Source organism: Neoarius graeffei, chromosome 8 (genome assembly GCF_027579695.1).
Source record: "Neoarius graeffei isolate fNeoGra1 chromosome 8, fNeoGra1.pri, whole genome shotgun sequence".
Taxonomy (NCBI): Eukaryota; Metazoa; Chordata; class Actinopteri; order Siluriformes; family Ariidae; genus Neoarius; species Neoarius graeffei.
Window position 1 is genome coordinate 34,743,755 of NC_083576.1, and position 144,179 is coordinate 34,887,933.

At 43.4% G+C, this 144,179-nt stretch overlaps 1 protein-coding gene and 2 long non-coding RNA genes across 3 annotated transcripts; 2 read left to right on the forward strand and 1 right to left on the reverse strand.

The window, feature by feature from the left end:
* The first annotated feature begins 16,474 nt into the window (after positions 1-16,474).
* Positions 16,475-20,356, forward strand: LOC132889889 (uncharacterized). Its single transcript, XM_060926709.1, has 9 exons — positions 16,475-16,661; positions 17,121-17,229; positions 17,889-17,998; positions 18,257-18,394; positions 18,958-19,070; positions 19,195-19,273; positions 19,370-19,575; positions 19,850-20,009; positions 20,217-20,356. Exons 1-9 carry the CDS (start codon positions 16,475-16,477, stop codon positions 20,354-20,356), a joined length of 1,242 nt encoding a protein of 413 aa, XP_060782692.1.
* A 15,129-nt stretch (positions 20,357-35,485) lies between these two features.
* On the forward strand, positions 35,486-36,215 carry LOC132890096 (uncharacterized). Its single transcript, XR_009655152.1, has 4 exons — positions 35,486-35,546; positions 35,668-35,729; positions 35,897-36,011; positions 36,115-36,215. It is a non-coding gene; the product is annotated as an uncharacterized LOC132890096 (long non-coding RNA).
* Positions 36,216-64,767: 28,552 nt separating this feature from the next.
* LOC132890097 (uncharacterized) lies at positions 64,768-66,084 on the reverse strand. The gene is made up of 3 exons (XR_009655153.1): positions 65,936-66,084; positions 65,159-65,423; positions 64,768-64,819 (listed from the first exon to the last, which is right to left on the reverse strand). It is a non-coding gene; the product is annotated as an uncharacterized LOC132890097 (long non-coding RNA).
* Positions 66,085-144,179: the final 78,095 nt, after the last annotated feature.

Below are 144,179 nucleotides of genomic sequence, written 5' to 3' on the forward strand. Positions count from 1 at the left end.
CCTAACGTTGCCTCAAGTTAGCTACCTTTGGCAAACATAAACAAAACACTTGTCTTGTGCTCTAGCCTTAATTAACTGTCGATACAGTCAATTTCACTTTTATACAAGAAGGTTAATAAATTGTTTTGTTGTCTTGGATTTTTAGAGGTCAGCAGCTAAAGGTTAAAAATGAGGAAAGCAAAGAGGAGGAAGCTTACAGATTTCTTCAAAAGGTGGGCAGCATCATATTTTTTATTATTAAAAACAAAATATCAAATAATACTGAAGAGGGGAAAAATAATACTGATCTAAATATGTTGTTTTTATTTTTAGACAGTATGTGTTTAGCAAAACACATACTGTCTAAAAATAAAAACACAACATATTTAGATCAGTATTATTTTTTCCCCTCTTCAGTATTATTTGATATTTTGTTTTTAATAATAAAAAATATGATAATGATTATGTTCACTGTATTGTTAATATTATTAGTGTTTTATTATTTATTGTTAATATTTAATTTAATGTTAATTTATTATTATTTATTGTTAATATTATTAGTGTATTATTAGTGTAATTATTATTGTTATTATGTATTCAATTATTTATTTGGCATGTGGTGCTTTTTGTATTGTCTAGAACATACATAAGATGAGCATATTATAGCAGCAAAATAGAAGCACAATCATTTGAATGCAGCAAAACTTTTGCTGCATTCAAATGATTGTGCTTCTATTTTGCTGCTATAATATGCTCATCTTATGTATGTTCTAGACAATACAAAAAGCACCACATGCCAAATAAATAATTGAATACATAATAATAACAATAATAATAAATGCTTCCAATGTTATAGTGTTGTTTGTATTTGGTTGCATTCACTGCATGAATATATTTGATTGACAATTTGACTGACAGTGTTTTGGCATATTTAACATTTATCCTCCAAAATAAATCAACTGTTTTGGTTTAAGATTGTGCAAGCCTTCAAATTTTCTCACTGAACATTTCTCCTTCACATTTTTCACCTGTAGGCATGTGACAAGATTTAACATGATATTGCTCAACCTACCTCTGTAAAGTCAGCTAACAACTTATTAAAATGCACCAGAATTCAGCAAATAACATGTATGATAATAAAAAACTTCTGGGGGAGGACCCCCAGACCCCCCACTAATCATTTCCTTCAAACCAATGTACAACAACCTGTACAATCTGTTACATTGGCCAACCAATCTACATTCAAACTGCCATAATGTGTAGGGGGGCACTACAAGACACACATAGGCCTACAACACACAGATAAGGTGTATATCTCTGTGCAATATGATATGGTTATCAAATTAGAGGGTAATTTTCCAAAAAGTATATTGGGGCAGGGCGGCGGGGGCAGGTACGAGGCAGAGCCCCCCCACATAACCAATCCCAATTTAACCCCTGGTTATAGCAGTACATGCTAATTTCTGCCTGTAGTCACTTTGTTTATACTCTTGAATAGCTCTTCTTCATGACGACAACCGGAAGTGTACCAACACGATGGGGCGTGTAGCGCCACCTGTGGCTTGGGTGCACAATGCACCTCATAACAATAGCTCGATTTAAACACTGTGCATGTAGGATTGGATTTCTCTGGCACCCTTGCTGGGACCCTTTGCTCGATTACTGACAGTAGCTCGATTTGGATGTGCATGTAAACGTAGTGATTGTCACAACCAAGGCAACCAAGAAGGATCAGTTCTAACCCCAACCTGAGCTCACCCCTAACCCAACCCCTAGCCTTAGCCCCTAGCCCAAAACCTAGCCTCAAATAATAATGGAATAATAACCCAAATATAACATGGGGGTACTGACCAGGCACTTGTGGAGCATTGAGGATGGGGCTTGGGAAGGACAGTGCACAACACGGCCTTGGCCAAGGCCAGGATGTGGATCTTTCCGGAAACCCTAACCCAAGTATGTGATTGAGCAGGACAGTTCAGACACAGAGGCCACATCAGATGAGGAGGAAGACACAATGCACATCACCCCCCCTTGTAATAAAAAAACAAAAAGTTGCAGATGTGGGCATAACACCTGGATCCACAGAGAAGGCGAAAGATGGCACTGTGTGGTTCCACCACAAAGTTGGAGACTTTTCTGCTCATGAAACTCCACAGACAGCATTCAATGGATCTGGAGGGCCAACAGAGTTTGCAACATGCAAAATCACAAGTCGCCTTCAAAGCTTCCTGTATTTGTTGGATATCAGCATGTTGTTGGCCATCAGAGACTGCACAGTCCAGGAGGGCCGTAGAACAAATCCCAGCTGGCAGATGCATGTCTTCGAGCTGATGGCGTTCCTCGCAATCCTTTTTTGAAGGGCTGCCAAGGGCTACATTGGTGCCATGCGACTCATGTGGGCCAATAGATTCGGCAACCCAGATATCAAAGCCATAATGCCCCATAACTGCTTTCTTGAAATAAAGCGGTACCTTTGCTTCGACAATAAGGACACCTGCAAGGAGCGCATACAAACGGACAAATTTGCAGCAATTTCAGACATCTGGCAGGAGTTTGTTCAGAATTGTGTGTCGTCCTACAGCCCAGGGCAACATGTTACCATGCATGAGCAGTTATTTCCTTCAAAGGTTCGTTGTCCCTTTCTGCAGTACATCGCATCCAACCCTGACAAGTTTGGAATCAAGTTTTGGATTGCAGCAGATCTGGACACAAAATGCATGTGTAATGCCATCCCTTACTTGGGAAAAGATCCCACTTGTCCAACGGGAGAGAGGCTATCAGAGAATGTTGTTTTGAAATTGATGGAACCATTTACCGTATGGACCAGGGAAGGACTGTAACTATGGATAATTTCTTCACCTCTCTGTCGTTGGCTAACAGGCTTCTTCAACGAAAAACAACTCTGCTTGGCACCATCAACAAAAATCATCAGGAGCTACCAGCAACTGCAAAGGAAACCTCGGGGTGCCAATTGTACTCCACACAGGTGTTCACATCTGGAAGTGCCTTGCTGATGGTGTTTGCAACAAAAAAAAGAAATCTGTTTGTTTTCTGAGCACCATGCATCAGAAAGTGGAAATTATGGACACCCCAAAACAAAAACCAAACACTTTTGCTGATTACAACCATTTCAAATGCAGCGTTGATATCATGGACCAGAAATTACGCAACTACTCGGTGCGTGCAGGAACACGGAGATGGCCCATGGCTGTGTTTTACAACCTGCTTGACATGGCTGTCACAAATGCACATGTCTTGTACACAGCATGTACAGGATCCAAAGAAAGTCGCCAATTGTTCATGCTGGAGCTTGCAGAGGAACTTCAAAATAGGCTTTTGCAGGAAAAGGCACAAAGGGAAGAACACAAACAGCAGTGTGAGATGAAAGTTTCTCAGAAGAAAAAGACACAGTGCCAGGTGCGCATACCCTGCAATAATAACAGAAGCACTGAACTTTGTGTACGCTGCCACAAATACACCTGTGGCGAATGTACCATAGGAAAGACTCACCATGGGAATGTGGAAACTACTAGATGGGACAACTGTATGCTACATTTCTGTGCTTTGTATAGCCTCCATGTGTAGTGAGCCTGCTTTTCTTAGTGTGAAATAAATGTTTATTTTCTTCCTGAAGTTATACCGTCTGTAGTTTTTCCAAGCTGAAATTGTGTTTTTTGGGGCACTAATTCCAGTCCTCTGTCATTGTGAGCTTGGCAGAGTAAATTGTCATTGAAATTGGGGTGTAACCTAAAACCAAATTACCATTCATGAATAGCAACCTCAGTGGGGGGTGGAGTGGCTGTTCACAATACAATGGAGACAGTTAGCACCTTGAGAGGAATACACAATTTTTGCAGAGAGAAGGGGGCATGCAGCAGAAGTGAAAATCTCTGGGCCTTTTAGGCTACGTTTACATTACGTCGAATCAGCGGATCATCAGATTAATGTTCTTAAAACGATTCGCGTTTACACTAAAACTGTTAGCCGTGCACACAGCAACACCAATACGCGGATACGCTTGGCTCCGCAGGCATCCTGCGCTCCAAATCACTCCGCCCTGAACAGCGAGTGCCCTCTGGAGGGTGCGCACTCCGGCCCTGCGCAGCTCACAGAGCGCGCGAGTGAAGTGAACAAGCCACGATTCGGGACTGAGCCGCTGTGTGTGTGATCCCAGCGCACATCACTTACCACTTGCAAGTGGCAGGATGGCAAGCCTAAAGACAATCATAACTACACAATGGGCAGTATTTGCATCAGTATTTGCAGTATTTTCATACTTTTATACTCTTTAATGAAAGGTGATACAAGGCGGAAGTCCGCGCCGTTTTTCAGCAGTCGCGTCACATGACCAACACCAGCGAATCAGGAAGGTGGATGTCACAGTGACGTTGTCCAATGAGACGCCAGCTAGAGCTCAGCACAGCGTATTCGCGTATTCTGAATGTTTACACAGCACCGGAGCTGACACGATCTGGATTGAATACGTGGACGCTGGCGGATTCCCATTTCCTGGCTTTTCCAGGGGGTTTAATGTAAACGGACAGTGCGTCCGCGAAGAAAACGAGACAGATACGGTCTAATGTAAACGTAGCCTAAATGAACCGTGTTTATCACATATGGTAACACATTATCAACAAAGAAAGAAAAATAAAACAATGCCAAGGATCAGGAAAAGAACCACACCGCTGTGGTTAGTTGGGCTATCAATGAGCCCCGGCATGTAACTAAGCATTATAAAGTTAAAAAAATATTATTTTTATTGAAAAAACAAGAATGTAATGATTTCTAAAATTTCTAAAATGATTTTACCTAACGAAATTTTCTGCTTTAATCCACATTTGCTGGTGTTGAGCATTTTTTTTTTTTGCTTCTCAAAATCATCTCATCACAGATCACTCACTGCTGGAGTGTGCGAGCTTCCCTGCCCCCTATTTGTTGAAAATCTTCTGTAGATGTCGGGGTTTTATATTGATTTATTATTATTATAATTGTTAATAATTAAACGTGATAAATCTGGTTATTAGGAACAAAGGAGGGCATAGTGGGAAATGATATGGAAACTGTCTCTTGTCGGTTCAAATACGATACTGTTTTGTGATTACACCGGTACATTTTAATAAAAATAGACAAATGGCATGAACCTCTCTACCGGACCGGCCTGGCCGAGTCATTGCGTATTACTGAAAAAAAAAAGAAAGAACGAATGATACATGGATTGTGTATCATTTGTTCTTTCCATTTTTAATTGGCAATCAAAAAATGAAAAAAAAGACTTGTTTTTCATTTCAATTTTAGGCTCATAAAAAAAATGAAAAAACAGTCATTTTTTAAATTTTTTTTGTGTTAAAATAAAAACAAATAACAAAATAACCAGTCACATTTTCATTTTTTGATTTTTGATTGCCATTTGAAAATAGAAAGAACGAATGATACACTGATTCAAACAATTAAGCTATACGGTACTTTCATCACAAGCATGTTGTTTAGCGTGCCCTATATCTAAGGCCTACTTCATGAAACAGTAATCAGTGGCTACATTCAACTTGTAATAGATTTCAGTAGTTAGTAAAGTCTTATAAGCAAAAAAAAAGTCTGTTTTCAGTCATCCCAACATTGCCACTATTTATCAAATCAAATCAAGTTTATTTGTACAGCGCTTTTAACAATAAACATTGTCGCAAAGCAGCTTTACAGAATTTGAACGACTTAAAACATGAGCTAATTTTATCCCTAATCTATCCCCAATGAGCAAGCCTGTGGCGACGGTGGCAAGGAAAAACTCCCTCAGACGACATGAGGAAGAAACCTCGAGAGGAACCAGACTCAAAAGGGAACCCATCCTCATTTGGGCAACAACAGACAGCATTTAATATTGTCTAGCCTATTTGAAAGCAGGACCTACATGTAACACTAAAAAGTGCACAGTGCTTCATTGCAAGAGTCACTTTTTTAAAATATTTATTTTTGAGCGAGTTTGCCTTTGTTTAACAGTAGCTGGTATAGAGGTTGGCAGAAAACAGGGAGAGAGGAGTGAGAAACCCAAGGCAAGAATCGAACCATGTTTCAGGAGTTACCGGTACAAGACGTGCAGTAACCACCAGACTACCAAGACCCGCAGTTTTGCCTGCTCCTGCACTGAAAAAAGTAACCTACCGTATAGAATTTACCCAATAAATCTGAGGTAACAATTTGCATTGACTTGTTTGGGGTAGATTTAATTCCATATATTGAGTATAAAATAACTGAAATAAAAAGCTATGAAATACTTAAATTGGGTAAGATTTACCTCACATTTATGTATCTATTCAACAGCTACTTTCTCATTGAAATTGGGTAAAATTATCTCTTGTTTGCTAGTGGGTAATACCTGATAATTACTAATCAAAGGTAATTAATATCACTTACGGTAGTAACCATTACTTATTCAGAGAAGGTAAGATGTACCTCCCCAAAAAAAGACTTTCAGATGGTTCATCATCTCAATGTTTTTAATCCATAAAATCATTAAAAAAAACCAGAATAAAGTGCAGTACAACAGCTTCACACAACATTTCAAGGAATGAACCTGTTTTATACGGTAACTCACTAACTAACAGCTTCAAATGTTGTTTCTGGACTGACCAAATCTGCAGTCCAGGTGCATTTATACAACAAATAACTGAACCGCCTTGTTTATATGCAGCAATGATGCACCAAATGATCAAAAAACACAAAATAAAGTGCAGTACAACAGCTTCACACAACATTTCAAGTAATGAACCTGTTTTACGGTATACTGTAGCTCACTAAACTACCGTAACAGCCTGAGAGAGGAAGATGGCAGTCCGCGAGTTCCCTGGCTGACTGCAATAATTCCTAAATATTCCTTGGCTGACTGCAATAATCGAGTAAATTTTATCTGGTTTGATTAGATTATATTTACCACTCTCCAAAATCACTTCTTACAGTGCACACTGAAAAAAGTAACCTACAGTATATAATTTACCCAATAAATCTGAGGTAACAATTTGCATTGACTTGTTTGGGGTAGATTTCATTCCATATATTGAGTATAAAATAACTGAAATAAAAAGCTATGAAATAGTTAAATAAATTGGGTAAAATTTACCTCACATTTATGTATCTATTCAACAGCTATTTTCTCACTGAAATTGGTTAAAATTATCTCTTGTTTGCTAGTAGGTAATACCTGATAATTACTAATCAAAGGTAATTAATATCACTTTGTAACCATTACTTATTCGCAGAAGGTAAGATGTACCCCCCAAAAAAAGACTTTCAGATGGTTCATCATCTCAATGTTTTTAATCCATAAGATCATAAAAAAAACAGAATGAAGTACAGTACAACAGCTTCACACAACATTTCAAGTAATGTTTTTTTTTTTATGAGAGAAGCGCCATCTAATGGCGACACCATGGAATCGAATGAATGGGCATGTTTAGAATTAAAATAGGAGAGGGAGGGGGTCTGAGCCCTGCATGGCAGCCCCCTGGCTTTCAGCTGGGAACTGCATGGCAGTCGCATGGCAGTCGCATGGCGTGCGGCTGGAACGGGAAAAATTCAATGGCTGCTATGGTACCTGATTGATGGCATCCCGGACAAGCCCCCAAACTGTTAGGTTTCTTAACCTCTTGCCCTCAGCCTCAGCCGGAGTGATTACACCATCTCGAGATCAGTCCCCCCGTGTCACCCAGAGCTGCTCTGGGGTGAGTCGCGAAAAAAAGACAGGAAGCCCTATAAGTTCACAATCTTTATTCACAAGTCCCCAAAGACAAAAGGGTAACAGAGGGCTTTTATATGTCTGTATGTGTGTATATGGGGGTGTGTGAGTGAGTGACATCATTTTGATATCTGTGTCTATGTGTGTGTGTGTGAGTGAGTGTGACATCATTGCATGCTTCAGAGACTGTAGTGAAACCTTGGTCTGAGCAGGTCACATCTTAATTACATCACTGTTCTGATGGAATGTTCAGATGTATGTGTGTGTGTGAGTGAAACCTTGGATCAATCATAAGCATACACATTTCATATCAGCCAGACAGATATCAAAGGCTATTTCTTATGCACAACCTTAAGTCAGAGATAGCACAGGGCAATATGTTCTGATAGAATGTTCAAAAAGATATCAACATTACGTCTCGAGCAATATGTCATTATGACAGTACTGTGTCTAGCTGAGACAGAAGGTCACAGAAGGCTGAAATAGTAAAATAGAATAGAGTAGAATAAATCCTTAACAATATTAAGAATAAATCCTTACAATTATTTATCCTTAAAAAGGAATAAATCCTTACACAGCCACTGGGGTGCATAAGCATAGTCTTGTGGCTGGTCCCAAGCCCAGATAAATTGGAGAGGGTCGTGTCAGTGTGGCCTTGGGGAGACAAGCGAAGCATTGACTATATTGGACCTTAAACAGAGCCAAAGAGCAATTACTGACTACGCGACCAGGGGACTTTCACCCCAGGAATATTAACCAGAAAACACTTCACTATGTTGACACGCAAGGTTCATTTGACTAAAGACACCAGAGACCAAAGTTATGAAAATACAAAAAGGCTATTTTATTTTGTTACAATGTTTACAAAATAATTCTTTCCTTTACTTCACAATCACTTTCATTTACACTCCAAAGGACTAACTGACATGCATGTGGGGCAAGGGTAAGGGAAAAATCAATATTAACAGGGCCGAGGCCTACCAGCAGGGGGCAAGATACCAGGAGACGGAGAAAGGATCCAAGGAGGCACACCATGCAAGCCCACGTGTCACACTCACTACAAACCAAATCAAAATAAATCAAATAAAATCAAAAACATAAAAAGAGAATTCCACACAGGCACACGTGAACACACACACGGACAATAGGAAAACACCACCACCTAAAGGGTCAGCTGCCACCCTGCCTTGGGCACACAGTACCTGAAAAGCAAATAAACAGAAAAAAAGGTAAAAGAAAAAAAATCAAACAAAGAAATAACACAGCCAAATCACAAACCAACCAATTAAAATGCACAACCACACACGATGTAAACTAAGGGAGGGGAACTACGTGGACCACTGATGATCCACAGCTTGCAACCCAGACAGCAAGCAGGATCGGCCCGCTTCCGTAAAACATGCGGCGCCCTCGGCAGAGTGACGGCATCGGCTGAGACGCGGCAACCGGGAGCGGCCCGCTTCCGTAAAACCTGTGGGGTTGTCAGTTGTCGCTGCATCGGCTGGGTCATGGCAACCGGGAGAGGGCCGCTTCCATAAAACCTGCGGCTCTGTCGGCTGTCTCTGCATTGGCTCAGTCGTGGCAACCACAAGTGGGCCAGGTCATTTTTAAACTAACAGAAAATCCAGTGGCCTATACAGACCAAGATATATTTTTTTAACATGCAGGCTTAGGCTATTTGTTTTGGGGTGGGTAGAGATATTGATCTCGGAACCATCCTAGCAAATAGGCATGCCTACAATTTAAATTCTCAACAATATAGGGCGCTCAGCCCATCAGTATGAACAAAACTGTCACTGCGGTCAGCAAGCGCATACTGGTCTTACCCATTTTGTACAGGGAACGTAAATGCGAGGAGATGGCGTCAACATCAAAAGCACCCAGTTAAACATGGATAGAACTCGGCTGTCCCTTGAACGGTTGGCGGGCGGCAAAGCGCTATATGCAAATCGTCCTGTAGGTGGCTCATCTTTGCTGCCTACTGGCGGCGACCGAGTCACCCGGATTCAACCCATGCCACGCTCACTTGTTGGAAAAAACTCACTTGTAAAAATAAATAAATGAATTTATTTATTTATTTATTTAAATTAGTAGTAAAAAATATGTTTAAAAAAAAAAAAAAAATATATATATATATATATATATATATATATATATATATATATTAGAAGTCATTACATATCAAACACACATTATTCTATAAAACTATAAATGTATGGCCGTTCAAGTCACTGCAGTGACGTCACGTGTGCGGAAGTTTAAATTAGAAGACTCCCCCCCTCCATGTGTTTTTGGATTGCTGGTTCCGCGCGGTGAAGTCAAGCCGGAGCAACTGACTGTTAATAACCTGAGGTAAGTCTTCTATAAAACAAAAAACCCTTAAGACGCGTAAACGATTAGGGTTCCCTTGACCTTGTTCAGTAATATTAAATGCTTTGAGGTATGCTGATTAAAATTGATTGTTGTCGGTCTGTCAGATGAAACTTTCGTCAGAGATTAAATGAGATCAGAGAATTCTCAATTCAATTCGCTAGATTAATAAGATGGACGACGATCATTTTTTAAAAATAATGTCTGTGTAAAGTGCCGACAGTGCAAATGGGCATTTTGGGGGAAATGTATGAAAATGCTGTGGACTTTTAAGCGAGAACGAAGCTATAGACCCCTTTCACTGACCGGAAGTAAACAAACCCTGCGCCATATTGGAAGACCAACAAACGTGATTGGGGGAAAATAACGGCAACGCGCGGTATTTGAACCCACGAGGCACTTGGATTATCAAAAACCTACAATGGTAAACTTTTGTGCTGTGTTAGGGTGTTCTAATGTTGCGTTCATGTGCTATGGGAATTATGGTAAATACCAAACGCCGACATGGAAAGCACACATGAACGCCCCCTCTTGTGGTATTTTCCACTGGGCAACTCGTAGAAAATTTTGATACACGAGTTGCCGAGATGAGATGAACTTTAACCTTTTCAACATGGCAGCGAGCGGTACAAGACACTTGAATGGTAAGCATTGTACGCTACTAAAGTTTTTTTTTTTTACTAGTACTAGTGGGTAGTTTTTGGTGTCTATGCAATGTTGCATCATTAACAAGTGTAATATAATACGTTAGAAATCCGTTTCCTTTAAAAATGTGTTATGGTTTGTTTTTACCTATCCAGAGCACACGCTATTGCTAACGATAGCATCTGGTCCACCATCTTTAAAATTTGTCAGCAACAACAAAAGCATGTGAACACAACACACTGGTAAATACCACTTCCCAACTGGAAAATATCATCTTCCCATAGCACATGAACGCAGCATATGTTCAGACCATTTTGTTACTGGTAAGTCACTAGGCTAGAGTTTTGTAGAACATTTTTTTAAATGTTTACTGAATAAAAACATCCTTAATTTTATCACATTTGTTATGTATTTCCTTTCTTTCTTTTGTTTTAATTTTCCTCCCTCCATCCCTCTTTGGATTTTAAATATAGTTTTTCCCCATGTCCAAATAATTTATTTATATATATATATATATATATATATATATATATATAAAACACAGCGGCATGGTGGTGTAGTGGTTAGCGCTGTCGCCTCACAGCAAGAAGGTCCTGGGTTCGAGCCCCGTGGCCGACGAGGGCCTTTCTGTGTGGAGTTTGCATGTTCTCCCCGTGTCCGCGTGGGTTTCCTCCGGGTGCTCCGGTTTCCCCCACAGTCCAAAGACATGCAGGTTAGGTTAACTGGTGACTCTACATTGACCGTAGGTGTGAATGTGAGTGTGATTGGTTGTCTGTGTCTATGTGTCAGCCCTGTGATGACCTGGCAACTTGTCCAGGGTGTACCCCGCCTTTCGCCCGTAGTCAGCTGGGATAGGCTCCAGCTTGCCTGCGACCCTGTAGAAGGATAAAGCGGCTAGAGATAATGAGATGAGATATAAAACACATTATGAAATAAAAAATCCATAACAGCATAATACAGATTGCAATAGTGGTCAAGTGCTATAATTTTTTTTTAACATGATAGTGGAGAATTTCATTTAATCTGCACTGATTATTATATGAAATATAAATGAACAAATTCTGAACAGGTCTTTCATAGAATGGAACGACTGTTAATGTAGTAAAGAAAACACTGTTAACATGTTAATAAAAGAAAATTTGCTGCTACATTTCAGGTGTAGTTTGTTTTATGTATGTACTTGCATAGATGTGTACTTCTTCCAATATGGTGCCCTAACAAAATCTCACGGTGTGGTGACGTCACGCGAAAGCCCTCTATACAACTAGCTTCGTTCGACTTTCAGCTATACCTAATGATTAGCTGGGGCTTAGTTCATCTCTTTGCCATTGAGATGCAATTCACACTTGTGTTATTTACAACCACAGTATATATTTGACCAATGGAAGAAAATGAAGCAGATCACAATGTTAGTTCGGTTATTTGTGGTTGGAAGCGAGTAAGTTATTGCTTCAAGGTACCTAGCATGAGTGGGGTTACCACACAGATTCTTTGCACCTTACCCATCGTGTAGGCGCGAACGAAGCTAACCATTTAGCTCAAGGTAGCTACAACTAAATGGATTTTCACTGGCATGCCTATACAGTCCCTCGAGTTTTTTTGCAATCGCTCTCGCATAATTAGCAATAAGCCGCATATTTCCTACAATGTCGCGTAATTATCGCAAAATAACCAAATATGCAGCCCCTTCCATGCAACATGTGTTTCGAAAAGGAATGTTTGTGCGTTTTGGCATGCGAACGTAAGTTAACAATGACCTGAATTTGCACTTGCCTGCAGTATAGTGCATGAATGCCGCTGTAATATACGTTAGATTTTCATGGGGCTGTATATACATCATATGAACTAGCTGGCTAGCGTCTTGACTTCCAGGAGTGTAGAGAGCGACCTCTAATTCCATGCCATGACTAAAAAGTATCTGAAGTCACATCTGCGCGACCAGCCGTCAGAAAAATAAAATTTATTGGTAAGGGAACACATTAGCCCTATACACGATAAACGTGGGCCGTCACACAACACTTAAAATGACTGCCGTTCTCTTCCTTCGTCTGCCCCCCCCCACTCAAGCTCTCACATACAGTACAGCTGATCAATGAATGAATGAATCTGCCTGTTCTGGATTGAGAGCTATTTTTGTACTGCAGTTACCAAAGATCTGATTTGGTGTAAAATAACTGGAATGAATATCAGACAATTGAAACAGTCCTACAGTGCTAAGATGTTGCCTCACTGTATTTTCAAGTAGTTGAATGGGCCTGCATCAGTTTCTAAAAAAAATGCATCTTTACACTTCAGTAATAATATTCTTTGTTAGTATTCTTACAGAAAATAAAAAGGAAATGGTGTGTTTGTGTTATTAAGCTTGTTTAGACTTTTTGATGCGGTTTAAAAAGAATTCTTCGCAACAACAAAAAAGAGAATGCCGCTGCAAAATCAGTCATTTTGATCACAAAAATCACCCAAAAAAAATGAAATCATGTAGTAACTGCCTATAATGTACTTCCTTTTATTGGTCTGTTTTAGCCATCCCCTCTTTCTTTTACAATATATTTAGTCCAGTCTAGTGTTTGCCATGAAACAAATTGCAATAGTAATCATTCAATAGTACACATTCCAAGTGGAACATACTTTTTTCAAGGTCATGGGTATCAGATTTTCCATACATTTTGTCATTGGGAGTACTAGAAGGGAATGGGTTAAAATTGATGTCAAATTGAAACTAGTTTGTGTAATTAGATGTTGGTCTTGCTCCTGTCTCAACTGTTCTTTTTATTCCTTAGGTAATTTCTTCAATATTTCAACTGATCTAAGGTAAGCATGGCTCATGAAATGCATTCTCTCAAATCCAATCTTAGACGCAAGGCAGTCAAATCAGTGTCCAGTTTGCTACAAGGTATTGAGGAGGGTAACTTTAGAGATCTGACTGATGACCACACTGTACATGATGTAGATCATGTTGTAAACTGTGAAAGTGATGACGTTATGTATGACTGTGACAGTGATGGAGACGACACTTTTGATCATACACCTGACCTTGGTGATAGTTTGGTGAATTGGGCTTTGGAGTTTAATGTAACCATGGTAGCACTCACTGCCTTATTATCCATCCTACATTTTCACCACCCTAATTTGCCCAGAGATGGAAGGACTCTCCTCAAAACTGTCACCAACTACAAAATCCTACCTGTAGCAGGAGGTGCCTTCTTTTACTTTGGTGTTTTAAATGCTATAACAAGCCTTCTTGAAAATGTATGGATGAAACTCCCTAGTAAACATTGCCTGCAGTTACAGTTGAACTTTGATGGACTCCCATTGTTTAAGAGCAATAACCAGCAACTCTGGCCCATTCTAGGCATATTGAAGGATGTAGGTAAATGTCCCTTAGTGATAGGCATTTTTGGAGGGGATTGCAAACCCAAATCACTCACAGAGTATTTGAATGACCTGGTGAGTGAGTTGATTAGTCTTCAGTCTGGGTTTTGGTTCAAAGGAAAGATGTTTTTTCTGCGGGTCTGTTCTGTCGTGTGTGATGCTCCAGCCCGGGCGTTTGTTAAAGGTATTAAGGGTCATACAGGCTATTCTGCATGTGATAAATGTGTACAAACTGGTGTGTATATAGGCAGTCGCATGACTTATCCACAGACTGACTCCACCGCAAGAACAGATGTTGGTTTCAGGCAAATGTTGGATGAGGAACATCATGTTGCACAGTCTCCTCTGACTAAACTTGATATTGACATGGTACTTGATTTTCCACATGACTACATGCACTTGGTTTGTCTTGGGGTGGTTCGCCGATTATTTGACCTGTGGTGCAGTGGGCCATTGCCAACTAGGCTGTCCAGTCAGATGGTTAAATTATTGTCTAGGAACCTAGTGCAGTTGAAGAATAGCATTCCATGTGAGTTCTCAAGGAAGCCAAGAGCTTTTGAGGAAAGGGGGAGGTGGAAGGCTACGGAGTTACGACAGTTCCTATTGTATACAGGCCCTGTTGTTCTCCATGATGTTCTGGCGGCTCCTGTATATCAAAACTTCATGCTGTTGTCGGTTGCTATTTTCATACTGGCCAATCCTGAGGTGGATGTAGGGATGTGTGACTGTGCGAAGAACCTCCTTGTGTCATTTGTTGAACATTTTGGCAGACTTTATGGCGAGGGCTTTCTGGTGTATAATTTGCATGGCCTAGTTCATTTAAGCGATGATGTTAAACGGCATGGATGTGTTGAGGTGATATCTGGGTTCCCTTTTGAAAATTTTCTTGGTGAGATTAAGCACATGGTGAGGGGTCCAAATTTCCCAGTTGCCCAGGTTGTCCGTCGCTTGTCTGAGCGCACCAATAACAGAGTCCATAAAGGTCATGTGAAAGCTGGAGCTGTGTTAAAGAAAGAGTATGTCGGTGGACCCGTACCACAGGGTGTTGGAGCAGGAATACAGGAGTTTAAAGAATTGCACATGGACCAGTTTTGTGTTAAAATTACAGAGGGTGATAATTGTATTAAAATAGGCAATGACATTGGTTTGCTTCAAAATATCCTATTGCTTGAAGGTAATATGCATTTGGTGTACTATCAGTTCCATGCTGTTGAGACATTCTACACATACCCCTTCAGTTCATCTACCCTGGGTGTGTTTCTGCTTTCACAGTTGTCCAGGACTTTGAAGTGTGTTAAAGTAAATGATGGCCTTTGTAAATATGTCCTCCTTCCCTTCAAAAACAAACATGTGGGGATGCCTTTGTTGCATTTGCAGTAGGCTTTAAAGGGATCCCTGGCTAGTAAGACTTGTTGGCCTAAAATTTACCTTTGGGTCATTGCATGTGAAATCAGACACTTCGGGGCCCGACCGGCACAGATTTTAGTGAAACTTTTATGCATTTTTGTGACCAGCTAGAACCCCAGAACAGTATTTGCACAAATCGGGCACCAACATTAATATTGGTGCCAGATTTCTGCAAATACAGTTCAGGGGTTCTACCTTGTCACTAAAAAAGGCATACCAAGTTGCATTAAAATCCATGCTGGTTGGCCCCCAAAGTGTCCAATTTCACACGGAATGACACCTTTGTTAGATGCGTCAATGTGATTTTAAAGGTCCAGTATGTAACTTTCTTGGTAGTCTTTCTAGAATTGAATCTGCCCATTTACTAATGCCATCTTTTTCATGAATACTTACTACCACTACCATTGGTAAGTATTCATTATGACTTGGAAATGTACACTTTACATACATGAATAGGTGGATCCTCTCTATGTAATACAGCATTTTGACACTGAATAAAAACTTGAAGGACAATACCGGCCAATTTCAACATGCAGTTGTATTGCTCGTGCTACCCCTGACTTGTCAGTAGCCGAAGATGCAACTTTTTTTTTTTTTTTTGCTCAGCCCTTAAATGTCAGCAAGCCATGCCCCGTTTGAAATCCCCAGGATCTCGGAAAGGGCTGTACAAAAAATGGTGCATCATCAGGTACTGATAAGCCAAGGGTAACGTGCGTGAGCAATGCAACTGCATGTTGAAATTGGCTGGAACTCTCCTTTAACAGAAATGGATTCCTTTACCATGAAAACATGAATATACACCATTCATGGAACACCATTTTAAATAAATCAGTTCTATAACATGCAACAATGATTTCATGTCTTAACACATGTCTGTCTTCTGCTTATTTCTGGTCTGTCTTCTGCTTATTTCTGGCCTGTTTGTCTATGTCGTTGTTGAGAATCTGGGTTATTTGACTTGACTAATTTTCTTTTAGAATGTATCACGTGGTGGAGTTCATGGACACTTGTGAGGTTGAGGTGGTGCCAGCCAACTGGCTCAGCGGGAACAAGTGTTTCTGGCCTCCAAGTAAATCCATAGTTGCATCTCACAAAGCTGCGAGAAATCGAGATCAACCCACTTCTCTTTGGAGCCTCTACAATATTCGTGTGCTTTATTCTCATGGTAAAGTATAGCTTTAAAGGTGGAGTAGATGTTTTTCTGGAACATTTTATCATACGTCACACACCATATCATACGCCACACACCATAAGTCACAAGCAGTGACTGCTGGAAATCCTCTTCACCCATATTGCAACCAGTAAATTGGAAAGGTGTCTCAAAAACTAATCATATTGAGCTAGTCAGTCAAAATGCTTGGATCCTGACACGTCCATCAGACTTGTATCTTGCTTCTCCCTTCCCCTCTGCACTCCTGTAGGCTATTTTGGAGGTGTGGTCTGAAGAAAGGGCAGGGTTGTATATTTTCAAAATTTAGCTCGCTGGAACAGTTCCTCCCCCCCCTCAAAGATGTCCTACCCTACCTTAACATTGATTATTAATGTTTTCTTGCCCAAATTGCCAACCTAATCTGTCTACCTGAAACTGTATAGATCTGTATTGTCTTGTATTTATGTTAAACAGAATCATATGAACATGCCATGACCAAGCTTCCAGATGCCACTGAAATGTCAGATCTTCAGACTGAAGAGGAGGATGCAAATATTCCAGAATATTTGAGAAGAAAAAATAGGTAATGGGTCATCCAGAAATTCAGAACCGAGTGGTTAAGAATGTCAATGGGGTCATCCCTATAGTCCCCAGGTTTTCTATGTTCTCTGGTCAATTTTGAAAATCAGGTTAGGGATCGGTTTTGGTCTAGGCATAGTTAAATATTCTCCGGCGCTCACATAGAAATTAACTCTCATGGTGTGAAACTTTCAAGCTGCGGGATTGTGAACTAAAGGCGGGCCAGGGTGACATTGGTATGATAACTTGTGTAGCATTTTGTATGTTCGTGTAAAACTGTTTGGCTCTTTATTGTGATTGGCTGATTCGGCGTTCCAAGCTGTTGTAAATCGAATACAGTGTGTGGGATGTCATAGAATTCTAAATCATTACCCATTGAAGAAGCATCTGGTGTAGCCTGGTAACCACTTCCCAGTTCTAGATAACAGTTGAACAGTTTTAGGTAAACAATGAGCCACTTGAATCTGTGTTTGAGCTGTATTTAGAACAGCTAAGGGGAGTTTTACCAGCACTTCCTGCTGTGCTACAACCCCCTTAGCCAGTCTATATCCAGCACAAACCCACAGCCTCTCATGGCTTATTGCTAATTGAATGTGGGTAGACTGCTATTATGCAAACACCAGATAAAACCGGTTTCTAATTCTGCATGATCTTTCACATAAGAGGCTGCAAAAGAATCGACACTGATGAAGAAGCTCCTGCATGTAGTCCAGCAGCCCGCAAGAAGTCCTACACACAGCTTGTGAATGCTCCACAGATCACAGCCCCTGAAGGTAAAGCTTGTAACGTATAACTAAATCATTCATAATTCTTGACATGACGGCTGTGAATTTTGCACAATTAGTCAAGTATCTTTATAGATACTTGAAATGAGGAAATGCGTGCTCAGTATCCTACTTTTCTGCTGCCATGTTTTACTGTTCATTTTAGTCTCTTAGCATGACACTGTACAGCACTTTAACCAGTTTTCACTGTTTGTAAATGCACTTTGCAAGTTAAACTTAATAATGAATCTAATGCAAATGTCATAGCCATATTTGGAGAAAATTTGGCATCTTCCTCAGCAGTCACCACGCATTGGTCCCTTGAAGCTCCTACATGTTCTCCACCAGCCCGCAAGAAGCCCCGCACACAGCTTGTGAATGCTCCCCACATCAAAGCCCCTGAAGGTATGGCCTGTGACACATTACCGGTACCAAGTTATTCATAATTCTTGACATTATGGCTGTGATCAGTGCTCAGTATCCCATTTTTCTGCTGCCATGTTTTATTGCTCATTTTAGTGTCTTAGTATGACACTGTACTAGCCTGGCTAAAGCCATCCCCTTTCTGCTTCTTTCCATTCGCAGTATAGGGTCTGGATACACAGTGCTGGGAGGGGTTTGCTCATGTAGCCAGACTACCGGGCCAATAAGCGTACGGGGCAGGTTTGGGGGAGGGCGCTAATGGCGATGATGCCAAATGATGTCGGGCACATACGTCATGGGCAACTGTCAGCGATTGAGTGAGAGCAAGTCCAATCGTTTCAAGCCAGAGTGGAGTTCATTCCTCCCACCTAACAATTGCTTCAGGGCACTGTGTATCCAGACCCTATACTGCGAATGGAAAGAAGCAGAAAGGGGATGGCTTTAGCCAGGCTAACACTGTACAGCACTTTGGCTAGTTTCCACTGTTTGTGAATGTGCTTTTTAAATTCAACTTACTAATGAATCTAATGCAAATGTCAATATAGCCCTATTACGAGAAAATTTCCCATCTTCCTCTATCACCACGCCTTGGTCCCCTGTGGTCCCCACACCACCTTGGAATCCGCCTCGGAGGCCCTCAGATTCCACTGCAGACCTTGTAAGATCTTTTCAAAGATGGTTAAAAGAAAATATGTTGGCTTTGAATCTGTGTGGAACACTAAATACAGATTTAATGAGGGTGTATACAATTCTGATGCCCATTTTCTTTTGTTTTTCCCAAGATCCCTCCACAAGAACAGCATTTGGATCACTCCATGACACCAGAACATGGCCGGGTTTCTGTAGAGGCTGTGCCTACATGTATGTATTTTACAAAGGTGGACAGTAAACAGCAATGGACTTATATTGTGTATAAATGTGTTCTACCAACGCTTTTATTTCTGTCTTATTTTGCAGCCCTTCTGAGGGAGATTCTTATCCAGTTGACTACTATCCGAGAGCAGCAAATGCTCATTTTGGTTCAACTCCAGTCACACTCCACCGGTCGTCCAGTTTCTGAAGCTCTGCCTGATGCGTCACACTGTCGACTGCCACTTTCTTCCCAGGAAGACCTTCAGAATCTGGAGGTCCTCTTGAAGAACCCCGAAGAGAAAAGAAATTTGGTGAGCAAACGATAAAAAACAAACAAACATGAAATGCAGTTGGCAGGAAATGTTTTGGCAGCCGTGGCCTAATTGGTTAAGGAGTTGGTCTTTGGATCAGATGGTTGCAGGTTAGGATCCCACCCTGACCAATGGAAGGTGTATACCGACACCTTCATCCATGGTTGAAGTGCCCTTGAGCAAGGCACCTAACGTTGCTTCAGGGACTGTAACCAATATCCTGTAAAAGTGTAATATGATGTAGTAATTGGTGATATGCATACACTTCTTTCAGACAGTACATCTGGGAATTGTGGGGGGATTGACTGTGAAGGAGACCGTTTGGCGCATAATGAAGAGGACAGTAACCACATCTCTGGCGAAAGGACTGAACTGGAGTGGCGCGAATGGCAAGCCAGCATTCAAAAACTTGGCTTTGAAGCTTGTTGTTCTGGGTAAGTTTTAGCTTTGTCACTTAAACAAATTGGTTTGGATGTATGGGCTATAAAAATGTGAAGTTCTTTGCACTAAATCACTGTCACATAAGGGTGATCTGACCAGTTTTAATATATCCTCTGCATTAAGTGATGTACAGTTGCTGACACTGGAGTGAAAGTTGCACTTCTGCATGAATGGTCATGTATTTCTGTCCCCCCCCCCAGATGCTGTCAGAAGAAATGTGTTGACAAAAGATGCTTCAGACAAACAAATTGAACAGTTGATCACCCGCTGGCTCCAGCTAGCAGCAGACAGAGATGGAGGAAGGAGTCAAAGGGCTCAAAGGGGTCGTCAGGCTTCCTAAAGGCATCGTGTTTGTTACACATTTTTAGTGCGCGTGCGTGTGGTGGTTTGTGTGCGTGTGGTGGTTTGTGTGCGCGTGATTTTTAGTTTATTCACATGAATGGAAATGTTTTTTGAAGTTTCCATTTGATATCTTTTAGTTTGAAATTTTACCCTATTAACCTGTAGTATCTCCCAATGGCAAAATGCATGCGAAATCTGTTATGACCTCCCCTTTGGTTTTTCTTTTTTTTTTTTTTTAAAAACACCGAGTAACATGGTGGCAATCTGACCGCCAATCTGTGTGCCGGACTGGCCATCGGGAGTAGTGGGAGTTTTCCCGGTGGGCCGGTGGTTCAGTGTGGGCCAGCGGAGAAAAAAAAAAAAAACAGTTGCGCGCTGGCCTTTAATATGATAAGCAATGTTAACAGTTTCTTTAAGAAACTGTTAACATTGCTCATCATATTAAAGGCCAGCGCGCAACTGTAATAAGCAATGTTAACTTAATAAGCAATGTTAACAGTTTCTTAAAGAAACTGTTAACATTGCTTATATTAAAGGCCAGCGCGCAACTGGTTTTTTTTTTTTCTCTCCGCCGGCCCACCGGGAAAACTCCCGCTACTCCCGATGGCCAGCCCGGCACTGGACACTGAAAGGGCATACATTTGAGTTTTGTATTTGGAATTGTATGTATAATTGCATTAAGGAAATAAACTGACTGCTGTTGACCGTTTGTAATTTTTTTTTTTTAAGGTATTGAACACGCTTAACTAAGAAAATGACTTAAGCTTGAACGTCTCTTACCATTTTCATATGCAGCACAAAGAATAATACTTAGGAGGCTATTTTTGTGATTACCTAGACACATGACTTGATATCTGAGGACTGACTCGTAAGCGCCGTGCACTGTTCTAAATTTGTATAAAATAGCTTTTGTTCATTATATACAAACTCTTATTAAGTCTAAGATCTGCTGGACACCCTATGTTGGTGTTTTAAACAACATATGAGTGTGAATTAAGCCGCTTATATGAGCGGTAATGATTAGATTTGATTTTTGCAGCATAGCTGCTAGATGGCCACTCGGCGTTCCGGAATTGGCCCGAGTGTAATTTCGCATACCTACAGTTACCAGCGCCAGAAGCGGGCCGATTTCTAAACATGCGGCTTTCCGCACTCGGTCCGCATTCGAGCCGAGTGCTCGGCACGGAATCGGACCTAGATTCACTCCCGAGTGTTGGCCGACTGTTTTTTTTTTTTGACGTAATCGAGCCGCTTCCGGGCCGCGGGCATTTTGCTGTTTGGGCAGTTACCAGCGCCAGAAGCGGGCCGATTTCTAAACATGCGGCTTTCCGCACTCGGTCCGCATTCGAGCCGAGTGCTCGGCACGGAATCGGACCTAGATTCACTCCCGAGTGTTGGCCGACTGTTTTTGCCGTAATCGAGCCGCTTCCGGGCCGCGGGCATTTTGCTGTTTGGGAATAGCCTCCCACCAATACTGGCATACAACTGGCAACCAAAGGCTGCTTGCTACGGCAGAAAAGGCTGGCAGACGTGGTTGCTAACCACACACAAATTCACATAAAATAAGCTCTCGTGAGCATTAAACAAAATAAACAAAATAAAAAAATAAAAGCATTAACATAAATCAGGCCCAATAAGATAGCCCACTGGCTATCCGCAGCTATAGAAAACGAGCCTCCTGCCAGCAGGTGAAGCCTGAGCAGGACTAAAACAAATAAACAAAAATACCCAATTTAACAAAAAATATCCCTCATACCACACTCCAAACACACACATCAATTATAAATGAATAATGATCAAACACAAACAGTCTCACACACACACACACACACACACACACACCCTACAGAAGTTAAAACTAATGTTAAAGTGCTGTGGTGGTTTCGCAGCCCTCCTCATGCAGGCAGCTGCACCAATCCGAGAAAACAGCACTTAGTAGAAACGCGCTGGCAAGAACAGCAGCAAACCCGGACCAAAACCGGCAACACCTAAAAAAAACCACGCAAAATACTCAATTAATGCCACGCTTAATAAACTCAGAGTAGTAGGAATTCAAAGGGGAAGGGACACATACCACATGATCCAAAACTCCTAGCCTAATCCCAGCGAGGCTCACAGAATTCCATGGGTCATCTGCACTTAATACAGACGCTAAGAGAACATTCGGAAGTCGCTGCACACAAAATGCACAGCTGGACAAGACTGGGAGAAAGCCAAACAGTGGATACACTGAAAGCAACCAAAACCGGTCACAAATAAACCAAACGAAAGTTAGCCAGAGTAACAGAGTTCCAAACAAGCGTGTTTACCGGCCACAGGTAAACGGGAAGGGGTGTGACAAGAAACAGCAAGGGAGGGGGTCGTCACACCTCCAGAGTTCAAAATCACTCTACCATAAATAGGCTCGTGACGCACGCCATTGATTAATTGGACTGGCCCCTCCCAATGCAGCCAGATCCCAAGGAAACTGCGAAGCAAGAGGTAATTCCACCTGCTACATCAGGAAGGGCATCCAGCGTAAAACTGTGCCACATCTAACATGCGGATTGAAAAGAGAAATACCATACCGGATCGGTCAAGGCCTGTGTTAACAACGACTGCCTCCAGTACTGTTGGTCAACAGGGTGCCAGTGGAAAGTATGCTACTGTTGCGTCAAAACGGAGAAGGAGAAAAGGGGGGGAGGCGTGTTAAGAGAGAGCATGAAAAATGGAAGGGAAGGAGCTTAGAATTGAGGATAGGGACACTGAATGTAGGAACATTGACTGGCAGAGCAAGAGAGCTAGCAGGTATGATGGAAAGAAGGAAGTTGGACATTGTGTGTGCAGGAGATGAGGTGGAAAAGAAGCAAGGCCAAGAACATTGGAGGTGGATGCAAGTTGTTTTATTATGGAGTCGATGGAAAGAGAAATGGTGTTGGTATTGAGGGGAGAGTTGGTCAACAGTGTGATTGATGTGAAGAGCATGTCAGAGTGATGGGCATGAATTTGGAGAGTCAATGAGTGGTAATCATTGTTGTGTATGTGTATGCCCCACAGGTTGGATGTGAGAATGAAGAGTGAGTCTTTCTGGGAAAAGATGGATGAAGTGGTAGAAAGTATACTGAGGGAGGAGCATGTGCTGATAGGAGCAGATTTCAATGGACATGTTGATGAGGGAAACAGAGGAGATGAGGGCGTGAAGGGCAGATATGGTGTAAGAGAGAGAAATATGGAAGAGCAAATGGTGGTTGATTTTTCAAAGAGGATGAATTTGGCAATAGTCAATACCGTACATACTTCGTGAAGAAAGAGCAGTACAGGGTGATGTTTAAGAGTGGAGGAAGATCTATACAGGTGATGATATAGTCTGCAGAAGGGGTAACCTGAAGGAGATTGGAGACTGTAAAGTAATGGTAGGGGAGAGTATAGCTAGACAACATTGAGTGGTCATGTGCAGGATGAGCTTAAAAGTGAAAAAGAGGAAATGTGAAATAGTGGAGCTGAAGATTAAGTGGTGGAAACTAAGAGGTTGGACACCAGAAGGAGTTTAAGGAAGAAATGAGATGAGCATTGAGTGATAATGGAAGTCTGCCAGAAGATTGGGATACTACTGCTATACTAGTAAGAGAGGCAGCAAGGAAGGTGCTATGGTGGTCCTCAGGAAGGAGGAAGACAAGGAGACATGGTGGTGGAACAAAGAAGTGCAGGAAATTATAAAAGAGAAGAGGCTAGCAAAGAAGAATTGGGATGATCAGAGAGATGAGGAAAGCAGGCGGTTATACAGAGATGAGACGGAAGGCAAAAAGAGCGGTAGCAAAGGCGAAAGCAGATGCATACCAGGAGTTGTACGAAAGACTGGAGACCAAAGGAGAGAAAGACCTGTACAGACTAGCTAGGCAGAGAAACAGGGAAGCGAGGGATGTACAGCAGGTAAAAGTGATGAAAGATGTAAATGGAAATGTGCTGACAAAGAAAGTGTATTAAGAAGGTGGAAAGAGTACTTTGAGGATTTATTAAATGAGGAGAATCCAAGAGAGAAAAAGTCAGATTCGTTGGAGACAGCAAGTCAGGAAGTAGAGTTGGTTAGTAAGGATGAGGTGAGGGCAGCCATGAAAAGAATGAAGACTGGGAAAGCAGTCGGACCAGACGGTATCCCGATTGAGGCTTGGAGATGTTTAGGTGAGATGGCTATGGAGTTCCTAACGAGATTGTTTAAGATCTTAGAGAATGAGAAAATGCCAAATGAATGGAGAAAGAGTGTGCTAGTCCCAATATACAAGAATAAAGGAGATGTACCGAGCTGCAGTAATTAGAGGGATAAAATTGAGGAGCCACACCATGAAGTTATGGGAATGGGTATTGGAGGCGAGATTGAGAAGAGAGGTAGCAATCTGTGAACAGCAGTATGGGTTTATGCCAAGGAAGAGCACGTCAGATGCAATTTTTGCTTTAAGAATGTTAATGGAGAAGTACAGGGAAGGCCAGAGAAAGCTACATTGTGTGTGTGTAGACCTGGAGAAGGCATACGATAGAGTGCTGAGAGATGAATTATGGTATTGTATGAGAAAGTGTGATGTGCATGAGAAGTATATCAGAGTGGTGCAAAACATGTATGAGAACAGTGAAACAGCAGTGAGGTGTGCAGTTGGAATGACTGAATGGTTCAAGGTGAACGTGGGACTTCATCAAGGGTCTGCTTTGAGTCCCTTCTTGTTTGCCATAGTGATGGATAGCTTGATGGATGAAGTGAGGCAAGAGTCACCATGGAACATGATGTTTGCGGATGATCTGTGGTAAAAGTAGAAAGGATGTTGAGCTGGGTTTGGAGAGATGGAAGTATGCATTGGAACGAAGAGGAATGAAACAGAATACATGTGCATCAATGAGAATGGGGATGAGTGTAGTGAAGATGCAAGGAGTAGATGTAAAGAAAGTTGGTGAATTACCTGGGGTCAACTGTGCAGGAAAATGGGGGCTGCGATAGTGAGGTGAGAGAGTGTGCAGGCAGGGTGGAACAGTTGGAGAAGGATTTCGGGAGTCATTTGTGATAGGGAGTCATTTGGTGGCGCGGTGGTGTAGTGGTTAGCACTGTTGCCTCACAGCAAGAAGGTTCCGGGTTCGAACCTCACGGCCGACAGGGGCCTTTCTGTGTGGAGTTTGCATGTTATCCCGTGTCCGCGTGGGTTTCCTCCGGGTGCTCCAGTTTCCCCCACAGTTTAAAGACATGCAGATTTGGTACAATGGGGCCACTGTAATTGGCGCAAGCTGTTGTAGTTTCCCATGCCATGATGTATGTACATATATATATATATATAGATCTTCCTATGGCAAAAGCTAAATAAATTAAATTAGAAAGTCCCAGCAAAAGTGAAAGATAAGATGTATAAGATGGTAGTGAGACCAGCTATGATGTATGGATTGGAGACAGTACCCTTAACAAAGAGACAGGAAGCAAAATTGGAGGTGGCGGAGTTGAGGATGTTAAGGTTTGCAATGGGAGTGACAAGGTTGGACAGGATAAGGAACAAGCACATCAGAGAGACAGCACATGTGGAGAGCTTAGGAATTAAGTTAAGAGAGATGAGACTGAGATGGTATGGGCACATCCTGAGAAGAGATGCAGAGCATGTTGGAAGGAGAATGTTGAGGATGGAGCTGTTAGGCACACGAAACTGAGGAAGGCCAAAGAGGAGATACATGGATGTGGTGAGAGAGGACATGAAAGTGGCAGGTGTGGTAGAGAAGGATGCAGAAGACAGGGAGCAATGGAGACAAAAGATCCGCTGTGGCAACCCCTAATTGGGAGCAGCCAGAAGAAGATGATTTGCAAATTATTGCATTCTGTTTTTATTGACAGTTTACACAGCATCCCAACTTTTTTTTGGAATTGGGGTTGTGGAATACTTGAAATCAATAACATTATCAGGTAACTTAAACTTGCATGACCGACTCATGAGGTAGATTAGTATCTGTGGCAGCAGGGTGTGGCCAAGCAGCAGTCTGTGAATAAAGGGCTGGGTCGGGCAAGATAAGTGGCTAAGTCATTCCACCTGCTGTCAATTAATGTCTGTGTGTGTGTTTGTTACAGGGATGGAGCAAAAAAGGAGGGGGAGAGCAGAGAAAAGAGGCTCCTGATCAGAGTGTGTGTGCGTGGTGGTGGGTGAATCAGCTGAAAAGCTTGACCTACACTTCAAAAATAAAAGTTTGTAAGAACTTCAGTTCCTGCCTGCCGTGCTTCTGTACTCCACCCACATCAGGGATTTGCTACAGTGGTGCCGAAACCCCTGGCTCGAGTAACGAAGGGATCCACCCCATGGAGTCCTCGCCAATTATGGAGCTAGTCCATGCTCTTGCTGCTGCCCAGCAGAACCAGCATCAAGCATTGACCACCCTCCGGAAGGACCAGGAACAACGCTTTGAAGCCTTGATGCTGGCCCAGTGGGAAGATCGCCAGGTGTTCTGGCATCTGCTGGCATCGGCAGGGGCATCCAACATTACCACCTTGGACTCCCCTCACATCACCCTCACAAAGATGGGCCCGCATGAGGAGCCTGAAGCCTTCATCACTCTCTTCGAGCAAGCGGCCCAAGCATGGGGGTGGCCAATCGAGCCGTGCACAGCTCGCCTCCTCCCGCTCTTGACAGGCGAGGCACAGCTCATGGCACAGCAGCTCCATGCTAACAACCGGCTCAATTACATCAACCTCAAGAGGGCCATTTTACAGCGGGTCGGCCACTCCACGGAGCAACATCATTCCGGTTCTGGAAGCTGACACTGGAGGAGGTTGGCCGACCATTCACATTTGGCCAACAACTCTGGGACACCTGCTGGTGGTGGCTGAGGGCGGAAGACTGTGATGCCGACAGGATCATTGACCTGGTGGCACTGGAACAGTTCATCTCTTGGTTTCCGGAAGGAACGGCAGAATGGGTCCAGTGTCACCGCCTGGCGTTGCTCCAGCGAGCCATCGAGTTGACGGAGGACCATCTGGCGGTGGTTCTGACGACAGGCAGACGAGGCAAAGGTGCCTCTCCTTGTTTTTCTCTCCCCCTCTTTCTCTATCCCTCTTGCCCCATTCCCCCACAGTGGAGGCGGGGGCTGACTCCCCCCCCAGCTGACCCGTCGCACCCATGGTGTCCTCCCATCTCCCTCTTCCGTGTCTGTCTTTCCCCCCCTCAGGTGAGTGACGCCCTTAGCACTGGTGCAGAGGGAAAGCCTGGGCCAGTAAGCTGGCGCAGCAGGGAGCCGGGGCATCTCCAGAATCAGGGCTCCACAAGGGAAGTGGAAGCCATGATCTGGATCCCCGACACATCAGCAACCGCCCCCAATTGGGTCGGAATGTATCGCATACCGGTAAGTGTTCAAGGGGATACATATCACACATTGGTGGATTCTGGTTGTAATCAGACCTCAATTCACCAACGCCTGGTGCAAGGTGCGGCATTGGGGAGAGCACAAGCGGTGAAAGCGTTGTGTGCATGGGGATGTTCACAATTATCCCTTAGTGTCTGTCTGTATTCTATTCTGGGGCCAAAGGCATAGAGTAAAGGCGGCTGTTAGTGGTCATCTCACCCACTTGTTGATTTTGGGTACTGATTGGCCAGGGTTTAAGAAGCTGATGGAATATTTAACACGTAGTGGGTCCTGCACTACAGTAGTAGCTCACGGGAAGATCCCGGTGTGGTGTTGACTGAAGAAGCTGTCACAGAGCCGTCTACATCAGCACCACATCAGAGTGAGGAGCAGCCCGCTCCTCCTCCCTCTCTTGGGGATTCCCTTGGGGATTTCCCATTAGAGTAGTCATGAGATGACACTCTGCGACATGCGTTTGACCAAGTGAGAGTAATCAATGGTCAAACTCTTCAGCCAAGCGTGGCACCGACCTTCCCTTATTTTGCTATTATTAAAGATATTGTACTGAGTGATGCAGGATACTCAAATTTAGTGAACGAATAACCCAGTTGTTAATCCCAATGAGCTGTAGGGAACTTGGATTCCATGCGGCTCACTTTAATCCCATGGCTGGACACTTGGGGCAAGATAAAACACTAGCCCGAATAATGGCCCAGTTCTATTGGCCAGGGATTCGCGGGGATGTCTGTCGGTGGTGTGCGGCGTGCCGTGAATGCCAATTAGTAAATCCCACGGCCACTCCGAAAGTGCTTTTGCACCCTTTCCCTCTATCACTTTATTTTAGTTCTGGTGGACTATGCAATATCCAGAAGCAGTGCCTCTCCACAATATCTCAGCACGCAGTATTGCGGAAGCGCTCTTCCACTTTATCTCACGAGTTGGGATTCCGAAAGAAATCCTGACAGACCAAGGCACTTCGTTTATGTCACGCACACTGCGTGAGCTGTATGGGTTATTGGGGATTAAGTCTATCTGCACCAGTGTCTATCACCCACAAATGGATGGCTTAGTAGAGCGATTTAACCAAACACTCAAGAACATCTCCTCTCATCTCATTATCTCTAGCTGCTTTATCCTTCTACAGGGTCGCAGGCAAGCTGGACCCTATCCCAGCTGACTACGGGCGAAAGGTGGGGTACACCCTGGACAAGTCGCCAGGTCATCACAGGGCTGACACATAGACACAGACAACCATTCACACTCACATTCACACCTACGGTCAATTTAGAGCCACCAGTTAACCTAACCTGCATGTCTTTGGACTGTGGGGGAAACCGGAGCACCCGGAGGAAACCCACACGGACACGAGGAGAACATGCAAACTCCACACAGAAAGGCCCTCGCCGGCCACAGGGCTCGAACCCGGACCCTCTTGCTGTGAGGCGACAGCGCTAACCACTACACCACCGTGCCGCCCACTCAAGAACATAATCCGGAAATTCGTAAGTGAAGATGCACATAATTGGGATAAGTGGCTCAAGCCCCTGTTGTTCACAGTACGAGAGGTCCCGCAAGCCTCCACGGGGGTTTCTCCATTTGAATTATTATATGGGCATAAGCTGCATGGCATAAGCATGCGACTATGAGGTGAGGTGAACGGATAGGGGCGGGGCATTGCAAATCTATCACCTCAACCTTTTAAAACGCTGGAATGAGGGGGTTCCTGTGGCGTTGGTGTCGGTAGTCCCAGAGAAGGCAGAGCTGGGGCCGGAGGTGAAAAAGAACATCTCGGACCACACCCTTGTGGAAACCACCTCTCACTGGCCCAACTCATGGAGGTGGCCAAGTTGCAAAAGGAATTTTCCGATTTGTTCTCGCCCCTTCCTGGTCGTACCCACCTCATAGAACACCACATCGAAACGCCCCCCGGGGTGGTAGTGCGTAGCCACCCTTACCACTTACCCGAACACAAGAAAAAGGTGATTTGGGACGAACTCAAGGCCATGCTCGAAATGGGCATAATTGATGGAGTCACACAGTGACTGGAACAGCCCAGTGGTCCTGGTTCCCAAGACCGATGGGTCGGTCCAGTTCTGTGTGGCCTATAGAAAGGTCAACGTGGTGTTTAAATTTGACGCATACCCAATGCCTCACATTGAGTTGCTTGATCGGTTAGGCGCTGCTTGCTTTTATTCAACACTGGATCTAACAAATGGATATTGGCAGACGGTTACTGGGGCTGGCTGGCTATTATCGTAGGTTTATACTTAATTATTTGGACGCCACCAGCCCGCTAACCGATCTCACTAAAAAGGGGGCTCCAGATCCGGTCTATTGGATGGAGCAGTGCCAACAGGCCTTCTCTGAGGTAAAAGCTGCACTGTGTGGGGGCCACTTTTACACTCCCCTGACTTCTCTCTCTCCCTTATTTTGCAGACTGATGCATTGGACAGAGGGCTGGGGGCCGTTTTGTCCCAGAAGGTGGAGGGCAAGGACCGCCTCGTGCTGTACATCAGCCAGAAATTCTTGATGCATGAAAGCAAGTACAGCACCATCGAGAGAGTGTCTTGCCATCAAGTGGGCAGTCCTTGCCCTCCGATACTACCTACTGGGGCGCCCTTTCACTCTCTGTTCAGATCACGCACCCCTCCAGTGGCTCCACCACATGAAAGATGCCAATGCGCAGATCACCCTTTGGTATCTCGCCCTCCAGCCATTTAAGTTCAAGGTGATCCACAGGCCAGGGTCACAGATGGTGGTGGCGGACTTCTTGTCCCGTCAGTGGGGGGAGTCAGCTTCAGGCTGGATGGCTCCCTGGCCTGAGTCGGGTGGTGGGGGTATGTGGCAGCGGGGGCATGGCCAAGCAGCAGTCTGTGAATGGAGGGCAGGGTGGGGGAAGGTAAGTGGCTAAGTCATTCCACCTGCTGTCAATTGGAGTGTGTGTGTGTGTGTGTGTGTGTGTGTGTGTGTGTGTGTGTGTGTGTGTGTGTTAGTTACAGGGACAGAGCATAAAAGGAGGGGGAGAGCAGAGAAAAGAAGCTCCTGACTAGAATGCATGTGTGGGAGTGAATCAGCTAAAAAGCTCGACCTACACTTCAGAAAAAGTTTGTCAGAATTTCAGTTCCCATCTGCCATGCTTCTGTACTCTACCCACATCAGGGATTTGCTACAGTATCCTTCTAGAAAGGCTTTATCATTCCAAAACATCCAATACAAGTCTAATATCCAAGACTGAAAAGCATTCAAGTGTTAAAGCAAATACATATGAGTTCAAAGGTGCACAGACTAAAAGGAACAGGGATTTGAAGCATTCAAACCAGCAAGGATAAGAAGGCTCAGAATAATGTTCTTGGGTTTGAATGACTGGTAAGGCTTTGCAAAGATTTGCTAAACTTGTGAGCTGATATAATGTGAAATTAAATTCAGAGGTCATAGTACAAGACAGGACCCTAGTAACACAGAACGTTAATGTACCGTTAGCCTATGGTTCTCTAAAGGTTTGTTAGAACGTAACCAACAACTAACATTTAGAGAACGTTTCCTCATGGTTATGCATAAACCTAACGAAGCCAAACGTCCCCGAAACGTTGAGGTAACTAACCAACTGAAACGTTATCATTTGGTTACACTATAACCTCCACACAACGTTATGTTTGGTTGTTTTTTTGTTGTTCTGAGAACTATACTATCTGCTTTTCCTGATGCTGGCTAAATTATCTTTTAATCTTTTATTTCAACCTCTTTTGTACTTGTAGCCTATTTTTTTTGCCATAGTAAACTGTCACATATAACTTTCCTTTTGTCATGCATTGTTATGTCGTGCCATTTTGGTTTGGAATCCAACCCTCACACATTGAAAACACCATATGGTCAACAGAAATGTGTGCATACTAGGCCAGATAAATAGGCTAGTCTATGTTGAGTTGTGAGATATATTGCAAGGAAATTTTCACAAAAATAGGCGACAAACCCATGTACATTCCTGAGTAATGTGTTTTGACTGTCTAAAGCAGTGGTTGCCAACCTTTTTTGGCCTGGGACCCCATTTTTACATCACCAATTTCTCATGACCCCATACACATTTTTTAGATTTTATAGAGATTGCACAGTGTCACATATTCTATATTTTGATCAGCAGCCTAGACTTCAGTTATGTGGATGTTTTCTTTTCAAAGCTGATATATAGCATTTTATTTGTAATATATAACATAATTAGTTGAACATTTTTATTTTCAGTATTTTCCTTCTATTGGTTATTTCAGGCGACTCCAATTCAATTCCAGGAGACCCCATTAAGAACGAAGGAAAGGAAGCATTTTGAGTGTTAAATGTAAAAGATATTTTACTGGGCAAGAAGGGAATGGTGAAAGCAAAATGGACAGGTTAAATGTTTTTCTAGTTAGTGCAATGTGGGTAGAGTGTGGCTGATTTGCAGAAATAAACTTATAGGCTAAATTTGTTTGGATTGTAAGTGGTGATGTTTTTTGTGGAATTCAAGTGATCTGTAATGAGCAGGCTGCAGCATATATCATATGAAGAGGGTGAACATGGTTTGGCAATGGGTCGTGACTTGGTGCACAGTCTTGTGTGGTACAAATTGGCTCCTGATAATATGGCAGAGCAGCAACAAAAGTTTGACCTTTAAGTTGTGGTCACACATTTCGCCCTCAAAACATGCTGCATTACAATAATGCCTACATTTTCTCATGCACATACTTCTGGTACATTATCCCTATTGTTGCCCCAACTACATTTTCTCATGCACATACTTCTGGTACATTATCCCTATTGTTGCCCCAACTCACTCACACCCAGCTCCATTGATCAACTTATTTGTACTTTGTCCCAACAACAACCAAATCCACCCTGTACCACTAACAAAATCTGCTGCAATACAAAAATCCACTTCTCTTCTCCTCTTATTTTCTAAAAATAAAAGTCCAGCTAGGCAGCTTCAATGCATCATCTTCCTGCACATTACCCAGAATTCTCTGTGCTTTCAAACAGCTCTAAGGCAAATAACAAAATGGCGGACTTAATGGATGCTACGATAGCCCTTTTATTTAGCTATTTGAAAATTTCACCGAGTCTCCTTGTTGGATTTAGAACTACCAGCGCCAGTGTACGTTATCTGAATTTACAGTATGTGCGATCAGGTAATGTGTTATTTTATTCTGTATAAATGTGAATAGTATTCACCTAGCAGTTAGCTGCTATGCGTGCAACCATCTCCGGTCACATTATACAAAGTGAATCGTTGTTGGTATCTCTAAAACACGTCTTTTCCAGTCTCCCATCTGACAAAGAACTTGTACATAATTCTTTCACCTTTGTTGTGATTTAGCACGCTGATATAATGCTATGTAGCATACCTTAGCATGGCTAACGCCATAGCGCCGAGGTTACGCATGATTACCCCATATCGATATACATGTCGTGTAGGTGATGGTGTTCTCGGTTAAAATGTCTGTGTATTTGTGCCTCAGAACGGCGGCATAACAGCAGTACGGATTTCCCCATGTATTATTTGACGAAATATAGTATGTTGGTGGATAAAACCTCAAGTGAGGGCCTACTTTTGTAGGCTGCAAAGATCAGCAACACGTTTACTGGAGTACTCTGTTAGCCTAGCTCACTCAAACCACATTGCTTAGAGTTTAGAATATAGCACGTAGTGTTGCCACCTGTCCCGGTTTTTCCTAATTGTCCCGGATTTTCATGGTCTGTCCCGGAAAAAAAAAAAAAAAAATCCGGGACACTGAATGTCCCGTTTTTTTGTACATAATGGGCAAAATGTATATTTCAACTTGCGAGCCAGCTGAGAACCAGTTTGCTTTTCCAAGCTCGCCGTGCTAAGCGGAGCCACGTCATTACGTCGCTGAATACGTAATTACGTCACTGTATACGTCAGTTACAGCGCTACGTTTGCATAAACCTTGGCGCGAATATCAAAGCAAAAACAACACAGAAGAAGCAGCAGCAGCAGCAACAACAACAACAATAATAATAATAATGGATGACTTCACGTTTGTACAGCTGCTGCTTCTCATCGCCTAAAAATGGCGATCTTTCGCGGTCTTTTTATTGTTGTTGGTCTTAACAACTCCGCCCCCCCACTGACGTAAGCGGTTCTTTCCTCTGGCCCAGCAGAGAGTTGGTGCTAGCCTGGAACCGGTTTTTCTGGCCCCAGAGCCAGTTCTTTGTCAGTGGAAACAGAAAACCCGGTTCCAAACTAAACACTGGCCCCGAACCAGCCCTGGAACTGCTTTGGTGGAAAAGGGGCAATGGAGGATGCTTGGACTGATAAAAGAAACAGACTCTCTGTTGCAATGGTGAAGGCTGAGCTTCAAGTCAGGCTAAACTTTCAGTTGTCCTGTACTGAGTTCAAGACATTCATTGAAAATCAGCCAGGACTCATAGCAGCAGCAAAGAAAAACACCAAATATAAATGGAAGATTAGGTAAGGTTTTGGTGAATTAAATGAAATAGTGTAGTGTAGTACATACTCCTGTATGTGCCCAGTTATATCAGTTACATGTCCTCCTATGTATTTGTTTAGCCAAGAGCAGGAGAGGCACAGGCAAGCACAAGCAAAGCACACACCACACTCTAAGCAATCAGGTAAGCTGTTTGACACTACACCTTACATTGTTACATTCAGGTATTCTTAGATACAATGAAAAAATTATTATTTATTTTTATTCCACATAAGCAAACAAACAGGGGTGGCACGGTGGTGTAGTGGTTAGCGCTGTCGCCTCACAGCAAGAAGGTCCTGGGTTCGAGCCCCGGGGCTGGCGAGGGCCTTTCTGTGTGGAGTTTGCATGTTCTCCCCGTGTCCGCGTGGGTTTCCTCCAGGTGCTCCGGTTTCCCCCACAGTCCAAAGACATGCAGGTTAGGTTAACTGGTGACTCTAAATTGACCTTAGGTGTGAATGTGAGTGTGAATGGTTGTCTGTGTCTATGTGTCAGCCCTGTGATGACCTGGCGACTTGTCCAGGGTGTACCCCGCCTTTCGCCCGTAGTCAGCTGGGATAGGCTCCAGCTTGCCTGCGACCCTGTAGAAGGATAAAGCGGCTAGAGATAATGAATGAATGAGCAAACAAACAGAACTTAATTACAGTATGTATTCCCCTTTTACCTGTGCCCACTACTGCCCCAGGTGTCCACAACCAAAAACTGTTGGAAATAAACCAAAATAATGAAGACCTGCTATATTATGTAAAGCAATTAACTAAACAAATAACTAGCAAAAGCGTCATTTTTACTAATTAGAGCAATACAATTTCAGCATAGAAGGGCGATTTTTGTCCTGGGTTAGATGTGCGAAGGGCGCCGTTGCTTACAAGCAAAAAGGTCGGTTGGATGGTCGAAATGTCCAGGATTTTTGTCAGACACAGGTGGCAACCCTAATAGCACGAGACAAGCATTGTAGTTCAGAGGTTACACAGAAAACGTAACGTAACTTTTACTGTCTGTTGAAAAACAACACTTTGTTGGTGTGAAGGGTTGTCATAAAAGTTAATAATCATCATGTATTAAATCCAATGGATAAGGGAATCTGAACTATAAAATAAGTAACTTATTTTATAGTTCAGATTCCCTTATCCATTGGATTTGTTCCCATGGGGTCTACAGGAAGAAATGAGACCTAGCCACTGTAAGTTGTTGATTGGTCAGGTTGCCTGACGCAATGGCATGTGACGCAAAACGAACACTCCTCATTGGCTGGACAGATGGATAAGAGGACGTAGGTGCGTGTAGTAAAGTCACTATCTGGAACTTGGATTTGGAAGCAAATGTCTCTGTTGGAAGTACTGAAGCCTGCTTCTGTTCAAGTACTCTACTTTCGAAAAGGTAATTTGTGATTTCTTTCTGGTTGTGGTTATACCTTAAAGGAGAATTCTGTCTGTTTTGCAAATATGTCTCAAACGTTTGTGGTCAAGGAAAGTTGCTAATGATGCCTTTGTTTTCACAGATGAGTTCACAGACAATGCTATTGAGGTTGTGCCATCTTCATGGCTTGGACACACTTCTGAGGTACGAGTCTTTTTTTTTTTTGTCGATACATAGCAAATATGTATGCTTACATATATGCCTATATACTTTTGATAGCAAATATATATATATATATATATATATATATATATATATATATGCTTGTTTTATATATATATATATATTTTTTTTATTATATATATTTTTAGCATGGCATGGTCTGCTACTGGACGACACACAATGTGCAATTGCATGTTGTGAAGTGCCGAGCACCAAATACAACTTGGGCCAAACATCCCGTTAAGAAAACCTGGTACGAAACAGGTGAGCTATCGCTGCTATGCACTACATAGAATATACTGAATTGTTCTCTCTATGGCAGTACTTTTTTTTTTTTGTGCTACTGACTAAAAGTCATTTTCCATAGATTCATACGCCAAAGCTGAACAGAAGTGTTTGCAATTGATGGAGTCCTCAAGTGTTGAGACAGAGGATGATGTGAACACTTTTGCAATAAGGCAACGCAAGCGCCCAAGGAGGTTTGTCTCCGAATCCTCTGATGATGGTAAGCTCTCTTCACTAATGACAACATTAGTTACGCAATTCAGTGTTCATTTTCAAGTCATTTACAAAGTATTTTTTCTACTTGGAGCAGGCTTCACTCTTAAATAATTCCTAATGTAAGGGTGCTGACCCAAATGTGCAACTCAATTTCCAAAGAAAAAGGCCGCACCTTGCATATAATGTCCTTTTATTGTACAAACGCGTTTCGGCGTGTGCCTTCCTCAGTGTGCAACAATGTAACCACAAAAACACTTTTAAATACCCACACCCATTACCACACCCCATTACAACAAACCAATGACAATGAAGTATTTAGACCATGTGTCAAAATAATCCTTCGATTGGAAAAATACATTCACAAAACATTACAGACATTATGTGCATATTTACAATTATGCAATGTAGTATAGCCATCAGTACATTATTACCTTCATAAAAAACAAGTCAGGGATAGCTCTTCATTCATCCCATTCGGTATACACGTATTCAAATTAAAAATATACCACGGCTCTCGCTGTAAGAGATGGTTCTCTCTATTTCCCCCTCGTGGAGACCTGTAAACCATCTCTAGTCCCATAAATTTCAACATACTAGCGTCATGGCCAGCAGACTGGAAATGCCTTGCCACAGATGATTTTTCATCATTTTTTCTTATTGAGCATTTATGTTCAAAAATTCTCGTTTTTAACTGTCTCTTCGTTTTACCCACATAAAGTATTCCACAAGGACAAGTCAAAAGATAAACGACAAAGGTAGACAAACAAGTAATTCTTCCCTTGACTTTGTACGTTTTTCCTGTTTTGGAGTGCGTGAATTCTTTTTCTGTAAGCATAAAGTTACATGCTGCACAGTTAAAACATTTGAAATTACCTTGTGAAACACGTGGAGGAAAAGATAAAAACGGTTGAGTGAATGCAGGGAAGTGCGACCGCACTAGTTTATCACACAGACTTGGCGCTCTTTTGTAACAACTGCGTGGTAGATCCTGAAAAGAATTACCAATATTTGGGTCACTCTGCAGAATATGCCAATGCCATTGTACAATAGTTTTCAAATCATTTGAGATGTGACCATACGTGGATACTAGAGTGACAGGAGGAATAATGTTAGAACGGTTATGTCTAGCGCTATTAGTAAGTAGATCTGAGCGCTGAATATTGCGCATACGCTCTAAGCAATTGTCCAACAAGTGGCCCGCATATCCCCTGTCGCGGAATCTTTCGCACAGTTCCCCTGCTTGTTGCTCAAATACTGCCTCGTTGTTACAAATCCTGCGCACTCTCAACAGTTGACTATAAGGTAAACTACATTTAAGAGAAGGTGGATGGTAACTCTGATAATGTAAAAAGGTGTTGCGATCAGTATCTTTATGATATATTTCAGTATGCAAGACATTGTCAACCTTTTTCACCAAAACATCCAAAAATGGCATGACATTTTGATCATAACTCAACGTAAACTTGATCGAGGAAAGTCGAGTATTCACATAGTCATTAAACGCCAAAAGTTCCTCTTTTGAACCTGTCCACAAAAAGAACAAATCATCTATAAATCTATAAAACACCTTCAGATGTTGTTTGAATGGATTATCATTATAGATGAAATCATGCTCAAATTTTCCCATAAATAAATTTGCATAATTGGGTGCCATGGGAGAGCCCATTGCAGTGCCCTGAATTTGCAGAAAAAACTATTTTGGAACATAAAATAATTCTTTTTAAGGACCTCGTTGGCTAAGGACAATAAAAAGTCTGCATAAGGCACCCGATTGATCTGTAAATAATACTCCAGAGCAGTCAACCCTGCATCATGTGGAATATTTGTGTATAAGCTCGTCACATCCATAGAACATAACAAATCAGTTGCATTCACTTCTCCTATACATGACAATTTCACAAGAAAGTCAGTTGTATATTTAAGGAAGGATGGTAAGTTATGTACTAGGTCTTTTATGTGGTGGTCCACAAATTTAGATAAAGGCTCAGTAAGAGATCGATTTCCAGAAACTATAGGACGGCCAGGTGGATCATTTAACCTTTTATGGATTTTTGGTAAAGTGTAAAAAAACTGGCCTAACGGGGTTAGCCTGTAACAAATACTTATATGTTTTCTCATCAATAATTGAATCAGACAATGCCCTCTTAAGAACCTTTTTTATATCTTCATTGAACCTTACTGTAGGGTCACTGTGTAAACGCATATAAAAGTTAACATCCCCAAGCTGTCTCTCAATTTCTTTAACATAAGTACTTTTATCCTGTATAACAATGGAGCCCCCCTTGTCTGCGGGCTTAATCACTATGTCCTCATCAGTCATTAATGTGTGTAATGCATCTTTCTCTGAGTTCGTAAGATTGGGTCTTAGGGAATATTCCCCAGTCCTTAAACAAGAGAAGACACCTTGCTCTACCAGCCGGCAGAACGTTTCAACTGAAGAGTTATTTATGGGAGGGAGAAAAGTGCTTTTAGGTTTGAAGGTAGTCTTTTCGATTACGGCTGTATGTTGATCAGATGTAACAGGCATTTGTTGGTTATACTGCATTGCAGTTCCTTTCACATAAAACGCCCTAAGGCGGATAGATCTAAAAAACTTGAACAGCTCAACTTTAGTCACAAAGGGATCATTTTTCTTCACAGGAACAAAAGACAGGCCTTTAGATAAAACTAAAAGTTGGTCTTGACTTAGCTTTTTACTTGAAACGTTGATGATGCTATCTTTTATTTCCGCGCTCCTCTGCCTCTTTTTCTTTCCCCTCCACGTCTTACGTTGTCTTCCGAAGCCGCCAGAGAGGACCCTGGAACGAGCATGTTGGAGCGTAAAAAACGCCTGTCTGTAGACCTTTCGGTTTCAGTGCTCCAGTCTCCAGACGAGGCACTGCTTACGGTATTCCGTTGTCTTTGTCTGGATTGTCTCGACCTCCCTCCAAAGCCACGGTTTTCCCGTAGCCATGGATAGACATTGTTGTTGCGATAGTCCATTGTGTCTCATCGATATTTCTCCATCTTCTTTTGTTGCATTTCCGTCTTGTATATATTGATCTGCTCATCACATTTCTGTAAAAGTTCCTTAAATTGTGCTGAAGAGTATTTCGCCTTAAGCTCAGACTCCAAGTCGGTAATCTCTTGTTTGACACTGACAAGTTTCTTATTTTGGCTATCGATCACCAACAACATCAAATCAAGGGAACACCTATTAAGAATCTCACACCATTTTTTACAGAATTCAGAATCATCTCGGCCCAAAGTGGGTTCTTTCATGATGCGTAGTCCTCTAGGTATACGCTTGTTTCTCCAATATTGGGAAAGTACACTTCCGTGAAGCAATGCTCTCGTCTCTTTTTTTCGTAGACTTTCTAATTGATTATACTGTGTTTCCCAGCTATCAACGTGCATTTCCATCGTCAGTGCAGGGAATAAAATTTGTTCAGAGTCCTCTGCGGTGTAGGCAAAGGTACTCGCCCTTGCATCTGTCAGGCGTTCAACTTCTTCATAGGACATCTTTGGAGGATCTCTGCTCAGTTAATTATCAAAGTATTTTTTCTACTTGGAGCAGGCTTCACTCTTAAATAATTCCTAATGTAAGGGTGCTGACCCAAATGTGCAACTCAATTTCCAAAGAAAAAGGACGCACCTTGCATATAATGTCCTTTTATTGCACAAACACGTTTCGGCGTGTGCCTTCCTCAGTGTGCAACAATGTAACCAAAAAAACACTTTTAAATACCCACACCCATTACCACACCCCATTACAACAAACCAATGACAATGAAGTATTTAGACCATGTGTCAAAATAATCCTTCGATTGGAAAAATACATTCACAAAACATTACAGACATTATGTGCATATTTACAAGGCCTGTCTTTTGTTCCTGTGAAGAAAAATGATCCCTTTGTGACTAAAGTTGAGCTGTTCAAGTTTTTTAGATCTATCCGCCTTAGGGCGTTTTATGTGAAAGGAACTGCAATGCAGTATAACCAACAAATGCCTGTTACATCTGATCAACATACAGCCGTAATCGAAAAGACTACCTTCAAACCTAAAAGCACTTTTCTCCCTCCCATAAATAACTCTTCAGTTGAAACGTTCTGCCGGCTGGTAGAGCAAGGTGTCTTCTCTTGTTTAAGGACTGGGGAATATTCCCTAAGACCCAATCTTACGAACTCAGAGAAAGATGCATTACACACATTAATGACTGATGAGGACATAGTGATTAAGCCCGCAGACAAGGGGGGCTCCATTGTTATACAGGATAAAAGTACTTATGTTAAAGAAATTGAGAGACAGCTTGGGGATGTTAACTTTTATATGCGTTTACACAGTGACCCTACAGTAAGGTTCAATGAAGATATAAAAAAGGTTCTTAAGAGGGCATTGTCTGATTCAATTATTGATGAGAAAACATATAAGTATTTGTTACAGGCTAACCCCGTTAGGCCAGTTTTTTACACTTTACCAAAAATCCATAAAAGGTTAAATGATCCACCTGGCCGTCCTATAGTTTCTGGAAATCAATCTCTTACTGAGCCTTTATCTAAATTTGTGGACCACCACATAAAAGACCTAGTACATAACTTACCATCCTTCCTTAAAGATACAACTGACTTTCTTGTGAAATTGTCATGTATAGGAGAAGTGAATGCAACTGATTTGTTATGTTCTATGGATGTGACGAGCTTATACACAAATATTCCACATGATGCAGGGTTGACTGCTCTGGAGTATTATTTACAGATCAATCGGGTGCCTTATGCAGACTTTTTATTGTCCTTAGCCAACGAGGTCCTTAAAAAGAATTATTTTATGTTCCAAAATAGTTTTTTTCTGCAAATTCAGGGCACTGCAATGGGCTCTCCCATGGCACCCAATTATGCAAATTTATTTATGGGAAAATTTGAGCATGATTTCATCTATAATGATAATCCATTCAAACAACATCTGAAGGTGTTTTATAGATTTATAGATGATTTGTTCTTTTTGTGGACAGGTTCAAAAGAGGAACTTTTGGCGTTTAATGACTATGTGAATACTCGACTTTCTTCGATCAAGTTTACGTTGAGTTATGATCAAAATGTCATGCCATTTTTGGATGTTTTGGTGAAGAAGGTTGACAATGTCTTGCATACTGAAATATATCATAAAGATACTGATCGCAACACCTTTTTACATTATCAGAGTTACCTTCTCTTAAATGTAGTTTACCTTATAGTCAACTGTTGAGAGTGCGCAGGATTTGTAACAACGAGGCAGTATTTGAGCAACAAGCAGGGGAACTGTGCGAAAGATTCCGCGACGGGATATGCGGGCCACTTGTTGGACAATTGCTTAGAGCGTGTGCGCAATATTCAGCGCTCAGATCTACTTACTAATAGCGCTAGACATAACCGTTCTAACATTATTCCTCCTGTCACTCTAGTATCCACGTATGGTCACATCTCAAATGATTTGAAAACTATTGTACAACGGCATTGGCATATTCTGCAGAGTGACCCAAATATTGGTAATTCTTTTCAGGATCTACCACGCAGTTGTTACAAAAGAGCGCCAAGTCTGCGTGATAAACTAGTGCGGTCGCACTTCCCTGCATTCACTCAACCGTTTTTATCTTTTCCTCCACGTGTTTCACAAGGTAATTTCAAATGTTTTAACTGTGCAGCATGTAACTTTATGCTTACAGAAAAAGAATTCACGCACTCCAAAACAGGAAAAACGTACAAAGTCAAGGGAAGAATTACTTGTTTGTCTACCTTTGTCGTTTATCTTTTGACTTGTCCTTGTGGAATACTTTATGTGGGTAAAACGAAGAGACAGTTAAAAACGAGAATTTTTGAACATAAATGCTCAATAAGAAAAAACGATGAAAAATCATCTGTGGCAAGGCATTTCCAGTCTGCTGGCCATGACGCTAGTATGTTGAAATTTATGGGACTAGAGATGGTTTACAGGTCTCCACGAGGGGGAAATAGAGAGAACCATCTCTTACAGCGAGAGCCGTGGTATATTTTTAATTTGAATACGTGTATACCGAATGGGATGAATGAAGAGCAATCCCTGACTTGTTTTTTATGAAGGTAATAATGTACTGATGGCTATACTGCATTGCATAATTGTAAATATGCACATAATGTCTGTAATGTTTTGTGAATGTATTTTTCCAATCAAAGGATTATTTTGACACATGGTCTAAATACTTCATTGTCATTGGTTTGTTGTAATGGGGTGTGGTAATGGGTGTGGGTATTTAAAAGTGTTTTTGTGGTTACATTGTTGCACACTGAGGAAGGCACACGCCGAAACGCGTTTGTGCAATAAAAGGACATTATATGCAAGGTGCGGCCTTTTTCTTTGGAAATCAAGTCATTTACAAGAAATTTACATTGCACATTGTATGGTCTTTCCTTCCAGATGATTCTGCTCCAGTGGTAACAGCAACCAAGAAGCAACCCAAGACTCTGACTGTGCCTGGAAGCCCTGTGTGTAAGTTAACGGTTCCCAAATCATCATTCATAGCTTCGAGCTAACATTCATGATGAATAACCGGTGCATATTACGTGACTGATCTGATGTTTGTGTGCTCTTTTCAGGTCAGCAGGACCCAATGCCCCTACCACCACAATGTAAGTGTTTTTCAATTTATTTGTAAATGTCTAATGTATTATCATAGGTTCTTCTTTTGCAAATACCATGTATAAGAACCCCCCCCAATAAATGACTTAACATCCATATGCACCATCTTTTCAGGGTCAACACCAGCCGGGACTGGAGCCAGTCCTCATCACCCTAGCCCAAGTCCTGTTGACCCTGTTCAAGGTACAGTTGCTTTCAGGTTCCCATTTACAGATGTTGGAATACAAAGTCATGAACAGGAAAACTAACATTTTCTTTTTGAAAACTTCAGCCAGCAGCCGGGCACTACACCCAATTCAGTCAGCCAGGCACCTCCAAGAATCACTGGAAACCTCTTTTGACTCTGTTCAAGGTACAGTTGCTTTCAAGTTCCCATTTACAGATGTTGGAATACAAAATCATGAACAGGAAAACTAATATTTTCTTTTTGAAAACTTCAGCCAGCAGCCGGGCGCTTCATGACGGACAGGGTGTCTCGGCTATCGCAGCCATGTTTGAGAGAAGTAAGTACTTTTATACACACTTAACTAGTTCACTCACTCAGGAAAGTACATTATAAATTACAACTTCCATCACATTTGTCCCCATAGTCACAGAGGCCCACATGAGTCGCTTGATGTGGAGGATCGAGGCTAGGTTTGACAGGACCGAGGCTAGTTTTGACAAGATCAAGTCATTGGTGGAGACCAACGCCCCAACACACACGCCTCAACTCCAGCAAGAAGATGTGGTGTTGGCTAAACCATGCAGCATGGTGATGGAGCTGCTGGAGTTGGATAGGAGTCTGGAACAACCAGACAAGAGGAACAAGATGGTAATTTGCTCTATCGATCTATTGATCGATCGATCGTATAAGCTCGCTACAGTAATTTTCATTGTATAATTATTTTTATTTTTTTACAGCAACATTTTCTTGAAACTGTCGGAGGGGCAGGTTTAGGGGCAGCCATTCACCGTATGCTACACCGAGCGGCAAATAATGAGGTACTCGCCCAGTACAGCTCGCGGGGCAGACGGGCCAAAATGTCCTTTGATGACCTCATTCTGTGCAAGATTATAAAGGGTAAGTGTTTATATATTGATCACATCACTTTTATGCCATGCTTGACTGACTAGGTTTTGATGTGTAACTTTCCTTTATTTTGCCTTCTAGCTGCAAGTGTCAAAAAATTTCCTGGCCATACGGAAGCTGAAGTGGAGGAATGCCTTGGGCAGACGATAAAATTTGCACCACCAGACGGTATACTTCTGCTCTCTAATTTGGTGCAATCACAGAAATTTCGTGGTTGGTAGTAGGGTGGTTTATCATGCTTTTGTGGACATGTGCTCATTGTTCTTGTTTTTAAACATTTGTTCCTTTTTCTTTTCAGATCAGCAGCAACGGATGGACAACTGAATTGTGAACAGTGAATTTTTATTCTTTTTTTTGTGAACAGTGATTTTTATTCTATTTTTTTGTGAAGTGATTTTTTTATTCTATTTTGTTTGTTATTGAATGCACAGTTACACTTTAAAAAACTGTTATTTCTATTTTATTGTTTTGAATGTGTTTTATTGAATGCACCGTTTCAGAAACTTTTCTATTTTATTCTGTTTTGTACTAGTGCATCTCAAAAAATTAGAATACCATGAAAAAGTTCCCTTTTTTTCATAAATTAATTCAAAAAGGTAAACTTTCATATATTCTATATTCATTACATGTAAAGTGAAATATTTAAAGCCTTTTTTGTTTTAATTTTGATGATTATGGCTTATAGCTCATGAAAATCAGAAATCCAATATCTCAAATTATTAGAATATTCCCTAAGATCAATCAAAAAAAGGATTTACAATACAGAAATGTCCAACTTCTGAAAAGTATATTCATTTATACACTCAATACTTGGTTGGGGCTCCTTTACCATGAATTACTGTATCAATGCGGTGTGGCATGGAGGTGATCAGTCTGTGGCACTGCTGAGGTGTTATTGAAGCCCAGGTTGCTTTGATAGTGGCCTTCAGCGTATCTGTATTTTTGGGTCGGGTGTTTCTCATCTTCCTCTTGACAATACCCCATAGATTCTCTATGGGGTTCAGGTCAGGCAAGTTGGCTGGCCAATCAAACACAGTAATATCATGGTCAGCAAACCATTTGGTAGTAGTTTTGGCACTGTGGGTAGGTGCTAAGTCCTGCTGGAAAAGGAAATTAGCATCTCCAAAAAGCTCATCAGCAGATGGAAGCATGAAGTGCTCTAAAATCTCCTGGTAGATGGCTGTGTTGACTTTAGACTTGATAAAATACAGTGGACCAACACCAGCAGATGACATGGCACCCCAAATCATCACAGACCAGGCATGCAAACTGGTCAGGGGTGAAAAAGGTGAGAAGGATGCACGGGGACACGGCACGCGCGCAAAAGTACATTTCGTAGTCTACGTTACAAAAAAAATTGCAACCAGTGACATCTTGAATTTAATACAGTACAAAATAACTTTCCATAAACATGTCTTAATAAGTTACTGTTGAGTGGCCGGTAAATTGTACCATTTATTTGTCAGTGGCCGGTAAAGTTTGATATTTTGTGAAGTTAATTTTCACCCCTGTGTACAACACAGTGGGCTATTTACAAAAAGGTATATATTACTGCCTGTGCTATCTAACAGACCTACCCCAGAGGACACACCTGGCCAATCCCTGTCTGTCAATTTTCTTAAAGACATCACCTATGTGAAATCAGGGGCGGATCTAGAAAAATATTTATGGGGTGGCAAGAGGGGGGCAGGAATTTTTGAGGGGTGGCAACGTATTACAGACATGTATATATACTGAATTTAATCACAGTTTGACGACAAATAGTATGTACACACTACAAAAGGGCACAGACTGCCATTTACAAACTCATACAGATAAACTTAATCTCATGCCTTTATTGTTCACGAAGAACACACATTCTCAGATGAGGTCTATACCGTTTCTGGACAGTTTTATACTGTATATGCAAAAGAACAGACACTAAAAAACAACAATAACAACACTGCTTCAAGTTCAGCATTTAAACCATTTACACCAGTGTCACATTTTATAGTTTTTTTTCCTCACGCTTTGTAAAGGCTCACCAGTGAGCATAACATGAACTTGTCATGCCTACAACAGCTGAATGCAGCGATTTCCATGTTGCTCAGCAAAACGCTTCACAAATTTATCAAGATCTAATGCTTTTGTGCGCTTTGATTCAATGCTGAGTACAGCCAAACTTGATAGTCTCTTTTCTGTCATAGTCAACCGCAAATAAGTCTTTATGAGCCTGAGAGATGAAAAACTTCGTTCACAGGATGCACTGCTCACAGGCAAGACAACCGCTATTTTACACAACCTGAACAACTCAAAAAAAAAAACAACATCATCATCTTGGTATGGGTCCAAAAACAGTGAACTCCATGAGAGTGGTAGGACTCTCCTGTTCCCCCTTTTTTCTGTCTAGTACTCTCCTCGTCTGATGTAACTCATCTTTAAGATCCTCAATATTTGAATCATAAGCTTCAGCCAATAGCAATGTTTTCCTTGACAGACGGTGAATCAATATTAACTTTTGTGGCCGACTTTACACAAAACTAATGTCAGACCTAGCTAACATTAGGCCAAAAAAAAAAAAAAGTGTGTTTCAGGTAACATGAAATACTAAAATAAGGTCGGTAGGTAGGAAATTTTTTTTCTTAATTTGTTTTATTTTGTTCGAAAAAATTAACACAAGTAAACATCTTACAAAATAGTATTTTGGCACAGAATCCTTTATACCACACATCATAATAAAATAAGTGTTTTAAATCTTTAAACGAATAAAAAAAATATCGCAAGAGTTCGAGTTATGATCTGCGGAAGCGTATTGCTGCCACACTCAAAAAAAAAAAGGCTTAGACTCAAGTAATTACATGAAAAGATATTGTTAACAGAGTTATCACGTTTTTACAATATATTTATCATGTAATAACATATCACGTAATTTCATGATATTTTCATGTGATAATGTGAAAACACTTTATCAAGAAATAACGTGAAAATATGGTTTAACGTCCTAGGCTAGGCTACTTCCATTAAAAGCAGACGGCCTCGCCTAACCTACTGTAGAACTTGGGTCGAGCAAAAACACGGAGCAAAAACATGGCTGAATCCTGAATGACTCCTATTTGTATAAATAGGGGACTACATAGGCGGCAAAATGTAGTGTTTTTCCCTGCCATGGAAGTGCACTTGTATACTGAAGAGGAAGCAATTTGCATTACAGCCAGGAGGGCTGATAGAAGTGGCAAAACATTTTACTTTTTATCGTTTCTTTCACAACTTGAATGCGTTGAAACAAAAAATTATGACAAACTAACGCCGCTTACACTAAAATATCGAGGGAAATTTGTAATAAAAACTTTACGGTCGGCAATTTCGACGCGGAAATTCTCGATCGGTCGGGTTACCGGAAACACACTTTTTTTTTGCCTTACATGTATAGTTAGCTAAATAACCTTCTCCAACCTGATTTTTATCCTCTCAAAATCAGCATCGCAACTATACTAGCACTGTTCATTCATTATAATTTCATTTTTTGATAGATAGTTAATCAGCTTTTACCCCTTTCCTCCCGTGTCTCCTTTCCTCGCGACTCCTGGCTCCCTCGCTTCGCGCCTCTCAATTTTCCAAAACAACCAATCTCTGGCGTTATCTCGTGCTGCATTCGCCACAGTCGGACATTGGAAATTCGTGCACGTAAATGTCAAATTGGCCGTAATTTTTCTTTGAATTCGTCGCTGCCAACTGGGGTAGCAGCAGGGGTGGCAAGGCTTTCTTTTAGAGTGGCATATGCCACCCCGGTAGATCCGCCCATGGTTATTCACCCCCGAGCGCGCTGGAAACTGTTCCATTGGTATTCAGATTCAGTCGCGAGATGAGGTTGCCAGATCTCTCTATAAAAAGGTGACTTTGCGGTCTGAATCTGTGGAATATTCGTAAGCGAGGACTGGCAACCAGCAGTGGGTTGTGCACCAGCTGATCAGAACTCCAATGGAAAAGAAGCGTGTTAGTAACTGTTTATCTTGATTGGCTGTAACCTTGTAAGTGAAATGTTTGGCAACAATAGCGTTGCAGCCTGCCTACCCCCCCCAAAAAAAACCCTCTTCGGATCTACACGATTCACACAAGTGACCTATTTTGGGACCAAAACGGCGAATTTCGCTGAAAGGTGAGGAGTTTGCATGTGTGCAGACTGTAAAAACTTCACACTGGGCTTCAAACACCTTGGATTCTGTGCCTCTCCACTCTTCCTCCAGACTCTAGAACCGGGATTTACAAATTAAATGCAAAATGTACTTTTATCTGAAAAGAGGACTTTGGACCACTGAGCAACAGTCCATTTTTTTCTCTCCTTAGCCCAGATAAGACACTTCTGACATTGTCTCTGGCTCAGGAGTAGCTTGATATTAGGAATGCGAAAGTTGTATCCCCTTTCTTGAAGATGTCTGTTCGTGATGGGTCTTGATACACTGACACCAGCCTCAGTCCACTCCTTGTGAAGCTCTCCCAAGTTCTTGAATCAACTTTTCTTGACAATCCTCTCAAGTCTGCGGCCATCCCTGTTGCTTGTGCACCTTTTCCAGCCACCCTTTTCAGCAATGACCTTTTGTGGCTTACCCTCCTTGTGGAGGGCATCAGTGATCATCTTCTGGACAACAGTCAAGTCAGCAGTCTTCCCCATGATTGTGGTTGTGTGTACTGAACTAGACCGAGAGATACACTGTGTTCGTAGTGTTTTACTCAAACTCGAAATGAAATATTCTAGTATTTTGAGATGTTTTTTTTATGTTTTTGTACTGTATGCCATACTGATTAAAATTAAAATAGAAAAATGCTTGAAACATTTTAGTTTATGTGTAATGAGTCTATAATATATAACATTTTCACTTTCTTAAATAACTGATGGAAAATATTGAACTTTTTCACAATATTCTAATTTTTTGAGATGCACTAGTATATATGATTGTTTTATTGAATGCACTGTTACACTTTCAGAAACTTTTCTATTTTATTTTTTATTTTCAAACATTTTTTTTATTCAAATTTGTTATTGATATTTTATCTCATTAAACTTTCAAGACCTGCCAAATTTGCCTGTTCATTCATCACTGAGTTTTCTCAAGTAGATATGCTAGCAGTTATGTGTTGATGTTGCTAATTAGTTGAAAGCAAAATCTAACCAAAACATAACATTCTACAACGTCAGGGGGACGTTAGGCTAACATTCAGGGAACCAAACATGCAACCAGCAAGGTTAGGGGAAGGGCAGGGGAAGGTTGTTGTTGTTGTAACCAACAGGAAACATTTGGGCAACGTCAGAAAAACTTTCCATGGACCACGTGGCAACCAAACCTAACATATATGCACCGTATAGGCAACCAAAGGCGTACGTGCCCAGAACGTTCTGGGAACATAAAATTGTTACTAGGCAGGGTTCTCGCCAGCGCTTTATATGGTTGCGGCCCGCTACGCTAAAATTTCAGACCGCAACGGTAATTTCCCCCCGCTACGCTAAATTTTTAATATAGCGTAACGGTTGTTTTCAGTTGTTCATCACCATCGCCAAAAGTTTTTTTTTTCCTGCGCACTTGAGCAGTTTTCAAGGTGTCAAAATCAGCCTACGTTTGTTAGGAAACCCATGCCTGGAAATCAGTTCCGAGAGAGAGAGAGAGAGAGAGAGAGAGAGAGAGATCCTGGCGATAACTTTCTCTTGAGCTGGACTTCGGTGAATGACAATGGATGACGGACCCCCTCGCAAAAAAAGAGACATTCGCTCTTTCTTCACAGTTAGAAATGTAAGTGCACCACTTCTACAGGTTTTCCATCACGCTTGAAAACTTAACCCAAAGCCCTTTGATGAATGAAAACGTCTACTTTGTAAGCAGGTTTAGCAATATGACAGGGCGCACGTATCGGATGATTAGCGCTAATTTACTGGATCCCACTGTGGCTAACATTAACACACTGGTAATCTGCCTGCATGCCATCCATCGTTATATTTCTATAAGGAGACAGGCACAAGAGAGGTTGGAGGAGATGAAGGAAAGGACATAGGAGGCAGAGGAAAGGAGGTAGCAGATAAACGGGCAGAGGATGGAGGTAGGCCTAGTGGGGGAGAGCCCGCTGTTGGAGATAGAGGAGGAGATGGAGGAAGACGAGCAGAGGCTGGAAATTCACAGGTGAGAATGAGGTTAATGATATGATTTTAGTCATGGGATCCAAAGATGTAACAATTTTCCATCAAGGATATACAACATAAAAAATGCAATTTATCCCCTCCAGGAACGTCAAATATGGCCAATTTTGGGCATGATTTTTCAAAATCTCCGCACCATCCCCCCGCTCGGTCGCTACGCTCCCTCGCCATAACCCATTACGCTAAAAAAAAATCCTGGTGAGAACCCTGCTAGGGGAGAACTCAACCTCTGCTGGTGTGAAATGGTAATGTCCTAAGCTGTTACAACTACTTCATATCCAGAAATTCTCATTGCCTATCAACATCTCTCTTTGGCCATTCAAGGTAGCTGTCTGTCAGTATGCTTTAATGAGTGTGTAATTTTTATTTATTTTTTTTTATGTTGGGGCAATGAGGAATTTGGAGACAGTTCATGGTTCGTTTTATTTTGTACCCTTTTTCACTTTTCAGTGACTTCCTATAGGTATCGACACACAACACACACATTGGAGAACACATATATATCTCTCTCTCATTACTGGCTATATGTTTTTTGACTACAACAAGAAATGTTTGGTCATCAAGTGGGCAGGCCTCAATCTCCACTACTACCTGTTAGGGCACCCTTTCACCTTTTGTTCTGACCATGCCCCACTCCAGTGACTCCACTGCATGAAGGATGCCAACGTGCGGCTCACTTGTTGGTATCTGGACTAGAACCCTGCACTCCCGCGGGAGTCCTGCGGGACTCGCGGGACCCGCCGCAAATCAGTGCGGTGCGGGACAAATTTTGAAAGCTCATTGCGGGTGCGGGCGGGACCAGAAGTGCACATATGCAGGCGCGGGTGGGAGAGGGAGTGCACATATGCAGGCGCGGGTGGGAGCGGTGATAAGCTGCAGTCCCGCTAACTAAAAACATGTTTTAAACAGGTTACACAGTGACGGTAGGCTTGACTCAATGCTATCCCAGAAATCCTTCCTGTAATATACAAATTTGGCTGTCCAATCAGAGGCGGCCAAATTTGCATATTACAGGAAGGATTTCTGGGATAGCATTGAGTCAAGCCTACCGTCACTGTGTAACCTGTCTCTCTGATTAGAGTTGTAGACTAACTCAAGCAGTAAATCACTTCACTCATGGTACAAAGCAAGCCCATTCACTTTTTTATGCTGATCAGAGAATTACAATGGTTTCTTATGTGACAAAAATGTGTGATTCACGATTAAATATTTTAATCGCTTGACAGCACTAATTATTATTATTAGAGACACTACATGCTGAATTCAGAAACAAGGTAAATAATAACAAATGTGAACGTGAGGTGTAGATATTTATGCTCAAATCCACTCAAAGTAGGGGGCGGGGCACCATCACGCTGTGTCAAGACAAGAACTTTCCTGAGAAATAACGCGAACGTCTGCATCATGCGGGATTTGCGGGCGGGAGCGGGACAAAATATGGCAGGCGCGGGCGGGCACGGGCGGGAGCGGGACTGAAAATCATAATTCTTTGTGGGCGCGGGCAGGAGCGGGACTGAAAAATCATAATTCTTTGCGGGCATGGGCGGGAGTGGGACTGCACAATGCGGGCGCGGGCGGGAGTGGGACTGCACAATGCGGGCGGGAGCGGGACTGAAAAATCCGACCCGCGCAGACCTCTAATCTGGACCACCTTAAAATTAAAGGGCTGAAGGGCCAGATATCAACAAATGATTCACATATTAGCATCCTTCATGTGGTGGAGCCATTGGAGTGGGGCACGGTCGGAACGGAGAGTGAAAGGGTGCCATGGCAGGTAGTACTGGAGAGTGCAGTGTTTCCCGCAGAAAATTGCTTAGTCAAGGTGGTGAGTCTTCGGTGGGCATCACGCGCGGCACGGATAGTGGTCCGGGGGGGGGTGCTTTGATGCTTGGGGCTGGGACTCCAGTGGTGACTGAGCACAGTCCGATTGAGTGGGTGAAGTCGAGCGACTCCTCGGCTGAAAGAAGCCCGATATTTTTTGTTGTTTCCCTGCCATTTACTGCACGCAAGAAAGGAAGCAACAAGTTAGCGTCAATCATGCAATCATTGGGACAGATCGGTTTTTTTTTAAACTATTATAATTTATTTACGGCCCATCAGAGGAATGTTGGTGTGCAACGGCGAAAAATGTATGGCTTTGCCATCTAGCCTATGATTACCCTCCCCTTTTGTTGAGGAGGAAAATGCATGACCCTCTCTCATAACATCCAGACTAAATAGCTGCCCCTTCCTTCCACAAAAAAAGTTGCGTGACCATTCCCTGTTTTCCTCCGGTGGACCCAACGAGAGTAATCTCGCTGGGTGGACCAACAAAAATAACGGAAGGGTCCCACGAATGTAGCCTACAGCCATAATTTATATTGCCTACCTTAATACATTTATATTAGGCCTACTTATATTAGCACATGAACATTATATAGCATTAGGCTATATAATTATATTATTATATTATCTTATATTAGTACATGAAAATTAAATTTCACTGTAACAGTGCAAATGCACCGTTTAGATGAGCAGTTACAAATACAACTTGCTTTCTTATTCCACCGACGATAATGGCAACGTCTCGACTTTCCAGCTGAACCGTTGAATTTAAAATTAAAATGTTTGTAAATATGGCCTCGAGGACATATGGCGTAGTAATATATCCAACCACTAGGTGCCGCAGTTTAGTCTAGCTGTCAGTCCCTGCGCTGAAATGCATTACCACTTCGGTTTTTTGTTTTTTTTTTTGGACGCATTTTTTTTTTTCTTGGAACCTTGCTAGGGCGGGCGGTCGAGTTACCCAGGGCGGCCGCCTTGCCTGGAAAGTGCTGGGGGAAACACTGGAGTGAGGACTGCCCACTTGATGGCCAAACATTCCTTTTCAATGGTGTTGTACTTAGACACTCATATCAAGAGCTTGCAACTGATGTACAGCACCAGGCACTCCTCTCCCTCCACCGCCTGGGACAAAACTGCCCCAGCCATCTGTCTGATGCTTCAGTTTTCAAAACAAAAGGGAGAGAAAAATCAGGAGAATGCAACAGTGGGTCCCCACCACAAAAAAAAAAAAAAATTGCTTTAACCTGTGCAAAAAAGCCTACAGTATTTGCACGACTCCATTCACTGGGCGGCATCTGGTGCCACCTTTTTAGTGGGGTCAGTCAGCAGTCTGCTGATATCTGAAAAGTTAGGTACAAACTGCCTATAATAGCCAGCCAGCCCCAGGAACTGCCTCACCCCCTTTTTGGTCTTAGGCCTTGGGCAAGCTGCAACTGCTGCAGTCTTATCAATTTGGGAATGCACCTGCCCATGCCCCAAGTGAAAGCCCAGATACTGTACTTCCACCTGTCCAATTGCACACTTTTTCGGGTTTGCCGTGAACCCCACATGCCTCAGCGACCTCAGGACAGCCCTTAGATGTTGTAAATGCTTCTGCCAACCATTACTATAAATAATGATGTCATCTAAATAGGCAGTGGCATACACATTGTGGGGACGGAGGATTCAGCCCATGAGATGCTGAAGCATTGCTGGGCCCCCAAACAACCCAAATGGAAGGGTGACAAATTGGTGTAAACCAGAGTGGAAAAGGCCATTTTTTTCCCCAGGATAATGGAGTCAGGGAGATTTGCAAATATTCCTTTTTTTAAATCCAGTGTTGAATAAAAGTGAGCTGCGCCTAACTGATTGAGCAGTTCGTCAGTGCAAAGCATTGGATATGTGTCAGACACCATGTTGACGTTCCTATAGTCCACACAGAACCAGACTGTCCTGTCAGTCTTGGGAACTAAGACCACCAGGCTGCTCCAGTCACTGCAATTACACCAATGTCAAGCTTCACCTTCAGTTCATCCTGAACCATGTTTTTATTGTGCTTGGGGAGTTGATGCGGGCAGCTGCACTGCACCACCATGCCTGCAGGAGTCTCCATGTGGTGCTTTATGAGGTCAGTGTGACCAGTGGGAGGGGTGACAACACATCGCAAAATTCTTCCTGCAACTTGCTAACCTGTGTTCTCTGGGACAGTGAGAGGTGGTCTCTACAGGGGACTGGAATGAATAGGGAGGGAAAGTGAAACACAGCAATCCTAGTGGTAGCGTTCCTAAGCCGAGAGCCATACTATTGAAAATCCCATAGACCTGATTTTTAAAAAAAAATCCTCGAAGTTATGACGTGGAACTTGTACACCCCCAAAAAATATGTTGTATATGTTGGGATTATCTACTAACTGTGAAAGTATCAGGTGAAATTTTGCTGTCTTTTAAAAGCTTGAAATTGCACCTAACCTGTCAGAAATGGACTACAACCAAACTGTCTAGTCAGAGTCACTCATATTACGTCAGCAGTAGACTTGATAAGTTTTGTTCTTCATACTAGCCCTTACGAGTGCTAACAGCTCTCCCTGTGAATAGTGGCAGTTGACTACATGCCCTGATCTGTAATGGTTATCCCCATGAGGGATGCATTTCTTATTGGTACAGAAATACTCTGCCAACCACGCTGCACAAATCGGCATGTTGATGTAGGCTACTCACCGGCCGCTACCTGCTACAGATTTGGAAAGGCGCTAGACTTGCGGTCACGTCACATACGCGACGTCGGGTCCGTGTAGTCTTTGATCAGCTTATTAAAAAACATTCAAAACAATTCAAATCGGTGGAAAAAATAAAGTATGATCACCAGGATCGATAGAGCTGCCCGACATGCACAACATATGGAAGCCATTGTCTTAACTTTGAAGTGTAACCCGAAATGTAATTTTTTGAAAAGATATTCCCATTCATTTTGCCATAGAGGTTGGAACGCATCCAATGGGGGCAATGAGATTACTTTCCCTCCCTGTTATGCTGCACCTTTTGGACTTGCCTCTGGTTCCAGGTCTACCCTCTGAGGAGCTATCATTGCCAGAGCCACAGGAATCTCCTCTCTCCACAGTTTCAGGAGATTTGAGGTGGCAAATTTGACATGCATTGCCCCCATCTGTGCACCTGACCTCCCAGTCAACTTCCCCTATTCGCTGTGTGACCTCAAAGGGCCCTTGCCACTTGACAAGTAATTCTGAGCTCAACATGGACAGTAAAATGAGCACTTTATATCCCAGTGCAAATTCTCCTATAATAATAATAATAATAATAATAATAATAAGTTAAATTTATATAGCACCTTTCAAGAAACCCAAGGACACTTTACAATAGTAGACAAAGAAAGAAAAAAATAATAAGAAGAAAAAAATAAATAAAAAGTAAAAAGTCCACCAAGTAGGGGTCAGGATGTAATTCCCGTGGTGTAGCAGCCACAGTCCCACCAAAAGGTGCACGAAAACAAGTCCCACATCTCCAGCACCGCCGCCGCGACGCTGTCAGCAACATCACTCAGAACATCACGCCATGGATCCACAAAGCGACCAGAGAAGCTCTGCCACGCAAAGCGCTGGTGTGTCCCAAACTGCCGCGACACCGCCGCGACACCACCAAGCAACATTGCTCGGAACATCACGCCAAGCATTAAAGCACAGAGCACTGGACAACCATGATGTAAAATGAGCAACGAGCTCACTGCAGTCCACAGCTGGGAGCACAGGCATCGCCCACGGTGAACCAAGTCCTGGAGGGAACCGACGCCCAAAACTAGGTCCGGAGCTACACCACCACCAGTGGAGAAAACACTCAAACATCAAACTACACAAACACACAGAAAAAAAATAGAAAAAGAAATAAAATAAAACAAAAAAGCTCCGGTGAGATCCTAGCCGTTTCCCCTCTGTTGTACAGGTGGTATTGACGTTCTTGCGCTTGTAGTAAATTCTCCTGGGTTATGTGACTCAGTGCATGGAGTTTTGCTCTCAGGTCAAGAACATACTGAATTTCATTTTTGCTTTGTTGAGGTCTCTCCTCCCAGTTTTCTTTAATGACATTTAAGACACCATGGGGCTTGCACCCATACAGCAATTCAAATGGGGAAAACCCGTTGGAGGTTTGTGGGACCTCCTGCACTGCAAACAAGAGGTTCTAGCCACTTATTCCAGTTTCTAGCATCCCTGTGAAATGAACTCATGAATCATGTTTTTAAACATTTGTTTAAATCACTTGACCAGCCCATCTGTTTGTGGATGGTAAACACTGGCACAAAACGACTTAATCCCCAATAATTCATATAGTTAGCATAGTGTACATGACATAAACGTGTCTTGATCAGTCAGGATTTCTTTCAGAATCCTGACTTGGGAGATAACTTGGAAGAGTTCTCTCTCAATATGTGCAGAGATACTGAGAAGAGGCAATGCTTCTGGGTGCCTCATGCCCTTCAAGCCGTTCATAGCAATGTTGTTTGAATTTTTACCTCACCTGGGACAGAGTCCACCAGTGGGCAAGGTATTGTTTTTGGTCGCGTTTCTTTGTTTGATTCTTTGTGGGGGGTTTTTTTGTTTATTTTTTAAATGTTACAGGGAAACGGCTGGACCAATCTTCATGAAACTTTCAGGATAGATGGGCATTGGTCTCAAGTAGAACCTCCACAATTTTGAGGGTCATCTGGTCAAGGTTTTTGTGGCTACTGCCTCATATAGAGGTGGTAGCCACTATGTCCTCATGACGTAAGAGTGTAACAATCGTGCAGTATGGTGTGTTCTGATTGGCTGAGAGCAGCAGAGAATCAGAATCAGAACCATGTTTATTGGCCAAGTATGTTCACACACAAGGCCAAAATCAAGGTCAAGAAGGTCAAAATTTGTTTTTTTTCATGATCTCTTCCTTCATATTCATCATAAATGTTACCAGGTGAGGTTTGTTTTGCCTGGCAACACTTTTTTCCTGATTTTATTTAAAAGGCACATTAACTCTATATATTGATAATTTCAATTATGCTTAATTTAAATCTTAATTTCACTGTTATTTTTACATTGTACATTATTACATTGTGCAGTTATGGGTCATAGTTAAAGGTATTTAACTTGCATTGTTCACGATGTGCAGTCAGACTCCCCCCCCCCCTCCCCCCAAAGATGGCGGTGTGTACGGATACAACGGCCCCTCCCTCTCTGCATTTAGTGTCTAAAAGTGCGTGTTCTAGTGTATGTCTGTGTGCTTTATGTCTAAGTACATATGTGAGTAGTGCACTGACAATGTCGGTCACAAGATATTGTCGCCACTGCCTTCTAGCTAGAGGAAATATGACCAAACATCTTGTCTTGGACCAGAAAGTCATTGAGGAACTTCGAGGCCTGGGTCTTCTCCGCCGGACTACATTACCGGACTCACCTGCTGTGTCTCACCCAGAGAGGAGGCGCCGGAAGCGGTGTGAGAGGAAACAGAAGCGTGGCAAGCGTGGAGGTATCCGGGCTAGGCTAGCCACTAGCCTGCACAGACCCACGATACCATCCCTCGTTTTGGCCAATGTATGCTCACTAGACAACAAAATGGATCATATAGAACTCATGAGATCTGTGCTATGTGATGTGAGCGATTGCTGTGTTTTCATCTTTACGGAATCCTAGCTGAATAACATCCTGGACTCTGCTATCCAGCTAGCTGGGGTAACATGCTACAGCACTGACCGAGCCTTTATGGAAGGAGGCAAGACTCGTGGTGGGGGAATGTGTTTACATCAGCAATGCTTGTTTGGTGCTGAAATGCTACTGTTGTGCACAAACACTGTTCTCCACTGGCAGAGTTTATCATCAAATGCCGACCCTTCTACCTACCGAGGGAGTTTACATCGATTCTGCTCGTCGCTGTTTACATCCCTCCCACCGCTAACACCATTAGGAGTGAGGCACTCCGTGAACTCTACCAGGCCATCAGTGAACAACAGATAGCACACCCAGACGGATTCCTCATCACAGCAGGTGACTTCAATCATGCAGATTTAAAGGTTTTACTGCCCAAATTACATCAGCATGTGGACTTTCCAACAAGAGGTGACAACTTACTGGACTTGGTGTACACAACTTCCAAAGGAGCTTATAAGGACCCCCCTTATAAGCTTATAAGGAGGAGTGATGACGCACTGAGACTATCGCGAGACTCCGGGTGAGATCCAACATGGCAGCGCACTGAATACTGTTTGTAAACACAGGACTACAGAAATACTTTCAATCCAATTCCTTCCGCATAAACTGGATATAACATCTCAACAAGAACCAAACTGTCTACCTACCTTCTCCGACGGCCACTTCTTCATTCCGGGCAACATGACATCTGAACCGACCAAGAAACGTCCAACACGCGACTGGTCTACCGAGACAGACTCAGACACGGAGCAACACGCTACCACCAACAGCAATACTACAGCTATCTACACATCCATCGAGGCCAGTCTACTGGAATCCATCAACAACAAACTTAAAATTCTTGAACTCCACGCAGATATTAAAGACCTAAAAGCAAGTCTAGAATACTCTCAGTCACAGATCGACACACTTGTACTAGAAAACAGCAAACTCAAAAGAAACGTCACCAATCTATCCACCCAAATAACCCATCTAACCAACGAAAACAAAATCATGAAAGAACAAATATTAGACCTACAGTGCCGTAGCATGCGTGACAACCTTATTTTTTCAGGAATACCACTACCAACAGCCACTCCCGACAACCCAGAGAAAGCAATCCAAGACTTTTTGCAATCATCCCTAAAAATTCCACCGGAGACAGTTAACAGGATCACTTTCCACCGTGTCCACCGTCTGAACTCCAAAGACAGTAAGAAACCACCTCCAATAATAGCCAAATTTGAACATTATAAACACAAAGAACTGGTTAAAAGCAGAGGAAAGGAATTGAAAGGCACATCATTCGGACTAAACGATCAATTCCCCAAAGAAATCCAGGAACGAAGAAGAGCCCTCTTGCCCATAATGAAACAACTCAGGCAAGAGGGCAAACGCGCCACACTGTCTGTCGATAAACTGTATGTTAATGGAACAATCTACCGCGACCGTAATATCACTACCTGGCTATAGCAGCTCACTCGCCATTATCCATTTTGATTCAATTCACTCACCCCTCCTGCTTACATACTGCTGCTTACCGATGCTAACGTTAATAATATTATTGCCTATAATTGCCTTCTGCCTCTTTCTCTCTCTTCCTCAAGCTCACTCCATCTCTTTTCTCTCCATCTCTTTTTTGATCACTTTGCTTAATGTTATTTGTTTATATGTGTTAGCTACATGTATGTCTTGTCTATTTATGTCTATTATGCATTTAGGCTTAACCAATACTGTGATTCTTATGTCTATAATGCTAAACAGAAAATGACTTCTATTTCATTCATATTTTCTACCTTTCTCCCTCCTCCTCCCCCTTACAACCCATATACTTTCGGTAATACACACCTACCCCTCTCCCTCCACCTCTCCTCCTTAGCTCGTATCAAGGCCTGCACATACACCCTCACACACTCACAGCTCCACCTCTCATCTCACATTTTTATCTTCAAGACCATAACATGGCACCACTTACAATCTTGACTTGGAATATTCGTGGGATTGGGTCTCAGGCAAAGAGGGTCAAAGTCCTAAACCATTTGGAAAAACTACAAGCTGACATATGCCTCCTACAAGAAACTCACCTCTCAGATTTAGATTACACCCGCATCAAATCGGCACAATTCAGTCACCTATATTCAGCACATTACAACTCAAAACAGAGGGGAGTTTGTATTTTGATTAATAAAAAAATCTCATTTACTCATAATACCACTATCACAGACACAGAAGGACGTTTTATCATTATAAACATCTCAATTAACAGTGCCCCTATTACAATAGCCAATGTTTACGGACCCAACACAGATGATTCTGCTTTCTTTCAGAAGTTTTTTCTTCACTCTCCAATCTCTCCGACTGTCCTATCATACTTGCAGGTGACTTCAATACAGTTTTAGACCCCACAATAGACAAATCTGATCACTCCCAAAACAAACGTATCTGGCAATCCACAAAAACAATAAAACAGTTCATGAGCGATTTTGGTCTTGTCAATAGTTGGCGGCTTCAGCATCCAGACTCCACTGACTACTCTTTTTTCTCACCAGTCCACCATTCTTACTCCCGCATTGATTTCTTCCTAACTAGCAACTCCATTATGTCAAATATCGTTGAATCCACAATACACCCCATAGTCATCAGTGATCATGCCCCTGTAACAATAAAATGGAATAGAACCTCTCTACAGTCATCTAGTAACAGATGGCGCCTGAACACATCCCTTTTACAAGACCCTAAATTTAACAGTTTTATTAGGAGAGAGCGGGCATGCTTTCTAGAAATGAACGATTCCCCTGGATCATCTCCTTCCCTTTTGTGGGAGACAGGAAAGGCAGTGCTTAGAGGCAGAATAATCTCATTTTCAGTACACAACAAAAGGACAGAAAAAGAACAGGAAGCTGAACTAAACCATAAAATTAAGCAACTGGAAGAAATTAACGCGACCCACCCATCTCAAGAAACACAAAATGAATTAAGAAAGTGCAAATCCAAACTAGATGAAATACTTAGTAAACACATCCAATTTATGATCCATCAATTAAGGCAAGAATCTTTTCATCACAGCAATAAATCAGGTAAATATTTAGCAAATCAAATCAGACGCAACAAAGAAAAAGCAACAATTTCAGCCATAAAGAACTCAGCGGGGAAGCTAACCAGCTCACCTGAAGAAATTAACCAAGTTTTCTACAATTTCTACAACAAACTATATTCTTCTGAAATAAACCCCAACCAGGAATCCATTGACTCATTCCTCAATAATATCAATTTACCACAACTAACCGAAACCCAAATAAATAAACTGGAATCACCTATTATTCAAGAGGAACTGTTTTCAGCTCTGAAACGCATGCCTAACAATAAAGCACCAGGACCGGATGGATTCCCCGCTGAGTTCTACAAACAATTCTGGTCCATTTTGGCTCCACTATTCGTCAGGATGATCAATGAATCAAAAGAAAATTCAAAACTACCAGCTAGCACTACCTCAGCAACAATTTCACTCCTCCTCAAGCCCAATAAGGACCCAACAATTCCATCTAGCTATCGACCAATTTCTCTTCTCAACGTTGACAATAAAATAATCACCAAAGCTTTAGCACGTAGGTTAGGTCACCCCATCCATTATCCATCCGGACCAAACTGGTTTTATCAAGGGTAGAATCTCAACCTCCAATGCTCGCAGATTATTTAATATTATACACTACTCCTCAACCATACAAGAAAATACCATCATAGCAACTCTAGACGCAGAAAAAGCATTTGACAGGGTCAACTGGAATTTCCTGTTCTCCACATTAGGGAGGTTTGGTTTTGGGGAATCCTTCATTAATTGGATCAAAATTCTATACACATCACCTTCAGCCACAGTAATCACCAATGGACTAACATCACGTAGTTTCACTTTGCACCGGGGGACTAGACAAGGATGCCCACTCTCTCCTTCACTATTTACCATCTTCATTGAACCTTTAGCCGCCGCCATCCGACAGAACTCCCTCATCAAGGGAGTTCAAACTCCAAATTTACATCACAAAATCAGTCTCTATGCTGATGATATCTTACTTTTCTTACAAAATCCCCCAACATCTGTACATGAAACTATTGAACTGATCAACACATTCTCCAACATTTCTGAATATTCTATCAACTGGAACAAATCTGCAATCCTCCCATTACATTCCAACAGCTGGGATGTGTCGGCCCACTCATCACCTATTCCCCTATGCACCAATCATATCACATACCTGGGGATAAGGGTTTCCCCCAAGCTGTCAGACTTGTTTGGTCTAAATTTCACCCCCCTACTCAATTCAATAACTGATGACCTCCAGCGCTGGATGAACCTTCCACTATCCATCATGGGCAGGATATCAGTTATCAAAATGACAGTTTTACCCAAAGTTAACTATTTACTTTCAATGATTCCTATTCAGCCTACCCAATCCTGGTTTAAATCACTAGACTCTACAATCATCAAATTCTATTGGAAAAACAAGACACCAAGAATCAAACTGACCACACTTCAAAAACCTAAAATACTAGGTGGTCTAGAAGCGCCACACTTCTACCATTATGCACTGGCCAACCAGCTTCAATACATTTACAAATGGATACATCCCACTTCACTTGAATTCACCTGGTTAGACCTAGAACAAACCATTTGCAAGGATATTCAGATCTCAGACTTACCTTTCTGCAGCCAGTCAGTCAAAAAGCATCCATCTTTCAAAGCTCCAACCATAGCATCAAGCCTGACAGCTTGGTGGAAGTTTTACGACCTTACTAATTCGCCTCTGACACTATCAAATCACACCCCTATCTGGAATAATCCTGATTTCACCATCAATAAAAAAACACTCAACTTTCTCACATGGATAGGCAAGGGTATCACTCATCTTCATCATATCATCCAAGACAATAGACTGGTCTCTTTTCCCTATTTGGTCCAGAAGCATGGCATTGAGGGTAAACACTTCTTACAGTATCTTCAAATTAAATCAACTATTCAAGCAAAATGGAATATTCAGATACCTAATTTAGACATCCCCCCACAAATCTTGGAACTGATTAACATACCTTCCCCTCAAAAAATCCTTTCCAAAATATACAAAATTATATCACAATCCAAAAAAACTTTAAGCCTTCCATACCACAATTGGGAATCAGACCTGTCCATTACTCCTGATGCCGGCTTCTGGACCCAAATCTGCAAAAATATCTATCTAATGACTAAAAATGCCAATCTTCAACTAATACAGTACAAAGTACTCCATAGATTTCACTACACTGCACAGAAACTGGCAAGAATGGGGTTTGGCTCCGACACGTGTTCCCACTGCATGCTAAACACCCCGGATACATACATCCACACTGTCTGGCATTGCACCCCAATCCATAGGTTCTGGATAAAAGTCACAGACTCACTCACCTCTATCCTTGGCCATCACATCCCAGCAACTCCTTCCCTCTGCATACTAGGAGATACATCTTCAACCAACCTTAACACCACAGACAATAAATTTCTTCTAGTAGCACTAACTATTGCCAAGAAAACAATCCTCATGAACTGGAACTCAAAGAACTCAATCCACATTACCCATTGGAAAAACCTGCTAGCAGATTATATATCATTGGACAATCATACCTCTCCCAACTTACTCCATACTCAGAATACACACTCCCCTTGGTCATCTTACCTCACCTTTTTACAGACTTGACCTGGCCCTCTGTGCCTGAGATTCAGTCCCAACGCCACACTCAAATCCCAGATAGCAAAAGGGCGTTGATTCGACGGGGAATCATCGGCATGTTCTTCGACCATACGCCGTCAAATCATCGTGGATCACCGGCGTTGATTCAACACCGCTTTGCTCATACGAGTTTGCGTTGAAACAACGTTGAAAAGTGGATGGTGGCCGACAGAGAATAGACCCCCTTTCACCCTTTATTCAACTACGGATTTCAGTCAATTTATAGTTTAATTTTCGGCGATGATTCATCCAACTTTACTTCCTGTTTTATGTACAACAGGAAGGCTACAAATTAAGCAAAACAGGCTAAATTAAACTAGCTAACAATAAAGCATCGGGGCTCTTGCCTAGGATGAACACACACATGCATACTTCAACCATGAAAGTGAAAATTTATATCAATGTGCATAGGCTACGTCCTGTTTTATGTACAACAGGATATAAAAATGCATGCAACAATGCACCTCTCCTAATGTTTGTCAAGCTATCTAATGAGGCATAACTTTTAACATTTATAAGGAACAGAATACACTTGAACAAGTTCTTAGAAACATTTTATGATTTATTTATAATTTATAATTGTGGCCTATTCCTCCTGCGGCGTAGACACCTGTACAGGGAAACAGAAAAACATAACCAAAATTAATTTGATGCAGCATTGATAAAGAAAGTCAGCAGTAGGCTATGGGTTTCTAAATGCCACCCTACCTCACGTCTCCTCATCCCTCCCTCTCTCTCTGGTGCATACTTAAGCCACTTCTTGATTGCGTCACTAAAAGTAGCGTGTGTGCTCCCTGGCAGCTGCTTTTGTAGAGCATCTGAAAGAAAAAGAACAAAACAACATTGAGACTTTGCATGGTGATAATTGTTAAAGTTTGAGTTGTTAAGACTATGCACGTCACACTCTAGTGGTAGGTGGCAAGTAATGGTACTAGTACAGAAAATATATGTAAAAATCAGAAACCATAGATGTGAATCTTGTGACAATTTAAACGGGATAAAAAAAATAAAAAAAAAACATTTTAATTTCCCCATTGACACAAAGCGGAAATAGAAATGCCACTACCGGACCGTTCGTCACTCAGTCAGCCTCCCTGGACTTGCCTGCACACCTGCTTTTTCTGAGTAAGGCGCCTGGTGAGTTTCTTAATCCTTTTTAATCTTTTGCATCTTTCACAATATGTTTGTCGTTGTCGTTATAATCGTAATGTTACAGTTAGTGAAGGAGTTATCAAAGAACGTTTAGAAGTAGTGTGCAAGTACTTGCGACAGCTTACTATTTTACCCTCTTTTACAGCTTTGTGCACATGCATAATCTACCAAACAGGACATCATGGATCTTGGTGTCCTTAAACGCAGTTTTTTCCCCCTTTCCAGCCCAGTTAAATTGGCTGGCCAAGCTGTTGACCAGGAGGCTACGCAGCATCCACCTCACTGTGACCCCTACGTCGGTTCCTCCACAAAGGGCTAAGGTAGACACCTGATAGAATAAAATGTAGCATGAAGACAATAATGAGACAATAATGAGGCTACACAAAAGAACAGGTCAGCTCAAAACGACATGCGACCTAGGCCTACATGCTCGATTTAAACGCTAAGTTTTCACACCAACGCTAAGTTTTTCACTCCAACAACACAACTACTTCGACTCGTTTTTCGATTGAATAATGCATCTGCATTGTTGTTGTTTCAAATGGATACTAGTTGAGGGAAATTTCTCCAATGCGTGATATGACTGAAGTTCATCATAACTTCTTAAACTGCTTGAAACTGTATTCGAAATTCCCTTTATTAATAGTGACTGAATAATGGTACGTACCAGATGTCCAGGGATGAATGAAAATGTAGCGTGGTCCAGTGTTTTTCTCAATGTTGTTTCAATGGTCCAAGCGTAACAGCAGGCCGATCCACAAGAGAGTCGCGATCCAACCGAGTGGTGTGGGAGTTTCACGTGCACCCAGGTATATAACGAAAATGACGTCATCCAGTAAACAGCAGTGGTAATCGCACTGCATTATGGGACAGCGTGGGACATCCAACGACATATCGCTACGTATACGTACTGGCCCTTTTTTATATCATGCCTTGAAATGAAAGTCAATACAGCAGAGATGAGAGACACCAGGTATGAAAGTAACACCAGGATAAGTTGTAACACCACCATTCCCACCAGTTAGGTATAAGATGCAGGTTTTGTAACACTTTCAATCTTCTTAGAATTAATTTATGATCATCTTGGAAATGTTAAGTTATTTGCAAAAAAACTTTCAAAGATAGAAGGTCAAATCCATTGCTGAGTTAAGAAAGTAAACTGGTTTTTGTTCTTTTTTTATCATTTACTTATCATTATCACTTATACTTATATCATTTACTCGTATCTATGTGTAAGCAGGATAAAACAAACAGTGGCAATTTCAGGCCCGTAGCCAGCATTGGGGGGGGGGGGGGGGGGGGGGGGGGGGGGATCTTTTTTCCCCAAAGGTGGACTTCATCTGGCCCCCTACTCCCGTACCCCCCAAATACACGAGCACACTTCAAATCTTCTAATTTAGACATTTAAAAAAATGTTCTACAACACTCTAGCCTAGTGACTTACCAGTAACAAAATAGACTTGAAGTATTCAGATCCGCTCTGCATAAAGCAGCTAAATCCTCTCTCTGTCTCCTGGCAGAAAGCTCCTTGGTTTGCTTGTGTCTCAATCACAGCTGGTATTCTGTAGAAAGACTTCTTTTCACCTTTCCCATCAGCTTTGTTAAAACACCCTAACACAGCACAAAAGTTTACCATTGTAGGTTTTTGACGAACCAAGTGCCTCGTGGGTTCACATACCGCACGCTGCCGTTATTTCCCCCTAATCACGAGTTTGTTGGTCTTCCAATATGGCACAGGGTTTGTTTACTTCCGGTTTCAGGTGACGTCAGTGAAAGGGGTCTAATGGGGGCATTACCGCCACCCACTGGATTGGGGTGTAAAGCAGTCTGAACAAAACGTGTAAACATAAACATAGGAGAAATGAACCCGTTTTTCTAACTCGTCCTCACTTAGTCTACTTTTCTTTTTTGATTAGTCTGGATTTGATATTGTAAATTTAAATGTGAATCAATGTATATTCATCGGACATGAACAAATGAATAAATCTTGAGTAATCTTGAGGGGCGTGTGTGTCGGGGGGATCGAACGAACCCTCCGATCCCCCCTGGCTACGGGCCAGAATTTATATTCTGAACAATTAGTTGCTCATCCTACCAATGTTGAAAACTGGCCGGCAAAAGTGACGATGGTTCAACATCGTATATTCGACCTTCTCTGACGGTCGACAGATCAACCTTTACCCACAGTGATTCAACAGTGATAAATCGACTTTCTCCGACGGCGGAGAAATCGACGTTTCACGGCGCCGTTTCAGCGTTGATTTTCTGACTTACGACGGAAACCGACCATTCTGACCAAGAATCGGCGCCGTTTCAACGTCCCTCTGCTATCTGGGATATCCTTCCATAATCGTTAATACTTAGCCATACATATTAGGGAAGGGAGGATGGAAGCTGGAATCTCTTATCTCTATTTGTTTATGTACTTCATTTATTAATTTTTCCCACCACTCCCTCCCTCCCTCTGCTACCGTCTTCCGTCCCCCACTTCATCTACTCTTGTTATACCTGGGCTTCTGGGATGGCGTGGTCGGCCCCATCCTGTCTGGCTGTCAGGTGGGACTGGCGTTGATTGGTGCCATTGGGAGGGTTGATGGGTCAGGGTTCCCCTCCGGGTCAGGGTCCCGAGGTTTTCTCGGTGCCCCGCCCACCCCACACATGCACTCTGATATCTGCCTACTCTTGGTATTGCACAGCATGCCTTATCCTCTTTTAAATGCTCTACACATTAGGAAGCACACACCATTTGTCCACCTTCAATAAGAACAACATGATAGACTAGGGCAGGGGAGGAGTGCATGTGGGAAACCTCTGCAGGTGCTTCGCTGCACTCCTTGCCTCTTTTAATGCAAATACATCTTAGAGGAGGCTTATATCTTTGATTACATAGGGTATGGGGGGCGTGTAGGTGGAGATCTGGGCAGGTTTTCACCCTGCATGCCCTCTTCTTTTAATGCAGTACATTTTAGAGAAGGCACACATTCTTGTCATATACAGTCATATATAGGATAGGTAGGGCGTGTTGTGCGGAGGTTATGGGGGGCTGGTGTCGGTGTATGGGGCGTCAGGGCCCAGGGCCCTGCCTCATGCAGTACCTCCCCCTCCCCTCTGTCGTCCCATCATGATTTAGCTTGGGCGGGGGGGGCTGGCACCATAGCCATGAACAGGTGCTCAGGTAGTCATCATAATTAACTATTAAATAACTATTATTTTTAGAATTACTATCTATAAAAAATTTACTAAGACAAATGATTAGCAAATAAAATAATACTCCCCCTCCCCCCCCTCTCCTTCATTATGATCCAGTTTCCTTCTCCCTGGCCCGACACAGACCAGCACTGCTTATATACACTCACACACACACAGACACACACACACACACACACACACGTGCTTACTTTCACATACCCCGCTCCCCCCCAACATATACACACTGTCCCTCCACCCATAATTCAAGGCCCAAAACCCCTCCAAATCCCCCCCACCTACCCTCCTCTATCTCACATGCACATTCATTACCCCTAATCAACCCCACCCATCCTCCTCTATACAGCAATATAGCTCTTGTTTATCTTTGTCAAATTTGTCTCCATGTGTTCTGTTACATCTCTTTGTTAACATATTAGTAGTATTGTCCAGCCTTTGAAATTGTTGTTAGTTACGTCAGTGCTTCTGATGTATGTCATGTGTATGTATTGATTTGTTTCATTCTGTCCTTTTTACTTTGTATTTGTTTGTATTTCTTAGCAAATAAAAAAAAAAGAAAGCAGTCCAAAGACAACATCTCATCTCATCTCATTATCTCTAGCTGCTTTATCCTTCTACAGGGTCGCAGGCAAGCTGGAGCCTATCCCAGCTGACTACGGGCGAAAGGCGGGGTACACCCTGGACAAGTCGCCAGGTCATCACAGGGCTGACACATAGACACAGACAACCATTCACACTCACATTCACACCTACGGTCAATTTAGAGTCACCAGTTAACCTAACCTGCATGTCTTTGGACTGTGGGGGAAACCAGAGCACCCGGAGGAAACCCACGCGGGCACGGGGAGAACATGCAAACTCCGCACAGAAAGGCCCTCGCCGGCCCCGGGGCTTGAACCCAGGACCTTCTTGCTGTGAGGCGACAGCGCTAACCACTACACCACCGTGCCACCCCCAAAGACAACATATCAAAAAAAAAAAAAACATTTGTTTAAATCACTTGACCAGCCCGTCTGTTTGTGGATGGTAAACACTGGCACAAACTGACTTAATCCTCAATAATTCATATAGTTAGCATAGTGTACATGACATAAACGTGTCTTGATCAGTCAGGATTTCTTTCAGAATCCTGACTTGGGAGATAACTTGGAAGAGTTCTCTCTCAATATGTGCAGAGATACTGAGAAGAGGCAATGCTTCTGGGTGCCTCATGCCCTTCAAGCCATTCATAGCAATGTTGTTTGAATTTTTACCTCATCTGGGACAGAGTCCACCAGTGGGCGAGGTATTGTTTTTGGTCGCGTTTCTTTGTTTGATTCTTTGTGGGGGGTTTTTTTGTTTATTTTTTAAATGTTACAGGGAAACGGCTGGACCAATCTTCATGAAACTTTCAGGATAGATGGGCATTGGTCTCAAGTAGAACCTCCACAATTTTGAGGGTCATCTGGTCAAGGTTTTTGTGGCTACTGCCTCATATACAGGCGGTAGCCACTATGTCCTCATGGCGTAAGAGTGTAACAATCGTGCAGTATGGTGTGTTCTGATTGGCTGAGAGCAGCAGAGAATCAGAATCAGAACCATGTTTATTGGCCAAGTATGTTCACACACAAGGCCAAAATCAAGGTCAAGAAGGTCAAAATTTGTTTTTTTTCATGATCTCGTCCTTCATATTCATCATAAATGTTACCAGGTGAGGTTTGTTTTGCCTGGCAACACTTTTGTCCTGATTTTATTTAAAAGGCACATTAACTCTATATATTGATAATTTCAATTATGCTTAATTTAAATCTTAATTTCACTGTTATTTTTACATTGTACATTATTACATTGTGCAGTTATGGGTCATAGTTAAAGGTATTTAACTTGCATTGTTCATGATGTGCAGTCAGACTCCCCCCCCTCCCCCCAAAGATGGCGGTGCGTACGGATACAACGGCCCCTCCCTCTCTGCATTTAGTGTCTAAAAGTGCGTGTTCTAGTGTATGTCTGTGTGCTTTATGTCTAAGTACATATGTGAGTAGTGCACTGACAATGTCGGGCACAAGATATTGTCGCCACTGCCTTCTAACTAGAGGAAATATGACCAAACATCTTGTCTTGGACCAGAAAGTCATTGAGGAACTTCGAGGCCTGGGTCTTCTCTGCCGGACTACATTACCGGACTCACCTGCTGTGTCTCACCCAGAGAGGAGGCGCTGGAAGCGGTGTGAGAGGAAACAGAAGCGTGGCAAGCGTGGAGGTATCCGGGCTAGGCTAGCCACTAGCCTGCACAGACCCATGATACCATCCCTCGTTTTGGCCAATGTATGCTCACTAGACAACAAAATGGATCATATAGAACTCATGAGATCTGTGCTATGTGATGTGAGCGATTGCTGTGTTTTCATCTTTACGGAATCCTAGCTGAATAAAATCCTGGACTCTGCTATCCAGCTAGCTGGGGTAACATGCTACAGCACTGACCGAGCCTTTATGGAAGGAGGCAAGACTCGTGGTGGGGGAATGTGTTTACATCAGTGATGCTTGTTTGGTGCTGAAATGCTACTGTTGTGCACAAACACTGTTCTCCACTGGCAGAGTTTATCATCAAATGCCGACCCTTCTACCTACCGAGGGAGTTTACATCGATTCTGCTCGTCGCTGTTTACATCCCTCCCACCGCTAACACCATTAGGAGTGAGGCACTCCGTGAACTCTACCAGGCCATCAGTGAACAACAGATAGCACACCCAGATGGATTCCTCATCACAGCAGGTGACTTCAATCATGCAGATTTAAAGGTTTTACTGCTCAAATTACATCAGCATGTGGACTTTCCAACAAGAGGTGACAACTTACTGGACTTGGTGTACACAACTTCCAAAGGAGCTTATAAGGACCCCCCTCCCCCACCTGGGTCTCTCTGATCACATTACCATCATGCTGAGACCTGCATATAGACCCAGAGTGAGAGCCATCAGACCAACACAAAAGGAGGTACGTGTGTGGCCAGAGGGAGCCTCCTATGCTCTGAAAGACTGTTTGTTTGTTTGTTTGTTTGTTTGTTTTAGCACTACACACTGGGACATTTTCAAAGAAGCAGCCACTTACAACAACCACATAGACTTGGATGAATACACTGAGGCCGTCACATGATACATCGCTAAATGCACTGATGTCACTCATTGCAAAACCATCACTGTTTGTGCTAACCAGAAGCCTTGGCTGACAGGAGAGGTTCACAGGCTCCTGTGGGCTTGAGACACAGCCTTTAGGGCCAGTGACACTGCAGGTCTAACAGCCAGAGCCAACCTGTCCCACTGCATCAGGGAGGCAAAATGTCAGTACAGCAATAAAATATTTGGACACCTCAGCAACACCAGAGATGCACAGTCTCTCTGGCATGGCATTCAAACCCTCACAAACTACAAACCCCTACCACAGATCTGTGAGAGTGACATCACATTGCTAAACTGCCTAAATGACCTTCTTTGGACACTTTGAAACACAAAACACACCAGCACAGAAGACCACTCCTCCCCCAGATGAATAGGCCATATGTCTGGATCCAGCTAGCATGGAGCGGACCCTCTCCAGGATCAACCCATGTAAGGCAGCTGGACCAGACAACATACCTGGTCGTGTTCTGAAGGTCTGTGCCATGGAGCTCAGGGAAGTCCTCACTGGCATCTTTAACATATCCCTGAACCAAGCTGTTGTCCCCACGTGTTCCAAAGCTACAACCATAATACCAGTGCCAAAGAAGCCCCTCCCATCTAGCTATAATGACTGTCGGCCCTTAGCACTGACTTTCACCATCATGAAGTGCTTTGAGTGACTGGTCATGCAGAACATCAAGTCCATTCTCCTTCCCTCTCATGACCCATTCCAGTTTGCATATAGGTCAAACAGGTCCATAGAGGACGCTATCTCTGCTGCTCTCCACCTAGCCCTCACTCACCTGGACTCAAAGAATGCCTATGTGTGGATGCTGTTCTTGGATTACAGATCGGCACTCAACAATCATTCCCCAGCAGCTATTACAAAAACTCAGACATTTGGGACTCAACACCTCTGTAACTGGGTGCTGGACTTTCTTACAGGGAGGCCACAGAATGTCCGGGTTGGCAGTAACACCTCCAGGACCATCATGCTGAGCACAGGGGCCCCACAAGGGTGTGCTCAGCCTGCTGCTCTTCACCCTGCTGACCCATGACTGTGTACCAATCTACAGCACCAACCATGTCAAGTTTGCAGATGACACGACTGTGGTGGGCCTCATCACTAACAATGATCAAGCCAACTACAGGAATGAGGTGAGCCAACTGGTCGAGTGGAGTAAAGAGAACAATCTCTTCCTGAACATGGAGAAGACCAAAGAGATTGTAGTCGACTTCAGGAGAGGTCACTCACAGCATCCCCCTCTGACCATCAATGGTGCTGCAGTGGAGAGGGTGAGCAGCACCAAATTCCTAGGGGTGCACATCACTGAGGGCCTCTCCTGGTCCAACAACACTGCAACACTGGCCAAGAAGGCTCAAACTCGCCTCTACTTCCTCCACAAACTGAGGAGTGCACAAGTCGCACCCCCCCATCATGTGCTCATTCTACAGAGGCACCATTGAGTGTCCTCACTGGCTGCATCACTGTGTGGTACGAAGGGCTGCAGTGCCTCCTGCCGGAAGACTCTGCAACGCATAGTGAACATGGCCAGCAAGATCATCGGTACCCCTCAGCCCTCCCTTACGGACATCTATCACTCCCGTCTCACCCGCAGAGCCATCAGCATTGCTGGTGACACCTCCCACCCTTCACACTCACTCTTCAGCCTGCTGCCCTCGGGGAAAAGGTACTGGAGCCTCCGGGCCCACTCCACAAGACTGTTAAACAGCTTCATCCACCAGGCTGTCAGGATGCTGAACTCTGTCCACTACCTACCCCCTACCCCTGGTGTGTAACACATTCATTCACACAAGAAAACTACCTTATCCATTTGTACATCACACCACAAACATTAGCATTTCTCATCTGTTTGCACATCACGCCACAAACATTAGCATTACTGCTGTATCTGCTGCTATTGCTCATTTGCACTACTGTTCATATACACCTCATAAGCTGCTCTTCTAGCACCTTCTCCATTAGATATTATACTGTATTGCACTACTGCTATTTTGTACATTGATTTTAGTGTATTTTTTATCTATCTATCTATCTATCTATCTATCTATCTATCTATCTATCTATCTATCTATCTATCTATCTATATATATTGTTTTTCTTACTTTTTGTGTGTGTAATCTTTACCTGTTTTTTACAAGTAAGGTGAGAAACAGCATTTCGATTCTCCTTTATGTCCTGGATATATAGTGAATTGACAATAAAGGATCTTTGAATCTTGATCTTTGAATTTACGTACACTTGTGATTGACATGAATGTCATGGAAATATTGGACATTAGGGCAACACTGAACACCAGTGTCACTATCTAGCAAGTTTTACATCATGGATTGAGAGGCAGCCATCCAAGAAGGAAGCCTCTGCTACAAAATCGACACATTCAAGCTTGACTGAAGTTTACAACTGACCACATGGACAAAGAAAATACCTTCTGGAGGAAAGTTTTATGGCCAAATTAGACAAAGATTGAGTTGCTTTGCCACAATGATCAGAGGTATGTTTGCAAGAGTAAAGGTGAGGTATTCAGCCCCAAGAACACTGTACCAGTTGCTAAGCAAATGTTAAGCATGGTTAAACAAAGTCGATGGAATAATGAAAAAAGAGGACTAACTCTGAATTCTTCAGCATAACCTCAAACCATCAGCTAGACAGTGGAATCTTGGATACAATTAGGTGTTCCCACAGGGAAATGACCCCAAACACATCAGAGCTAATTTTGGAATGGATAAAGCAGGTAAACATTAAGTTATTGGAATGTCTCAAAGTCCTGGCCTCAATCCTAACGAAAACATGTGGATTGTGCTGAAAAGTCAGGTCCATGTCAGGAAACCAACAAAATTAATTGAACTCTAATAATTGACCCAGTTTTGGGCATCGGTTTCCCCAGGCCTTGGTCCACCATGGATGAAGCAAGTTCTGCTCATTCTCGACTGTGGTGTGCTTGTTGTTCTCTTCAGCATCAGAGTTGCTTGGTGCTTTGTGCTGTGGTGTTTCTGTGCTCACTTTGTGGATCCGTAGTGCGGTGTTCTGGATGCAGTTGCCTGGTGGGGTCATGGTGACTGTGAAGACAGTGTGGGACATGCCTTTTGGTGGGACTGTGTGGCAGCTATGCCACTGGAGTTACATCTTGACCTGTTTTGTGGACTTTGTTTTTTGTTTTGTAAATGTATTGCGACCTTGGTTGTGCAAAAATACAATATAAATTAAATGTACTTATTTATAATAATAATAATAATAATAATAATAATAATTATTATTATTATTATTATTATTATTATTATTATTATTATTATTATTATTATAGATGTATGTTGTACATTCTTCCCCAGAAAAAGAACAGTTCAAAGAAATCATGGGACTGCTTCCGGGAAGCCAAGATGTAGGACATGTTTTCTTGCTGCTCTTGGGTTAGTGACCAATTTATATATTTAACCTCACAAAGTTTTATATTATAAATAATTTTTGTCTGGGTAGATGCATAAAGTGATTCAATAAACTATTTAGAGCATCTCTGAGATACTTCTAATATTTAATCTGCAAGTCACAATGACATCCATCTGATCCAAAACAGAGTCTACAAGAGGAGGCCATGGCAGGCCTGTAACCTCTTCTGGTGTGGCTAACACTAGCTCTACTGAACTGCTGCTCTCCATGATGGACTCCTTCAAGAATGATATCTTCGTTAAAATTGATCATCTTTCCACCAACCTTTGGTCAGCCTTTAACTATCATCAGTTAAAGACGAGCTCAAAAAGTCCATCAAGACTATGCAAAGCAAGTTTGATATGCATGGAGCAGCCTTGTCTGAGCTGGAGCATAATGCAGTAGTAGTAGGCCACAGTACTCGCATAAGTGAGCTAGAGGCTCATGTCAATTCACTGCTAACCAAAGTCACATACAATGGTGCTTGAAAGTTTGTGAACCCTTTAGAATTTTCTATATTTCTGCATAAATATGACCTAAAACATCATCAGATTTTCACACAAGTCCTAAAAGTAGATAAAAAGAACCCAGTTAAACAAATGAGACAAAAATATTATACTTGGTCATTTATTTATTGAGGAAAATGATCCAACATTACAAATCTGTGAGTGGCAAAAGTATGTGAACCTTTGCTTTCAGTATCTGGTGTGACCTCCTTGTGCAGCAATAACTGCAACTGAACGTTTCCAGTAACTGTTGATCAGTCCTGCACACTGGCTTGGAGGAATTTTAGCCCATTCCTCCATACAGAACAGCTTCAACTCTGGGATATTGGTGGGTTTCCTCACATGAACTGCTCACTTCAGGTCCTTCCACAACATTTCGATTGGATTAAGGTCAGGACTTTGACTTGGCCATTCCAAAACATTAACTTTATTCTTCTTTAACCATTTTTTGGTAGAACGACTTGTGTGCTTAGGGTCATTGTTTTGCTGCATGACCCACCTTCTCTTGAGATTCAGTTCCTGGACAGATGTCCTGACATTTTCCTTTAGAATTCGCTGGTATAATTCAGAATTCATTGTTCCATCAATGATGGCAAGCCGTCCTGGCCCAGATGCAGCAAAACAGGCCCAAACCATGATACTACTACCATCATGTTTCACAGATGGGATAAGGTTCTTATGCTGGAATGCAGTGTTTTCCTTTCTCCAAACATAACACTTCTTGTTTAAACCAAAAAGTTCTATTTTGGTCTTATCCATCCACAAAATATTTTTCCAAAAGCCTTCTGGCTTGTCCACGTGAGCTTTAGCAAACTGCAGGCGAGCAGCAATGTTCTTTTTGGAGAGCAGTGGCTTTCTCCTTGCAATCCTGCCATGCACATCATTGTTGTTCAGTGTTCTCCTGATGGTGGACTCATGAACATTAACATTAGCCAATGTGAGAGAGGCATTCAGGTGCTTAGAAGTTACCCTGGGGTCCTTTGTGACCTTGCTGACTATTACACGCCTTGCTCTTGGAGTGATCTTTGTTGGTCGACCACTCCTGGGGAGGGTAACAATGGTCTTGAATTTCCTCCATTTGTACACAGTCTGTCTAACTGTGGATTGGTGGAGTCCAAACTCTTTAGAGATGGTTTTGTAACCTTTTCCAGCTTGATGAGCATCAACAACGCTTTTTCTGAGGTCCTCAGAAATCTCCTTTGTTTGTGCCATGATACACTTCCACAAACATGTGTTGTGAAGATCAGACTTTGATAGATCCCTGTTCTTTAAATAAAACAGGGTGCCCACTCACACCTGATTGTCATCCCATTGATTGAAAACACCTGACTCTAATTTCACCTTCAAATTAACCGCTAATCCTAGAGGTTCACATACTTTTGCCACTCACAGATATGTAATATTGGATAATTTTCCTCAATAAATAAATGACCAAGTATAATATTTTTGTCTCATTTGTTTAACTGGGTTCTCTTTATCTACTTTTAGGACTTGTCTGAAAATCTGATGATGTTTTAGGTCGTATTTATGCAGAAATATAGAAAATTCTAAAGGGTTCACAAACTTTCAAGCACCACTGTATCTGGACAACAGATGCGAGGATCTGGAAAGCAGAATGCGGAGGAATAATATCCATCTCCTTGGAATACAAGAGGGGGCAGAGGGTCCATGTCTGGAGTTTGTTGCCCAGCTCTTTCAGGAGCTGCTCGACCAGGAGGACAAGCCACTGCTGGACTGGGCCCACTGCACACTCTGTAGCCAACCTCAGAAGGGAAAACCTTCACGAGCATTTGTCATCAGGGTGCACTTTTTCCATGTCCACAATGATGTCCACTTTTTCCATGTCCACAGTGAGGCGAACAGCTGGCTGTGCTAACAGCTGGCTGTGCTAACAGCTGACAGTGAAAGCTGGTTGTCCCAGCAACTTGCTACCAGGCTATATGGGCCCAAAGAAGATCCCCACTGCTGAGGAAGTCGATGACATAAAAAAGTCACTCGACTTCATAACTGAAGAAGTTTCTGTTGTCAGGCTGCAGCAGAAGAGCATATTGGACTTGGTGGAAGAGGTGAAAATGCTGCAGATCCAGAATGCAGAGAAGGATAAGCGGATTGCCGACCTAGAAAGCTGAGTGGCCAACCTGGAGCAATACTCCAGAATGAACGACGTTGTCGTCACCGGGCTCCAGGTAAAACCTCGGTCATACGCTTGGGCGGTGACCGCTATCAGCAGGGAGGAGCCCAGGGAGCTGGATGCTGAAACAAGGAAGGAAACTGAAAGGGACAAACGTCTATATCAATGAGCACCTGACAAAACACAATGCTGACATCGCCAGAAAAGCACGACATCTGAAGAAGGAAAATAAAATTCAGTCCAAATGGATCACCAACTGCAAAGTTTTCATCAAGCTGAACGGGACACCGGAGGAGGCGAGAGTTCTGGTCATACGGAACATCGAGGACTTGGACAAATACCAGTGATGCTATTGGGACTGTACGGTAATCAATACCAACGTGACACTACACCAAACCCAGCCATGACACACACCGAAATAACTCCTTCATCCATTACCCGGAACACTACTCGGCTAACACAATTGCTTGTTGATTATGAAAACTTGGAACTGAAACCACATGAATTCACAGATCATAAACTGTTGGATACAGAAAATGACATAGACCCAGACAATAACTTTTTTTCAACCATTAAGGACAATTGCCACTATTACACAGAGGAGCAGTACAATCAGTCCACTGAACCTGAGGGAAAATTATCAATAATACACTTCAACAGGGGCGGCCCAGTGGTGTAGTGGTTAGCGCTGTCGCCTCACAGCAAGAACGTCCGGGTTCGAGCCCCGTGGCCGGCGAGGGCCTTTCTGTGTGGAGTTTGCATGTTCTCCCCGTGTCCGTGTGGGTTTCCTCCGGGTGCTCCGGTTTCCCCCACAGTCCAAAGACATGCAGGTTAGGTTAACTGGTGACTCTAAATTGACCGTAGGTGTGAATGTGAGTGGGAGTGGTTGTCTGTGTCTATGTGTCAGCCCTGTGATGACCTGGCGACTTGTCCAGGGTGTACCCCGCCTTTCGCCCGTAGTCAGCTGGGATAGGCTCCAGCTTGCCTGCGACCCTGTAGAACAGGATAAAGCGGTTAGAGATAATGAGATGAGATGAGAGATATTAGTGATCATCTACCAGTTTTTACAATTTATGACTGTAATCATAAGAGAAATGTGACAGACCATAAACTTAAGTATAGAAGAGTTAGGACTGAGGAAGCCATGTTTGCATTAAATAATGATTTATTAATACAAGACTGGGAATCAGTTTATATAGAGAATAGCATTGATAGAGCATATGATAACTTTTTAAGTATATTCAAATTATTATATGATCAAAATTGCCCATTGAAGCAATATAGTACAAAACATAACCATAATGACCAACCTTGGATGACTAAAGGATTACAAAATGCCTGTAAGAAGAAAAACACTCTATATAGAGAATTTATTAAATTAAGAACCAAAGAGGCAGAAAATAAATATAAAAAATATAAAAACAAGTTAACAAGTATCATAAGGAGATGTAGGAAAGATTATCATGGTAAATTAATATATAATAACAAAAATAATATTAAATGAATATAGTATTATTAAAGATGGTTCTGGACAAATAGATTAACCTAAATACTTTAATGACAAAGATATTGAAAATTATAACATGGATGTAGTTGCTAATAGTTTTAATATTTTTTTTGTTAATGTTGGACCAAGATTAGCTCAAAATATCTCTGATCCAGTAACAAATGATGATTGTATAGATAATATTATAAAGAGGAATTCTTGTTCTATGTTTCTTATACCAGTAGATGAGAAGGAAATTATTGATATAGTTAATAAATATAGTAATAAAATATGCACAGATTGTAATGATATTGATATGAAACTAGTAAAAACTATTATTGGGGGGGATTTCTAAACCATTAACATACATCTGTAACTTGTCATTTCAAACCGGTACATTTCCAAGCAATATGAAAATAGCAAAAGTAATTCCATTGTATACAGTGGTGCTTGAAAGTTTGTGAACCCTTTAGAATTTTCGATATATCTGAATAAATATGACCTAAAACATCATCAGATTTTCACACAAGTCCTAAAAGTAGATAAAGAGAACCCAGTTAAACAAATGAGACAAAAATATTATACTTGGTCATTTATTTATTGAATGAAAATGATCCAATATTACCTATCTGTGAGTGGCAAAAGTATGTGAACCTTTGCTTTCAGTATCTGGTGTGACCCCCTTGTGCAGCAATAACTGCAACTGAACATTTGTGGTAACTGTTGATCAGTCCTGCACACCGTCTTGGAGGAATTTTAGCCCATTCCTCCGTACAGAACAGCTTCAACTCTTGGATGTTGGCAGGTTTCCTCACATGAACTGCTCGCTTCAGGTCCTTCCACAACATTTCGATTGGATTAAGGTCAGGACTTTGACTTGGCCATTACAAAACATTAACTTTATTCTTCTTTAACCATTCTTTGGTAGAACGACTTGTGTGCTTAGGGTCATTGTCTTGCTGTATGACCCACCTTCTCTTGAGATTCAGTTCCTGGACAGATGTCCTGACATTTTCCTTTAGAATTCGCTGGTATAATTCAGAATTCATTGTTCCATCAATGATGGCAAGCCGTCCTGGCCCAGATGCAGCAAAACAGGCCCAAACCATGATACTACCACCACCATGTTTCACAGATGGGATAAGGTTCTTATTCTGGAATGCAGTGTTTTCCTTTCTCCAAACATAACGCTTCTCATTTAAACCAAAAAGTTCTATTTTGGTTTCATCCGTCCACAAAACATTTTTCCAATAGCCTTCTGGCTTGTCCATGTGATCTTTAGCAAACTGCAGATGAGCAGCAATGTTCTTTTTGGAGAGCAGTGGCTTTCTCCTTGCAACCCTGCCATGCACACCATTGTTGTTCAGTGTTCTCCTGATGGTGGACTCATGAACATGAACATTAGCCAATGTGAGAGAGGCCTTCAGTTGCTTAGAAGTTACCCTGGGGTCCTTTGTGACCTCGCCGACTATTACATGCCTTGCTCTTTGTTGGTCGACCACTCCTGGGGAGGGTAACAATGGTCTTGAATTTCCTTTATTTATACACAATCTGAGTGTGGATTGGTGGAGTCCAAACTCTTTCGAGATGGTTTTGTAACCTTTTCCATTCTGATGAGTATCAACAGCACTTTTTCTGAGGTCCTCAGAAATCTCCTTTGTTCGTTCCATGATATACTTCCACAAAGATGTGTTGTGAAGATCAGACTTTGATAGATCTCTATTCTTTAAATAAAACAGGGTGCCCACTCACACCTGATTGTCATCCCATTGATTGAAAACACCTGACTCTAATTTCACCTTCAAATTAACTGCTAATCCTAGAGGTTCACATACTTTTGCCACTCACAGATATGTAATATTGGATCATTTTCCTCAATAAATAAATGACCAAGTATAATATTTTTGTCTCATTTGTTTAATTGGGTTCTCTTTATCTACTTTTAGGACTTGTGTGAAAATCTGATGATGTTTTAGGTCATATTTATGCAGAAATATAGAAAATTCTAAAGGGTTCACAAACCTTCAATCACCACTGCATATATATATATAAACCTAATTTGTATATATAGTTTATTTTGGTGGAAAGTGACATTTGATTAACGGTGGTATAGAGGGTTAGGATTTGATAAGTTATTTACTTCTTCCTAATCCTTTCCGAACATTATTATGTTATTGCCTTGTGGCTACGCTATTCTGTTTATGACGATGTTTTGATGATTACATTTTTTTTGTTTGTTTGTTTTATATCTTCTTTACTGTTCGGAATCAATCAATCAATCAATCAATCAATCAATCAATCAATCAATGTACTGAAGAGATCTGGAGAAAAGTCTCCTCTCCTTTATAACAGAAGGAGAGTTTTGATAGTTGTGGACTATACCACGGCTGTAGCTAAGAAGTGGGTGAACTTTGGTGATGTGAAACACCAGCTGCATGCATGCCCAGGCATGAAGTTTGCCCTGATCTATCCTGCGGTTTTGAGACTGACTTTACCAGAAGACTCCACACACAGATTCGAGGACCTGGCTCTCGCGACAGACTTTGTGAAGAAGAACCTGAAAACAGCTGTTGTACAGCAGGATATGGGATGAGCAATTCACTATCAGGCCTGCTAGTGGGCTGGCTGGTGGACCAGTTGGTTGGCTAAGCTAACCTAGCTCGGGTATCATACTCAACAGACATTTCACTGCAGGCCCACCAGGGGCGTGTTTAGCCTATTTTTGAGGGTGCTCAAGCACCCCCAAAAATGAGCTCAGCGCCCCCTAGCTCAGCACCCTCAAAAACACTGCTTTTGGACGTAATTTTCAGAAATAAGTGCCCTTGCACACTAAGCAATGAATGTGTGCGTGGGCGTGTGTGTTCTTGAATTCACCTGTTAGGTGATAGTTGTATGAGCAGTAAAAGCCCTCTCCTCCTTGCGTCCCCTCTGATTGGGTTGCCTGTCCGCACGAGTGCTTGCTACGACATGGTGTTCTTTTTAACTGGATTCCACGCCGATGAGGAACTCGAAGTAGCACCTGAGTATTACTGGCATAGCGAGATGTGAAGGTACGGACTGGAGTTACAATTGTTAAACACAACACAATAATATGCATAATGCAGTATTGATGTTCCCTGGTCTATGAACAGAATGATAAAAACGACATTTATCATCCATATCAAGATACTTAATTAGCAAATTAATCAAAACAGACACTGAAATGTACATGCACGAAGCAAACAGTTAAACAAATGACTATCAAAAGAACACTACCAAAATATAACAAAAAACATAAACTAATGTAAAATCATAATACACACTAATTAACAATTACCACTGTTCAAAATGAATAGCTCCAACATTACAAATGCAGTAGTAGGTCTTGTTTAGTTAAAAATATAACGTAAATATTTGTGTCAGTGGTTGTAATTGTGTAGATATCATAGTTTATTGGGTCAGCTTCTGTTAAAACATTGCATAAGTCTAGTCTTGTCTAGTCTAGTCTTCTTGTCTAAGTCTAGTCTAAATGCGGAATAAACTGTCGTTCAAGCCAGGTGCCTCTGTCAGCTCTGGGGGCTAAGCACCCCCAAAGATCAGATGCTAGAATCGCCCCTGAGGCCCACTCTGTTTCTCATTATCTCTCTCTATATATTTTGCCCCGTTTCAGTGAATGTATGGGTGATACCCGCTATATGGTGAAGTAATATGGATGTGCATATGTGTATGCATGTAAATATAGTAAGCCCTGATGTGGGTGGAGTACTGAAGCACGGCAGGCGAGAGATGTTCACACACTTTATTTTTAAGACTTTCGCATTTTATCTTCATTCACTCATTCACTCGCTACTCAGACGCATACACGTGTTTTGGTCAGGAGGACTCCCTTCTCTTTGCTCTGTCCTTCCTTTTCTACCCTCCGCCATCATTGCAACAAACACACATTAATTGACAACAGGTGCATTGACTTTGCCATTCATCTTCCCTGACCCCGCCCTCCATTCACAAACTGATGCTTGGCCATGCCCCTGCTGCCACCCCCCCCACCGCCTGACTCAGGACCGGGAGCCGTCTGACTTGCAGCAGACACCCCCACCGCCCGACTCAGGACCAGGAGCCATCTGACTTGCAGCAGACACCCCCCCGGATGGGACAGGAAGTCCTCCACCACCATCTGTGCCCCTGGCCTGTGGACCACCTTGAATTTAAATGGCTGCAGGGTGAGATACCAACAGATGATCTGCGCATTGGCATCCTTCATGCAGTGGAGCCATGGGAGGGGCGTGTGGTCCAAACAGAAGGTGAAGGGGCACCACAGGAGATAGTATTGGAGGGTGAGGAGCGACCACTTGATGGTCAGGCACTCATTCTTGACGGTGCTGTACTTGCTTTCATGCATCAAGAGCTTGTGGCTGATCTACAGCACCAGACGTTCCTCACTCTCCACCTTCTGGGACAGAACAGCCCCCAGCCCTCTGTCTCATGTGTCCATCTGCAAAATAAAAGGGAGAGAAAAGTCAGGGGACTGTAGAAGTGGCCCCCTATATAGTGCAGTTTTTACCTTGGTGAAGGCCTGTTGGTACTGCTACATCCACTGGACCAGATGTGGTGCTCCCTTTTTAGGGAGATCCATCAGTGGGCTGGTGACATCTGAATAATTCAGTCTGAACTGGCAATAGTAGTCAGCTAGCCCCAGGAACTGTCTCACCCCCTTTTTGGTCTTGGGCCTTGGGCAGGCCGCAATCTCTGCAGTCATGTCAATTTGGAGATGCACCTGCCCATGACCCAAGTGGAAACGCAGATACTGTACTTCCACCCACCCAACTGCACACTTTTTTTTTGGGTTAACTGTGAGACCCGCATGCCTCAGCAATTCAAGGACGGCCCTAAGGCATTCCAGGTGCCACGGCCAATCATTGCTATAAAAAATGTCATCAAGGTAGGCTGCTACATAAGTGGCATGGGGGCAAAGAATCTTGTTCATGAGCCACTTGAATGTAGTGGGAGCCACAAATGACCCAAAAGGAAGCGTGACAAATTGGTGTAATCCAAACGGTGTGGAAAAGGTCATTTTCTCTTGGGATAGCGGAGTCAAGGGGATCTGCCAATATCCCTTTGTCAAATCCAGTGTCGAATAAAAGCAAGCAGCACCTAACTGATTGAGCAACCCATCAATGCGAGGCCTTGGGTATATGTCAAATTTGGACACCATGTTGACTTTTTTTCTGTAGTCTACACAGAACCGGACTGACCCATTGGTCTTGGGGAACCAAGACCAATGGGCTGGTCCAGTCACTGTGTGACTCCTTGATTATGCCCAGGTCGAGCATGGCCTTGAGTTCATCCTGAACCACCTTTTTTTTGTGTTCGGATAAGCGGTAAGGGCGGCTATGCACCATCACTCCTGGGTGTGTCTCAACGTGGTGTTCTATGAGGTGGGTGTGGCTGGGAAGGGGTGACAATGCGTCAGAAAATTCCTCTTGCAACCTGGCCACCTCTGTGAGTTGGGTTGGTGAGGTGGTGTCCATAAGGGACTGGAGTGGTTTGAGTCATGAGTTTCATTTTTACCTCTGGCCCTAGCTCTGCCTTCTCTGGAAATACTAGCACCAACACCACAGGGACCCCTTCATTCCAATGTTTTAGCAGGTTGAGGTGGTATATTTGCAGGGCCCTGCCCCATCCATTCGCCTCACCTGCAAAGGGCCCTTGCCACTTGGTGACTAATATGGAGCTCGATGTGGGCAATAATGAGTACTTTGTCTCCCAGAGTGAACTCTCTAAGGCACACACCCCTGTCATACAGCCTGGCTTGATGTTCTTGTGCCTGCTGTAAATTCTCCTGGGTTAAGTGCATGAGGGTGTGGAGCTTTGCGTACAGGTCAAGAACATTTTATTGAATTTTTTTCTGACTAGGCAAAGGTCCCTCCCCCCAATTTTCCCACAGAATGTCTAAAATGCTATGAAGCTTTTGACCATATAACAATTTTAATGGGGAGAACCTGGTGGAGGCTTGCGGGACCTCTTGCACTGCGAATAACACGGGCTCAAGCCATTTATCCCAATTACGTGCATCTTTGCTTACAAACTTCTAAATTAAGTTTTTAAGGGTTTGATTAAATCATTACACTAAGCCATCGGTTTGTGGGTGATAGATGCTGGTGCAGATAGATTTAATCCCCAATAGCCCATACAGTTCGCACCTTGTTCGTGACAATGAACATAGTGCCTTGGTCAATCAGGGTTTCTTTTGGAATCCCAACCCAGAAGATAACACGGAAGAGCAATACTGCATGCTGAAATATTGTGGAGAGGCACCACTTCCAGATATCACGTTGCATAGTCCACCAGAACTAAAATAAAGCGATCTCACTGCATGCAAAATAACCCAGACACATACATTCATGCTGTCTGGCATTGCACTCCAATCAACAGGTTTTGGTTAAGCATCACAGAATCACTCTCTACCATTCTTGGCTGTCACATCCCAGCAACCCCTTCCCTATGTAAACTTGGTGATACAACCGCTATCAATATAAGCACCTTGTAGCAAACCCCTTTTTGATTTTATGATGGCTGTCTCTCATTTTGTCTACTAGAAGGCAGCTTGTATTGTTCATAAGGTTAAATCTTAAAAACGAAGTTATTTTTAAATGCATTTTGATATGATTTTGTATATAAATATATTTTATGATTTGAGTTTATTATAAGAAAATGTAATTCATCTGTTTTTATATGTATATTGCCCGTTTTGGAGCTTAAAGTTATAATAAGCTTTTATTTTGAAGCCCGCTAATTGACTTCCTATTTCCTTGTTGGAATGAGTTTTTGTGGTATAAAAAATGGGACTTGACCATGAACTAGCTAATGGTAAAAACAGTAAAGGTTCAAGATAAACAAAGGAAAATGAGGCAATAAAGCAGTAATGGTAATTTAATAACAAAGCGATGGAGGATGAATGTTTTAACCCACCGAGGAGGCACAAGTTTAGTGTGTGTTTGTTTATGGTCATATTTGTTTTGACGATTTGTGTCAGAAAGCTATGCTAACTCTTTTGCTCACCTGTGTAGTGAAGCTTCGGTGTATTGCTTAATATATAGTGCGAAGTGGAAATAAAATGTAACTGTTGTATTTTCTGTGTTTTACAAGTTCTCACGTTGGTTTTATGGAATTGGTTTATGGAAATAAATATTGAAAACCATCAGTTGAGTCCACTATCTTTCGGAGGGTATGCTACACACCTCATGCAATAAAATACTGCTAGTAGCGCTGACTATCGCCAAGAAAATAATCCTCATGAACTGGAATTCAAGGAATACTGTACACACAACTTATTGGAAAAATTTGTTAACAGATTATATATCATTGGACAATATATCCACTCCAAACTTAAACACCACTCAGGATACACCCTCCCCTTGGACACCCTTCATCACCTTCTTACAGTTATGACCTGACCCTCTGTGCCTGAGATCCAACTCACAACTTTACATCCACATGTAAATAGCTATATATAATAGGGCAGTGGATGGTAGCTGGAATAATTAATTATTTTTACTATTATTTTATATATATATATATATATATATATATATATATATATATATATATATATATAATATCTCCCCTCCCTTTTTTCCTCTCCTTTCCTACCTTCTCTTTTTCTTTGCCTCTCTCTACTTCACTCATCCCTGTTCTGCCTGGGTCCCATGGGTGGCTCGGGCTGCCCGGTCCTGTCGGGATGCCATGTGGGACTGGTGTTGGTTGGTGCTGTGGGTTCTGGGCCCCCGCTGCGCACTCGCCCTTTGCGCACGCGCGCACACACTTCTTCCTGGCAATACGCAACATGCCTTCTTCTCTTTTAAATGCACTACACATTAGATTGCATATACATCATACATCTACCAATAACCAAGAATAATAAATAGACTAGGGCAAGCGAGGTGTGCATGCAGATGCCTCTGCAGGTGTTTCACTGCACGCCTTGCTTCTTTTAATGCTAACACAATTTAGAGGAGGCTTATATCTGAGTACGCAAGGTTGTTGTGGCGTGCAGGGGGAAATCTGGGCAGAGATTCACCCTGCGTGCACACTTCTTTTAATGCAATACATTAGAGAGAGCCCACAATATAGCCATTTACATTCTTACATAGGACAAATATGGCGTGTTGTGTGATGGTCTGGAGTCAAGGTGTGGTGGGTCGTGGGGGGAGGGGGGTGCTGGGGGCCATGGGCTGGTTAGCTCGCAGGGCCTTCCCTCTGCCATCTCATTGTGGTACATCTTGTGCGGGGGTGGGACGACACTGTGGTCATACTTGGGCGCCCAGGCAATCTGTATAATCAGTCAGTTAATCAAATTATTCCTATTCTTATCCCTATTCTTATTTCTCTTATTATCCTACATAATGATAATAATATTAATTTCCTTTGAAACCGTCCTTCTCTGTGATCTAGCCTCCATCTCCCCAGTCCAACAGTAAGTCAGTACTACTTTATACACACACACACACACACACACACACACACACACACACACACACACACAGACATCTCGATATACAAATTATTCCTCACTGTTAATTTTGATTTTTCACTCAATTTTAAATTTGGTGTTGTTTGAATTCTGTTTTTTTGTGTAGTTGTATTGTGATTGTTTTGTATAATTGTATTGTATACGAAATAAAAAATTTAAAAAATTAAGCGATATCCTCATGCTGACCAATCTAATGGCCCAATGAGTTCTGTACCGATTACCTCAAAAGGGGTCGTGATTAGAGAGAGAGGGCGCAAATGTGCTTTTGGAGTGGCCACGGGATTTACTAATTGGCTTTCGTGGCATGTGGCACACCACCGACAAACATCCTCTGAATCTCTGGCCAATAGAACCGGGCCATTATTCAGGCTAGTGTTTTTATCCTATCCTGTGTATCCAGCCAGTGGATTAAAGTGAGCCGAGGGAAATATGAGTTCCCTACGTCTCTTTGGGATTAACAACCGGTTTGAGTGTCCTGTGTCACTTAATACAGCCTATCCTTAATAATGGCAAAATACAGGAAAGAGGGTGTCTCATTTGGCTGGAGAGTTTGACCATCGATTACTCTCACTTGGTCAAATGCATGATGCAGAGTCTCCTCTCGTGACTGCTCTAATGGGAAATCCTCAAGGAAATCCCCAAGAGAAGGAGGAGGGGCGAGCTACTCCTCACTCCTCGTATCGCTCTGACATGGTGCTGAGGTAGGAGGCTCTGTGACTGCTTCCCCAGTCCATGCCACATTGGGATCTCCCCGTGATGCATTATTGCAGGACCCACCCTCTACTAGATGCTCCATTCATCCTCTGAACCCAGGTCAGTCAGTCCCCAAAATCAGAGGGTGGGTAAGACGTGGATTAACCGTCGTCTTTGCACTGCGCCATCTCTCCCCAAAATAGAATGTGAACAGACACTAATGGATAATTGTGAACATCCCCATGTACACAAAAACCTTCACCACTTGCGCTCCCCCCAATGCCTCACCTTGCACCAGGCTTTGGTGGATTGAGGTCTGATTGCAGCCGGAATCCACCAACGCATGATACCTATCCCCTTGAATACTCACTGGTATACGATACGCTCTGGTCCGATCGGGGGTGGTCTCCGGCACATTAGGGATCCGGACCACAGCTCCCACCTCCATTGCGGAACTCTGACCCTGGAGATGCCCGGGCTCTCTGCAGTGCCAGAAGACCGGCCCAAGCTTCACCTCTGCACCAGCGTTATGGGTGTCACTCACCTGGGGGGGAGATGACACAGAAGGAGAACATGGGAGGTCACCATGGATGTGGTGGGCCAGTTGGGGGGAAGCCAACCCCCATCTCTGTGGTGGGAAAATGGGGTGGGAGAGGAAAGAGGACGGGAAGGAGAGAAAAAGAGAAGAGGCAACACATTCACCTGCTGCTGGAACCGCTGCTGGAACCACTGCCAGATGGTCCTCCACCAACTCAATGGCATGATCCAGTGATGCCAGGTGATGACACTGGACCCACTCTGCCATTCCTTCCTTCCACGCGATGAACTGCTCCAGTGTCACCAGATCCATGATCCCCTTGGCATAGCGGTTGTCCTCCCTCAGCCATTGCCGGCAGGCACCCTGGAGCTGTTGACAAAGTGCAAATGGCCAGCTGACCTCCTCCAATGTCAGTGTCCAGAAGTACTGACGATGTTCCAGGGAGCAGCCGACATGCTGCAGGATGGCTCGCTTCAGGTCCACATATACGAACCGGCTGTCAGAGGGGAGCTGCTGTGCTGCGTGCTGCATCTAGCCAGTCAGTAGTGGAAGTAGGCCCGCTGCATGCTGCTTGACTGGCCACCCCTACACTTCAGCCACTTGCTCAAAAAGAGTAATGAAGACTTCCAGATCATCATGCGGCCACATGTTCGTGAGGGTCACGTGGGGAGGGTCTGCTGCGGTGGTGGTCGGGGTCCCCACTGATGCGAGCAGGTGCCAGAATGCCTGGCGATCTTCCTGCTGGGCCAGCATCAAGGCTTTAAAGCATTGTTCCTGCTCCTTTCAGAGGGCAATCAGTGCTTGATGCTGGTTTTGTTGGGTGGTAGTGAAGGCATGCATGAGGTCCTTGAATGGGAAGGACTCCATGGGTGGTTCCTTTCAGTATCCTAGGTTTCCACACCACTAGTAAGCCTTGATGTGGGTGGAGTACTGAAGCATGGCAGGCAGGAGATGTTCACACAAACTTTTTATTTTGAAGACTTTTTCATTTTTCAGCTTCATTCACTCACTTGCTCGCTACTCAGACACACGTGTTCTGGTGGGGAGAGCTCCCTTCTCTTCGTGCTCTCCCTCCTTTTCTACCCTCCCCTGTCATTGCAACAAAAGCACATTAATTGACAACAGATGCATTGACTTTGCCACTCACCTTCCCTGACCCCGCCCTTCACAAACTGACACTTGGCCATGCCCCCACTGCCACAGTAAAGTTATTTTCTCTTAACTTCACCCACAATATTGTCTTTCATTTATTGTACTAGTGAATCACCCTAATTTAAGCCACTGAAGAGGATAGTGCCTGACTGTTTGCACAGCTTTGTTCAAACTTTATTACTTGAATCATTTTGCAGACTTTAAACTTCTGTTTATTAATATTGGTTCCACCTAGACTCCACCGGGAGCTGACAGTTAAGCGTTTGATTACTGTTTTTTAATGTTTATAAATACAGGCACTAGAGGGGTCAAATGTTTTACATATCTGGCTTATGCTTGTTCAATCGTCATGAGTCTCAGGTAGTACAGAGTATTAGTGTTTAGTTTTTTTCACTAAGCAGTTCTTGTATCCAGGGTTTTGCTCACATCTCAGATGAGGAGGTGCTTTGGCAGGGGACACACTGTGAGAACATTCCTTTTCCCACAGTATTTGAGTATTGTTTTATGTTTTTTTTTGTCTTTTGCCTTTTGTATTTGCAGCACCAGTGTCAACCATGATCTTTGATTTACACAGTATCCTTTCCTTTACATACCCTCTCTTCATGAAGAATGACTCAGCGTGGAGTAGCATGTCCAGCTGGTGGGAGTGACTTTAATCTTCTTACTTGGAATTGCAGGGGCATCAATAACCCAGTTAAACACAGCAAGGTGCTCCATCTTCATCAACTGAAAGCCTACATCATCTTCCTCCAATAAACTCATCTCAAGGTATCACAACACTTAAGTCTCAGGTGCAGATGGGTGGGTCAGGTGTTCCATTCCTCCTTTCAGAGTAAGTTGAGAGGGGTGGCTATTTTTACTTCACAGATCAGTACCCTTTACATGCTCTGTGATCGCTGATCCCAATGGTAGATATGTTATTGTTAGTAGTAAATTGTTCAATACTAAGGTACTCTTTGTGAAATATCTATGTTCCTAACTGGGACAATGGTAACATTTTTAAATTCATTTTTTTTTACACTCCCCGATATGTCTTCCCATATGCTCATCTTAGGGGTGACTTTAACTGCTGGTTAGACCCAAATTTGGATCGATCCTCCATCAAATCTACTACCCCTTCAGCTTCCGTCAGGGTTATATGATCCTTTATGTCCGAATTTGCAATTTCAGACCCTTGGAAAATTTTCAATCTATCTAAAAATTATACCCCTTTTTTTTCACCAGTTCATCACACTTTCACTTGCATATACTACTTTCTTGTAGATGACAGACTGCTTCATGCTGTATCTTCATACGCCTATAACCCACTTGTTGTATCTGACCACACTCCTGTTACTATGAATATAGTATTTCATAATATTGAAAATAAGCAACCGCCTTGGCAGCTAAACTCTCAATTGCTCAGTGACTATTTTGTAAACTTTGTTTCAAATAGAATTGAATTCTTTATAAAGATGAACAAGATTCCAGATATCTCTGCAGCTATCCACTGGGAAACTCTGAAAGCTTATATTAGAGGTGAAATTGTCTCCTACACAGTACATGCAAACAAACTTAAGAAAAATAAGCTGTCTGTGCTGGCATGCTGCATTTCCCAATTAGATGATATCTATGCAGTTTCACCCTCTCCAGATATCTATCAGGAGCTTTTAGTCTTGCAAGCAGAATTTGACACTTTGCTAACAGAGCAGGTTACTGAACTGCTTTTAAAGTCCAGGAGCACTTACTATGAACAGGGAGATAAAGCTGGTAAATTATTAGCACACAAGCTACGTCAGTCATCGTCACCACACCAGATTGCGAATATCCTCACATCCTCTGGGATAGCGTTAGACCCCAAGGAGATTAATGATGAATTCAAGAGGTTTTATCAGTCTCTATACATCTGGGAATGAGGCAGATATATCAGACCTGATTTTTAGACCTGATATATATAGTTTTTTTTTTTTTATTATTTTGCAATACCTGTGGTCAGCCATGAGTTGATTGAGAAATTAAAGCAGCCAATTACTGTTGAATTGTCTAGCACTGTCAAATCTCTCCAATCCGGGAGAAGCCCAGGGCCCGATGACTACACCATAGAGTTTTACAAATTGCTTTTCCCCAAGATTGCCCCAATTTTAATTGAGTTATACAATGAGGCATTTGTAATTGACATTCTCCCACAGACTCTCACTCAGGCTATTATCTGTCTTATTCTCAAAAAATTTAAAGACCCACTTGATTGGTCGGTATGACACACAATCAGTCTATTAAATGTCAATTCCAAAATTCTTGCCAAGCTTCTAGAAACAGGTCTTGAAACAGTTCTCCCATCAATCATTTCTCCTGATCAAACAGGATTTATGTATTAAGAACAGACACTCATTCTTTAATCATTGATTATATATATAAAATCCATCTGCCACCAATACTTCTGAGGCTGTCATATATCCCTTGATGTGGAAAAAGCATTCAGCCAAGTAGAGTGGAGATATCTCTTTTACACTCTGAAGAAATTTGGCTTTGGCTCTAAATGCATCACTTGGCTAAGACTTTTATACTCATTCCCTCAAGCTTTTGTCAGGACTAATAATACTCAACTAGAATATTTTCCCTTACAGCGGTCAACACGTCAGGGCTGCCCTCCAAGTCCTCCATTGTTGGGCCTTGCCATTGAGCCCCTTGCAATAGCACTTCATTCCAACCCCCTTATCAAAGGTACAGTCAGATACTGCATGGTTCTGGACATAAACTTTCCTTGTATGCTGATGACTTACTGTTGTATATATCTGATCTCTCTATCTCCATCCCTGCTGCCATTTTCACATCCTTTGGCCAATTGTCAGGGTACAAATTGAATCCAAGTAAAAGTGAATTGATGCCATTTAATGCAGCTGCAAAAAGTTTTCCCTTACATAACTTACTGTTTAAAGTTGCTCATAGTAGTTTTATTTATCTTGGGGTGCACAACTTGCTAACTTGCTTTACTTCTTTAGTTGCAAGAATTAATTCAATTAAAATGAACATTCTCCCTAAACTTTATTTATTCCAGTGTTTTTTTTTTCTTCCAAATTCATTTTAAAAAAAAAAAGATCAGTGGTCTGATTATGCCTTTTATATGGGATAGGAAAACTCCAAGGATGGGGAAACAGCTTCTGCAGAGGCCTAGATTGGATGGGGGCCTGACATTACCAGACTTTAGGTTCGATCACTGGGCTGTCAATCTTGGGCTCGGTCAGTATTGGTTGCAGAGTGGTGTGGTGTCTTCATCCCTGATGTAGATGGAGGCAGCCTCATCCAGACTGCTGTCCCTGCCTTGCTTTGTTTACGCCTGCATTCCAGGACCCTCTTCCTTCACCCAAAATGTTTGTGTTAAAACAACTTTAAAGATCTGGAATCAATTTAGACAGCATTTTGGATTTCTGACAACCCCTCTCTCTGCTTGAATAGTGTCAAACCCAGCCTTCCCTCCATCAGTGGCTGATGGCGTCTTTTCAGTATGGTCTAATCTTGGTATTAACTTCAGAGATCTTTATTTCAACAATACATTTGCCACACTGATCAACTATCAGCAAAATTTGATGTCCCCAGTCATAATTTTTCAGATATTTACAGATCCAGAGTTATATTCATAGCATAGATCACAGATTTCCCACCCTTCCTGCTGAAACAAAATTTGACACTCTTCTCACCCCACTTCCTACTCTGGAAAGCATCCAGACAATTTATAGAAAAATTTGTTCTCTACAAACCACTTCATTGAATAATATTTAAATTGGCATGGGAGGAGGAATTGGGCAAGGAAATACAGGATGACCTATGGAAAAAGGCCCTCAGGAGGGTACATACATCTTCGATCTGTGCTCGGCGTGATCTTATGCTTACTTGGACTGAGTTCTTCCTGCTCTCAGTGGGGCACTGGGCAACAACAGAAGTCCTCCATTTATCTCGGTCACTTGCCAGGATCTTTGCCTCTGCCCAGCTAATTCCTATCCCCTCCAGGACCCCTCAGGTCCCCTCCTCCCAGACAGTAATATAAATACAGTGACTCCTCCCCTTAAAAACCTCCACTACAGGAATAGCATGGTTTTATGCAATGCAAATTTATCCACAGGGCCCCCTGGATCAAAGCAAGGCTATCCTGGATCTACAATGATATGAACTCTAACTGTGTAACATGTAATCAGTCACCTGCAAATCATGTGCACATGTTTTGGGGTTGTCCATTTCTGGCTGGCTTCTGAGAAGATATTTTTAATACACTTTCAGAAATAAGTGGCACACAGATTGAACTGGAGCCCATACCAGCATTATTCGGGGTTCTTCCAACTGCACTACATCTGATCAAAATTAAAAAGGATGTGATGACCTTTGTTATATGGGTGGCAAGACAACAAATTTTGCTTCGATGGAAATCTCCTGCACCTCCATCTCATGTTATTTGGATTAAAGACATTTTAAATTGGAAAAAATCAAACACACATTGAAGGGGTCTGTGAACAAATTCTGGGCAATGTGGACCCCTTTTTTTCTCTTATGTTAAGTGACTGGATTTCCCTGCAATTCCAAATTAATTATGGTTTTGTTTTTAATTGTCATTACCTTTTGTCTATCCTTGGTGTATGGGGCCAAGGGCACACTGTACTTTGACAATGTAAAAAAAAAAAACTTAGATTGTGGATGACACTGTTCATTTGATCTGGTTGACTTGTGAAATAACTTGGTCACACTATGTTCGTATTTTTTTTCTATGTTCCATCATATGTTTTAGACTCTGTTTTATTGTTCTTAATGTTATTTCATACACCTAATGTATAATTTACAAGTGCAGTTATTTTGTAATGCAGATTATACTGAAATTCAATAAAAAGTTAAAAAAAAAACTAAATCACTGAAAGCCTAATATTGCCATGACATTCATACCCATGATGAGTGTAATGTAAACCTCTGACAACTGTGTTTATTATTTGAAATTCCAATTCTCAGGCACACAAAAATGAATGAGTAAAAGTAATGAAAAAAAAATCCAATCCAAGCATATCCAAATTCTGCTACATTTAATTACCTAGCAAATGATTACCAAACTATGAATTGAATATTTTCACATATTTGTTTTATGGCATATAATTAATGTTTGTGTATTTTGTAGCTAGGTTTAATGCATAAAAATGAATAAAGAAGCAAAGAAAAAAAATACCTAATATAGCTGAGGATGCAATACTAACAGTGCTCAGTAATCTTTTAAAAGAGCCCAGGTGTGTAATGCTTTAAGGACTTTACAAATCACTGTGGCACAGGCATGTTAGCCCAGCATGGCTGTGAAGAGGATTTTTTTTTTTTTGGTGAGAGCTTGAATACCCATGCCAGGTGTTGCCTTGGATAATCCAGAGTAGTGAACATCAGCTAGTGGAGATGTTTCTGATGTTCCTATTTAGAGCAGAACCACCATTCCCCCCCCCCCCCCCCCCAAGGGGACTGCAGTTTTGGGAATAAATATTTTTGTGAAAAACTCAGTCAACAGACAAACTATTTGCAAAAAGACAGTGTTTTGCAGACAAATCCTCAAAAGCCCGAAACATTTTGACAAATAAGTTGATTATAGTTAATTAAGTCACATTGTTTCATAACAAATATGAAGGGTCTGGATTTTAATAGTTGTCCAATTGTTTGCTATAAAAAGTCTGAGTACATAAAGCAAGTTAGACATTTTCCAATGAGAGACAAAATAAAACGGACCTTTTTTATGAGGCTAAACTTGACTGCACTTGGTAAAATTCAGTTTAAAAAGAACTGATGTGGAAAGGTACGTCAAATTTTGAGAGGTTGTGTTAAAAGCCTTTTTCATGAGTAAGGAAAGCATGGTAAGATAAGCCTTAGGCAAGATACAGCAACAATTTTTCTCTCAGAAGCCTTGATCAAATTACAGAGGAAATATGATCATCTGCTCACCTGTCATCCTGCTGAATATAACATTTCGATCAAATGCTCAACCAGAATCACGTGGTATTTGGTCATATGGGAACCACAGTAAATTTAATGGGAATATGTTCACTATACCTACTGTATGTTTCACTAACACTGCTCAGTGGTTAAGGCTTTGTATAACAGACAATTTGAGGTCAAAACGCAGCACCACCAAGCTGTCACTATTGAGTAAGACCCTTAACCATCAATGTCTTTGTTGTATCTTGGAGCAATTATAAGTCACTTTGGATACAGGCATCACCTAAGTGAAATAAATATAATTTGTATATTATTGGGGTGGCACAGTAGTGTAGTCAAATCAAATCAAATCAAGTTTATTTGTATAGTGCTTTTAACAATAAACATTGTCGCAAAGCAGCTTTACAGAATTTGAACGACTTAAAACATGAGCTAATTTTATCCCTAATCTATCCCCAATGAGCAAGCCTGTGGCGACGGTGGCAAGGAAAAACTCCCTCAGACGACATAAGGAAGAAACCTCGAGAGGAACCAGACTCAAAAGGGAACCCATCCTCATTTGGGCAACAACAGACAGCCTGACTATAATATTAACAGTTTTAACAGGTATAACCCTCAACTGTCCTCATGGGGCCGTCCTTCACAGGAGCGGTGCGATAAAACTCCGACCAGACACAGAGCACCAGGATGGATCAAGCAGGTCCGAGGGGCAGAAGAGGCCAGCATCTCAATCCCAGGATCAACATGTAACTCAGAGGGACAGATTGGGGGGGGGGGGGGGGGATGAGAGAGAGAAAGAAAACACAGGTTGTTAGGTATGCCCTAAAAATGACAAGTATTAAATCTGTGTGGTAGGCTCGCAGAGACGAGAGTCTTTACATCAGGCATAACACACAACAATGGCATGTTAATATGGTAAAAAATATCATGACCTGCTCTGGCTGGATGCTTGATTGGGTGATGGGAGCACACTCCTCAGCAATGATGAGATGCAGATGGGACCCTTAGGGCTGGCCAAGACAATTCAGTTACATTTCACCGGGTCTGGGACATGCGACAGAATGTCTGACGGCCGATTTCCTGCAGGCTACGATAGCCAGTCGAAGTCTCCACCCTCTCCACCAAAAGATTTCCTGTTGACTCCATGTAACTCAGAGGGACAGATTTGGGGTGGGGGGGAGGGAAAGAAAACACAGGTTGTTAGGTATGCCCAATGTCACCTGAATAAGTAGGAGCAGTATACATATTGCACCGAGTACAAGCAGGGACTCCGGCAACTAACTATGACAGCATAACTAAAAGGAGAGAGCCAGAAGGTAACACAGGCATGAGGGAGCCCCGGGACATAAAGCAGCCAGCCACTACACCGTCAACAAACTCGAGTGAGCAAGCGAGTGGAGACTGACAGCATCCATACATCCCAGTTTACCAAAACACTCTATGTCTGAGGACCCTCCAGATCTACTCCTTTACCTCATAAACACTATTAACAAAAGGCTTGACTAAACAGATATGTTTTCAGCCTAGACTTAAATGCTGAGACTGTGTCTGATTCCCGAACACTACTTGGAAGGCTGTTCCATGACTGTGGGGCTTTGTAAGAAAAGGCTCTGCCCCTGATGTAGCCTTCACTATACGAGGTACCAGCAGATAGCCTGCACCTTTTGATCTAAGTAGGCGTGGCGGGTCATAGAGGAGCAGAAGTTCACTCAGGTAGTGTGGTGCGAGACCATTTAGTGCTTTAAAGGTCAATAGTAGTATTTTATAATCAATACAAAATTTGATTGGGAGCCAATGCAGTGTGGATAAGACAGGCGTGATGTGGTCATATTTTCTATTTCTAGTAAGGACTCTTGCTGCTGCATTTTGAACCAACTGGAGCTTGTTTATGCACTTATTGGAACATCCAGACAGTAAGGCATTACAATCATCCAACCTGGAGGTAACGAAAGCATGGACTAGTTTTTCTGCATCATGCAATGACATTAAATTTCTTATCTTAGCAATATTTCTGAGATGAAAGAAAGCTATCCGGGTGATGTTATCAATGTGAGTTTCGAATGAAAGACTGGGGCCAATAATCACTCCGAGGTCTTTTACTGCTGTACGTGAAGAAACAGAAAGGCCATCCAGAGTCACTGTGTAATCAGAAAACTTACTTCTAGCTGTATGTGGTCCTAGCACAAGTACTTCAGTTTTGTCAGAGTTAAGCAGAAGGAAATTAATAAGCATCCAGTGTCTAATGTCCTTAACACATTCCTCAATTCTATTAAGCTGGTGTCTCTCATCAGGTTTTGCAGAAACATACAACTGTGTGTCATCAGCATAACAGTGGAAACTAATACAATGTTTACAAATAATATCGCCCAGAGGTAACATATATAGAGAAAAAAGCAGTGGACCCAAAACAGAACCTTGTGGAACACCAAACTTTACCTCGGTATGTCTAGAAATATCACTGTAGCGTGAATAACGTGTGGGTGGAGCACAGAGGACGGCAGGACAGAGATCAAGGTTAACAGAAGGCTTTATTGCCGTACTTTTCAGTCGGACAAAGTAACCCAACAGTCAGAGACACGCACGCACACACACTGTAGTCTCCTCTGGGGAAGCTCCCCTCCGCTCTCCCTCTCCCTCCTTAAGTAGGGCGCGGTTTACTGGGGAAAACACACACAAAACACAGGTTAATTACCCTCAGGTGTAGCGATTCTGCCACTTACCTTCCCCGACTCCACCCTCCTGTCACAGACCGGCACTTGACCACGCCCCCTCTGCCACATACCCCCACCGCCCGACTCAGGCCGGGCGCCCGTCCGGCCCGCAGCCGACTCCCCCCCCTTGACGGGAGAGGAAGTCCGCCACGACCATCTGCGCCCCCGGCCTGTGGACCACCTTGAAGTTGAAGGGTTGGAGTGCCAGATACCAACGGGTGATCCGCGCATTGGCATCCTTCATGCGGTGGAGCCACTGGAGGGGCGCGTGGTCTGAACAGAGGGTGAAAGAGAGCCCTAGCAGGTAGTAACGGAGGGCGAGGACCGCCCACTTGATCGCCAGGCACTCTTTCTCGATTGTGCTGTAGCGCCCCTCACACACTGACAGCTTTCGGCTGATGTATAGGACGGGGCGATCCTCTCCCTCCACCCGCTGGGACAAAACGGCTCCCAGCCCTCTGTCGGACGCATCCGTCTGCAACAAAAAAGGGAGAGAGAAGTCAGGGGAGTGCAAAAGTGGCCCCCCACACAGTGCAGCCTTTACCTCAGAGAAAGCCCGCTGGCACTGCTCCGTCCACTGGACCGGATCTGGCGCCCCCTTTTTAGTGAGGTCAGTCAGTGGGCTGGTGACATCCGAATAATTAGGTATAAACCTACGATAATAGCCAGCCAGCCCCAAGAACTGTCTCACCCCCTTTTTGGTCTTGGGCCTCGGGCAGGCCGCAATCGCTGCTGTATTATTAATTTGGGGACGCACCTGCCCGTTACCCAAGTGGAAGCCCAGATACCGTACTTCCACCCGCCCAATCGCACACTTCTTCGGGTTGGCAGTGAGCCCCGCCCGCCTCAGCGACCTAAGGACGGCCCTCAGGTGTTGCAGGTGCCGCTGCCAGTCATTACTATAAATAATGATGTCGTCTAGGTGAGCAGCCGCATAGGTGGCATGGGGCCGGAGGACCCGGTCCATCAGCCACTGAAACGTAGCGGGCGCCCCAAACAGCCCAAACGGAAGTATGACGAACTGGTGTAAGCCGAACGGTGTGGAAAAGGCCGTTTTTTCCCGGGATAATGGAGTCAAGGGGATCTGCCAATATCCCTTCGTCAAATCCAGTGTCGAGTAAAAGCGAGCTGTGCCTAGTCGATCGAGCAGCTCATCAATACGAGGCATTGGGTACGTGTCGAATTTAGACACCGCGTTGACTTTTCTATAGTCCACGCAGAACCGGACCGAGCCGTCGGCCTTAGGAACCAAGACCACCGGGCTGCTCCAGTCACTGTGGGACTCCTCGACGATGCCCATTTCGAGCATGGCCTGAAGTTCTTCCCGAACCACCTTTTTTTTTGTGTTTGGGTAATCTATAAGGACGGCTATGCACTACCACCCCCAGGGGCGTCTCTATGTGGTGTTCTATGAGGTTCGTGTGACCGGGCAGGGGCGAGAACACATCCGAAAACTCGGCCTGCAACTGGGCGACCTCCGTGAGTTGGGTCGGGGAGAGGTGGTCTCCACAGGGGACCGGAGAGGTACGAGATGCCAATGTCCCTTTTTGGACCTCCGGCCCCAGCTCTGCCTTCTCCGGAACTACCGACACCAACGCCATGGGGACCTCCTCGTTCCAGAGTTTTAGCAGATTGAGGTGGTAGATCTGTAGCGCCCCCTCCCTGTCCATTCGCCTAACCTCATAGTCGACGTCCCCGACTCGCCGTGTGACCTCAAAGGGTCCTTGCCACTTGGCGATTAATTTGGAGCTCAATGTGGGCAACAGGACGAGTACCTTATCTCCCGGAGTGAACTCTCTAAGGCGTGTGCCCTTGTTGTACAGGCGGGTTAGCCGTTCCTGGGCCTTCCCTCTGCAGCTGTGTTCTGAGGCTCACTCACCTGAGGGGGGGGAGAGACAGACACAGAAGGGAGAAACAGGAGGGCACCACGGGTGCGGCGGGACGGCTGGGGTGGAGCCGGCCCCTGCCTCCGTGGTGGGGGAATGGGGCGAGGACGGGACACGGGAGGAGGGGGGGAGAAAGAGAGAGAGAAGATGATGTCATTGGTTGTCCTGCCGCCGGAACAGCCACCAGATTATCCTCCGCCAGTCCTACGGCCTGATCCAGTGACGCCAGGCGGTGGCACTGGACCCACTCCGCGGTTCCGGCTGGTAATCGGGCGATGAACTGTTCCAGCGCCACCTGGTCGATGATTCCCTCGGCGTCGCGATCTTCGGCCCTCAGCCACCGCCAGCAGGCGTCCCGGAGCTGCTGGCCGAACGCGAACGGGCTGCCGACCTCCTCCATCTGCAGCGCGCGGAAGCGTTGGCACTGCTGCTCCGGCGTGCACCCCACACGCTGGAGGACAGCCCGGCGAAGGTCGGTGTAGGCCAGCCGGCGGTCGGTGGGGAGCTGTAGTGCGGCCAGCTGCACCTCTCCCGTCAGGAGGGGGAGGAGGCGCGCCGCGCGCTGCTCCATCGGCCACCCCGAGGCTTCAGCGACCTGCTCGAACAATGTGATGAAAGCCTCGGGGTCGTCCTGCGGGCCCATCTTGGTTAAGGTGAGGGGAGACGGGCCCGCGGCCGGGGCGCTGGTAGACCTCGCCGATGCGAGGAGACGCCGGAACGCCTCTCGATCTTCCTGCTGAGCCAGCACCAGGGCTTTGAAGCGGTGCTCCTGCTCCTTCCGGAGCGTGACGAGTGCCTGGTGCTGGCTTTACTGAGCCGTGGTGAGGGCGTGGACCAAGTCCGCGAACGGGGAGGATTCCATGGGGCTGCAGGACTGATGCTCCACCTTCCGGGTTTCAGCACCACTGTAGCATGAATAATGTGTGGGTGGAGCACAGAGGACGGCAGGACAGAGATCAAGGTTAACAGAAGGCTTTATTGCCGTACTTTTCAGTCGGACAAAGTAACCCAACAGTCAGAGACACGCACGCACACACACTGTAGTCTCCTCTGGGGAAGCTCCCCTCCGCTCTCCCTCTCCTTCCAGCTTGCCTGCAACCCTGTAGAATAGGATAAGCGGCTACAGATAATGGATGGATGTATATTATTGAATAGCACCAAGGTATGCCTTATGAAAAAAAAGTGTTCCTAAATTTTCTAATAAGTCTAGCGAACTTCCTTTGATAGTATAAGGCATGCCTACTTGTCTGTATGCGTCATTGCATCTGCCCTGACGGTCCGTGATGCTAAACGAATTGCATTGTGTCATCTACTCATTCTACATTTGTCTCACCAGGTAGTAACTATTCTTAACAACAGTCAGACACAACACCTGAAAGCACAGCATCATTCTGGGGCTGAAGCAATCCTTTGTGTGACACAAAATCTTTCAATTAAGCCTGTGAATATTCCAAATTCACCTGCTATACTGTTACATCATATTGGAAAAAGAATGCTTGAGATGGAGTTGCCAGGTAGAAAGAAAGGAGTAAGACCAAAGATGAGATTTATTGATGTGATGAAGGACATAAGGACAGTTGGTGTGATAGAAGAAGATATGGAGGGGCATTATCTGCTGTGGCGACTCCTAATGGGAACAGCCAGAAGAAGACAACTGTTACATTGTCTATTGATTGCTTCATCCTCCTCTGCACCTCCTGACTCTTTACATGTAGTTAGTGATATCTCCAGCATTAGACAGGATTTATCCTCTGTGCCTTTTGAGCATGTACTTGTTAATGATTCATTCTCAAAGTCTCATAATTTAATTTTTACTGTGGTTGTTTGCTATGTTCATTACTGAACACTATTTTTGAGGCTCAATCTTTCATATAAGTCTACATAGGCTGCTGAGTTAGTCGCCTTAACCAGAGCCTGAACTCTGTTCTCTGGTCAGACCATGACCATATACACAGACTCCAGATATGGTTTTGGAATAGTTAATGACTTTTTTTTTTTTTGGAAACTCTGGCATTCCAGTGTTTTTTTTGCTCAACTGATGGCAATGCCACCCTTATCTCTTACCTCATTGCTGCTTGTACTTAACCATCACAGTTAGTCACAGTTAAGGTTAAGGGTCATGACTACAGGGAGAATGAACAGGCTAAGGATAATACTCTTGCTGATGATTTGGGAAAATGGGGATGGTATGATGTTCTGCCACTCCCTGGGGCTCCAAAGTCACACAAAAGCTCTGTCAATATTGTAGCATTGATTGGAAATTTCACATTCCTTATCCTTCACAATCTTTAGGGGTTGTTGAAAGATTGAACTGAATGCTCAAAAATAGATTGTCAAAGGCTATGATGGAAACGGGTAAAAATTGGATTGGTGTTTTTGCCCACGGTCTTGTGTGAAATATATGTCGCCTAACTCAATTATCAAATTGTTACCATTTGAAACTCTAATGGGAAGACCCTTCCCCACCCCATAGATAAAATCCCCACCCCCTGATGTTTCTTTTACAAGAGACCTAGACACAATTGTTGCTAATTACACCCAATCACTGACTGAGAAATTGAATATTGTTAATGGTAATGTCTCTCATTCTCTCCCGCTTCCCTCAAAGCAACTGATTCATCATTTCCTTGCAGGTGACAGGGTCCTCGTGAAATCTCTGAACCCTCACAAAGTGGGTGAAGTAGCTTATGGACCTCCATGTGATGTCATAGCTGTCACCAGAACTACAGTCCTGACATCTGCACAACCAAAGAGGATCCATGCAAGCTGGTTCAAGAAAGCACCATCACCAGATTAAATATACATATGTTGTAAAGTTTGATATTATTGTTTATTTTATTTGGTTAGTTATTATTAACTTAATAATTATAAGTAATTATTAATATCCAGTGCTTCAGGTAATCATTGATTGATCTTTGTTACTATTGTATTACTCTCATCTTTTTCAGCCTTTGTGAAGCATCCTCAAGGACTTTAGCTTAATGCCTAGATTTGTCTTCTACTTCTCCTTAGATCATTACACTCCATTGTCTATTTTCTATATTGTTACTACTGTGTTTTTTATGGTAAATCCTACTCATTTGATGCTTACACCTGACCATGAGGATGTTGAAGAAGATGACCACCTGTAATTATTTCTGATAAATGTGGACAATGTTAGAATAATTTCATCTTGCTCTAGTTTTCCGTGATTATAATATCTGTGACATGATGTTCCCTTGTAATCTACCATCGCTGACAAAAAGGTTGTCAGCATTAACACATCAGTTTGTGCTACAGTAGTTCTTCTGCGGGGTTGGACCATATGAGGTAGCCTTCATGCCCCATGAGAATCAATGAGCCTTAGACACCCATGGCCCAATCTCCAGTTCACCAGCTGTCCTTCCTTGGACCACTTTTGGGAGGTACTAACCACTGCATACTGGGAACACCACACAAGAAGTGCCATTTTGGAAATACTCAGACCCAAACATCTAGCCATCACAATTTGGCCCTTGTCTAAGTCACTCAGATCCTTACATTGCACATTTTTCTTGCTTCCAACACATTAACTTCAAGGAATGACTCTTCTCTTGCTGACTAATACAACCCTGATTCCAAAAAAGTTGGGACAAAATACATATTGTAAATAAAGACAGAATGCAATGATGTGGAAGTTTCAAAATTCCATATTTTATTCAGAATAGAACATAGATGACATATCAAATGTTTAAACTGAGAAAATGTGTCATTTAAAGAGAAAAATTAGGTGATTTTAAATTTCATGACAACAACACATCTCAAAGTTGGGACAAGGCCATGTTTACCACTGTGAGACATCCACTTTTCTCTTTACAACAGTCTGTAAACATCTGGGGACTGAGGAGACAAGTTGCTCAAGTTTAGGGATAGGAATGTTAACCCATTCTTGTCTAATGTAGGATTTTAGTTGCTCAACTGTCTTAGGTCTTTTTTGTCGTATCTTCCGTTTTATGATGCGCCAAATGTTTTCTATGGGTGAAAGATCTGGACTGCAGGCTGGCCAGTTCAGTACCCGGACCCTTCTTCTATGCAGCCATGATGCTGTAATTGATGTAGTATGTGGTTTGGCATTGTCATGTTGGAAAATGCAAGGTCTTCCCTGAAAGAGACATCATCTGGATGGGAGCATATGTTGCTCTAGAACCTGGATATACCTTTCAGCATTGATGGTGTCTTTCCAGATGTGTAAGCTGCCCATGCCACATGCACTAATGCAACTCCATACCATCAGAGATGCAGGCTTCTGAACTGAGCGCTGATAACAACTTGGGTTGTCCTTCTCCTCTTTAGTCCGAATGACACAGCGTCCCTGATTTCCATAAAGAACTTCAAATTTTGATTCGTCTGACGACAGAACAGTTTTCCACTTTGCCACAGTCCATTTTAAATGAGCCTTGGCCCAGAAAAGATGTCTGTGCTTCTGGATCATGTTTAGATACGGCTTCTTCTTTGAACTATAGAGTTTTAGCTGGCAACGGCGGATGGCACGGTGAATTGTGTTCACAGATAATGTTCTCTGGAAATATTTGTGAGCCCATTTTGTGATTTCCAATACAGAAGCATGCCTGTATGTGATGCAGTGCCGTCTAAGGGCCCGAAGATCACAGTCACCCAGTATGGTTTTCCAGCCTTGACCCTTATGCACAGAGATTCTTCCAGAGTCTCTGAATCTTTTGATGATATTATGCACTGTAGATGATATGTTCAAACTATTTGCAATTTTACACTGTCAAACTCCTTTCTGATATTGCTCCACTATTTTTTCAGCGCAGAATTAGGGGGATTGGTGATCCTCTTCCCATCTTTACTTCCGAGACCTGCTGCCACTCCAAGATGCTCTTTTTTATACCCAGTCATGTTAATGACCTATTGCCAATTGACCTAATGAGTTGCAATTTGGTCCTCCAGCTGTTCCTTTTTTGTACCTTTAACTTTTCCAGCCTCTTATTGCCCCTGTCCCAACTTTTTTGAGATGTGTTGCTGTCATGAAATTTCAAATGAGCCAATATTTGGCATGACATTTCAAAATGTCTCACTTTTGACATTTGATATGTTGTCTATGTTCTATGGTGAATACAATGTCAGTTTTTGAGATTTGTAAATTATTGCATTCCATTTTTATTTACAATTTGTACTTTGTCCCAACTTTTTGGACTCTGGGTTGTATATCCCACCCTTTGACAGGTGCTATTATAATGACATAATCAATATTATTCACTTCATCTGTAAGTGGTCATAATGTTATGGCTGATCTGTGTGTGTGTGTGTGTGTATATATATATATATATATATATATATATATATATATATATATATATATATAGAATGAGCGAGAGAAGATATTATACGGTTGCACGAAGATATGAACTTTATCTTTGAGTGGTGAACACATTCATGAGTGAGCAAAGTGAATGCATGAAAATATTTTCAACACAAAAAGATAAACTTCGTATCTTCACACCACCGTATAATGTTCTTTCTATTATATGGACACGTCTCGTCTCGGCTCGTCTTCTTCCACTTTATCCGGGACTGGGTCACGGAGGCAGCAGTCTAAGCATGGAAGCCCAAACTTCCCTTTCCCCAGACACCTCGGCCAGCTCCTCGGGAAGAACACCGAGGCGTTCCCAGGCCAGCCGAGAGACATAGTCCCTCCAGCGTGTCCTGGGTCTTCCCTGGGGCCTCCTCCCGGGGGACATGCCTGGAACACCTCCCCAGGGAGGCGTCCAGGAGGCATCCGAAAAAGATGCCCGAGCCACCTCAGCTGATTCCTCTCGATGTGGAGGAGCAGCAGCTCTACTCCGAGCTCCTCCCAAGTGACTGTGCTTCTCACCCTATCTCTAAGGGAGCGCCCAGCCACCCTGCAAAGGAAACTCATTTTGGCCGCTTGTATCCACGATCTTGTTCTTTCGGTCATTACCCAAAGCTCATGACCATAGGTGAGAGTCGGAACATAGATCGACCGGTAAATTGAGAGCTTCGCCTTTTGGCTCAGCTCCTTCTTCACCACGACGGACCAGTAAAGCGACCGCATCACTACAGAGGCTGCACCGATCCGCCTGTCGATCTCACGCTCCATCCTTCCCTCACTCGTGAACAAGATCCCAAGATACTTAAACTCCTCCACTTGAGGCAGGACTTCTCCACCAACCTGGAGAGGGCAAGCCACCCTTTTCCGGTCGAGAACCATGGCCTCAGACTTGGAGGTGCTGATTCTCATCCCAGCTGCTTCACACCCGACTGCAAACCGCCCCAGTGCATGCTGAAGGTCCTAGTTTGAAGAAGCCAACAGGACAACATCATCCGCAAAAAGCAGAGATGAAATCCTGTGGTTCCCAAACAGGATTCCTTCCGGCCCCTGGCTGCGCCTAGAAATTCTGTCCATAAAAATTATGAACAGAACCGGTGACAAAGGGCAGCCCTGCTGGAGTCCAACATGCACTGGGAACAGGTCTGACTTACTGCCGGCAATGCGAACCAGACTCCTGCTCCGTTCGTACAGGGACTGGACAGCCCTTAGCAAAGAGCCCCGAACCCCATACTCCCGAAGCACCCCCCACAGAATACCACAGGGGACATGGTCGAATGCCTTCTCCAGATCCACAAAGCACATGTGGACTGGTTAGGCAAACTCCCATGAACCCTCGAGCACCATATGAATGGTATAGAGCTGGTCCAGTGTTCCACGACCAGGACGAAAATCGCATTGTTCCTCCTGGATCCTAGGTTTGACTATTGGTCGAATTTTCCTCTCCAATACCCTGGAGTAAACCTTCCCTGGGAGGCTGAGAAGTGTGATTCCCCTATAATTGGAGCACACTCTCCGGTCCCCTTTCTTAAAAAGAGGGACCACCACCCCACTCTGCCACTCCAGAGGCACTGTCCCCGACCACCACGCAATGTTGCAGAGGCGTGTCAACCAAGACAGCCCCACAACATCCAGAGACTTGAGATACTCAGGGAGGATCTCATCCACCCCCGGTGCCTTGCCACTGAGGAGCTTGCAAACCACCTCAGTGACTTCGGCTTGGGTAATGGATGTGTTAGGACTTGGACTGTTTTGGCCTCTAGAGGCCGCTGTTATTTCCTTTTCGTATCATGTTTATTTTGGCCTCTAGAGGCCACCACTGTTCCTGTGTTTTGTGTTTTTGTTAATTGCCTGTTTAGTCCTAATTATCTTCACCTGTGTCCTTAATTAGTTTGTGTATTTATACCCCTGAGTTCAGTCCTCTTGTCACGGAGTCTTTGTGCTGTTATGTTTATCTCCAGTTTCCTTTGTACTGTGTTCTTTGTTTTGCACTTTGCTTTTCTTTTGGATTTAGTAGTGACTGTGTTTTGTGGATCTTCTGAGGTTTTGCATTTTTGCCTTTTTCTTTTTGAACTTTTGGATTATACTCTTTGTTTTTTTTTTTGTTTTTTTTTTGCCCTGGATTGTATATAGTGTACATAGTATAAATAAACCTTTTGATACTTTTTCTACTTCCGCCTCACGCCTCTGCATTTGAGTCATCCCCCTGGTGGCCTAGTGGGGGTTTGCTGGATCATCACACCAATGAACCAGGTTCGAATCCCAGCAAAACCCTAACAGAAAGACTCCGTTATGACCGACTCAGCAGAGGCTGCTTCAACTGTCTACCCGGCCAACCTTCAGGGAATTACGGCAGCTTTGACACGCTTCGGAGCAACCATGGACGCTCATGGACGTACGCTCACCAGCCAACGTGAGGCCCTTGCTCGCCACGAGGAACTGCTTCAGCAAATCGGGAAAACCCTGGCACAGCTGACATCTCTGCCTGCATCTCCTGATCCAGCTCCTGCTCCTGTGCCTCCTGCCATGCTGCCTTCTTCACCTTGTGAACCCAGCCTTCCTGCACCACAGAGGTACGACGGCAAGCACAGTGAGTGCCGAGAGTTCCTTACCCAGTGTCAACTCACCTTTGAGCTTCAGCCTACCACCTACACTACGGCCGCAAGATTGCCTTTGTGATCACCTTATTAGTTGGTAAGGCGCGAGCCTGGGCTACTGCTATCTGGCAAAGACAGGGACCTGAGTGCCTTGATTTCCAGCTGTTCTCTGAAGAGATGCTTCGGGTCTTTGATCAGGCGGACATCAGTACTGATGCAGCCCGAAAGCTCATGTCCATCCGGCAAGGAGGAAGCATCGCAGATTATGCCATCTCGTTCCGAACGCTCGCAGCAGTAAGTGGATGGAACGAGACTGCCCTGGTGTCAGCCTTCCACCATGGTCTGTCTGACCCCATCAAGGACGGTCTGGCCTCTATTGGATGCCCAAGTGACCTTGAAACCCTCATCTCACATGCTATTCGTCTGGACAACAGGATGAGAGAATGCCACCAAGCCTTGAGCCCCCCCAGCCTCCCTACCTCTACCTGGAGACCGTCTACCTCCTTCAGTAACTGTCCAGAACCCATGCAAGTGGGTTGTACTCGCCTCTCCGCATCTGAGAGGGAGCGCAGAAGGAGGGACAAGTGCTGCATCTACTGTGGCAAGCCTGGTCACTTCCGAGCATCATGTCCCGAACTCTTGGGAAAAGGACCACCCCGTCCAGCCGAGGGAGGGTTGTGACGGGGCCTACCCTCTCTCCCGGACTCCCTGGCCAAGGAATCTACATCCCGGTCTCCATCTCCTGGGGTGAGTCTGTCCACTCTTGTCAAGCTTTGATAGACTCAGGGGCGGCTGGGAACTTTATGGATATTCACTTCGCCCAAAGCATCAATATTCCGACTGCACCTCTTGAAGTCCCACTGTCTGTGTCTGCCCTCGATGGCCAAGCGTTAGGTGATGGAAGAGTCACCCAAGTTACTTCTCCAGTCTTCCTCCAGTCTCAAGGTCACAAGGAAGAAATATCCCTGCACCTGATTCCTTCACCTGAGTTCCCAGTTATTCTAGGCCTTCCTTGGCTTACTCGCCACAACCCTCACATAGACTGGGTAACAAGCCAGGTTGTGGAATGGGGCCCTGCATGCCATGCCTCTTGTCTGCTCTCTAGCCCTCCTGTGTCTCCTGCCGAGCCCCCTGATCTCACCGAGTTATCTCAAGTTCCCACAGAGTACTGGGATCTCAAGGAGGTATTCAGCAAGAGCAGGGCCGCCGTTCTTCCTCCGCACCGGGCCTACGACTGTGCCATCGACTTGCTCCCTGGGACTACCCCTCCTCGTGGCAGACTGTTTTCCCTCTCTCAGCCAGAACGCAAGGCCATGGAGGAATACCTCAAAGATGCCCTGGTCTCTGGGTTCATTCGACCCTCCACCTCACCTGCTGGTGCTGGCTTCTTCTTTGTCGGCAAGAAGGATGGGGGGCTCCGACCATGTATTGACTACAGGGGCCTGAACAAGATCACTGTGCGCAACCGATATCCCCTTCCGCTGATGTCCACTGCTTTCGACCTGCTCCAAGGCGCCACCGTCTTCACCAAGTTGGACCTACGGAACGCATACCACCTCATCCCTATCCGACAGGGAGACGAGTGGAAGACTGCCTTTAACACCCCGTCTGGGCACTACGAATACCAGGTGATGCCCTTTGGACTCACCAACGCACCAGCTGTTTTTCAGGCCCTAATCAATGACGTCTTAAGGGACATGATTAACCTGTACGTTTTTGTCTACCTCGATGACATCCTTATCTTTTCCAAGACCGTGCAGGAGCACCGCCACCATGTCCGCCAGGTTCTCCAGAGGCTGCTACAGAACAATCTGTTCGCCAAGGCCCAGAAATGCGAATTTCATGTTCCCGAGGTCTCCTTTCTGGGATTTATTGTACGGACAGGCCAACTCCAAATGGACCCTGCCAAGACCCTGGCCATCAGGGACTGGCCTACTCCCAAGTCCGTTAAGGAGGTTCAACGGTTCTTAGGTTTCTCTAACTTCTACCACAAGTTCATCAGGAACTTCAGTTCTGTAGCAGCACCCATGTCAGACCTCACCAAAGGGACAGGTGGATCTTATGGCTGGTCTCCTCAGGCGGAAAAGGCGTTCAAAGACCTCAAGGACCGCTTCTGCACGGCACCCATTCTGGTCCTCCCGGACACCTCCCAACCATTCATCGTGGAGGTGGACACCTCGGACAGTGGTGTCGGCGCGGTGCTCTCTCAACATTCGGAAGGAAAGCTGCACCCCTGCGCTTACTTCTCCCACCACCTGAGTCCTGCGGAGTCCCAGTACGATGTGGGGGATCGAGAACTGCTAGCGGTCAAACTGGCCCTTGAGGAGTGGAGGCACTGGCTGGAGGGAGCGCAACATCCATTCCTGCTTTGGACTGACCACAAGAACCTGGAGTACCTCCAGCAAGCCAAGAGACTTAACCCTCGACAGGCTAGGTGGGCCCTGTTTTTCAGTCGGTTTGACTTCACCCTCTCGTACCGCCCCGGCTCCAAGAACACCAAACCTGACGCACTGTCCAGGCTATTCTCTGCCACTAACAGGGAGAATGAAGTCGGGCCTATTATCCCTGTGTCCCGGATTGTGGCCCCTGTCCGCTGGGGTATTGAGGAGGCTGTCCGACGAGCCCAACGCCAGGACCCCGGTCCTGGGACGGGGCCACCGGGCCTCTTGTACGTCCCACATCAAGCCCGGGCCAAGGTTCTCCAGTGGGGTCACTCTTCCCCTCTCACCGCCCACCCGGGAGCTCGGAGGACCCTGGACTTCCTGAAAAGACGCTTCTGGTGGCCTAACATGGAGCAGGAAGTAAGGTCATTTGTCCTGTCCTGTGAGGTTTGCACCAGAACCAAGAACCCACGACAGCGTCCCCAGGGTCTCCTGCATCCTCTGACCATTCCCCGGCGTCCCTGGTCCCACGTGGCAGTCGACTTCATCACGGGTCTCCCTGAGTCACAAGGTAACACGGTCATTTTGGTCATTGTTGACAGATTCTCCAAGGCCTGCCGCTTCATACCACTGTGCAAACTCCCCTCTGCTCTTGAAACAGCGAAACTTATGTTTAATCATGTCTTCCAAGTCTTTGGTCTTCCACAGGATATCGTCTCAGACCAAGGGCCCCAGTTCTCCTCCCGAGTGTGGCACGGGGTCTGCAAGGTCATCGGAGCCACTGCCAGCCTCTCCTCTGGGTTTCACCCACAGTCCAATGGTCAGACGGAGAGGCTCAACCAGGACCTGGAAACCACCCTGCGAGGCCTGGCTATGGATAACCCGACATCGTGGAGCACCTGGCTGCCATGGGCAGAGTACGCCCACAACACCCTGCAGTCATCGGCCACCAAGCTGTCGCCATTCCAGTGCCAATTCGGGTTCCAGCCACCTCTGTTCCCAGACCAGGAGGAGGACGCGGGGGTGCCCTCGGTCAACCAATATGTGAGACGGTGTTGCAAGACCTGGAGCAAGGTCAGGAAGACCCTCATCCAGACCTCCAGAACCAACCAGACTCAGGCCAACCGCCATAGAAGACCTGCACACACTTTCCGCCCTGGGCAGCGGGTTTGGCTGTCCACTAAGGACCTTCCGCTGTGGGTGGAGAACCGCAAGCTTGCTCCTCGCTACATTGGCCCCTTCAAGGTGGTGCGCAGGGTGAACCCTGTCTCCTACCGGCTCCAGTTGCCCCGGACTCTGAGGATCAACCCCACTTTCCATGTTTCCCTCTTGCGGCCTGTACTGATGTCTACGTATGCCCCTGCCCCTAGGAACCCCCCACCCCCCCGCATCTTCCAGGGGAAGACTGTGTTCACTGTGCATCGCCTGCTTGACTCCCGCCGGGTCCACGGTGGGTTGCAATATCTGGTGGACTGGGAGGGCTATGGTCCTGAGGAGCGCTGCTGGGTTCCTGCTCGGGATGTCCTAGATAAAGAACTGTGTCAGGACTTCCATTCGGCCCATCCGGATCACCCTGGGAACGTCAGGAGACGCTCCTAGAGGGGGGGGGTCCTGTTAGGACTTGGACTGTTTTGGCCTCTAGAGGCCGCTGTTATTTCCTTTTCGTGTCATGTTTATTTTGGCCTCTAGAGGCCGCCACTGTTCCTGTGTTTTGTGTTTTTGTTAATTTCCTGTTTAGTCCTAATTATGTTCACCTGTGTCCTTAATTAGTTTGTGTATGTATACCCCTGAGTTCAGTCCTCTTGTCACGGAGTCTTTGTGCTGTTATGTTTATCTCCAGTTTCCTTTGTACTGTGTTCTTTGTTTTGCACTTTGCTTTTCTTTTGGATTTAGTAGTGACTGTGTTTTGTGGATCTTCTGAGCTTTTGCATTTTTGCCTTTTTCTTTTTGAACTTTTGGATTATACTCTTTGTTTTTTTTTTTTTTGCCCTGGATTGTATATAGTGTACATAGTATAAATAAACCTTTTGATACTTTTTCTACTTCCGCCTCACGCCTCTGCATTTGAGTCATCCCCCTGGTGGCCTAGTGGGGGTTTGCTGGATCATCACACCAACGAACCAGGTTCGAATCCCAGCAAAACCCTAACAGGATGAGTCCACCTCTGAATCATCAGCCTCAGTCTCCTCAATGGAAGACATGACGGTGGGATTGAGGAGATCCTCAAAGTATTCCTTCCACCACCCGACAATGTCCCCAGTCGAGGTCAACAGCTCCCCACCCGCACTGTAAACAGTGTTGACAGAGTACTGTTTCCCCCTCCTGAGGCGCCGGACGGTTTGCCAGAATTTCTTTGAGGCCGACCGATAGTCCTTCTCCATGGCCTCCCTGAACTCCTCCCAGTTCCGAGTTTTTGCCTCCGCAACTGCCTGAGCTGCAGCATGCCTGGCCTGCCGATACCTGTCAGCTGCCTCAGGAGTCCCGGAGGTCAACATGGCCTGATAGGACTCCTTCTTCAGCTTGACGGCATCCCTTACTTCTGGTGTCCACCACCGGGTTTGGGGATTGCCGCCACGACAGGCACCGGAGACCTTGCGGCCACAGCTCCGAACAGCTGCATCCACAATGGAGGTAGAGAACATGGTCCACTCAGACTCAATGTCCCCTGCCTCCCTCGGAAGCTGGGAAAAGCTCTCCCGGAGGTGGGAGTTAAAGACCTCCCCAACAGAGTGCTCGGCCAGACGTTCCCAGCAGACCCTCACCATATGTTTGGGCCTGCCAGGTCTGTCCAGCTTCCTCCTCCGCCAGCGGATCCAACTCACCACCAGGTGGTGATCAGTTGACAGCTCAGCCCCTCTCTTCACCTGAGTGTCCAAGACATAGGGCCGGAGATCAGATGAAATGACAACAAAGTCTATCATCGACCTCCGACCTAAGGTGTCCTGGTGCCACGTGCACTTATGGACACCCCTATGCTCAAACATGGTGTTCGTTATGGACAAACCATGACTAGCACAGAAGTCCAATAACAAAACACCACTCGGGTTCAGATCGGGGAGGCCGTTCCTCCCAACCACACCCCTCCAGGTGTCACTGTCATTGCCCACGTGAGCATTGAAGTCCCCCAGTAGCACAATGGAGTCCCCAGTCTGAGCACCCCTCAGTACCTCTCCCAGGGACTCCAAGAAGGCTGGATACTCTATACTGCTATTCGGCCCGTAGGCACAAACAACAGCAAGAGCCCTCTCCCCAATCCGAAGGCGCAGAGAGGCGACCCTCTCGTTCACTGGGGTAAACTCCAACACATGGCGGCTGAGCTGGGGAGCTATAAGCAAGCCCACACCAGCCCGCCGCCGCTCACCATGGGTGACTCCTGAGAAGTGGAGAGTCCAGCCCCTCTCGAGGAGCTGGGTTCCAGAGCCCAAGCTGTGCATGGAGGTGAGCCCAACTATCTCTTGCCGGTACCTCTCAACCTCCCGCACAAGCTCAGGCTCTTTCCCCCCCAGCGAAGTGACATTCCATGTCCCAACAGCTAGCCGCTGTGTCCGGGGATCAGGTCGTTGAGGCCCCTGCCTTCGACTGCCACCCAATCCACACTGCACTAGTCCCCTACTGCTACCTCTGTGGGTGGTGAACCCACAGGAGGTCGGGCCCACGTCACCTCTTCGGGCTGAGCCCGGCCAGGCCCCATGGGCAAAGGCCCGGCCACCAAGTGCTCGCAAACGAGCCCCAACCCCGGGCCTGGCTCCAGGGTGGGGCCCCGGCTGTGCCATACCGGGCGACATCATGGTCCTTGATTGTTTTTCCATCGAGGTTTTGGTGAACTGCTCTTGGTCTGGCCTGTCACCTAGGACCTGTCTGCCTTGGGAAACCCTTACAGGGGCATAATGCCCCCGACAACATTGCTCCTAGGATCATTCAAGCACACAAACCCCTCCACCACAATAAGGTGGCAGTTCTAGGAGGGGTATATGGACACAGCCACAGAAAATATGCAAGTCAATCAAAAGAATTTTACATTTCAACCGGTTCACCATGCTGACAGTGCATGTCAGCAAGAAAACACTGGGAGTAACATCAGCGTGAAATATTTAAGTTATTCCACGAAATTGAGTCAGTTATGTGTTGATGGCCAACAAGGCACGTAGCGCAGAGTCAGCTATAAGCCATATACAATGAAATTGAGTGAAAAAACTGTTTTTTTTTCTATCCACATTCATTGAATTTTGAGAAACAGAGCATTTTTACTTTTTTTTCAAATTCAATAAATAAAAACTTTGTTGGCTGTTTTGTATAATTTCCGCTTAGAATGAAAACAACCTGGCAAAATGACAGTAACAATTTGTGAAAAATAAAAAAAGATGTTCTTATTATCAAGTACATTTATTTCTTATTTTGTTGCTCTTTTGTATTTTGGGGGGTTTTGTTTTTGAGTAGACTATTTCATCCTCATTTGGTTCAGTAACACAATCTGCCATTTTCTTTTCTTTTTTTGTCAGTTGGCAAATCAACTTAAAGGTGCATTACTACCAACAATTGGGCTGGAGTGTGGAACAGGAGATATTGCGGGAGAAAAAATATATTCTTTTATTTAGCTATTTCTGTTTCTTTTAAATACTTGATTACAAAGTGATTATACTTGACTTGATGCGCTCCGCCATATTATTTTTCTCTACTCACAGTATATGAGCTGATATCCTTGTAGTAGAGTAGCCAATCAGAGTGTGTGATATCCACATGCACTGGATATGAGCAATTAATGTGTGTGTGTCTGTTTCAGTGATTTATGGAGCAAAGAAAATGAGGGAGAGGGTGAACAGGGGGATACCTCTGGAATAGAGCATGTGTGTGTGAATCATTTTAATAAAAGCTTAAAAGCAGTAGGGAAAAGAGTGAAAATAAAGCCTGTGTTAACACTATTTCCCACCTGTCCATGCTTCAGTTTTCCACCCACATCAGGGACATACTACAGTGGTGCTGAAAGCCAGGATACTGAAGGGAACCACCCCATGGAGTCCTCCTCACTTAAGGACCTCATTCTTGCCCTTGGTGCTGCCCAACAGAGCCAGCACCAAGTGACAATTGCCCTATGGAAGGAGCAAGAACATCGCTTTGAAGCCTTGCTGCTGGCCCAGCAGGAGGATCGCCGGGTGTTCTGGCATCTGCTCATGTTGGCGGGGTCCTCAAGCAACACCGCTGTGGATCCACCCCATGTCACGTTCACAAAGATGGGGCCACATGGCTATCCGGAAGCATTCATTATGCTCTTTGAGCAAGCAGCCAAAGCTTGTGGATGGTCAGTCGAGCAATGTGTGGCCCATTTACTACTGCTGCTGTCTGGATAGGCTCAGCTCGCCATGCAACAGCTCCCCGCCGACAGTCTGTGTTAATATTGGAAAATGATCCAATATTACATATCTGTGAGTGGCAAAAGTATGTGAACCTTTGCTTTCAGTATCTGGTGTGACCCCCTTGTGCAGCAATAACTGCAACTAAACATTTCCAGTAACTGTTGATCAGTGCTGCACACCGGCTTGGAGGAATTTTAGCCCATCCCTCCAGGCAGAACAGCTTCAACTCTGGGATGTTGGTGGGTTTCCTCACATGAACTGCTCGCTTCAGGTCCTTCTACAACATTTCGATTGGATTAAGGTCAGGACTTTGACTTGGCCAGTCCAAAACATTAACTTTATTCTTCTTTAACCATTCTTTGGTAGAACAACTTGTGTGCTTAGGGTCATTGTCTTGCTGCATGACCCACCTTCTCTTGAGATTCAGTTCATGGACAGATGTCCTGACATTTTCCTTTAGAATTCGCTAGTGTAATTCAGAATTCATTGTTCCGTCAATGATGGCAAGCCGTCCTGGCCCAGATGCAGCAAAACAGGCCCAAACCATGATACTGCCACTACCATGTTTCACAGATGGGATAAGGTTCTTATGCGGGAATGCAGTGTTTTCCTTTCTCCAAACATAATGCTTCTCATTTAAACCAAAAATTTCCATTTTGGTCTCATCTGTCCACAAACCATTTTTACAATAGCCTTCTGGCTCGTCCACATGATCTTCAGCAAACTCCAGATGAGCAGCAATGTTCTTTTTGGAGAGCAGTGGCTTTCTCTTTGCAACCCTGCCATGCACACCATTGTTGTTTGGTGTTCTACTGATAGTGGACTCATGAACATTAGCCGATGTGAGAGAGGCTTTCAGTTGCTTAGAAACTACCCTGGGGTCCTCTGTGACCTCACCTATTACACGCCTTGCTGTTGGAGTGATCTTCATTGGTCGACCACTTCTGGGGAGGGTAATAATGGTCTTGAATTTCCTCCATTTGTACACAATCTGTCTGACTGTGGATTGGTGGAGTCCAAACTCTTTAGAGATGGTTTTGTAAACTTTTCTAGCTTGATGAGCATCAACAATGTTTTTTTCTGAGGTCCTCAGAAATCTCCTTTGTTCATATCATGATATACTTCCACAAACATGTTGTGAAGATCAGACTTTGATAGATCCCTGTTTTTTAAATAAAACAGGGTGCCCACTCACACCTGATTGTCATGCCATTGATTGAAAACACCTGACTCTGATTTCACCTTCAAATTAACTGCTAATCCTAGAGGTTCACTTACTTTTGCCACTCACAGATATGTAATATTGGATCATTTTTCTCAATAAATAAATGACCAAGTATAATATTTTTGTCTCATTTGTTTAACTTGGTTCTCTTTATCTACTTTTAGGACTTGTGTGAAAATCTGATGATGTTTTAGATCATATTATGCAGAAATATAGAACATTCTAAAGGGTTCACAAATATATATATATATATATATATATATATATATATATATATATATATATATATATACACAGTGGTGCTTGAAAGTTTGTGAACCCTTAAGAATTTTCTATTTTTCTGCATAAATATGACCTAAAACATCATCAGATTTTCACACGTCCTAAAAGTATATAAAGACAACCCAGTTAAACAAATGAGACAAAAAAAATTATACTTGGTCATTTATTTATTGAGGAAAATGACCCAATAGTACACATCTGTGAGTGGCAAAAGTATGTGAACCTCTAGGATTAGCAGTTAATTTGAAGGTGAAATTAGAATCAGGTGTTTTCAATCAATGGGATGACAATCAGGTGTGAGTGGGCACCCTGTTTTATTTAAAGAACATGGATCTATCAAAGTCTGATCTTCACAACACATGTTTGTGGAAGTGTATCATGGCACGAACAAAGAAGATTTCTGAGGACCTCAGAAAAAGTGTTGTTGATGCTCATCAGGCTGGAAAAGGTTACAAAACCATCTCTAAAGAGTTTGGACTCTACCAATCCACAGTCAGACAGATTGTGTACAAATGGAGGAATTTCAAGACCATTGTTACCCTCCCCAGGAGTGGTCAACCAACAAAGATCACTCCAAGAGCAAGGCATGTGATAGTCGGCGAGGTCACAAAATACCCCAGAGTAACTTCTAAGCAACTGAAGGCCTCTCTCACATTGGCTAATGTTAATGTTTATGAGTCCACCATCAGGAGAACACTGAACAACAATGGTGTGTATGGCAGGGCTGCAAGGAGAAAGCCACTGCTCTCCAAAAAGAACGTTGCTGCTCGTCTGCAGTTTGCTAAAGATCACATGGACAAGCCAGAAGGCTATTGGAAAAATGTTTTGTGGACAGATGAGACCAAAATAGAACTTTTTGGTTTAAATGAGAAGCATTATGTTTGGAGAAAGGAAAACACTGCATTCCAGCATAAGAACCTTATCCCATCTGTGAAACATGGTGGTGGTAGTATCATGGTTTGGGCCTGTTTTGCTGCATCTGGGCCAGGATGGTTTGCCATCATTGATGGAGCAATGAATTCTGAATTATACCAGCGAATTCTAAAGGAAAATGTCAGGACATCTGTCCATGAACTGAATCTCAAGAGAAGGTGGGTCATGTAGCAAGACAACGACCCTAAGCACACAAGTCGTTCTACCAAAGAATGGTTAAAGAAGGATAAAGTTAATGTTTTGGAATGGCCAAGTCAAAGTCCTGACCTTAATCCAATCGAAATGTTGTGGAAGGACCTGAAGCGAGCAGTTCATGTGAGGAAACCCACCGACATCCCAGAGTTGAAGTTGTTCTGTACGGAGGAATGGGCTAAAATTCATCCAAGCCGGTGTGCAGGACTGATCAACAGTTACTGGAAATGTTTAGTTGCAGTTATTGCTGCACAAGGGGGTCACACCAGATACTGAAAGCAAAGGTTCACATACTTTTGCCACTCACAGATATGTAATATTGGATCATTTTCTTCAATAAATAAATGACCAAGTATAATATTTTTGTCTCATTTGTTTAACTGGGTTCTCTTTATCTACTTTTAGGACTTGTGTGAAAATCTGATGATGTTTTAGGTCATATTTATGCAGCAATATAGAAAATTCTAAAGGGTTCACAAACTTTCAAGCACCACTGTGTGTGTATATATATATAATGTATATGTATGTGTGTGTGTGTATGTTCATTTTGAAGATGTGAAATGTACTCCAAATTCTAGAATGGTGTATGTCTCTCTATTTGCTCTACACTTTTCTGATACTTGTCCACATTTTTGGCTTTTAAAAACATTATTATGTAATTATTTTCATAATTTATGTGTAAATAATTATTGGAATAGTTCAAAGAAATAAAATAAACAATATTAAAATTGTCAGTTCATTTGTTGCACTCTAATGCAGATGAAAGTGCAATAATCTGCAGATTTTCATGGTATAAAATTTGGACATGAGCGATGGGACACAAATCTTTAAAGCTTTCCTAACCTTTTAAACGTAAATGTACAATTTTGAACTTTATTCACAATATAAATTATTTATATATGAATCTAAATACACCATTTTCAAATTGGAAGTTTGAGATTAAAAAAAGGCCATTCAGCAACAGAAACTGTTTTCATAAACTAAGTGCAGTGATCGTGAATGAATATGAAGAAAATATGAAGAAATATGAAGAAAACAATGTATAAAAGACAAGAAAATTTTTTACTGAATGAAATAGTTTCTAATAATTAAAAAATGGTGTTTTTTATTACTTTGCTTATACAAAAAGAAAAATTTGTCATATTTGCTTACATGTCAAATGGCTGTCAACTTGTTTTGACTCACGTAATGAGACATTATCTGACCTTATTTTGGTTGGAAATTCCCCTCAGAAGCTCAACTGCACATGTCCTATGTCATTATCCAGGTCTTTTGTGTGAACATATACAGTAAATAGGCTGCCCGGCAGCCATTTTTACACGCGCTTTGAATGGAAGTGTTCTGTTGGGCTCAATATTATGTTAACAAGGTAAGTTACATTCAACACATTGATTCGCAATAATTTTCCCTGTTATATTCTGTTATGTTATTATAAATAGAAGTCAAACATGCAGAATCCATGAAAAAAGTTATTGAATATGTTACTGCAGGAGTATGACTCAATGAATGGGGATTCCTGAGGATTTCCTTTTAAATATGGTAGAGTGGACAGACATGTATGAAACTCTCACGTGACCTTGACAGACACTGCTGTATCTGTCCTCATTAGCATTTAAAAAAAAAATCCAGATCAAGGAGATTTTTCCAGCTGAAGTTAAATTACGGTACATGGAGAAAAAATGTCTCAAAAATGTATCATGATGGATTTGTTTTTGATAAATAGGGATATATGGTGTTAAGGTATCATAGTGCATTACATTTGCTGTAAAATTAAAGATTCTGTAAAGTAGCTGAACAGATTTACATGTTACTTGTAAAATGTCTGTCCTGTTACGTGAATGAGGTTTGCATATAAATACAGAGCAATTCTGCAACAGCTACTAAAAAAGTTATCTTTTTATTGCTGTTTCTGTGAAATTGAAGGATCAGGTAAAACAAATAGTTTTGAATTTGAATTCACTGTCATTGAATTCATGTTTAAAATAAAGCCTAAAAATGTGATCTCCTGTGTAGGTGTAAACACACACTTGTCTGGGTGGATAGTAAACCCTAACCTTAGAAATAACTCTACCATCTCCCTTACATTGTTGCAGCCTTCAAGAAAATCAGTCCCTTGCAAAGAGAAATCCTGGCTAACCCTAGCCACTATTCATGTATCCCTTCTGTCGAAGCATAGCTAAGACTGGTTTCATGACCTTAGTAAAAATTCTAGGCGAACTGGACAAACCCATAGGTAAGGCTTTAAACTCATACAGTTGTCCTCCCCATTTTTTTTTTTAACTTTCTATGTTCTACAGCAACAGGAATGGTGTAATAAGCATGCTTAAGATCTAGGGAGGCCACATATGCACCTGGTCTGATCAAATTGACAACTGTACTTATGCCGCTTTTCCACTACAAACGCGGCTGAGCCGTGCCGTGCCGAGTCGAGCTGAGTCGGGCTGAGCGGGGCTGTTGGAGTTGCATTTCGACTACAACCGCGCTGAACCGTGCTGGCTGGAAGTGGGTGGACACATTGGGTGGAGTTAGCGAAAGTGGGTGGACGTCATGTGATGTCGTTAAGCAGCGCAAACAGTGACATCAGTGACAGTGGCGGAACAAGTCAGAGCCGGGCCGGGGGCGGGGCAAATGACCGGGCCCTTTATTAAAGCTTATCATAACATCATTTTAGGCTACAAAATGTCCGCAACTGCGGTGTTTACCAATTTCAACACTACCGGGTGCAACTATGTTATTTAGTACATCAAGTCCTTCAAACGAACATGTAACTCAGAAACAAAAAACATTAGGATACTGTACATGGCTCATAATAAAACATCAATAGCCTATACTGCGCACATTATTTGAAGGGCATACGAATGAGCGCTCAGAGGTTGCAGCGGTGACAGGAAGAGTCAGAAATAAAAGGAGGGCGGTGCAAACCTCACTGAATGCACTGTGTTTACCAATTTCAACACTACGGGGTGCAACTATGTTATTTTGTACATTAAGTCCTTCAAACGAACATGTAACTCAGAAACAAAAAAACATTCGGCGACATACTGTACATGGCTCATAATAAAACATCAATAGCCTACTGCGCGCATTATTTGAAGGGCATACGGCGAGCCTTGCGCTCCGCGAACTCGTCCACGATGCTCTGTATGTCACTGATTCAGTGATCTTTTAAGCGGTAGTCTCACGACCCGAATAGTAAACAATAAACATGGAGGACATGGAGTCGTTAGTGTTGCTGGTCTTGGTGCTGTGGCTTGACAACGCCAACAGATACTGGCAAGAGCGTATAGATGAGGCGAGGCGCATAAGGCTTCAGAAATTCTCGTAATTCATAATTATTCTCCTTCCGGGTTTGCGGTGTTTACAGATCCCAGCGCGCTTGCGGGGCGTGTGTGGGCATGTGAGGACACTCCTCCTCACCAATCAGTGCACAGGGGAGTGTCTGCTCACGCCCCCAGCCTCAGTCAGCACGGCTTGGCTCGCTTCAGCCCTACCCCAAAACGGTGCGAGTTTTAGGGGCTAAGCAGGGCTGAAACGAGCTGAGTCGTGCTGGTTTATGGTAGTCGAAACGCGAGCCGTGTCGGGCTGAAGTGAGCTGAAGCGAGCTGAAGTGAGCTGAAAAAGGGTAGTGGAAAAGGGCCATTAGTGTCCATTTTAAAGTATCTGAAAAGGACAGCTTCATTACAATTCTTGAAAATGAAAATTAGCCGATGTGAACCATCTGATTTGGGAACCACAAAAATAGGAGATAAACATTCCTCGACTTTGTGCCCTGATCGATCTATGGCACTGAGCTGCAATAATTTTCCAACCTCAGTATCTATGACTTCTTGTTGCCGGCTATTGAAATTTCTCTGCCTGTAATTGCTATGTTTACAGGGATTATCTATAAATTCTATGTGACAATGTTGTACGTAATCTAAAATTGCAGGATTTGATGAGATCTTTTGCCATTCAGAAATACAATTCCTGGTGTTTCCAGCCTTGAAAGGAGGCTGGTTGCTAACTATTGTTCTGATGTATTCATATTCATTTACATACGAACTGAGGGTAGACTTTGAGCCAGACTTCTTATCTTAGCAGTGTCTCAGCCACCTCTAGTTGACAGTTCACAGATACTAGCAGCAGGGCTTGAGTTGATTAGAACTTGATGTAATTTACCCAGGTTTTACCTGGAATCTCATTCCAAATACTTTGTTCACACTTAGGTAGGCATAGATTGACATTCTCTGGTGTGTTACGATGTTTCATCATAGCTTTACTTTGTTCCTGACTGATTCTTTGTAAACAAAATTTATTAACCACACCAGCTACTTTTTCAGTGATCTGAGGCCCCTTAATATCAGTATTAAGATCAAGCTGACTATCGTAATCCAGAACATCACATTCATTGTCCTTACACCTGTCCTGAGGTGTTTCAGTCGAGTCATTATTAACAGGATTGACAATGTCATCAAAATCTTGTCGAATATCTATCAGAGAAGTCTCTCCATCACCACTTTCTCTAAAATAATTGACTTGCTGATGTGGATTGTCATATTCTAGTTGTTGATATCCACTGAAGCTAGCAAAACTCCGGTTTAGCCATTCAAGGCCTTCTAAAATTGTTCAATTCACTGAACTCTGCTCGAGTAATGTCAATTGCGTAAGGCCGCTCTCTGGCTGACCTTTTGGCTCAGACGTACTCTCACTGGAGTCACCGGCCTTTGAATGACCTACCAAAGAGAGGAAGGTCAAATTAACACACAACTGTCCATCTGTGACAATTTGGGTAAGTGGGTGGAGCACAGAAGGACGGCAGGACAGAACTGAGTTCACAAAACTGCTTTTATTCAGCTTTTCAGCTTGTTTTTACTCTCTCACACACACCCAGACACACGCACACACATCATTCATCTGGTTGAGGAGAGAGCTCCCTCTGCTCTCGCTCTCTCTCCTTAAATAGGGCGCGGTCACTGGGAAGACACACAAACACATTAATTAACAACAGGTGTAGTGATTCTGCCACTTACCTTCCCTGACTCCGCCCTCCTGTCACAGACCGATGCTTGACCACGCCCCCGCTGCCACATACCCCCACCGCCCGACTCAGGCCGGGCGGCCTGCAGCAGACTCCCCCCCCCTTGAAGGGAGAGGAAGTCCGCCACGACCATCTGCCACACCATCCAAAAATAGTCTTTCACAATGGCGGTCGCATTCAAGCAACTAGTTCAAGGTGAATAAAATGAAATGTGACTCGTACAGAGCTCACTTCATCATTGATGTATATTCTTGTGAATCGTACTTGCCTAAACAAGCACACGAATGTAAAAGTTATTCCAAAAACCGGCCAAATCGCAGTTCCAATCACATAGCACTCCAAAAGGTGTATTCTCCATTCGGTTGGTCTTGGTTGTATGATTGTGATGTCATCTCCTGGTGGGCTTTGTTCATTCTTCATGTCAGTACGAAGATTACGGTTTATATGAGAGAATTATTGTTTGTGTCACCATAAAATAATTAAAAAAAAAACCCACACAATTTGCACCTTTAAAGTGGAAGGCTTCTTTTTCAATCAATTTTAATTCCAGCTTTTAATGTGACAAAACAGGACAAACACCAAGGGGGATGGATACTTTTGCAAGACACTGTAGTTGTGAGTTGTACTCTTGATTTTTTTTTTTAAATGATTCAGTGTCATCAAGCATTTAAGTTACCTCTGGTCATGGTCAGTCAGGATCTTTTTCCAACCACATTTGGAAAGGTGATGGTTCAAGTTGATGGTTCACCACTTTCCTTCCAGGTTTTAATAATGCATTCGACAGTTATTAACCTAATTCCAGTCATTTCAGCAATCTCCTTAGTTGTTTTCTTTGCTTGAAGCAGGCCAATAATTTGACCCTTCTGAAACACAGTAACATCTTTTCCATGAGCACAGGATACGTCTTCCGACATGTTTGTTTAAGAAATGAGAAGCTACTTACTATATCAAGTCAAGTTGATTTGTATGGCGCTTTTAACAATAAACATTTTCGCAAAGCAGCTTTATACAATTTGAACGACTTAAAACATGAGCTAATTTTATCCCTTATCTATCCCCAATGAGCAAGGCTGTGGCGACGGTGGCAAGGAAAAACTCCCTCAGACAACATGAGGAAGAAACCTCGAGAGGAACCAGACTCAAAAGGGAACCCATCCTCATTTGGGCAACAACAGACAGCATGACTATAATATTAACAGTTTTAACAAGAAGTCAGTTTCATTAATGTTATAAATGCTTCACTGTTGGGAACTTGAGTGCAAAACTGTTCATGACAACTGCAGTCCTCAGCCATAAAAGCATTACTGTAAGAGTCCAGAGCATCCTCCAAGTGTGACTTTCAACTGTCCTCATGGGGCCGTCCTCCACAGGAGTGATGCGATGAGACTCCAACCAGACACAGGGCACCAGGATGGATCAAGCAGGTCCGAGGAGCAGAAGAGGTCAGCATATCGATCCCATGACCAACATGTAACTCAGAGGGACAGATTGGGGGGGGGAGGGGGAGAGAAAACACAGGTTGTTAGGTATGCCCAATGTCACCTGAATAAGTAGAAACAGTATACATATTGCACTGAGTACAAGCAGGGACTCTGGCAACTAACTATGACAGCATAACTAAAAGGAGAGAGCCAGAAGGTAACACAGGCATGAGGGAGCCCCAGGACATAAAGCAGCCAGCCACTACACCATCAAGAAACTCGAGTGAGCAAATGAGTGGGGACTGACAGCATCCATACATCCCAGTTTACCAAAACACCCTATGTCTGAGGGCCATCCAGATCTACACCTTTACCTCATAAACACCATTAACAAAAGGCTTGACTAAATAGATATGTTTTCAGCCTAGACTTAAACACTGAGACTGTGTCTGATTCCCGAACACAACTTGGAAGGCTGTTCCATAACTGTGGGGCTTTGTAAGAAAAGGCTCTGCCCCCTGATGTAGCCTTCACTATATGAGGTACCAGCAGATAGCCTGCACCTTTTGATCTAAGTGGGCGTGATGGGTCATAGAGGAGCAGAAGTTCACTCAGGTACTGTGGTGCGAGACCATTTAGTGCTTTAAAAGGTCAATAATAGTACTTTATAATCAATACAAAATTTGATTGGGAGCCAATGCAGTGTGGATAAGACAGGGGTGATGTGATCATATTTTCTAGTTCTAGTAAGGACTCTTGCTGCTGCATTTTGAACTAACTGGAGCTTGTTTATGCACTTATTGGAACATCCAGACAGTAAGGCATTACAATGATCCAACCTGGAGGTAACGAAAGCATGAACTAGTTTTTCCGTGTCACATAGTGACATTAAATTTCTTATCTTAGCAATATTTCTGAGATGAAAGAAAGCTATCCGGGTGATGTTATCAATGTGAGTTTCAAATGAAAGACTGGGGTCAATAATCATGCCAAGGTCTTACTGCTGCACGTGAAGAAACAGAAAGGCCATCCAGAGTTACTGTGTAATCAGAAAACTTGCGTGTAACTGCATGTGGTCCTAGTACAAGCACTTCATTCTTGTCAGAGTTAAGCAGAAGGAAGTTAATAAGCATCCAGTGTCTAATGTCCTTTACACATTCCTCAATTCTATTAAGCTGGTGTCTCTCATCAGGTTTTGTAGAAACATACAACTGTGTGTCATCAGCATAACAGTGGAAACTAATACAATGTTTACAAATAATATCACCCAGAGGTAACATATAAAGAAAAAAGCAGTGGACCCAAGACAGAACCTTGTGGAACACCAAACTTTACCTCAGTACGTCTAGAAATATCACCATTTATATCAACATACTGATAGCGATCAGTTAGATAAGACCTGAGCCAGGAGAGGGCCGTTCCCTTAACTCCCACAACATTTTCTAGTCTATCCAGGAGAATGGAATGATCAATGGTATCAAATGCTGCACTAAGGTCAAGCAACACAAGCAGCAAGACACAGCCCTGATCAGACGCCAACAGTAGGTCGTTTACTACTTTAACCAGAGCTGTCTCTGTGCTAATGATTAGGTCTAAATCCTGACTGATACATTTCATGGATGTTATTCCTATGTAAATATGAGCATAACTGCTGTGCTACAGCTTTTTCAAGGATCTTGGAGATAAAGGGGAGGCTTGATATTGGTCGATAATTGGACAGCTGACAGGGATCAAGGTCAGGTTTTTTAATCAGGGGTTTGATAACTGCTCGTTTAAAGGATTTGGGTACATAGCCAATCGTAAGAGAAGAATTTATTATTTTTAGAAGCGGTTCAATTACTTCAGGTATTATCTGTTTGAATAGACGTGTAGGTAAGGGATCTAGTATGCAAGCTGAGGCTTTTGATGCCAAGATTAATGAAAGTAATTCAGTTTCTTTTAGGGGAGTAAAACATTCGAATTGCTGATCCGATACAGTTATATTGTTAACTACAGGGTCACTTACATTGTCTGACCTTAAATTAGTAGTTTGAAATTTTTGTCGGATATTCTCAATTTTGTCATTAAAAAAATTCATGAAATCATTGCTACTACATACTACAGGTATGCATGTGTCTATAGTGGACTTATTTCTGGTGAATTTTGCTACAGTATTAAATAGGAACCTAGGATTATTTTTGTTATCTTCTATTAGGGAGGAGAGATATGTTGATCTCGCAGCACTAAGAGCTTTTCTATACTTCAGGAAGCTCTCCTTCCAAGTTAATTTAAATAACACTACCAATAAATAAAATAAAATAACACTACCAATTTTGTGTGACGCCATTTATGTTCCAATTGTCGAGTGGTCTGTTTTAATGTGCAAGTGTCATCATTATACCAGGGTGCTAATTTTTTGTCTCTGAGCATTTTCCTTTTAAAGGATATGGGACATGGATTTTTTTCTGGGCATAATTATGTATAAAGGACATAAGAAATGCCATCTAAATCACTGCAGGGTGTCAAAAATGTGAAAATCATCACATTATTCAAGTTTTTTTATACATCAGCGTAAAACAAGGATTCGTTAATGAGCTAGGTGGTCACGTGACCCGTGACGTAACAAAAACTTTCCAAGGAGCCAGCACTTGGGAATCTAATGTAAACAGGTTACCGAAATGGACACCATCGACAGTGATATTCCCGATGTTTCACAGAGATGTGAATTTAGACCTTATCAATTCGAACCGATAGCTGGAAATTCACATGAACATGGATCTTGTATTTACTCTGACGGGTCAGATGATTCTGAGAGTGAGGGTTCATTCAGTCCCCATGAAACTGAAAGCGGTCGGCTCGATAACACTTCCTGGTAAGTTAAAAACAATTCTGCTCAAAGGCTAATGATCTGTTGAAAGAAGTATTATTTTTGTATCATACATTGAAAGTTCATCATAGATCTAGCTAAAGTCCGTTGCAAGCTAGGTTTTTTTTGCTGATATTTTTTGAGATTGATTGAGATACAATGCTTCCAGAGTCCGAGATGAAAACATTCAAAATGGCGAAACGAGTCAGAATTATGATAATCAATAATTGATACACCCAAAATTATAATACTAATCCTTACCATGGCTTTCAGTCGCTTATCGAATGCACCTCGGCATTTTCCCGCATGAGGCCCATGGTAAAACCACACTTCCAGGAGGGGCTGCTGTCTGCCTCCCAAGCCGGCCGAGAGCGCTCCTCGTTGGGCACGGCCAGGCAGGCGAATGCCCTGGTTCGTCCACCCTGTCTAAAAAATAATGGTACAACTCTGAGTGAAGGTAAATTTGGCTTGGCAATTAATTTAATTCAGTACCTGAGTATTAAAGTTGAAAGAATCCTCTGTGAAATGGTCTGAACACAGTTTGTGGGAAACAGTAGGTGCAAAGTTTTTTCTACGGCAGTAGTGAGCCCACACTTTCCTCAGCTTCGGGTCCTTGGGGAATGCAAAAAAACTTACTCCAGGGCATTTCTCATTGGAATTATTGCAACCATAAGCAGCACAATACACCATGATGTCCAATGTATGATGTCCAATGTACTATAAAGACTATAAAAACAATTTTCTTGTCATCCACTTCTCCATTCATCTACCCGCTTGTGCTGTGCCCGAAAGTTTTTGTGACGTATGATCACGTGACAGCGGCTCTTCCGGTTGTAGAAAATGCATATCGGAAGTCGAGCAGAAATGCCATATAATCATCATGAATATAACGATTTTGCTGAATTTAATAGATGATTTTGTATTTGTTGATGCAATTAATTCATATTTTTAATGGAAACAAACTGATATAGCGTGCATTTATGTTTCATGTCCCATATCCTTTAAGAGGAGCTACATTAGCTAAGATACGGTGGAATATTGACTCTAAGCATTCAGTTGCCTGATCAAGTTCTGCAGGGGCTGACAGTGACCCAATCAAAGTTGATAACTCTGGGAGATCATTTATAAAGCTCTGTGCAGTAGTTGACGTGAATGTACGTTTAATACAGTAGCATGGTGAGGTGCATATATTATTACTCAGACATAGTTTGAATGAGAAGAGACAATGATCTGAGATAACTTTGGACTGTGGAAGTATGAATATATTGTCTATGTTTAACCCAAATGTTAGTATTAAATCGAGGGTGTGACCACCTTTATGGGTCGGTCCTATGACATTCTGATTAATCCCTACTGAATCTAAAATGGACACAAACGCTGTTTTTAAAGGGTCTTCTGGGTTATCGAAGTGAATATTAAAATCTCCGGCAACTAAAGCTTAGTCTAAGGAAATAACCAGATCTGAGATAAAATCTGCAAACTCAGAAAGAAACTCAGAATATGGCCCCGGGGGCCTGTAAATAATAAGTAATGGAATTAACTGGGTAGACTTACAACCCCGATTCCAAAAAAGTTGGGACAAAGTACAAATTGTAAATAAAAACAGAATGCAATAATTTACAAATCTCAAAAACTGATATTGTATTCACAGTACAACATAGACAACATATCAAATGTCGAAAGTGAGACATTTTGAAATTTCATGCCAAATATTGGCTCATTTGAAATTTCATGACAGCAACACATCTCAAAAAAGTTGGGACAGGGGCAATAAGAGGCTGGAAAAGTTAAAGGTACAAAAAAGGAACAGCTGGAGGACCAAATTGCAACTCATTAGGTCAATTGGCAATAGGTCATTAACATGACTGGGTATAAAAAGAGAATCTTGGAGTGGCAGCGGCTCTCAGAAGTAAAGATGGGAAGAAGATCACCAATCCCCCTAATTCTGCGCTGAAAAAATAGTGGAGCAATATCAGAGAGGAGTTCGACAGTGTAAAATTGCAGAGTTTGAACATATCATCATCTGCAGTGCATAATATCATCAAAAGATTCAGAGAATCTGGAAGAATCTCTGTGCATAAGGGTCAAGGATGGAAAACCATACTGGGTGCCCGTGATCTTCGGGCCCTTAGACGGCACTGCATCACATACAGGCATGCTTCTGTATTGGAAATCACAAAATGGGCTCAGGAATATTTCCAGTGAACATTATCTGTGAACACAATTCACTGTGCCATCCGCCGTTGCCAACTAAAACTCTATAGTTCAAAGAAGAAGCCGTATCTAAACATGATCCAGAAGCACAGACGTCTTCTCTGGGCCAAGGCTCATTTAAAATGGACTGTGGCAAAGTGGAAAACTGTTCTGTGGTCAGACGAATCAAAATTTGAAGTTCTTTATGGAAATCAGGGACGCCGTGTCATTCGGACTAAAGAGGAGAAGGATGACCCAAGTTGTTATCAGCGCTCAGTTCAGAAGCCTGCATCTCTGATGGTATGGGGTTGCATTAGTGCGTGTGGCATGGGCAGCTTACACATCTGGAAAGACACCATCAATGCTGAAAGGTACCAGGTTCTAGAGCAACATATGCTCCCATCCAGACGACGTCTCTTTCAGGGAAGACCTTGCATTTTCCAACATGACAATGCCAAACCACATACTGCATCAATTACAGCATCATGGCTGCGTAGAAGAAGGGTCCGGGTACTGAACTGGCCAGCCTGCAGTCCAGATCTTTCACCCATAGAAAACATTTGGCGCATCATAAAACGGAAGATACGATAAAAAAGACCTAAGACAGTTGAGCAACTAGAATCCTACATTAGACAAGAATGGGTTAACATTCCTATCCCTGAACTTGAGCAACTTGTCTCCTCAGTCCCCAGACATTTACAGACTGTTGTAAAGAGAAAAGGGGATATCTCACAGTGGGAAACATGGCCTTGTCCCAACTTTTTTGAGATGTGTTGTTGTCATGAAATTTAAAATCACCTAATTTTTCTCTTTAAATGATACATTTTCTCAGTTTAAACATTTGATATGTCATCTATGTTCTATTCTGAATAAAATATGGACTTTTGAAACTTCCACATCGTTGCATTCCATTTTTATTTACAATTTGTACTTTGTCCCAACTTTTTTGGAATCGGGGTTGTATTTTTCGAGGCTACATACATTATATGAGTATGAAGAACTTCAAATGTATTAAATTTATAACCAGGTTTTTGTGTTACACCTAGATAATCATTAAAATAACCGCGATGCCTCCTCCTCTGCCAGTTAGACGAGGCTGGTGTATACAAGTGTATCCAGGAGGACTCACTTCATTTAATGCTATATATTCATTTGTCTTAATCCATGTTTCAGTTAAACAAAGTACATTAAACTCCTGATCAGTAATGAGTTCATTAACCATTAGCGCTTTAGATGTAAGAGATCTAATATTTAATAGCCCCACCTTTAGATCAAAGGTGCTGGCAGCAGCTGTACAGTCAGTATGATCTAATTTTATATTGATTAGGTTACTGGAACAAACTCTCTGAATATTTCTACCTTTTTGTTTAGCTCGGGGACCAGACACAGTCTCGATGTAGTGGACCCTGAGTGACAACTCTGTGCAGCTAGCAGACAGTCGGTTTAGCCTGTTCGTCTGCTCCCTGGCCTTGGCTCTGGTTTGTCAGAAATTAACTAGGCCTATTCTGAGATTATGACCTATGCTGCAGGAAATGAGAGCAGCACCTTCCCGAGTGGGACGGATACCATCCCGCCCTAACAGGCCAGCAGTGCCCTCAAAATTAGCCCAATTATCTATAAAGCCCACACTGTTTTCAGAGCACCACCTGGACAGCCAGCAGTTCAGCGACCATAACCTGCTGTAAGCTACATTGCCACGCCACATTGGGATGGGGCCAGAGCATACTACAGCATTGGACATTGCCTTCGCTAATTTAAACACCTCTACAAAGTTACTCTTAGTAACCTCAGACTGACGAAGGCGTATATCATTAGCTCCTGCATGGATAACTATCTTTGAGAACCTGTGCTTGCCTAGGACCCTAAGATTACCTGCTATGTCCGGCACCCTGGCTCCCGGTATACACCTGACTAAAGCTTCTGGTGCCCCAAAGGCTGAGCTAATTTCACGTGCCATACGATAGAGTCCCCTATAACCAGAGCTCTTTCAGGTTTCTCAGTGGGTGCATCACTAAGGAGAGCAAACCTGTTTGACACGTGACACCGAGAGGAGTGGTGCTCCCGTGGACGAGCCTCAGCGGTAGCTTTGGCTCTACGCTTATGCCGCCGAGCCGTCACCCATTTGCCCTGCTGTAAGGGCTCTAATGCCGGAGTTGGGGGATTACTAACTCCACCTAGGGCATCCAGACTTTCCCTTGCAGAAACTACACTGTTCTCACGCTCACTGACCTTCTCTAAAGCCTGGACATGCGCTTCTAGCACTGTAATCTTCTCCATCAGAGAGCTAACTAATCTGCACTTATCACAAATAAAGCTTTCGCTAGCGATGGAGGAAGAATGATTAAACATCCTGCACTCAGCACACTGAACAGGCTGAAGGTGTGCCATGATGAAAGGATTCACATACCTTAATCGAAGATCTGTTGATATTAAAGCAGATATGATGTGGATGGGCTTCGCTTGTGGTCTTTATGCAGGAGGAGAAAAAAGAAAAAGAAAGCTTCCGGTCTCAGCGTTCTTCTGAAAAAAAGAAAAAAAGTGGAAAAAGGAAAGCAAAAGTGGAAAGTACAAAAAGGAAAGCGACAGTACAATAAAAATGAAGATTATACTGGAAAATTATTTGTAGAAAAATTTTTAAAAGATTTGCAATTAATGCCAACACTCGGGGGGAAAAAAGGACTTGTCGCAAACAACTCGGGAACCAGGAAGTGCGTAGCCTATATCAGTTAGGGTTAAAAGAATTGTTGCCATCCATCATCCATGCAAGTCTTCACCAAGGACACACAGCCATCTGGGGCAGACTGCCAAGAACCATCTGGGGCAGACTGCCAAGGACATCAACAATCACATGGAGAATGTGAGCATGCGATTCCATCATGCAATTCCACCCAGATTGAGGACCTGACCAAAGACAATCATGCCAAGGCTGCATCATCCACATCTCGACCCCATGCAAGTATCACAGAGACAGTCAGGGAGACAGTCACCACAGAGACAGTCATGGAGACACTCACAAAGATCTTACTAAAGTCCCAATCTCAGTCTCGCTCTTCTGACTTTGTTGTACCATCTCCGTCTCCCCCCTGCATGGATTTCCCTAAAAGTATGCAGAGATTGCTGCCAATGGCTGCACTCTCTTTTTCCAGCCCAAATCATTCGCGACAAGCAGTGTACCCAGTTCATCAAAAATCAACCAACAGACTGAATTGTGTTCGCCCAGGACTTTCAGCTGGATACCAATCTTTTTCACCATCTAAAAAATACATGACATCTCCAATCCTTCCCATACATACAGAGAGTCTTGTATGATGTGCTGTGGGTCCCTGCATTCGGTGTAGTTTTGAAAACAAGCTGGGACCCAGTATGCCTATGCCATTCTCTATTCCTGTGTTGATAAGAAATAGAAAACATAGAGCATATTTAACCCAGGGGGTAAACCAGTCTAGTCTCCTTCCTGTTTCAAAACAACATCAGAGTGCCCAAGCGGATATTACTTCTAGACTTTCTGTAAAGCTAGCTCTTCTGAATGTTAGATCACTTTCAAACAAGTCATTTTTAATTAATGATCTTATTTGCAAACACAATCTTGATTTTTTGCTTCTAACTGAAACATGGCTGGATCAAGCAAATAGTGCTACCACCCTTATTGAAGCAGCTCCCCCAAGTTTTAATTTCATGAGTGCTACCCGACAGGGGAAAGGTGGAGGGATCGCAAATATATTCAAAGCCTCTTTTCAATGTAAACAATCCTCACTTGGTGATTTTACATCCTTTGAACACTTATGTGCACTTGTTACATGCTCTCCTAACATATTGTTATTAACTGTTTACAGGCCTCCGAGACATTTAGCCAAAGTTTTTCTGGAAGAGTTTGGTGAACTGTTGTCAGTCATTTGCTTAGAGTTTGACTGGTCTTATTATATCTGGGGATTTTAACTTGCATGTAGATAATCCTGAAAACATTTATGCCAGAGAACTACTTGCACTTATTGACAACTTCAACCTAGTACAACATGTACAGGGGCCGACCCACTCTCGTGGTCATACCCTTGACCTCGTCATCACAAAGGGTCTTACTGTTTCTACTACTGTTGTTGACCTGGCCTTATCTGATAATTTCTGTGTTTTCTCTGATGTTTCTATGTCTCCTCACATTCAGAACAGCTCAACGACTATGGGTAAGAGAGACATAAACGACAACACGTGTTCTCTCTGAGCAAGCTCTCTCTCGGATCGCAACCAAAATGTCAGACTCTGTAGATGATTTACTGGAAATTTTTTATTTAAATATGACCCAAATTATGGATGATATTGCTCCATTCAAAATCAAAAGAGTCAATGACAAGCAGAAAGCACCATGGAAGCAATACCCAGCTGTTAAATTGCTAAAGAGAGAATGTAGAAAGACTGAAAGAAAATGGCGCAAATCTAAACTTCACATCCATTATCAAATCCATAAAGAGATGCTTTGTAAATATAATTATGAAATTCATAAAGCAAGACAGTCTTTCTTCTCCAACGTCATCAACAGGAATATGAACAATGCCTTTGTGCTATTTTCAACAGTAGAGAGGCTAACTAATCCCCCACCACAATTAGTACCTGAACTTCTCTCAGTTAATAAATGCAATGAGTTTGCATCTTTCTTCAAAGGTAAAATTGATAAAATACAGCAGAATATTGCTCATAATATATCTCTGCTGCAAATAATTGAAAAGCTGCAATCACCAGTGACACAGACAGACAATTTCAACACAATGTCAGAATTTTGTTTGATTGATTACGAGACTCTTGAAAAAACTGTACAAAATCTCAGTTCCTCAACATCTGAATTGGACATTCTGCCCACCAACTTTTTTAAGTCTGTTCTTCACCTCATAATTACAGATGTGCTTCAGATCACAAATACATCCCTAGAGACTGGCATTGTTCCTGTGTCCCTGAAAAAAGCCATTGTAAAGCCCCTACTTAAAAAGAATAATCTGGATGCTTCAGTATTAAACAACTACAGGCCAATATCAAATCTACCATTCATCAGGAAAATCCTTGAAAAAATTGTCTTCAATTAATTAACTGCCTTCTTGATATCAAACAGCTGTTTTGATAACTTTCAGTCAGGATTTCGTGCCAATCATAGCATTGAAACAGCGCTGATTAAAGTTATAAATGACATACCTCTTAATACCGATGCAGGCAAAACATCAGTCCTGGTGTTACTGGACCTCAGTGCAGCTTTTGATACTGTTGATCACAACATACTGCTATATCGACTTGAACACTGGGTTGGGTTGACTGGTAAAGTTATCAATTGGTTAAAATCATACTTAAAAGATAGAAGCTTCTTTGTTACCATGGGAAATTGTACCTCAACATCAATGTCCTTGACCTGTGGTGTCCCCCAGGGGTCGATCCTTGGACCATTACTATTCAACCTTTATATGCTCCCACTTGGACAAATTATCAAGAACAACTCAATTTTGTATCACTGCTATGCAGATGACACCCAAATTTATTTTGCTCCAGCACCTAATGATTATGCCCCCCTTGAATGTCTCTACCAGTGTATTGACCAAATCAACAACTGGATGTCACAAAATTTTCTTCAGTTGAACACAGATAAAACAGAAGTAATTCTATTTGGGAAAAAAGATGAAAGACTCAGGATTACCACTATTCTTGACACAAAGGGGATTAAAACAAAAGATATGGTTAAAAATCTTGGTGTTTTCATTGACAGCGAGCTAAACTTTGACAGTCACATGAAAGCAATCACTAAATCAGCATTTTATCACCTAAAAAACATTTCCAAACTAAGAGGACTTATGTCAAAAAATGATCTGGAAAAACTTGTACATGCCTTCATCTCTAGTAGGGTTGATTACTGCAATGGCCTTTTCACAGGCCTGCCAAAAAAGACCATCAAACGACTTCAGGTGATTCAAAATGCAGCGGCTAGGGTTCTCACACGAACAAAAAGAACAGAGCACATTACTCCAATTCTAAGGTCCCTTCACTGGCTTCCAGTAAGCTATAGAATTGACTTTAAAGTATTGCTGCTGGTGTACAAATCTCTAAATGGTACAGGGCCCAATTACCTCTCTGATATGTTGCAGCGGCCTAACCCAATCAGATCTACCAGATCGTAGCAGCAAAATTTACTGGTAAAACCTGTTGTTAAAACAAAGTGTGGTGAAGCAGCTTTTAGCTACTATGCAGTACAGCTATGGAACCAACTCCCAGAGGACATTAAAAATGCTCCTGCTGTTGGCAGCTTCAAATCTAGACTAAAGACCAAGCTGTTTTCAGATGCTTTTTGCTAACTGATTAATATTGTCATCTTTACGTTTTAAACTTTCTTAACTTTTACAGTCTCTGCATGTTTTAAACTTTACTTAACTTTTATTCTATTTTATTCTGCTTTTTTTTACTGAACTTTTACTTCATTTTATTATTTTATTTCTACTATTGTTTAATTCTTTTTTTTCTCTCTTCTTCCCCATTTATTTTATGTAATTTTATTTTCTATTGTTTACTGTTTTGCTTTTACTTCTGTAAAGCACATTGAACTGCCACTGTGTATGAAATGTGCTACATAAATAAACTTGCCTTGCCAGCTGAAACATATTAATGACTGCAAATGCTCTTACGTATTTACTTATTTCAATCCAAATTATATATATTTTTTATTTTATTTGAACAGCCAGTGTATGAATTAAACACAGTTGGTCCTGTTTTATGTAAGAGTGCGTGTCTGGTGTGACAAGTGGGTCCATTTCAGTATTACGAAATTTTTGGTACAACAAACTATTTGGACATCCCACAAGGAGCTTGTTATAGTGGGGTTGCAGTGTACTTGATTCCTGTTTGGTGTTTAAATGAAATTCTGTTTCATGGAAATTATTTATGAACTTACATATTTGTAAAAATGTCCCCAAATTATCCAACCCCGATTCCAAAAAAGTTGGGACAAAGAACAAATTGTAAATAAAAATGGAATGCAATAATTTACAAATCTCAAAAACTGATATTGTATTCACAATAGAACATAGACAACCTATCAAATGTTGAAAGTGAGACATTTTGAAATTTCATGCCAAATATTGGCTCATTTGAAATTTCATGACAGCAACACATCTCAAAAAAGTTGGGACAGGGGCAATAAGAGGCTGGAAAAGTTAAAGGTACAAAAAAGGAACAGCTGGAGGACCAAATTGCAACTCATTAGGTCAATTAGCAATAGGTCATTAACATGACTGGGTATAAAAAGAGAATCTTGGAGTGGCAGCGGCTCTCAGAAGTAAAGATGGGAAGAGGATCACCAATCCCCCTAATTCTGCGCCGACAAATAGTGGAGCAATATGAGAGAGGAGTTCGACAGTGTAAAATTGCAGAGTTTGAATATATCATCATCTACAGTGCATAATATCATCAAAAGATTCAGAGAATCTGGAAGAATCTCTGTGCGTAAGGGTCAAGGCCGGAAAACCATACTGGGTGACTGTGATCTTCAGGCCCTTAGACAGTACTGCATCACATACAGGCATGCTTCTGTATTGGAAAACACAAAATGGGCTCAGGAATATTTCCAGAGAACATTATCTTGTTAGGACTAGGACTGTTTTGGCCTCTAGAGGCCGCTGTTATTTCCTTTTCATGTCGTGTTTATTTTGGCCTCTAGAGGCCGCCACTGTTCCTGTGTTTTGTGTTTGTGTTAATTGCCTAATTATCTTCACCTGTGTCCTTAATTAGTTTGTCTATTTATACCCCTGAGTTCAGTCCTCTTGTCACGGAGTCTTTGTGCTGTTATGTTTATCTCCAGTTTCCTTTGTACTGTGTTTTTTTTGATCTTCTTAGCTTTTGAATTTTTGCACTTTGCTTTTCTTTTGGATTATACTCTTTGGTTTTTTTTTTGTCTTTTGTTTTGCCCTGTATATAGTGTATATAGTTTAAATAAACCTTTTGATTCTTTTTCTACTTCCGCCTCACGCCTCTGCATTTGAGTCATCCCCCTGGTGGCCTAGTGGGGGTTTGCTGGATTATCACACCAACGAACCAGGTTCGAATCCCAGCAAAACCCTAACAGAAAGACTCCGTCATGACCGACTCAGCAGAGGCTGCTTCAACTGTCTACCCGGCCAACCTTCAGGGAATTATGGCAGCTTTGACACGCTTCGGAGCGACCATGGACGCTCATGGACGTACGCTCACCAGCCAACGTGAGGCCCTCGCTCGCCACGAGGAACTGCTTCAGCAAATTGGGAAAACCCTGGCACAGCTGACATCTCTGCCTGCATCTCCTGCTCCTGATCCAGTTCCTGCTCCTGATCCAGCTCCCACTCCTGCTCCAGTGCCTCCTGCAATGCTGCCTTCTTCACCTCGCGAACCCAGCCTTCCTGCACCACAGAGGTATGACGGCAAGCACAGTGAGTGCCGAGAGTTCCTTACCCAGTGTCAACTCACCTTTGAGCTTCAGCCTACCACCTACACTACGGATCGCCGCAAGATTGCCTTTGTGATCACCTTATTAGCTGGTAAGGCGCGAGCCTGGGCTACTGCTATCTGGCAAAGACAGGGACCTGAGTGCTTTGATTTCCAGCTGTTTTCTGAAGAGATGCTTCGGGTCTTCGATCAGGCAGACATCAGTACCGACGCAGCCCGAAAGCTCATGTCCATCCGGCAAGGAGGAAGCGTCGCAGATTACGCCATCTCGTTCCGAACACTCGCAGCAGTAAGTGGATGGAACGAGACTGCCCTGGTGTCAGCCTTCCACCATGGTCTGTCTGACCCCATCAAGGACGGTCTGGCCTCTATTGGATGCTCAAGTGACCTCGAAACCCTCATCTCACATGCTATTCGTCTGGACAACAGGATGAGAGAACACCACCAAGCCTTGAGCCCCCCCAGCCTCCCTACCTCTACCTGGAGACCGTCTACCTCCTTCAGTGACTGTCCAGAACCCATGCAAGTGGGTCGTACTCGCCTCTCCGCATCTGAGAGGGAGCGCAGAAGGAGGGACAAGTGCTGCATCTACTGTGGCAAGCCTGGTCACTTCCGAGCATCATGTCCCGAACTCTTGGGAAAAGGACCGCCCCGTCCAGCCGAGGGAGGGTTGTGACGGGGCCTACCCTCTCTCCCGGACTCCCTGGCCAAGGAATCTACATCCCGGTCTCCATCTCCTGGGGTGAGTCTGTCCACTCTTGTCAAGCTTTGATAGACTCAGGGGCGGCTGGGAACTTTATGGATATTCACTTCGCCCAAAGCATCAATATTCCGACTGCACCTCTTGAAGTCCCACTGTCTGTGTCTGCCCTCGATGGCCAAGCGTTAGGTGATGGAAGAGTCACCCAAGTTACTTCTCCAGTTTTCCTCCAGTCTCAAGGTCACAAGGAAGAAATATCCCTGCACCTGATTCCTTCACCTGAGTTCCCAGTTATTCTAGGCCTTCCTTGGCTTACTCGCCACAACCCTCGCATAGACTGGGTAACAAGCCAGGTTGTGGAATGGGGCCCTGCATGCCATGCCTCTTGTCTGCTCTCTAGCTCTCCTGTGTCTCCTGCCGAGCCCCCTGATCTCACCGAGTTATCTCAAGTTCCCACAGAGTACTGGGATCTCAAGGAGGTATTCAGCAAGAGCAGGGCCGCCGTTCTTCCTCCGCACCGGGCCTACGACTGTGCCATCGACTTGCTCCCTGGGACTACCCCTCCTCGTGGCAGACTGTTTTCACTCTCTCAGCCAGAACGCAAGGCCATGGAGGAATACCTCAAAGATGCCCTGGTCTCTGGGTTTATTCGACCCTCCACTTCACCTGCTGGAGCCGGCTTCTTCTTTGTCGGCAAGAAGGATGGGGGGCTCCGACCATGTATTGATTACAGGGGCCTGAATAAGATCACTGTGCGCAACCGATATCCCCTTCCGCTGATGTCCACAGCTTTCGACCTGCTCCAAGGCGCCACCGTCTTCACCAAGTTGGACCTACGGAACGCATACCACCTCATCCGTATCCGACAGGGAGACGAGTGGAAGACTGCCTTTAACACCCCGTCTGGGCACTACGAATACCAGGTGATGCCCTTCGGACTCACCAACGCACCAGCTGTTTTTCAGGCCCTAATCAACGACGTCTTAAGGGACATGATTAACCTATACGTTTTTGTCTACCTCGACGACATCCTTATCTTTTCCAAGACCGTGCAGGAGCACCGCCACCATGTCCGCCAGGTTCTCCAGAGGCTGCTACAGAACAATCTGTTCGCCAAGGCCCAGAAATGCGAATTTCATGTTCCCGAGGTCTCCTTTCTGGGATTTATTGTACGGACAGGCCAACTCCAAATGGACCCTGCCAAGACCCTGGCCGTCCGGGATTGGCCTACTCCCAAGTCCGTTAAGGAGGTTCAGCGGTTCTTAGGATTCGCTAACTTCTACCGCAAGTTCATCAGGAACTTCAGTTCTGTGGCAGCACCCATGTCAGACCTCACCAAAGGGACAGGTGGATCTTATGGCTGGTCTCCTCAGGCAGAAAAGGCGTTCAAAGACCTCAAGGACCGCTTCTGCACGGCACCCATTCTGGTTCTCCCGGACACCTCCCAACCATTCATCGTGGAGGTGGACGCCTCGGACAGTGGTGTCGGCGCGGTGCTCTCTCAACGTTCGGAAGGAAAGCTGCACCCCTGCGCTTACTTCTCCCACCGCCTGAGTCCTGCTGAGTCCCGGTACGATGTGGGGGATCGAGAACTGCTAGCGGTCAAACTGGCCCTTGAGGAGTGGAGGCACTGGCTGGAGGGAGCACAACATCCATTCCTGGTTTGGACTGACCACAAGAACCTGGAGTACCTCCAGCAAGCCAAGAGACTGAACCCTCGACAGGCTAGGTGGGCCCTGTTTTTCAGTCGGTTTGACTTCACCCTCTCATACCGCCCCGGCTCCAAGAACACCAAACCTGACGCACTGTCCAGACTGTTCTCTGCCACTAACAGGGAGAATGAAGTCGGGCCTATTATCCCTGTGTCCCGGATTGTGGCCCCTGTCCGCTGGGGTATTGAGGAGGCTGTCCGACGAGCCCAACGCCAGGACCCCGGTCCTGGGACGGGGCCACCAGGCCTCTTGTACGTCCCACATCAAGCCCGGGCCAAGGTTCTCCAGTGGGGTCACTCTTCCCCTCTCACCGCCCACCCGGGAGCTCGGAGGACCCTGGACTTCCTGAAAAGACGCTTCTGGTGGCCTAACATGGAGAAGGAAGTAAGGTCATTTGTCCTGTCCTGTGAGGTTTGCACCAGAACCAAGAACCCACGACAGCGTCCCCAGGGTCTCCTGCATCCTCTGACCATTCCCCGGCGTCCCTGGTCCCACATGGCAGTCGACTTTATCACGGGTCTCCCTGAGTCACAAGGTAACACGGTCATTTTGGTCTTAGTTGACAGATTCTCCAAGGCCTGCCGCTTCATACCACTGTGCAAACTCCCCTCTGCTCTTGAAACTGCGAAACTTTTGTTTAATCATGTCTTCCGAGTCTTTGGTCTTCCACAGGACATCGTCTCAGACCGAGGGCCCCAGTTCTCCTCCCGAGTGTGGCACGGGTTCTGCAAGGTCATCGGAGCCACTGCCAGCCTCTCCTCTGGGTTTCACCCACAGTCCAATGGTCAGACGGAGAGGCTCAACCAGGACCTGGAAACCACCCTGCGAGGCCTGGCTATGGATAACCCGACATCGTGGAGCACCTGGCTGCCATGGGCGGAGTACGCCCACAACACCCTGCAGTCATCGGCCACCAAGCTGTCGCCATTCCAGTGCCAATTCGGGTTCCAGCCACCTCTGTTCCCGGACCAGGAGGAGGACGCGGGGGTGCCCTCCGTCAACCAATATGTGAGACGGTGTCGCAAGACCTGGAGCAAGGTCAGGAAGACCCTCATACAGACCTCCAGAACCAACCAGACTCAGGCCAACCGCCATAGAAGACCTGCACACGCTTTCCGCCCTGGGCAGCGTGTTTGGCTGTCCACTAAGGACCTTCCACTGCGGGTGGAGAACTGCAAGCTTGCTCCTTGCTACATTGGCCCCTTCAAGGTGGTGCGCAGGGTGAACCCTGTCTCCTACCGGCTCCAGTTGCCCCGGACTCTGAGGATCAACCCCACTTTCCATGTTTCCCTGTTACGGCCCGTACTGACGTCTACGTATGCCCCTGCCCCTAGGAACCCCCCACCCCCCCGCATCTTCCAGGGGCAGACTGTGTTCACTGTGAATCGCCTGCTTGACTCCCGCCGGGTCCGCGGCGGGTTGCAATATCTGGTGGACTGGGAGGGCTATGGTCCTGAGGAGCGCTGCTGGGTTCCTGCTCGGGATGTCCTTGATAAAGAACTATGTCGGGACTTCCATTCGGCCCATCCGGATCGCCCTGGGAACGTCAGGAGACGCTCCTAGAGGGGGGGGTCCTGTTAGGACTAGGACTGTTTTGGCCTCTAGAGGCCGCTGTTATTTCCTTTTCATGTCGTGTTTATTTTGGCCTCTAGAGGCCGCCACTGTTCCTGTGTTTTGTGTTTGTGTTAATTGCCTAATTATCTTCACCTGTGTCCTTAATTAGTTTGTCTATTTATACCCCTGAGTTCAGTCCTCTTGTCACGGAGTCTTTGTGCTGTTATGTTTATCTCCAGTTTCCTTTGTACTGTGTTTTTTTTGATCTTCTTAGCTTTTGAATTTTTGCACTTTGCTTTTCTTTTGGATTATACTCTTTGGTTTTTTTTTTGTCTTTTGTTTTGCCCTGTATATAGTGTATATAGTTTAAATAAACCTTTTGATTCTTTTTCTACTTCCGCCTCACGCCTCTGCATTTGAGTCATCCCCCTGGTGGCCTAGTGGGGGTTTGCTGGATTATCACACCAACGAACCAGGTTCGAATCCCAGCAAAACCCTAACATATCTGTGAACACAATTCACCGTGCCATCCGCCGTTGCCAGTTAAAACTCTATAGTTCAAAGAAGAAGCCATATCTAAACATGATCCAGAAGCGCAGACATCTTCTCTGGGCCAAGGCTCATTTAAAATGGACTGTGGCAAAGTGGAAGACTGTTCTGTGGTCAGACGAATCAAAATTTGAAGTTCTTTATGGAAATCAGGGACGCTGTGTCATTTGGACTAAAGAGGAGAAGGACGACCCAAGTTGTTATCAGTGCTCAGTTCAGAAGCCTGCATCTCTGATGGTATGGGGTTGCATTAGTGCATGTGGCATGGGCAGCTTACACATCTGGAAAGACACCATCAATGCTGAAAGGTATATCCAGGTTCTAGAGCAACATATGCTCCCATCCAGACGACGTCTCTTTCAGGGAAGACCTTGCATTTTCCAACATGACAATGCCAAACCACATACTACATCAATTACAGCATCATGGCTGCATAGAAGAAGGGTCCGGGTACTGAACTGGCCAGCCTGCAGTCCAGATCTTTCACCCATAGAAAACATTTGGCGCATCATAAAACAGAAGGTACGACAAAAAAGACCTAAGACAGTTGAGCAACTAGAATCCTACATTAGACACGAATGGGTTAACATTCCTATCCCTAAACTTGAGCAACTTGTCTCCTCAGTCCCCAGACATTTACAGACTGTTGTAAAGAGAAAAGGGGATGTCTCTCAGTGGTAAACATGGCCTTGTCCCAACTTTTTTGAGATGTGTTGTTATCATGAAATTTAAAATCACCTAATTTTTCTCTTTAAATGATACATTTTCTCAGTTTAAACATTTGATATGTCATCTATGTTCTATTCTGAATAAAATATGGAATTTTGAAACTTCCACATCATTGCATTCTGTTTTTTATTTACAATTTGTACTTTGTCCCAACTTTTTTGGAATCGGGGTTGTAGATGGAGCACTTTATATGTCAGTAAAACCAGCCAATAAATTTTGCATGGTAAATTGTGACTAGCAAGCTAACCATATCGCACAGTATACATTTAGAATATCAGTTCAAAGCCATTAACCTAGCACAAAACAAACTTCACTTCATAACTTCACATATTTCATCCTTAAAATTACACACCTTGTGCCTTTGCAAGAGGGAGCTTAACTGATAAGTGATAATAGCCACTATGCATCTGCTCTTCAGTGAAACAATAGTGCCTCCGATTATATTATATTCATGTGAGAGGCACGCTTTTCAAAAATCAAAGTCCTACCTACTGTATGGAATCATAGGAGTACCATAAAAAAGGAATAAATCTGTCAAAGAACAAGAAAATATATTTTGAATAATAAAATAAATAAAAATAAACAGATAAGAACATAAATGCAAATAAAAATGAAAGAATAATAAAATAAATGTAGAAATAAAATAAAAGAATATGAAAATAAATGCAGAAATGCAAATTAAAATAAAATAAATGCTTTTGCTTCCCCCCCCCCCCCCCCCCCCAATCTACTTGTTAAGATGTGACATAGGCTACGTTCACACTGCAGGCTGAAGTGACTCAAATCCGATCTTTTCGCCCATATGTGACCTGTATCCGATCTTTTATTGACAATATGAACGACACAGATCCGATTTTTTCAAATCCGACCCAGGCCGTTTGGATATGTGGTCCTAATTCCGATTCCTATCCGC

Bases quoted from the DNA above. Each gene is read 5' to 3' on its own strand.
- LOC132889889 (XM_060926709.1), top strand. From the start codon at position 16,475: ATGTATCACGTGGTGGAGTTCATGGACACTTGTGAGGTTGAGGTGGTG. The intron at 18,395-18,957 runs GTATGGCCTGTG...ATGTCAATATAG, and splicing joins CCACATCAAAGCCCCTGAAG to CCCTATTACGAGAAAATTTC. The intron at 20,010-20,216 runs GTAAGTTTTAGC...CCCCCCCCCCAG, and splicing joins TTTGAAGCTTGTTGTTCTGG to ATGCTGTCAGAAGAAATGTG.